Source organism: Vipera berus (genome assembly GCF_964194415.1).
Source record: "Vipera berus genome assembly, chromosome: 6".
Lineage (NCBI taxonomy): Eukaryota > Metazoa > Chordata > Lepidosauria > Squamata > Viperidae > Vipera > Vipera berus.
In genome coordinates this window covers 47,485,221-47,629,399 of record NC_138208.1, presented here as the reverse complement: position 1 = coordinate 47,629,399, position 144,179 = coordinate 47,485,221, and the positions used below count along the sequence as shown (strand labels likewise).

Here is a 144,179-nt window from a genome sequence, read left to right as displayed (position 1 = left end):
AATTTACAGGCATATTGTTTTCAGACTAGTTGTTTTCAAATTATTTAGAGACCAGAAAGAAAGGGAAAAGGATTTCTGATTAACAATTTCTTCTACATCGAATTTTCTGGGAAGGTATGGCCAATCAAAGATGGTTCTGTAAAGGTGGAGCCAATGACCATGACAAAGATCAAGAAACCAGTGACTAGGCCAGTCTCTTGAAACTTCTCTGGATAAGGAGGAGATGGGAGTATGCTCTGAATGGCTGTTCCTTGCAGTTTTCTGCAGATTTGAGGGCCAGGAGATGAAAAGATTAACCAACTTGCTCGCAATTACAGCAAACCTTTTAAAGGGCATTAATTTTGCAAACTTTTTTTTTTTATTTTTTATTTTTTATTTTTTTATTTTTTAATTCCATTTATATCCCGCCCTTTTCCGAAGACTCAGGGCGGCTTACAAGCTTAGCAGTAGCCTTCATTCTATGTATATGCCTGCTTATTAGGGCTTTCACACACACACACCCCAAGCGGCATTATTACAAAGTCAGCTTAATTGCCCCCAACAATCTGGGTCCTCATTTTACCTACCTCGGAAGGATGGAAGGCTGAGTCAACCTTGAGCCTGGTGGGATGCGAACCTGCACTAATTGCAGGCAGCTGGTGTTACTTAAGGAGGCATTAGCCCACTGCTCCACCAAGGCTCTGACTTCACTTTCTTAATACACTTTAGATGCCAATGCTGCAAACATTGACATGTTTTTGCACTGACAATGTAAGAGACAGCCTTTTGTTTAAACTGCTTCACTTTGAAACTTGTAGGGAGGGAATTTTCTAACAACTATTTTGAGAAGATAAGAAGCCCACGTACAGAATGGGAGGAGAGACCTCATATGTGAAACTAATTGGATAATGTGATTTATGACGTGTAGATAAGGGCGGGGATTGTGTGTGTGTTATGATGGGTTTGGGGGGAGGAGATTTCAGATTCTGGCATCCCTCCATGATTCCCGATGTTTTGTTTCATTACTAAGACTTTTTAGATAAATAATATGCCTGCATTTTGTTTGATTTGTCTTATTCATTGGAACCATGACTTTAGGGACAGTAGTAAAAATTTAAAAAGAGAAAAAAGGTCAATGACATAGTTTTCTTGTATACACTGTAAGGTCAGAGGAGCTTAGTTTGTTTTTATAGCAGTAATTCTCTTCACCCATCCTCTCTTCTCACACATACTTATATAGAAAATACATAGAAATAATCAGAGAATATAATATTACTGGGGAAAAAGGCTTTTTGCCTGTGCTTCACACAACTCGGAAATACTTCATTAGTGAAAAATCTGTTACTATCATATTTGAGGTTTCCTGCAGCATTTACTATTCCTACCTTTTCTAAGAACAAGTCTCAACACAGTACCTTTGTTGGCTCAATTTCTTCTTGTACTCCTATAGCTCCAACATATTCAAATTTTTGGATTTAGGAGCATGTTTCCCTGTCATTTAGTTCCTTTAGATCTGTGAAATCACACAGGCATCAGACACTAATTTCTTTGGATTTTTAAGCTTCTTTTTAAATAGCACACTTGTTCTTCAAAACAGGTTTTCAGCACAACCAGTTGGTAGGTTCTATTTTGTTTTCCCACTGTAATTAAAAATAATTTGCAAGTAAGCTCACATGAGACAAAAGCTCTATTCACAGATCAAACACAAGAAATAAACTGCATCAAAATGGCACTGAAATTACCTTGCCTTTTACATTTATCAATTTCCTATACATACATCCCAGCCTATACATTGCTATAGTGGCTACATTTCCAGGATCAAACCTCACATGATTGGAAATCTTGCTTCTTGCATCTGTCATTTTGTGAAACTGTGTAATTATGTTTAATGAATGTATTCATATACACACAAACACAGAAATTTATAGTCAGCCTATGAAGATTACATGCAAATGATCATGTCAGATTGGGTATATGGCCTTACAATTGTATTAATTTACAATGTTGTATAATTGATGACTGAGCCCGGCTTACAGAGCCATAACTTGTATCACATAATCTAAATAAAAATGAAAATAATTTGAAAATCCCTATGTAAGAAAGTTTCGCAGGAACCCTTTCTCAGGTATGTTTTGACATTTAGTTTGGTCAGTTCACAGGTCATTTGTTTATAACATTGAAATGTACATTCATATCTTTAAAATCTCTTTAGATTCACAAATCTTTTTATTTTCAGAATGTACTGAAAAGAACCCTAAGGTTTTCCAAAATTGCTTTGGGAATAAAACAGTGATTCAGGAACCAATTTAGAGTAGACTGAATTACTTTCTCTGAACCACATGCATCTAAACATACACATAAACATAATGAAAAAAGACATAATATAAAGGATTTTTCCAGAATATTTTGCAAAACATCCTCAAATTCATGGCAAACATAAAAGGTAAAGCCAGACTAAATTAATTTTATAAATAACTTTGCACTATAATTATACAGAGATATATAATATAACATATATTTGTTGTTGTTGTTGTTAGTTGTGAAATCATGTCTGACCCATCGCGACTCCATGGACAACGTTCCTCCAGGCCTTCCTGTCCTCCACCATTTTCTGGAGTCCTTTTAGGCTCTTCTTCAGTGAGTCCTTCATTCTCATTAGGTGGCCAAATATATATAACATATATTATAATTATTTTATTCATTCTACAGGATGTTTGTTCTCTTCATTCTGCTGCCAGGCACCAGGATTCAAACTGCATCCAAGGCAAACTTTGATAGAGCAAAAACTGAATTATAACTTTGGATTTAACAATGAAATAATTGCAAGCAACAACAGAAAATTATTAGGGTCATATATTGCAACAAGTCATAATGTGATTTGATGGTTTTACTTCATGCTTTCTGAACCCTGCCATTGTGTGAACCCATATATTCCAGATGTTGCTGGGATACAACTTTCATTGCTGCTTACCATTTTCTACATGGGCAGCACTGTGAGTTGCTTACTTTGATTAAGCACAATGTGTGAGCTGTAATGTATAAGTACTGCTTTGTGAACTTTTGAATGGGAGAAAACTAGAACAAACCTCTTTCGGTGCAATTCCAAAGGCATCAGGAATTGTATTAAAATTTGAGGAAATTGTATAGAATACATGTCAAAGGGCTGGCTGATTTTTCATTAGGCTGTAAAGGGACTTCTGTATGTTTAGTCTTACGTAATAGTTTGTACTATCAAAGGAATTCCTTTAGAGATTTATGTCACTACAATCCTATGGCACTCTTCCATTAAATCAAAATTAGTCTTTTCATATCTGAAATGATGTTTTAAGATATATTACTGTGTATTTATATTTAAATATATATAATCTATAGAATTATTCTTAAAATAAATATTCAAATATACCCTAGTTTAGATTTCATCCTATGGGAGATCTTTTTTATACATAGAATGGTCCCAAGCTGTTCCTGATAGCTAGCCAGAATGTTTGATTTCATAGGAAGTCTTCCTTAAGAATGATTCTATCAGAGTTTTCTAAATACAATTGTTGTTGTTGTTAGTTGCGAAGTCGTGTCTGACCAATCGCGACCCCATGGACAATGTTCCTCCAGGCCTTCCTGTCCTCTACCATCTTCTGGAGTCCATTTAGGCTCACGCCTACTGCTTCAGTGACTCCATCCAGCCACCTCATTCTCTGTCGTCCCCTTGTTCTCTTGCCCTTAACCTTTCCCAGCATTAGGCTCTTCTCTAGTGAGTCCTTCCTTCTCATTAGGTGGCCAAAGTATTTGAGTTTCAACTTCAGGATCTGGCCTTCTAAAGAGCAGTCAGGGTTGATCTCCTCGAGGACTGACCGGTTTGATCGCCTTGCAGTCCAAGGGACTCGCAGGAGTCTTCTCCAGCACCACAGTTCAAAAGCCTCAATTCTTTGGCGCTCAGCCTTTCTTATGGTCCAACTTTCACTGCCATACATTGCAACTGGGAAGACCATAGCCTTGACTATACATACTTTTGTTGACAGGGTGATGTCTCTGCTTTTTAGTGTGCTGTCTACATTTGCCATGGCTTTCTTCCCCAGGAGCAAGCGTCTTTTAATTTCTTGGCTGCAGTCCCCATCTGCAGTGATCTTGGAGCCCAGGAAAATAAAATCTGTCACTACCTCCATTTCTTCCCCATCTATTTGCCAGGAATTGAGAGGGCCGGATGCCATGATCTTGGTTTTCTTAATGTTAAGTTTCATGCCAACTTTTGCACTCTCCTTCTTCACCCGCAGGAAGAGGCTCTTTAGTTCTTCTTCACTTTCTGCCATTAGAGTGGTATCACCTGCATATCTTAGGTTGTTGATATTTCTCCTGGCAATCTTAATTCCAACTTTTGATTCATCTAGCCCTGCCTTTCTCATGATGTGCTCTGCATATAAGTTAAACAGGCAGGGTGACAGTATACAGCCTTGCTGGACTCCTTTCCCAATTTTAAACCAATCAGTGGTTTCATGTCCAGTTCTCACTGTTGCTTCTTGACCCTCATATAGATTTCTCAAGAGACAAATAAGATGGTCTGGTACGCCCATCTCTTTAACAAGTTGTCACAGTTTGTTGTGATCCACACAATCAAATGCTTTAGCATAGTCAATGAAGCAGAAGTAGATGTTTTTCTGGAACTCCCTAGCTTTCTCCATGATCCAACGTATGTTGGCAATTTGATCTCTAGTTCCTCTGCCTCTTCGAAATCCTGCCTGTACTTCTGGTAGTTCTTGATCCACATACTGCTGGAGTCTAGCTTGTAGGATTTTAAGCATAACTTTACTAGCAAGTGAAATGAGTGCAATGGTGTGATAGTTTGAATATTCTTTGGCACTGCCTTTCTTTGGAATTGGAATGTAAACTGATCTTTTCCAGTCATGTGGCCACTGTTGAGTTTTCCAAATTTGCTGGCAAATTGAGTGTAGCACTTTTACTGCTTTGTCTTTTAAGATTTTGAATAGCTCAGCTGGAGTACTGTAACCTCCACTAGCTTTGTTGTTGCTCAGCTTTCATAAAGCCCATTTCACTTCACATTCTAGGATGTCTGGCTCGAGGTCAGTGACCACCTCATTGTGATTATCAGGGACGTTAAGCTCATTCTTGTATAGTTCTTCTGTGTAATTTTGCCACCTCTTCTTAATCTCTTCTGCCTCTGTTAGGTCCCTGCCATTTTGGTCCTTTATTATGCCCATTTTTGCATGAAATGTTCCCTTCATCTCTCCAATTTTCTTGAAGAGATCTCTGGCCCTCCCTATTCTATTGTTTTCTTCTATTTCTTTGCACTGTTCATTTAAGAAGGCATTTTTATCTCTTCTAGCTATTCTCTGGAATTCTGCATTCAATTGGGCGTATCTTTCTTTTTCTCCCTTGCCTTTCTCTTCCCTCCTTTCCTCAGCTATTTGCAAAGCTTCCTCAGACAGCCATTTTGCTTTATTGCATTTCTTTTTCTTTGGGATGGTTTTAGTTGCTACCTCTTGTACAATGTTGCGAACCTCTGTCCATAGTTCTTCAGGCACTCTGTCTATCAGATCTAATTCCTTAAATCTATTTATCACCTCTACTGCATATTCGTCAGGGATATGATTTAGTTCATACCTCAGTAGCCTAGTGCTTTTTCCTATTTTCTTCAGTTTAAGCCTAAATTTTGCAAAAAGAAGCTCATGGTCTGAGCCACAGTCAACTCCTGATCTTGTTGTTTCTGACTGTATAGAGCTTCTCCATCTTTGGCTGCAAATCACATAGTCAATCTGATTTCTGTGTTGACCATCTGGTGATGTCCATGTGTAGAGCCGTCTCTTGGGTTGTTAGAAAAGAGTGTTTGCTATGACCATCGTATTCTCTTGACAAAATTCTATCAGCCTGTGCCCTGCTTCATTTTGTACTCCAAGGCCAAACTTGCCTGTTATTCCAGTTATCGTTTGGCTCCTACTTTAGCATTCCAATCCCCCATGACAAAGACATCATTTTTGGGTGTTAGTTCTATAAGGTGCTGTAGGGCTTCATAGAACCGGTCAATTTCATCCTCTTCAGCACTGGTGGTTGGGGCATAGACTTGGACTACTGTGATATTGAATGGTTTGCCTTGGATTCGAACTGAGATCATTCTGTCATTTTTGGGATTGTATCCCAGTATTGCTTTCCCTTTTATTGACTATGAAGGCTACTCCATTTCTTCTGAGGGATTCTTGCCCGCAGTAGTATACCTGATGGTCATCTGAATTAAATTCACCCATTCCTGTCTATTTTAGTTTGCTGATTCCAAAGATGTCGATGTTCAGTCTTGTCATCTCTTGTTTGACCACGTCTAGCTTTCCTTGATTCATGGATCTTACATTACAGGTTCCTATGGAGAAAAAATCCTTACAGCATCGGATTTTCCTTTCACCACCAGATACATCCTTTCGGCTTTGGCCCAGTCACTTTATTCTTTCTGGCGCTACTAGTACTAGCCCTCTGCTCTTCCCCAGTAGCATACTGGACACCTTCCAACCTGAGGGGCTCATCTTCCAGCGTCATATCTTTTAATGCTGCATAATGAATAGAGATGAAATTCTGCAACATTTTAATTCATTTAGGTGCTACTGAATCAAGCCAAACCTCTACTCTGTAGACAAATGTTTGTCACCTTTGCACATAATAGTTCTTCCAAAGATATTCTAGTGTTTTTCTCGATCTTGTTTGTCTACCTTATCCAATTTGTCTACCTTATCCAATAGTTCTACTATATCCAGTTATCTAGTGTTTCTCTTCTCCCCTAAACTTTACCAAGCATACAGTTTCTTGGGCTTTTTCTTACTTTATCATATGCTTGCATTATATGCCAGCATATATGAGTTTCTGTTTTGTTGATCATCACCTCAAGGAATCAGTCAATTCTTATTTCATCCAAGAGCAGTTGACTGGTTCTTCTTGCATTCCTAGGGTACTTTTAGCAGCTGTCTAGAGTTCTACAATTCAAAAATACTTCCAAAGGTGCTTTTTCAAGAGGCAGCTGGACTTTCCTGTTTTTCTTTGAAGACATTTTGCTTTTAACCCAGGAAGCTTCTTCAGCTCTGACTGGATGATGGGGAATGGAAGGATTTATATTCCTTGCAGACAGCTGGTCATTTGCATTCTTTTAGAGAGTCACTGACGCGGTGGCTTAGTGGGTTAGGACGCTGAGCTTGTCAATCAGTAGTTCGGCAGTTTGGCGGGTCGAATCCCAAGTGCTGCGTAACAGAGTGAGCGCCTGTTACTCATCCCAGCTTCTGCCAACCTAGCAGTTCAAAAGCACGTAAAAATGCAAGTAGAAAAATAGGGACCACTACGGTGGGAAGGTAACAGCATTCTGTGCGCCTTTGGCGTCTAGTCATGCCAGCCACATGACCACGGAGACATCCTCAGACAAGCGCTGGCTCTTTGGCTTTGAACCGGAGATGAGCACTGGCCCCTAGAGTCGGAAACATCTAGCACACATGTGCAGGGGAACCTTTACCTTTTTAGAGAGTCACTGAAGGCATGTGGAGGTTTATCTTTATCCTCAGGGTCACCTGAGTAGTGCAAATGGATGTGGAACCTTCCTGGAACTGCTAAAAGGACTGTGTTGTAGACTGGAGACAGATGATGTTGCATATCTCTCCCTCTGCTGAGAGTGGGCTGTTCAATTCTGACATAAACAGCCTCTTTGACCCTTCTTTCAAATCAGCCATCCTCTCTGTCCAAAATGTGCACTTTGCTTTCTCCAAAAAAGTGGCCTTTGTCTTTTAAATGCAGGTGGACTGCTGACTCTTGTCTGATGGGTTTGTTCTCTTATGTTTTGCCATGCATTTATGAAGTGGTTGTTTTTTTCCCCAATGTACAGATCTGCACATGGCTCACAGCATTGTACTGCATATATCATGTTGCTCAGTTTGTGTCTGGGTGTTTTATCCTTGGGGTGGACAAACTTCTGCCTTGGTGTATTCGTGGGTTTGTATTCGTGCCTCCAAGCAGCCTCAATGACTCTCTAAAAGAATGCAGATGACCAGCTGTCTACAAAGAATACAAATCATTCCATTCCCCACCATTCTATCAGAGCTGAAGAAGCTTCTTGGATGAGAAGCGAAACATCTTCAAAAAAAACCCAAGAAAGTCCAGTTGCCTCTTGAAAAAGCGCCTTTGGGACAACCATGACCTGGATGACTGAAAATCTCCATAGACATTCAAAAGTATTTATCTTCTTTCTGTGGATCTTTCTCAAATTCTCTAGGAACTCTGGGATGCACAGCCTCAGCCGCCACTCTGTCAGGGTGCAGTCTGTCCAACTTGGTGATGAACCTCCGGCCCCACCGAAGTTCCACTGGACTCTTGCCTGTGGCCGTGCAGGGTGTGGCATGTTGCGCTAACAGGAACTGTGCCAGCCGTTGATGCCAGTCGCTATTGATGATGTGCCACAATGCGTCCTTGGTTGTTTTTACCATGCGTTCTGCTAATCCATTAGATGACGGGTGGAAGGGCGCCGATGTGACATGCCTAATCAAGTTGGCCCTGGTGAATGCCTGGAATTCAGCAGAGGTGAATTGGGGCCCATTGTCTGAGAGTAATACGTCTGGAAGGCCGTGTGTGGCAAAGAGCCCCCTGAGCACGTGGATGGTTTTGGCTGAGGTCAAGCTAGAGACTGGTAGCACTTCTAACCACCTAGAGTGGCTATCTACCACCACCAGGAATAGCTGTCCTTGGAAGGGGCCTGCGTAATCAATGTGTACTCTGGACCATGGAGTGTGGGTCTCCTCCCACTTGAGTACTGGTGCATGGGGCATCTCAGGTCTGGACCTTTGGCAGTCATAACAGCCATTAACCTGTTCCTCAATAGCCTTATCGAGGCCAGGCCACCACAGATAACTCCTTGCTAATGCTTTCATTCTGACTATTCTGGGATGTCCTTCATGTAATGACTTAATGACCGTGTTCCTCAGTGTTTGGGGAATTATAAACCTACTTCCCCATAAGAGGCAGCCCTTGTGAGCCGACAACGCATGCCTACTGTTGAAATAAGGTTGGAATTCGGTTCCTGGAGACCTTTCTTGCCACCCCATGACTACCCAAGACTGAACTCTGCTTAGGACTCTGTCTGCTGCTGTTTCAGCTGCTATGTCTTTTGCCTGCAGGGGGCACTCTGGTAGATCTTGAATGGCCAGTATCTGGGCTGCTGGTGCTGGGTCCGGTTCGGCCTTGACTAAAGGCAACCTGCTTAACCCATCCGCATGACCCATCTCCTTACCCGGCTTGTGAACTAGCTTGCAAGAGTATGCAGACAGGAAGATGGACCACCTAAGCATTCTGGGAGATAAGATTTGAGGTATCCTTTTGTCCATTGTGAACAACCCTAGTAGAGGCTTATGATCTGTGAATATGGTGAATTCTCTGCCATAAAGGTAGTTGTGGAATTTCTTGACCCCGGCCACAATGGCCAGAGCTTCCTTATCGATTTGAGCGTAGTTCCTTTCGGCCCTAGACAATGTGCGTAAGTAGTAGGCAATGGGCACTTGGTCTCCATTGTCTTTGAGGTGGCTCAGTACAGCACCCACTCCGTATGGGGATGCATCACATGCGATGCATATAGGTTTTGATTCTATGAAGTGGATGACTGTGGAGTTACTTGACAGTAGCTCTTTTAGCTGTCTAAAACTTTTTTCATGCTGCTTATTCCAATTCCACACAGCTTGCTTGTCTAGGAGCCTGTGCAGAGGCTCAGCTATTGCAGCTTTGTGTGGAAGAAATGAGTGGCAAAAATTTAGGAGCCCCAGGAATGCTTGTAATTCCCCCTTGTTTTTGGGAGTGGGGGCCATTTTTATTGCCCTCACCTTGGATTCAGCAGGATGCACCCCCTTGGCATCAATTCTGAACCCTAGGAACTCAGTAGAAGTTACCCCTATGCTGCACTTGTCTTTCTTGAGTTTGAGCCCAGCAGAGCGAAATCTGTTTAAAACAGCCTGCAGTCTCTCAGCCAATACTTCCTCAGAGCTTCCAGTGATGAGGACATCATCAAAGTAAGGGCATACTCCTGGGATGCCCTTCAGTGTTTTCTCCATCACTTCTTGAAAGATCCCTGGTGCTGAAGAGATACCGAACTGCAAACGGTTAACTCTGAAAGCTCCTCTGTGCGTTACTATGGTCTGTGCATCAGCAGTCTCCAGGTCAACCAGGAGCTGCTGATACGCTTGCGCCAAGTCTAGCTTTGCAAAGATGGCGCCGCGTTGCAGAGAAGCGAGGATGTGGCTGACCGTCGGAACTGGGTAAGCATGCGAATTGAGGGCCCGGTTCACCGTACATTTGTAGTCAGCACAGATCTTCACCTCCCTGTTAGCTTTTAATGGGGTAACTATAGGGGTCTCCCATTCAGCCCCTTCCACGGGCTCTAACACCCCCTGGTCTACTAGCCTGTCCAACTCCCTCTCTATTTTACTTTTAAGGGCAAAAGGAACCCTGCGGGGTTTGATTCTGATGGGCATAACATTGGGGTTTAGCTTTAACTTGATGGGTGGCCCCATGTATGTGCCTAGCTTGTCCTCGAATACGTCTGCAAACACTTTGCAGACGGATTCGAGGCTCATGGCCTGGACCCTATGGATGCCTGAAATGCCTATGCCCAGCGGCCCAAACCAGTCCAGCCCCACTAAGCTAGCCCTGCGGCCAATAACTACCAACACATCCAAGTCCCCATGGAACCCTCTGAACCCCACCGACAGTGTGGCCTCCCCCTTGATTTTTATGGGAACATGCTGGAAGTCAGTTAGTTTTAGGTTAGTCGGTCTTAACATAGCCCACCGGTTGCTCTGGCTGCACACTTGTTTAAAAGTCTCCTCCGAAATTATCGAGACCACGGCACCGGAGTCTAACTCCATCTTACAGGGTATGCCCTGCAAATGGACTTCTAGCATAATTTTGGGGGTGAGTAACTGATGAACCCCCAGATGGGAAATGGCCTTAATGTTCACTATGGCATTGGAGGTCGCGTTTTGGGGTGTCCCAGTACCTTTTGACGATGTGTCCTCATTCCTCTGATGGCTCCGGCAGACCACAGTGATGTGGCCTGTCTTTCCACAGATTCGGCACTTAGCTGATCAAAATCTGCAGGTCACTCTTGCGTGGTTCCCCCCGCAGCTGGCACACTTGGGGCTGGTCACTCCGGCTCCCGGGAGGGCATCTGTGCCGGCCCCACCGGCAGCTCTCTGCGCCGCCATCAGTCTCCGCTGAGCCCCCTGATCTACCCGCGGTCATGTTGGTTACTGTTGTGCCGCCCTCCGGTCTACCGCATCGATCTCTGTCGCCTCGTCATCGTCCGATCCACCGTACACAGCGCTCTCCTGGTGCACAGATCCCCCGGAGCTGCTGCTGGGTCGGTGGGTTGTTTGCCCATCACAGCTGGCTGCCTCATGTGCTTGGACCTCGTCCAAGACCTCTTGCAGGCTTATTTTTGGCTTTGCGAGCAGTTTCTGCCACAGCCACTTGTCACTCAGCCCAAAAGTGATGCGATCTCGCAGGCGGTCGTATAGATCAGGGAACTTGCAGAGACGAGCGGCTTGTCGCACGTCCGCAATGAAGTTGGTTGTAGACTCACCTGGCCTCTGAATCCGCTGGACAAACTGGAACCTCCAAGACATCTCCGACCTCTTGGGCATAAAATGCCCATTCAGCTTGCTTACAAGGTCGCAGTAGGGAACAGATGCGATCGGCGTGGGTGCGAACAAACCCATGGCCACATCGTAGACGGCAGATCCGCTGATGTACAGCAGTGCCGCCGCCTTCATGTGATCCTCCATGATCCGGTTGACCAGGAGGTAGCCTTCGACCTGGCCCAAGTGCGATTCCCATCGCTCGGGCCGGTGAATGTCGAACTCGTGGATCTGCGTTATTTTTGCCATGGTCTGACCGGTTCTAGGATGCTGCTTCGGCAAGGATCAAGAAAAAGAGTTCTTTTCTCCGATCCAGTGATTTCAGCTAGTGATTCAGCTCTGCACGAAACAGCAATCCCTCCTTCGTCGCCACTATTGTGTAGTGGGTTGAGGACCGCATGGCAATGAAGAGGCAGATGAGTACCGCATGTCAGCTCTTTATTGTGGTAGGCGTGTACTGAACAAAGGGGGTTACCTGGACCCCTTATATACCTAGCCAGGTGACACCCTGGCCAATCCATCCATTTGTATCTCCCGCCGAAACCCTTCCAGCCAATCCGGCCAACGCACAGCACCACCTGGTGGTATCTGCAGAGCTGCTGTTCACACCCCCATACACAACAAGCTGTCTACAAAGAATACAAATCATTCCATTCCCCACCATTCTATCAGAGCTGAAGAAGCTTCTTGGATGAGAAGCGAAACATCTTCAAAAAAACCCAAGAAAGTCCAGTTGCCTCTTGAAAAAGCGCCTTTGGGACAACCATGACCTGGATGACTGAAAACCTCCATGGACATTCAAAAGTATTTATCTTCTTTCTGTGGATCCTTCTCAGTGCCCAGTAACCACAGTCATGCATGCTCTTTCTTGTTATAGAACCATTTTTGTTCTTCAAGACCCTGTATATGCTACTGCCATCCTTAGAATTAATCTTTTTTACTTTTCCAACTGCTCTTAAACCTAAGAAAACAAACTGCCTACTACCTTCATTTCTTTGCCATCAACTGTGAGTTAATTGAGCATGCAGGTTGACATTTGTCTTCTCAGTGTTTAAACAACATCATTTCCCCATATCATATTTACTTTTCTTTATTTTATGTCTCTATACCGAGAAGGGAAAAAATTCAAGGTAAAATTTATTGCACAATCTTTAGATTTTGAGAATTTATAGTTAGCTCACTTTTTATGAATTACACCTTCACACTTATTATACAAAAGGTCCCTTCATAAGAGGATTTAATGCTAAGATTCATTAGCAAACATAATTTTGGCCTAATTAGCCTATTAATGTATCTATTATCCTTTATAGGGATATGCCCTCACAAATTAGTAAAATGGCTGTAATTTATGCTAATCAGCTTAATCTGGCCTGTCTTTATTTACACATGCAATGGGGGAATTTAATTAGAAAATTAAGAATATTGTGGAAAGGTTCAAACCTAGGCATAGGAAAGTTACTTTATTTTAAAAGGCTGTTTATTTGTGTATATGTTAAAACAGAGTATTCTTTGCAAACCTACAAACAATTTTGTTTCAGTAACTTGCAGTTAAGATTGGTTCATAAAGATAATAATCCTGCTTATTGTTTGGCATTTAGTATAAGCTTCAAATCACTTTCCATATATATAATGTGATTTTGCCTATGAGATACAAATTCTAGCATTACTGAATATTTTAGTATAACCCAAGTGTGAAATTAACATCCAGGTTTTGCATTTCAGTAACACATCTTGGAAATTTAATCAGTTTGTGAGGTAAATGATTACAACATTAGGAGCATTGTTAACTGGACTTCATAAGAAGGCTGGTTTCATATGGACATAGAAGATTTTTGTGTCATTCTGTATAATAATGCAGAAAAGAATGCTTTGATAGAGCTAATCAAAAGATATATGATTATCAAACAAATTTAGAAGACAATTCTGCAGCAGTTGGTCTATGCTACACTTTCTATTCAACTCCTAGGCAATACATCCTTTTAGCAGAGATTATATTAAATAAGAAATAGTGATATCCTGTAGAGCATGGGTGTCAAACTCGCTACGTTATGTGACATTGCGACGTATCACGACTCTTTTTGCATTACCGGCAATGAGGTGGGCGCGGCTTCATTATGATGAAACCAGCCCACGGGCTGGCAGTTTGACACCCCTGCAGTATAGCCATTCCAGAAGAAAGTCTTGGTTAAAATAAAAGCAGACTAGATAACATGTATATCAAAGAAGAGTTGGTTCCTTTTGTATATCTGACAGTATTTAAGTGGTGACTTGTACAATTGTGCAAAACCATATTCAAAATCTTCTAGATTCCAGAACTTACAGATTTTTGCCTTCTCTACATGTCATATGTACCAGGTGCAGCTTCTGAGAATATCAAGAATATCCCTAACAACAATAACTAAAGTTAACTAATGTTACCTCTTCTGAGAATGCAGGTCTAGACACTAGTGATAAATAAACATTAAAAAATTGGTCTCAAGCAACTGCCCAGCCAAATTTACTCTTATAAAATGGTTTCAGAACTCCTGCTAGAATTTTATGGTAGCCACTATTCATCTGGGAAACATGGAAGTAACAGCCCTAAACCTTTAGACAAAAGATTTTGAATTGAATTAAATTGAATTGAATACTTTATTTGGCCAGGTGTGACAAAGAACAATAGGTGATCCTTTATAAATCATCCAGTTCTTCATAAAAGTCATCCATTGGACATCTAGGGTATCCAAGGATATACTCATCTTCTAGGATTTCTAGAAGAAGAAAAAACGTTAAAATAAGATTTTGTTCCAAGTGAAACTTAAAAACAGACTTTGCTAGAGAACTATTCTCTTTGTTAGAGAATAATGACACAGAGCCAGATAATGAGTGTCCTTTACAGAGGCACTGCATACCCAAAGAGGTGTAATCATTTACTGATCCAGGATCTCTCCTTTCAAGATATTGCCTTGGTTTGCTTAGTTGTCTGTTGGAGAATGGAAGATTCTACTTAGGTAATTTTGAGAAAAAGCACAAGTTACAACCTGAAGTGACTGCTCTGACAAAGAGGTCTGAGGTACAGAGCTTATTCACAAGTCTCAATAGAAATCACACTTAGTCTTCTTTTGTTTTTTACCTTGATTGGAATGGGCTGACAGTTTTGATCATTTTGATTGCTTGTTCAATGATTTCTTTGGTTTTGCACTTTGGAATAAGTAAGTAAGTAAATATCCTACAGGAGGATATAAATCTCAATATGCATTAAAAAAACCATTTGATGAGCAATGCTTTTTTGAGACATGGTAGATACCCTAGCTTAGACCAGTGGCAAACTGTTTTACAATTAGTCCTTTTCTTGATCTCAAATAATGTCATCATCCCCACCAAAAAATCAGATTCTGATTTTTTGCATCTCAGTAGCCACAGTCCCATACTGGATCCTTGACTCACAAACAAGCAATTACAAATTCTTCCATTACTCCTAGGATAAGACCAAACTACTTGCTTGGGAATAATTACACCTAGTTTAAGAATTACTGTTCTAGAATGAGAAAAATATCAGAGCTTGAAATTGCTGTAGCCTGACCATTTCAAACTCTGATCCCAACCATTCACTCTTAGTCATGACAAATGGCTAAAGTAAGCCTCTTTAGTAAAGACCTAGAAATAATTACAGGCCTATACTATATCCTCTTTTTCAAGCCACAAAAGGGTAGAAGCATTTTACTGCAACTTTAGCACTTGTAGAATGAAGCCTTCAAGGCCATAGAAATTAAACCATTTCTTTTTTTTTATTTCTTTCATCCTCTTTTTGTTTAACTGTACTTTGTCAAGAAAGCAGCATTCTGTGTCAACAAACAGGCTACTCATTACAGACTAAGGAGATTAACATGAACAACAACTGTGGTAGATAGGGAGGGGTGGACTCTCACCAAAAATATATAAGCTCTGGAATGTTCCAAATGAGAATTTATGCTGGCCCAATTACAGAACCACAATAAAGAATTTGCTTATTCTGTGGCAAAACTTATATCTTCTACTGCAGAAAATCAGTAAATTTGACCTGCTACTTTTAGTTTATATACATCCAGTGGTGGGATTCAAATATGTGAACAACCGGTTCTCTGTGTGGATGCCACTTCCAGAATTCCATTCTGGGCCTGGGCAACAAAGAATTAGCTACTGATTCTGCTGAAGTGGTGCAAACCAGCTGAATCCCACTACTGTATACATCTATTAAAAATCATCAAAAGAAGCTAGTAATTTCATGAGGTATGCCTCTCTGGTGTGATGTAATGAATGCTCAGATGAATATATTAAATTTTATTACAAAAGAGGCATAGCAAAGGCAAACTAATAGTACATGACATAATATTAGGTTTCTAGCCCAGTTTGTATAATGTTCAGAGCTCAAAGAGCTTCCCAACTGAAATCCTGAATAACTATTTCCTGGCACTAAGTGTAGGCTCTACTAATCAAGATGGATATCTAAGTCCTCTAGCTTTTTACAAAGAATCTGGTTCAGAATCTTTCCTAGCCTTCTGTCACTGATATTTCCCTAAACAGAGTTTCAATGTATGATCCTGAAGGACTTTCCACTCTGATCTTTTTGTTTGACATCCGCTCCTGTCCTGTGGCTTTCTTTAGTCTATTGAAGGTCAGAAAAGGCCAAAGGCAAGGAAGGTTGGATTATTGTCAGATTCAGAGTTTCAAAAGCCAACAATTCATATTTGTAATAGTTGTCACATGATTACTTTTCTATTACAGTAAAAAGAATCTATGTAAAATGACAAATTAACTGTAGTTAACATCAGCTAAACTTTTAGGAGAATATAATTCGTGGAATAGAGTATAATAAGTTTGTATTCCAAAAATAATATTTCTTTACTTATTTTTTTGTGAAGAATTCAAGAAATTTGTCCAACTGCCACTTCTCCATTAGGAAGATAATACTTCCTATATATTTCCTTAAACTCATATAGTAACAGAATTAAAATTGATATAATGTTCATATAGTATCTGAATAAAGTTCTAGTTCTCATTCAGAATCGAATCCCAAACTCACTGCATATCATTTCCAATACAGTTAAGCCATTCATATTAATTATTTGTTTTCTTCTTTTTTCTGGAAACAGACCTCCCACTCACCCTCTCAGTCTCCTGGTATCTTACAGACACACAGCCAAGACACTTATATTCCCTTCCACTTTGAGCTGTGCACAGAATCCCTACTCCTAACCCAGGTCCATTCTCCTGCTCTTTGCAACCTTTAGCCACTTCTTCCCATGCCCAAGCTGTTCTCTGCCTCCTCCTATCCTATTTTGTTGCCTTCAGATCAATGTCGCTTTCCCTTCTTCTTCCTACCATTATGCTGGGTTTATCTTAATTCTTCACCAAGTTCCTGACAGTCATTTCTAAGCCTTCCCTCCCACCAGATAGTGATAAAGGGATCTTGTTGCTTTCTGTGGTGAAATGGTAGCTGCCAGTGTCCATCATCTTTATTTCCTAAAAATGTTTGTCTATATGGCAAGAGATTGGAAACCTACTCAAATCATGTCATTAAAAATATTATCTTTATTAAATAGATTAGATGTATAGATTTATAGAGTATACAGTGTCTATTTATAGATAAGTAGGTGCAGTTTTGCAGAATCTCATTAGAAATTTTCCATCAAAGAAAATGGCTTTTATATTCTAAATAAATGTTATTGTTTTTTCCTGCCAACCCACAGTTGAAACCTCTTCCACAATATCACTTATGGAATACAGGGAGGGAAGAGAACGGTATAGTTTCACTACTGTATCTGCACAAGTGACATTGAATTTTACCTCCTGATTGCATCTGATCAGGCACACTGGGGGATACTTTCCATTGAACTCAATGGAATGTAAGTGTGCGGGTTTGTATACTTACAAGCATTTGTGCTCTTGTCTATCTATATATATTACTAAGCTCTTGTGTCTATAACTGGGCAAATGGTACATTATAAGGAAAACCTTTTCAACCAAGTACTTCAAATGGGATAATTTATATAATGCATCCAAAATCCAGGACTCCTGTAGAACTGAAATATGGCAAATTTTATAATTTATTAACCTAAAAATTGTCATAAAGCATTTTATGACATAATTCAAAAAGTCATAAAACATTTCCTGTGGTCAGCTGCTGAGGTTTGACTGTGCTATGCAGTTCAGCATGAACTATAGTACTTTCAAGGCAGATATATCTCTGAATATCTCCCTGACTTTTCAAGAACTTGCCAAGTACATTAGAAGCTCTGCCACTGTTGATGGCATTGAGGAATCTAGTAAGGAAATGTCTCTTAAATAATATGCACAAATGGGTGCATTACAAAATTAATGGTTTAAATGTCAATTTTTAAAAAACACATATTGTTTCACTTTATTCCTCTTATGTGAATATCTATGTAATGGTGAATGCCATCTTTGAAGTGACATAATCATCAGAGGAAGTGAGCATAATTTTAGTTCATGGTACTTAACACTTACCTTTAAAAGTACCACTGAATGAACTGAAGCATCAAAAAGTTATAAAAATTGGTGCAAATGAAGCTGTGAAATGAGTGACTGCAGATGGCATTTGGCATTACTGTTAATAGTCATATTGTTTTCTATCAGCTAGATCCTGGAAAATATGTTTCTGACAATCAATGTATTTGGATCAAGGCCATTTTACAGTTTGTGGCAAATTATCATTTATTCCCTCAGAATTCATGGTAACAACACTACTATTAATAAAGTTGGACATTGTGAATGTAACTGACACATGGAAAATCTGCCATGTATGGAAAATCTCTTCTCACAGTGAATGCTAAAGGCCAGCATTTACAGTTTAAGCCACAGTATTAACAAAAGATTGCCCTGTATAATGAAAGGGTCATCAGCTTAGAATTTGACAAATTTGAACAAATTAAATAGTCTGTACCCTGTGAAGAACATCAACGAACGGAATGCAATTTATTTTTCTAAGTAAATTAATCCCAGTAGCTAATCTGTTAACCATGATGTTCACCCATCACTTTCTGCTTAATCCATTAAATTCCTATCCAGTATTATAACTGTGACTATAGCAATAAAAACAAGGACTGCAGTCAGTGGTTGGGGAAAGTTCTGTAAATGTATACAACTATTCTTGGACTGATAGATGTAGAATTCCAGAACCATTAGCATTTGGGCAGTATTTCTAGATTATCAGGAAGCAAAGTGATTTAATTCAGGCCATAACCAAGAATTCCACATGTTTCATAGTTTCATAGTGATGACCTAAGAAAATATTGGCATGCTTCACATATGTAGAATAGAATAGAGCTGGAAGGGATCTTGGAGGTCCCCACTCAAGCAGGAGAACCTAAACATCTCAGACAAGTGACTGTCCAGTCTCTTCTTAAAAACCTCCAGTGATGGAGTGCCCGTGATTTCTGGAGGCAAGCTTGTTCCATGTCAGCGGCCTTTTAATCATTGATCACATTTGGTTATATTGAAATTTTATACCAATCTTAGAAGTTCTTTACTGGCTCTCTTACTTAAGCAATTCCCTGATCATCCATATGAATTCTGTGTTCAATATATGCTATTAAAGAGTCTAAAGTGAAATAAGTGGCTGCTAAATTTATAGTACTACCTTTTAAAACATGGGACCATATACAACAGTTAAATGTGAATAAGTTAAGGAAAGATTGAACAATACTATAATATTATAACTTTCTCTCTTGCATGCATGTTCACCCCTTCCCTATGTAAAAGTTTTAACAAACATCTTACTTTACAAGTAGATAAATATTGCCTTACTTTATGTGTGTTTTTAACGATCACCCAATATATTTTAACATATAGGTCTTAATTCAGATTTTAGTACTACTGCTCTTATTTCTTTTTTATATCTTCTCATATTGGTCAAAGACTGATAAAGAATGTTTGTCTGTGTGTGGTGATATACACACACACGCACACACACACATGTATACATATCTATATCTGTATCATCCCTTCTCAGCTCTATAGGTGATATATATCTTGCTCAATCTTGAATCCCGTACTAGAGACCTGAGACTTTGAGGGTTCTACGCAGTGTCTTAGTTGTTTCTATCACTGCTACTGGACTCCTAGCATTATCTTCTGGGGATATGACAATTTGCCACAGCCAATTCACCATGACCAACTCACCAAGGCCAACTCGCCACAGCCAACTTGCCATAGCCAACTCACCAACCCAACTTGCCATAGCCAACTTGCCACAGGACGACTTGCCATGGCCAACTCATCCTGGGAAACTTACTGTGGGACAAGAGTTACACTAATATCAAAGAAATGGTGGAATAGAATCATTAAAGAAAGGATCCCAAAGGAGAGACAGAATGAAATGTGAATGACAAAAATTTTAAAAAATATTTTAAATAATTAAATTGAATTGTTAAATTGTCCCATAGTGAGTTGTCACATCGCGAATTGGCCACAGCAAATTGGCCTGAGTGAGTTGGCCACAGTGAACTGACTGTGGAAAGTTGTCCCATTCCATTTTCTGATACTGTTCCTGGAAACTGTTGAAGCCACTCTCCCAACTTAGGAGTTACTGCTTGAATGCTCTTATCACCATTCGGACCACTTAGGCCTTTACTTTTCACATCTTCTCTAATTCCTCCTTCAGGCTTTTGTACTTCTCCAGCTTCTCATATTCATTCTTTCTGTTGTTGCTGTTACTTGGCACTGCTACATGTATCACCATCTCTGTCTTCTGATCCTTGTCTACTAGTATGTGGTCTGGTCCCTACCTGTCTATCTGAATCTGGAAGTCCCACAGTATTTTAGCCCTATTATCCTCCTTGATCTTTTATGGAAACTCCCATCTGTACTTGGGAGAGTGTAGCCCAAGCACTGTGCAGAGGTTCCTCTATGCAGTGCCTACTACTTGGTTGAGCCATTCAGTGTATGCTGTACCTGCCTGCATTTTACATCCTGAAACTATACTGTATGTCGGACTGACTCTGTGATCTCTCTGTATAGTCTGCACCTTGGATTCTGTCTAGTGTGATAGATCCCTACTTCTATGGATCTGCTACTTAGTGTCTGTCACAGCTATAATCAGTGCTTCAATGCTGTCTTTTAGCCCAGTCCTTTCCAGGCACTGGTGGGATTTCCCAATGTCAGCCACCTCAGTTATCTATTGATGGTACATCCCATGCAGAATCTTGTCTTGCCATGGCACTTCCTCTGCTTATCTTCCTCCCATGTCTGCTATTGCCTCAAGCATTCTCTCAGCAGGTCATCATTGGGTGCCTCTTAATGATGTACTCCTGGATGCTCTGGGTTTCATCCAGGACAATGGCTTTGACACTCATCAGAACACACACACCCTGTTTTTCCAGCTGATGTACAGTCTCTGGGTTGAAAACCTCTGTGCATTTGGAGGAGCTTTCAGGTCTTCACTACAGCAGCCTCCATGACTTCCTTTGCCTGGCTCACTATATTGGCTCACTATATATTTATTTATTTATTTTAATCCCATTTATATCCCGCCCTTCTCCGAAGACTCAGGGCGGCTTACAATTTAAGCACAAACCAATGTGCTTAGCAATATATGTTGATGACATGGACCTTGCACTTCTCATTGAGCTGGGTTTTTAGGACCTATCTTATTGGTGGTACTTAAATGTTGCTGTCTTCCTTGCTTCATCACTGTGGTTCCTATGTGACTGTGAGATTTACTTGTAGGTGAATTGTATATCTGCAATGTGGCCCAGTGGTAGTTAACTACCTTCCCTCTCTTTACTATTAGCCAGCCACACATTTCCAGTCCAGATGACATCCCAATGTCCTCACAGTAGATCTGTTGTATATTATCAGGACCACTGTTGTGATTCAGGGTCAGCCTGTGGGTTCGGCAGTTAGGTCGGATGACTCAGAGGAGGAGGAGGAGGGGGGTGTTGAAGAACTTGCTGAGGGGATTGGACAGCTTGATGAGAGCCCTCAGCCAGGCCCCTCTCATCTGGTCACAACGCAGACCCAGCTGTGTGAGCCTGACAGCGTGGATGAAGATGACCCACAGCTGACCCTGTTCAAGGACGCCCGACGCAGGAGGCAGTCAATCAGGAGTAAACAGAGGAAGGCAATGGGGCTCCTCGGAAGGAGGCAGAGAGAAGCCACGCCCTGAACTGTATTTAAGGGGGAATGCGTGGGAGGGCTGGTTTGCTGAAGGCAACCGCTTGAAAAGCTCCTGTTTCTTGGTTCGTGTCTTGTTCTATTTGTTTTTGTAGCAATAAATTTGGCAGGCGTAATTCCAGCCTCTTGCCTTCTTGTAAAAGGGGTTGTCCCTGCCTTTTCTGCAGGGCCGGTAGCAGGCTGGTACAGAACAACCACATGGAAGTAACAGACAGGATTCACAGCAACAGTCTTTATTGCGGGTAGGCAAGAAGAAAAGGACAATGGAGCCTCCGGAGCCCCCTTAAATACCTAGCCAGGTACATTCCCAAAACCAATCCCCACATCTGGAATTCCCACCGAATGCTGGCCAGCCAATCCGAGCCTTGACTGGCACCACCTGTTGGTCCTAGTGGCTTGCTGTTATTGACAGTCCCCAGCATACACAACAGATCTGTGTCACATGGATCAATAAGCTGATGCCTTGTACACTCTTAGCATACAGCTTGATGTCATATATATAAAGGAGGAAGTTGATGGTAGTTCTACTTTTGAACCTGTATCTGTATGCAAACACATGTATTATACATACAGACATATCCTTTCCAAGATTTTATTTATTGGTGGCCTATGATATAGATATAGTCAAAATATAAAACTGGCCTAACGTGACCCATTGAGCTTGAAGGCAAAGAGAAATCAATGAACTAAATTATGTTGGGCAAATTCAGTGTTTGAAGGTTGCTGAAATTATGATCTACTTTACATCTCAATATGAAAGAAATAAATTATTACGAATAAATTAAATTACCCAACATCTTAGATAAATCCTGCTGAATATACCATGAATTCCCTTGAGACTTAATTTAAAGTTAATTAGTTGGAATCAAAACATTAAAATATATTTAACATGCGTTTCTACATAAGAAATTACATTCAATACTTCAACTAAGCATAAAAAAATGTGAATTGTCAACAAGGATTTAACTGGTGCAGCAATATAAGTATTTGTAAATTTAAATAAACTTTGAAAAAGTTTATCAAATTTGTCTTATTTTCTATGAGATGGACTCCCAAAAGTAATCTTGCCTTTTTTTGTCACTCTGCCATTTTGTTTTTCATAAAACAATATAATGTTGGATGGTTGAAATTCTGCTCAAAATTTAAGTCTTCAACCGGTAGAATTGAAACCCTGCATCACTACCAGCCTAGACAGAAATTTCACAGAGTCAAGATTGTTTCACATTTCACTTAAATTCCTTCTTCCTTCAGTGATTTCTATGCCAGGCATGATATATACGTACTTTAGCTAGATCATAGTTCATACACTTGCAATATGGCTTTATATTTTACACTAAAAAGAGTGGAAATGGATTCACAAATCACCTCAGCTCCATATTTCCTCTTCCGAAGCCACTCCTACAGGAACACTATTTGGTGCAAACAGAATTACAATATTTTCACAATTTCTGATTATATGTTACTACATATATTAGTTGTGCCTTCTGTGAGCTATACAAGAAGCAGCAAATGGACAGAGCCATCCATAGAAAATTGTCCAATGTGATGAGGTGTTATTATGAAATAATTTCTCTACACTCATCTCTTTACCCACACTTTTCAAAGCCAGCAATTTAATTTTTCACTGCAGAATAGAAGGGGGTATTAGCTTTATCAAATCAAGGTAGTAATGAATTTACTTTCAGCATTTTGGAATAAAGGGTGGGACACCCCCCATTTCATTTATACATAGTGATAGGATTTATATGAAATATAAATTTATTTGAAAAAAGACAGCAATGTAGAATAGGTTTGTACTGTTGTACTGAAGTATTCTTGATTAGCTGTCATTCAAGCTTCAAAGTTAATGAAGGGTAATAACATATAAACAATTGCTACTAATCAGAATGAGTTTTGGTAGTAATTGGATACAATTATGTAACACATGATTGTATGATGATATATTAGATAATTGATTTGCTATGTGTATATTTATAGATGAAAATTGAATCCCCTCTCAAAAACTCTGAATAACAATTTACAAAATAATTGACCCTGTAACTTGTGAACTTGTTGACCTTTCATTTTGTGCTATGGAATAAACGGATGGAACATCTATAAAAACAGCATGGTTTGTATGCAACAGTATCTGATCATGGCCATATTTTAGCTGGAGTATGCCTCATAACTAAGAGACTAACACTGTTATCTAATTTCAAACAAGAATACATGCTTGTAGAAATTAAGAATAGAAACTAAGAAATGAGATGGCAAAATTCTTAGTCTCTATTCATACATATATGCATAAAATACATACACACACTGTATAGATATCAAAAACTGATCTTTACAGTTCTCATTTAACTGATCCTGGCTGAAATATTTCATCTCTATAATTATTAAAGAAGCAAAAGATAGCAGAATATAGACAATAGAGAATTGGTTAAACTTGCCGCCACATCTGTCTTTTTTAGCAAAACTAGAGATGGATGAATCTGTGAAGCTTAGTCCTGTAAATTTCATAAAATATAGTTTTCAAACATAATTGTAACATTGTTTGCATTTTCCAAATGTATATATTTACATATACTATTAGTAATATTTAGAGTGCAATGCAAACTATATGTTTTTAAAATGAAGAGTTCAACAGTAAGTTTGCATGTAAGTTTGAGAAAAGAAATGATAAAACTAATGTTAATCTAAAAGAAAATAATTAATTATTATAATCACTATAACAATAACAATGTAAACTCATGCAAAAGAAATTCACAGTTTAAATAGGGAGAATGATTTAATTAATTAAAATCTCTGAAAGAACATTGTTAAAATATGTTTGTTGTAGTTTTAGTAAGAATTATCTAGCTCTAATCAACAGCAGAGGAGCAAGCAGTTAAGAAGTACACTGCAGACTCACAGTTGGTAGAGCAGCCATGAAGACCTGGGAAAAGATACTAAAATGCCATGGTGTGTCTATGTCTACAAAGATCAGAATCAAGCCCCTTTTAGAAGGGTTAACTGGATTTGAGATTGTTAAAAGGGTTAAATATTTGGGGGTGTATTTGTCGCCCTCAAATGCAAAGTTATATAAAAATAATTATGAAAAGCTATGGGGAAAAATTCAAAAAGAATTGGAGAGTTGGGAAAAATTGCAATTGTCTTTACTGGGAAGAATTGCAGCAGTGAAAATGAATGTCTTGCCTAAATTTCTATTTTTATTTCAAATGATACCTATTCTTAAAAAAGATTCAAATTTGGAGGAATGGCAACGGGGTATCAATAAATTTGTATGGGCAGGGAAAAGGCCACAAGTTAAACTTAAGATTATGCAGGATACGCGTGAAAGAGGTGGTCTTAAAATGCCCAACTTTAAATTATATTATGAAGCTGCTGCGTTGTCAGTGATAAGTGATTGGATTAATTTGACACAAGGGAGAGTATTAAATCTTGAGGGCCACGACTTGTTATTTGGCTGGCATGCATATTTATTGAATGATAAGAAGGTAGATAATGTGTTTAAAGTGCATATTTTAAGACAGGCATTGCTGACAGTTTGGAAAAAGTATAGACATAAGTTAAACTACAAGATACCTTTGTGGGCAATTCCGAAACATGCAATAGAAAACATAAATGTTGGCTTCAAACATGATGTGACTACGTACAAGATCTTAAGTTTGGAGAGGAACGTATGGTGTTTGAAGCTGTATAACCTTCTACGAGATGAGAAGATTGTTCAAACTTGGTTTCAATATACTCAATTACGGGCCAGGTGGAAAGAAGACCAGAAAATTGGTTTCTCAATGACTGATGAAAATTTGGTAAAGCAAATTAGAAATCAGGGTCCAGCACATATCAAACGGATATATCTTGCATTGATAGAAATTGACTCAGAAACAGAACTTGTTAAAGATTGTATGATAAAGTGGGCTCAGAATATTCAAGAAGTTATCACAATGGACACTTGGGAAAAGATTTGGGTGAGGAACGTAAAATTTACACAAGCTCAAAACTTAAGAGAGAATTTTTACAAAATGTTTTATAGGTGGCATTTAGATCCTAAAAAGCTGGCAAGTATGTATCCGAACTATCAACCTAAATGTTGGAGATGTGGTGGCGAAGATGCAACGTATTTTCATATATGGTGGACCTGTAAAAAGGTTAAGGCTTTTTGGATTAAAATCTGGTGGAATATGCAGAAGATATTTAAGCAAAGGATAAAGTTTTGTCCGCAATTGTTCTTATTGGGTATAATTACAGATACTACTGTTGTGGACACCAAGTTGATGTTGAACCTAATTACAGCAGCAAGACTTTTAGTAGGTCAATATTGGAAGAAGGAGGAACTCCCTACTATAGAAGAATGGACTCTAAAAGTTTCTGACCTGGCGGAAATGGCAAAGATTTCGGCTTATTTGAAAGATCATTCGCAACAACGTTATATTATGGAGTGGAAAAAGTGGATTGATTATATCCAAAACAAATATGGGACTAAAAAGTTTCACTTAGCATTTGAATAAGTTTTTTTTCTTTTTTTATGTGATATTAGTATTGCTTGTAGTCATTTCATATGAGCTAGAGTGCGATAGACTTAATAGTTTATTGTTGTTAGCATATGGTTGTTTATGATTGTTTTTTGCTTTTATACCTTGTATTTAGCTCTGGGAAGTCGGGGAGGGGGGAGGGGGGAAGGGGGGGAGGGTTAGGGAGGGTTAGGAAGGGGTGGGCGGAGGGAGGGGGGGATTGTTAAAGATAAAATGTATTGTAAAACTTTTCAATAAAAAAAAAAGATCAGAATCAAGCAAGCCATGGAGCAGGACAGGAAGAATACTGACATCTTTGAACTTCAGTGTTGAGGAAGATTCTTGACATATGAATGGCCAAGAAAACAAACAAATGGATCATTGAATAATGAAATCACTCGAGGCACAAATAATGAAACTCAGATTACCCTACTTTGGACACATTTTGTGAAGGCCTAGGTCTCTGGAGAAAGCTCTAATGCTAAGAAAGACTGAAGAGACAAGAAGATGACCACCAGCAAGGTGGATGGACTCAGTTATAGTGGTGATGAGTGCAACGTTGGAATTGCTGAAGGACTAATTAGCAACACATAGAAAATCTATGTTGTCACTAAGAGTTGACAACTTGATGGCATGTAATAAAAAAAATCTGAGATGAGAGTATGAGTTTTATATTTGCTTTACATAGACATAGTTGCCATAGAGATGGTATTGAAAGTAATTTACAATTGACAAGCAAGGAGAATAACTTGGGAAAGAATTTTTCACCCGATCTACAAAAGAAATTGCTTGATGTTTTAAAATTTAAACAGGAAATGCAACTGATAGACCAAGAGACTGACCTGCACAATTTTTTCCTATCTGATTTACAAAAAAGCTGAAGGATTGCAATGTAACAAAGAAAAAATGAAGGGGTATCATATCCTAACAAAATATTTCAGTGAACTAAGGATTAAGACTGTTAGAAGTAAAAGAAAGGAATATAAAGTTGAAACAAGATACGTTGTAATTTCTGGCAATCTTTTACAGACTTTCTGCAGAAACCAGGGCTGAAAAGATTGTACTTTTTGGATTTGTCTATACATAAGGGACAGGATATGGGATGGAGAGATAATTGTAACCTTACAGTGCTAGAGTAATAGTTGTGATAAAGATTGGTGGTTACTTCTTTGTATATTACTTTTCTCTTTATTATATTCTTGTTTGTTTCTTCTCTTTCTTCTCACACTTTTTATCCTTTCTCTTCTTTTCTCTGTGTTTAAATTGTATTAGATTTTACTGTGATAATAAAATGAAAGAAAAGAAGGAAGGAAGGAAGGAAGGAAGGAAGGAAGGAAGGAAGAAAGAAAGAAAGAAAGAAAGAAAGAAAGAAAGAAAGAAAGAAAGAAAGAAAGAAAGAAAGAAAGAAAGAAAGAAAGAAAGAAAGAAAGAAAGAAATTGCATGTTCCTGCTGACATTTCAGAGATTTACATAATTTCCGTATTTCTAACCATTGGCAAAGTATGTATGTTGGAAAACTGCTATTAATCAATTAACATCTGAGTAGGAAGGGGACAAAAGCAGAAAGCTACTGCTGACAACTCTAATTAATTGTGTATGTATTTTACTGTAACTTTTATATATAGCTTTGTTTTTACATAAGCAGCTTTTTGCTTGGGAATGCATGATTAATAGTTGGGAATAGTAATAATGATGGGTGCTTTGCTGATATTTGCAAGACAAAGTTCAAAGGAACTCCCAAATAGGTTTTAATTAGCATTATGGATTATTTTCCATAATGATTATTAACTAAGAACATCAAAGTATATTCACCATATTAATAGGTCCTTATCTGGATGTTCTCCTTGTAATATTTTGTGGGAATAACCTTGGGAGATAGGAGGGAAAGCCATAGACTGGACAACCGTGTCTCAGGCCACTGAATTCCAGTCCTGTGTTGGACACAAAACCAGCTGATTGACCATGAGACAGTGACTTTCTCTCAGCCCTAGGAAGACAGCAATGGCAAATCACTTCTGAAAAAACCTTGCCAAAGAAACTTCAGAGACTTGTCCAGGCCTCCAAGAATCCAATAGAATTTAACAGAAGGGGGGGGAAACTTACAATAAAGATAGAGCTAATACTTTCGGTTGTGCTTCTCGTCTGTTCCAGCTCTCAGGGTTAACGCTCCTTGAAAGTTATTGCAGGTACTCATCAGTTACTGCATGTGAAATGGAAAACAACGCCTATGAAGTTTCATGCCAAAGCAATAGCAGCTAAAATATCTGGAAATACTTTAAATGAAACCCTGATTCTGAGAAGTGATCACAAGACTGATAGCCCCTCCTTCACAAGCGTTAAATACTGACACTAAACAAAGCAGGTACGTTATTATATGTGATCTGCGAAGACCTTGTACCTAACCTCCCCAAGAGCTCAATTAAATAGCTTAGATATACAAATAAATGTGATGTTCAGTATTTTTAAGGGATGTTCACTCACATTCTTAGTTGCCAAATACCTTTACTGAGCAATATAATTGTGGACATTTCTGAATTAGATATATTGTTCTATTGTTCTAGACCAGAACAAAGACATTTCACTTCATTTCAATAAATACATGCCTTTGACTGTGCAAGGGGATATTTTTAAAATAACCAGAACTATTACATATCATAGTAAAGCTAAAATCCATAGAAAGTTAAGCAAAACAGAAAAATAGACTTTTAAATAGCTGTGAGTGATGCCAAAAAAATATGGAAAACTATATATTTTTCCAAACTGCTCTATATTTTGAGTAGCACTGAAAAGTATATATATAATTTTTGCCAATAATGCTATGGACTTTTAATCAAGTATGTCTTCCCAGTTATTTATGACTTCTTAAGACAAAATGCTGAAAATTCTTATAGATTTAATTATACAATAGCCATGCTGATATATAATTCACTGTCATATAATATTTTCATAATACTTTCCATACATGTTTTCCATAATATATTTGCTTGTCCAGAGATTATTGAATCTTGTATCTAAAAAACCCATACATTTTATAAATAATGTGCTGCAAAAGTGAATCTATGCAACCCAGAGATTTTAATTAACAATCTTTTAGTGCAGGGGTCCCCAACCCCCAGTCCTCAGACTGATATCAGTCCATGGCCAGTTAGGAACCGGGCAGTGCAGCTGGAGGTGATCTGAAAGCGCATCTTCCACCTCCAGGCATGTGGTGAGTCTGCAGGGGTAGGGGATGGGGCGGGAGAGCAGCGGGGCAGAAGCCTTCTTGCCCAGTGCAAAGGTTCCCCGCTGGCTGAGCTTGCAACTGGCTTGCCACTCCTGGGCTCCGCGTTTTTCCTCCTCTTCCTCCTCCTGCTCTTTCTGCTACCTCTTTTTCTTCCTCCTCCTCCTCTTCCTGATCCTGCTTCCTTTTCCTCGTGCTACCTCTTTCTCCTTCTCTTCCTCCTCACTTTCCTCCTCTCCCCCTCTCGGCACCCCAACCGGTCTCACATTGCCTTTGCATAGCTCTCTAAGTTTGCAAATGCACACCAGCAAAGCTTGCAACCGAGGGTTCCCCCAAATACTCGTTGGAAGGGGACTCCCCCAAGGTGTGTGTACGGGGGATGCCTTTTCCTCAGGGTGCAAATAGGGGCAGGGAGAAGCTACCTTCCCCCTTAAGTTGATTTTCACATTCTGAAAGCACTTAGGTCTAGAATTAAGCCCAGCCAAATACCTTACTGGTACTGCTGGGCAGAATTAGCCAGGTCTAAAGACCTCATTAAGGTTAGGGAGCAGACTAAAATAGGAGATCCACCCCTAGAATCCCACCCTGGGGTGAGAATCATGGCCTCCCTATTAAGTAAACCAGTACCGGGAAGACAAAGGGGCCAACTAGAATAAGTCTTGACCCACACGCCATTCTCTGCTTCCAACCTTGTTATCTGGAAGCGAGACACTCCACCGTTCAGGTCTGACCCCCAAACTGTAATCCAGATTGTAAGATCTATAGTGGACAGCCATAATTCGTCCTGGAGGGACATGACCCAATAATTACATGTCTTTTTAATGAAAGATGAGCTACTGAACCTACTCTACAAACATTTCCTGACATCCCCTACAGAGACTTCTTAGATATGGAGGAGACAGATACATGGGAAAAGAAGCTTGGGGCAGTTTTTAAAGATGGGTTTTGGATAGTCCCTGATGGCAGACCCATAGCACCATGTCACCTACTATGCCTCATCTGCCAGAGATTGCACTCAAAAGGCCACTGTGGGACTCAAGCCACGGTAGATTCCATTAGAAGAGTATGGTATGCACTTGGCACATACAGTGAGGCCAAGAGAATAACCAGCACCTGCAAAACCTGTCAGGCAAACAACAACACCTCAAAGAAAGCCATCCATGAAGGCAGCAGACCCTGGGCCAATGACCCTTTGAGAAAATACAAATGAATAACATCCAACTACCTAAAGCTAATGGGTACCAATACGCCCTAGTATGTAGGGACCAATTGACTCACTGGGTTGAAGCTTTTCCATGCTGCCATGCCACAGCTTTAGAAACAGCCAGACATCTCCTTAAAGACATAGTGCCTAGATTTGGGGTACCCAGTATCTTAGACATGGATAGGGGAAAACATTTTATATCACAAATCCTTTCCTACATATTCCAGGCCCTTGGCATTACCCAAAACCTTCACTGTCCTTACTCCCTTTCATCCTCAGGTGGAACAGAATGTGCCAATAAAGAGGTCAAGACCCTCCTGGGCAAACTCTGCCAGGAAACCCACCTCTCGTGGCCACAGGTCCTACCCATTGCCCTGTTTTATTTACATCAGGACCAGACCCAGAAGGGATATTGGAATTTCCCCATTTTAGATTCTCTTTGGGAGACCCCCTGACACATTAAAAGGATTAGACCCCCAATCCCTTAGCCTAGATAGGGGGGATATGGTTCTCTCTGCTTATCTTACAGCCTACACAAGAGACGCAGACCCTGTCCCTGGAAGAAGTCCTGCATTCCTTCGAACCAGGAGATTGGGTGTGGATCAAGTTCTTCACAAGGACCTCACCCTTCAACCAGGACCATTCCAGATCCTGCTGACCACGCACACAGCCATCAAAGTAGCGGAGAAGGATTCTTGGATCCACTGGACCCACATCAAGCCAGCTGTAATGGACCTAAGCCCAGCCTCAACCACAACACCTGCAGTCCCGCCTGTAACACTCAGAAAAGACCCTGAAACAGACCAGCGGACACTAGCAGCCTTCTTTAACATTCCTGAAGATGGGGAGGGAGAAGATATTGGGAATCACACTGCATAACTTTATATGTATTTGTTGCTTGTACCCATTGTATCAGCATTTCTAGAACCCAACTTATTCCCACAGAAAGGAAATATTTGGGAATACTTAGCTACAGAGGTACTGAACACCACCAACTTCTGTCTAGCGGGGGAAAAATAAGTCAAGGACATTCTTACCACATGCCTAATGGGATATCATCTAGACCACATGCCATCTTTAACCATACTAAGCTTAGGGACTTTCATCTTTTTGACTCCTACTCCAGCATCTTTGACTGGGGACAATCCTCTGACACAAAGGACCAAACAATGTACACATTGCTGCAACCACTACTTCTGAGAAATTTTTTAACCTCACTGGATGCTCCTACCAAAGGTACACAACTGCATTAATCTAGACAACACAGCCCTCACATGCAACGACACAGAAACCATCCCATTCTCTTACAGTTACATGAGGCTTCCCCCAGGATGGTTCCTTTTATGCAGCTTAAAAAGCCTTATCTCCCCCCAAATGCCACAGGGGGGCCCTGCACCCTAGGGAGACTAACAATTTTTATGTCTTCGTTACAGAGGCAATACAGGAGAGCTTTTCACATCTTACACTCAGACTGTGACTTCAAAGTTTCCTTATTCACAAAAGCTGAATATGTTTCATTGGCTTTGTCTCTAGTGGGAGTGCCAGGGCTTGCAGCACGAAACTCCAGAAACCTGAATAGCCTGGCATGCACCCTAGCCAAAAGTTTGAATTTGACTTCCCACACCCTGGATGCCCTAAACAGAGAATTAAGACAGATCAGAGAAGCGACCTTGGAAAATTGTGCGGCGATAGATTACCTATTAATAAGGCATAACCATGGCTGCGAGGAATTTAGAGGGTTTTTAAATAAATTTTTATTGATTTTCTAATATTACGTCTACATATTTGAAAAGCAACGTGGCAGCTGAGTTATAATAATTCATTAACATACCAATATCATTAGTACTATTATTGAACTATTACAGTAAGTATTCCTTCTCTTTCCCCCTTAATATATACTGTCTCGTATTTAGATTAATACAATTCTTATTCTATCAATCCAAAAAAAATAACTTTCTGATATTTATCAATAGTTTTTAGTTTATATATATCTTGATTGTTTTAAGATTCAATCTTTTAGACAATCAGTGACCTAATAAATTTTTCCCAATTTTAATTTTTCATTAATATTTAAATTTAACATTTTATATTTATCATTTCCAAATTTTGCATGACCCCAATTCCTTTATCACAATTCCTCAGAAGGTCTAATGTTCAGGATACACATCTTATCTATATAAGTTCTCACCATCTATATTAACAAATTAATAATACAATATAATATTCTTATTTTCTAATAATTTTCAAATATCTTAAATTTCATAACCAAATTTCATAACACATCTGCTCTTTAGAAACACTTGTAAACATTCAAGGCAGATCTCTCTGAGCAAGCAGAAAACTCATTTGCAATTCAAACATGCAGGTTTTTCCTGGCAGAGGAAAGAAGGGGGGCCAATTCCCCAAATCACTTTAAAATGCTGGCTAGAAACTCAATGGCAAATGAGGCAGTAAGATGTATACAGGCTTTTCAAGCTGGTTTCCACGGGAAGACAGGAAGAGACAACAGTTCATAGAAGCATGTCCTTGCCTCTTGCAGAGCCAGCTGGAGAATGGCGAATTAATCATCTCCTTTTTTTTTTTACTGTTGAACCGGAATAAATCTACTATCTTCAATCTTTTACTATTGTGGAACATGGATCAAGATGCTTTATAATTAATGATCCACATAGCATAAACTCTGCAGAATGGTGTTAAACAGACTTTTATTGGTCAGGCATCCTAGGCAGACTTACATTTGCTAATAAGATCCTCCAACATGGCACAACTTTCCATCCTAACAGTGTAAAAGATTGAAGGTAAATTTACCCTGTATTGTTTTGGAGCGAAGAAGTGTCCTTGCATGCATTCGTGAAGAGATGTAGAACAAAGACAAAGCCCGGAAGTCCTCCCATAAAACTTAAAACTCTACCCACTTAACTAGAAAGCATGGTATTTACTATACAGCTAGACTACAATTCCCATAAGGCATCTCTTGAGTAAATAACATTGAACCCTGTAAATGCTACATGTTCTTACATACAATGCTGCTAGGGTGCTGTATTAACCCTGTAAATGCTGAATACACTAACACAGTTCTTAATTCCTAAACTAGATATAAAATGGAGCAGGTGAATGTATACTGGTCCAGCACACAAAGATTTCCACATTTACCCAGACAGCACCTTAGCTTGTGCTAAGGGCAAGATAATCCCCTCATATTATCTGCCCCAGACCAAAGCGGGGGAATTGTTGGAAGTTTTACCCTTCCAAAACACACATATTTTCATCCCTATTGGAAAACATGCAAGTACACTTTTTCCTCTATCAAGCCTCAGAAAAAGGTTTTGCTGAACTTCTAGGCATACCGCCAAGAACCACGTAACACCTTGTAAAATGTTGCAACTTAAATAAACAATAAGCTCCGCTTGCCTGGAGCCAAGCGCTGGGAAAACCAAACCTAAGCAATTAACAAAGCCCAGTGTTGTGATTCCATGCCAGCCTGTGATCCTGGCAGCTGAGTCCAGGGAATCTGAGGAGGAGGAGGAGGGGCCTGGGGAGCCATCAGAGTAGGAGGAAGGCTCTGATGAGCTCCAAGACTTACATTCCAGTGAGGAGCCTGGCCCTTCCGCTCGTGCTCAGGATGAAATGCAGCTGTGTGGGGCGGGGAGGCTGGGTTGGATTTGGAGAACGCACAGCTGGAGGACATGAGAGACACTCGCAAATGAAGACAGGCCAGGAGAGTAGGCCAGAGGGAGGCAATGGGGCGACTCTGGGGGAGGGGGAGAAGGCATTGAGAAGCCATGCCTTGAGGACTGAATTACAAAAAGGGAATGCGTGGGCAGTGCTGGTTGCTGAAGGCAACCGTTGCAAAGTACTCCATGGGATTATGTTCTGTTGGTATTGCCGGTGAATAATTCTCTGTTTTGCATTGTGTTTCATGTGGACAATTTTCTCCATGTGGATTGTGTTTTGTTACCTTTGTTTTTTGGACCATTTGGCAGGTTGGTTAAAAGGGGTTTTGTTTTCTTCTGAGTCTCCAGCCTACTTGTCAAAAGGGGGTTGTTTTCTTTTGAGTCTCCAGCCTATTTGTCAAAAGGGGTTTTGTCCTTGTACATTTAACAAAGACGTACATAGACTGAGACAGAACACCCACCAAAAACTCCTTGCCCTGCCCCTGATGCTATTAACTCCCAAAATAGAATCTGGACAAAAGGAATATCTCTTAAGACAAGAAGGGGACCTCTGGACAACCATTAAAACACAAAAGAAGGAACCATCAAATCCCACCGCCCTAGGGTAGAAAAAGCATATAAAAACCACAACTCAGGACCTGAAAACCACCTTGCAAGGCAGGAATGCTGAAGTAATTTCTCTGTCACTTTACTGCCTTCCTGTAATAAAGACCTGCTTTGCGGTAGCTGCTGTCCTCAAATTTCTTCATTGTTGGCTTTTCCCAGCTGGAAATAAACCGGGAAATTCTTCTGACACTAGTTTGAACCTTTTACAAGATTGCTGGGCTCTGTTGTGCTTCAACTCACGTTTTCACTTTTGTTTTGATGTTCGAAGATGCCTTATGTGTTTTGGCCATATCCTGCCTGCTTCTGATTTGATGTGTGTGATTCTCTCTCTCTCTCTCTCTCTCTCTCTCTCTCTCTCTCTCTCTCTCTCTCTCTCTCTCTCTGTGTGTGTGTGTGTGTGTGTTTCACTGCTTGGAAACCAAGCCTTTGCAAGCTGAGGAGGCTGTGCGCATTGGGTTTCTTTGCATTGCTCTATGTAGAATTGGTTTGCTCTCTCTCTTTCTCTGTCTTTTCTGAATGGTTTTCTCAACACTTCCTTAGTGTGCTGGGTCTTTGGCTTGTTTTGCTAGAAGGCTGTTAGGAATGTCTCTTCTTCCCCCACTTCCTTTTCACTTTCTTACAAACAGAAAGTCAGTAGTATAATCTGGAAGGGAAACACTGTGCTGAGCCATTGAAAAGTGCAGACTGGGATCATTCACACCTCTTTCTGCTTCCCTGGGTCTTTGATTGGGGGTTTCCTCTGGAGCAGAGAGCCTCTTCAAGTGAAGATTTCTCTGTGCCTTCTGATTTTTCCCTTGGAGCAAAAGAAAGCCTCTTCTAGTGAAGGCTTTCCTCTGTGCCATCCTGATACCATCCCCCCCCCTTCCCTGGAAAACCTGTCTTCAATCCGGACCCTGGTGCCAAAAAGGTTGGGGACCACTGTTTTATTGTATCAGAAAAACAGAGTGTCAAGTTTAAAAAAAAAGCAAGAACTGGCTTTCTGAGAAATCAATGGAATACAGACTTGTTTTTGGAATATAAGCTGCAGTAGGCTTTCATAAGTTATCAATGTTCATATATCTCCTTCACAATACAGTGATACCTTGATACTCAGCGTTAATTAATTCTGGGAGATGTGACGGATACTAAAAAGGATAGTCCCAAACAAACCATGTGACTTGCCATGTAACTCTTTGTTTCGGCTGGGAAGAACTTTCTGTCTTTCCCTTTTTCTATGACAGTGACCTTCCCAGCATGGTTGACTTCCTGTCCATTCCCCAGAGCTATCCCCCTCTTCCTATAGCAGTGCGTCAAGTACTAAACAAAGGCTGAGTACTGGGACAACATTTTCACGTCAAAATGTGTTGAGAACCAAATTCGACGAATTTTGAAGCAGTCTAGTACCACAGTATTATTGATTATGATATTTACACATTCTACTAGATATCAATTAACCTTTCACTATGCCATACTAAATTATGTTAATTTGACCCATGATTTGTTTACAGTAACAGGCAGTAGAGAGAAAGCAGACCTGTTTAACATTCTTTTTTTTCAAAATACAAGTCACATCCTTAGTCTCTAGCCCTTTTTTCTAACCATTGATAAAATAAATTCCATGTTTGAAATATTCTGTTTTTTCTTTCTCTTTGATCCTCAGTGTAAGTCTGTCCATTTCAGCACAGTCTAATATCTTCTTGATTATTATTATTATTAATTTTATTTATATACCGCCCTTCTCCCGAAGGACTCAGGGCGGTGAACAAATGTATAAAATACAAAAAATACAAAAGTTAAAAGGAATTAAACATAATACCCAAGGTAAAAAACAATAAATACAAATATTAAGAACAATAAAAACCCAACCCACCCCCCGTCAGGCCAAGCCGGCTTGTTCAAATAAATGCATTTTCAGATCGCGTCGGAAGGAGCGGAGGTCAGGCGCCATCCGGAGCTCAACCGGCAACCGATTCCATAGCTCCGGGGCGCCCACAGAGAAGGACCTCCCCCTGGGGGCCACCAATCAACATTCTCTGATCGGTGGCACCCTGAGGAGGCCCTCTCTGTGGGAACGCACAGGGCGGAGGGAAGTTGATGCCGGCAGCAGGTGCTCCCTAAGGTACTCTGGACCCATGCCATGTAGGGCCTTGAACACCATTACCAGTACCTTGAATCTCACTCGGAAGACAACTGGGAGCCAATGCAGCTCACGGAGTAGAGGTGTAACATGGGAGTATCGGGAGACTCCCAACACGACTCTCGCGGCTGCATTCTGTACCAGTTGGAGCCTCTGAGTGGTCCTCACGGGCAGCCCCATGTAGAGAGCGTTGCAGTAGTCCAAACAAGAGGTCACGAGCGCATGAGTGACCGTACACAGGGCATCCCGGTCTAGATAGGGCCGCAACTGGCGCACCAGGCGAACCTGGGCGAAGGCCCCCCTAGTCACGGCCACCATGTGATCTTCCAAAGTAAGCCGTGAATCTAGGAGGACTCCCAAGTTGCGAGCCCTATCTACGGGGGGTAATAACTCACCCCCCATAGAAAGAGATGGAATATTCTGAATATCCCGGGATGCCGGTATGCACAGCCACTCAGTCTTGTCGGGGTTGAGTTGAAGTCTGTTCCTCCCCATCCAGACCCGAACCGCTTCCAGGCAATGGGACATCACGTCGAGGGCATCACTGGGGTGGTTTGGGGTCGAAATAAAAAGCTGGGTATCATCAGCATACTGATGTATCATCAGCATACTGATGATACCCAACTCCAAAACCACGAATAATCTCACCCAGCGGTTTCATATAGATGTTGAACAGGAGAGGCAAGAGGACCGACCCCTGAGGAACTCCACAAACGAGAGGCCTCGGGGTCGACCTCTGCCCCCCTGCCAACACCGACTGCGAACGTCCCAGGAGATAGGAGGAGAACCACTGGAAAACTGTGCCTCCCACTCCCAATCCCCTGAGACGCTGCAGCAGGATACCATGGTCGATGGTATCGAACGCCGCTGAGAGGTCTAATAGGACTAGGACAGAGGAATATCCCCTGTCCCGGGCCCTCCAGAGATCATTCACCAGAGTGACCAATGCCGTCTCCGTGCTGTACCCAGGCCTGAAACCCGATTGGTACGGGTCTAGATAATCCGCTTCATCCAGGACCAGAGGGAGCTGATGCGCCACCACACTCTGAACAACCTTCGCAAGGAAGCGAAGGTTAGAGACTGGACGAAAGTTATTTAACACAGCTGGGTCCAAGGCAGGCTTCTTGAGGAGAGGTCTCACTACTGCCTCCTTCAAGACGGCGGGGAAACTATCTCTTCATCTAGTGGCTTTTCTTCATTCTTCCAGTGCTGAGCAAATACAATCCTTGCTGCTGTTAGTACATGCAATGTTAAATATAAGCTTTGCTTATCAGCTGCTTTACTCATTCTTTGCATCAATCTTCACTCAAAAAGAAACTATAGACCAACCTACCAAAAACATAACTGTAAAATACGGATTAGAAATAAAAATTAAAATTAGCAAGAAAATGGTAAGAGAACACCTATCTGACCTTGATTAATATAAATCACTGGGACCTGATGGATTACATCCCAGAGTTCTGAAGGAGCTAGCAGATGTTATCTCAGAACCATTGTATCATATCTTTAAAAAAATCTTGGAGCACTGGGGAACTTCCAGAGGATTGGAAAAGAGCTGATGTGGTTCCCATCTTCAAAAAAAGGGGAAAAAACAGACCCAGGAATCTACAGACCAATCAGCCTGACATCAATACCTGGGAAGATACAGGAAAAAATAATAAAAAACTGATCTGTGAACATCTAGAAACTACTGTATTTTCCGGCGTATAAGACGACTTTTTAACCCATGAAAATCATCTCAAAAGTTGGGGGGTCGTCTTATACGCCCAGTCGTCTTATACGCTGGAAAATCAGCGAGCCCGGGAAGGCACGCCCTCTCCTCTCACTGTGGAGGAAGCAGGGCAGGCTGGCGTCTGGCGGAAGCCGGCAGGGCAGTCCTGCACACGCGCGTGCTCCCCGGCTGTTAAGGAGCACTCCTTAGCAGCCGGGGAGTGCGCGCATGTGCAGGACTGCCCTGCCGGCTCCCGCCCGACGCTCTTCCCTCTTGAGGCAGCATCCCCGAGGACTCCTTTGGAGCCGGGGAGCGATGCTGCCTCAAGAGGGAAGAGCGTTGGGCGGGAGCCGGCAGGGCAGTCCTGCACACGCGCGCACTCCCCGGCTGCTAAGGCGTGCTCCTTAACAGCCAGGGAGCACCCGTGTGCACAGGACTGCCCTGCCGGCTCCCACCAGACGCCAGCCTGCCCTGCTTCCTCCACAGTGAGAGGGGAGGGTGTGCCTTCCTGGGCTCGCTGATTTTCCGGCGTATAAGACGAAAAATCTTGAAAATCATCTCAAAAGTTGGGGGGTCGTCTTATACGCCCAGTCGTCTTATACGCTGGAAAATACGGTAATAAAGTTACATCTAGTAGCCAGCATGGGTTTGTTAAAAGCAGATCATGCCAAACCAATCTTATTTCATTCTTTGACAAAGTGACTAAATTAGTAGACCAGTGAAATGCTGTGAACCTAGTATATGTAGACTTCAGCAAGGCATTTGACAAAGTAGACCACAACCTACTTCTTGGTAAGCTAGAAAAATATGGGACAGAGAGCATCGCCACCAGATGGATTTGTAACTGGCTGACAAACCAAACTCTATGAGTAATCCTTAATGGTACTACATCTGCATGGAGGGAAGTAAGCAGTGGGGTACCACAAGATTCTGTCTTAGGCCCAGTACTCTTCAATATTTTCATAAATGACTTAGATGAGGGAATAGAAGGGGATCTCATCAAATTTGCAGATAACACAAAGCTGGCAAAAATAGCCAAAACCCCAGAAGACAAGCTCAGAATCCAAAAAGATCTTGACAGACTTGACCAATGGGCCCTATCCAACAAAATTATATTTAATGTGGAGAAAAGCAAGGTTTTACACCTGGGCAGGAAAAACCAAAGGTACAATTAGATTAGGGGAAACCTGTCTCCAAAACAGTCACTGTGAGGGGGACCTTGGAGTCCTAGTGGACGAGCACTTAAAAATGAGTTAGCAGTGTGCGGCAGCAGCCAAAAAAGTTAATACAATCCTTGGTTGAATAAACAGAGGCATAGAATCAAAATCATGTGAAGTATAAAGTACTACTTTATAAAGCCTTAATAAAGCCACATCTGGAATACTGCATCCAGTTTTGGTCACCACATTACAAAAAAGATGTTGAGACTTTGGAAAAAGTGCAAAGAAGAGCAACTAAGATGATTAAAGGCCTGGAGACTAAAACATATGAAGAACGGTTGCAGAATTTGGGAATGGCCAGTCTAGGAAAAAAAAAACACTAGGAGGGACATGATAGCAGTATTCCAGTATTTGAGAGGCTGCCACAAGGAGGAGGGGCTCAATTTATTTTCCAAAGCACCAGAAGGTAAGACAAGAAATAATGGATGGAAACTAATCAAGGAGAGAAGCAACCTGGAATTAAGGAGAAATTTCCTAACAGGGAGGACAATTAACCAGTGGAACAGCTTGCCTTCAGACATTGTGGGTGCTTCATCACTCGAAGTTGTTAACAAACTGGACAGTCATTCTCTGAAATGGTATAGGGACTTCTGTTTGAGCAGGGGCTGGACTAGAAGACCTCCAATGTCCCATCCAGCTCTGTTCTGATTCTACTCTATAGCTTATAAATCACACTGCTGGACTCACACTGTTTGCTAAGTCTTAAGGAGTTTGTTTTCTGGCTCAGTGTGCTATGTAGACATAATTCAAAGTAAATATGTGTAAGATGTCATGATTAGATTTATTACCAACATTCTCCGACAAGAATATTCAAGTTGTAACTGAATCCTTATGACAATAAACGTTTATTTCTTGCTATCCAGTGAGACAGGAAAATTCCTTATCCAAACAAAAACTATATTCAAAATTCTTTAGGTATAATTTCTCAGTTTTGCTGAGGCAAACAAACATACATGGGAACACTCTTCCAACGCATATGAGAATACAGTGGAAGTGGACACCTACATAAAAACATTTAAAACCAATAGCATTTTCAAACAAAATAAAGGTCATTTGAGATAGAGCAGGAAATAAAGTCATTGAGAAAAAGAATGTAAATCACGAAGAGACAACAGAAACCAAAAGCAGTCTTTTTTTATGAACACATATTTTCTCCTTCAAGAGCTAACCTTGCTTCCACTTTATTTATTGATATTACATGTTTTTTAACTGCCCATCTCCCTCAGAGAGACACTTTGTCTACACTATCATCCGTACATACCGGTACTCTGATTTCATGTACATATGACAATAAGTCCTACTGAAATCAACAGGTTTTACTTCTTGCTAACTATTAAGCATTTTTTCAACTAGGAGTCCCTTGCAGATTTTACTCTGCTAGTCATTGCCAACTGTAGGGGAGGGGGGTGTACTCATTTCCATTTGAAGGTCATAGAGTCAGCGCTGTCCGAAGACATTTCTGCGGTCATGTGGCCAGCATGATGTCATGGAGCGCTGTTATCCTCCCACCAAAGTGGTATCTATTTATCTATTTGCATTCACCCTGTCACGTGGAGCTTGAGTCTCGAACCTGAGTTGCTGGCTTTCCAGCTGACAAGTCCAGTGTCTTAACCACTGAGCCACTGTGCCACCCTTCTCAACTAGGAGCGTTCCAAATATGTCAGACTAAATGCTCCCAGTATGATCAAAAACACTAGCTGGAATTCCTGGAGCTAAAATTCAATTATCTGAACAGCACCAGTTATGACAGAACTCTATGCCTGTTAATTTGGAAATGTCCTTGATCCAGTGGGTGAACAATTCATGAAAGCATGCATAGGATTTCAAACATAATCCAAAATATATGTTCTAATAATTACAAACATGAAAGCACACAATTAGCAGAAGAATATTTAAAAATAAATTAGAGGAATTACTGCATACTACTGCACTGGATTGGAAGCAGAGGGATACTGACAGTCAGGATAGAGAGGAGCAGCAAAAAGCTCTGCAACCCACAAGGAGAAATATCAAATCTCATAATAACTGTGTTTATATGGGAAGCATACTACTGAATAACAGTTACTAAAGAAGAAACAAGAACCTTGGTTTACCAATTGCATTAATCACTGTGTTGCTTGGTTCAGAAATCAGTTAAGCCACGATTTCTTTAAGTATACTTTGTGGAGCAAACCACAATTGACTAGATTCATATGCCTCATTAAACAACAAACCAGCAGCCACATTATAGCTTCATGTAATGTCTGAATCCACTTAGCAATGAAAAATAGCTTTTAATTTTAGCCCAAAGGAAGGTAAAGCCCTGCACACAGGAATGAAAAAAAATACAATGCTAGATAATCTTAAAGTATGTGTTATGTACTGGGCTCTTGTGAAATACCACGTGGGTTGCTGGACCAACTAACGGCTCTCCAGCAACCCAGACTACAAGTCTCCTGTGCTGCAATTGACTATCTCCAGGCAGCAATGGTTGATTCAAACCTATTGGCTGCCGCCTAGGAGCTAGACTATATATTGCGGCTAGTTGCAGGCATTTCCCCAGTACAGTTCCAGCACGAAATAAATAATGAATTACCCTGTACTCCGTTCCGTGTCTTCATTCCTGCGTCAAAGAACCCGCTATTTAACAGTGGCGACGAGGGTGGGATCCTGCTTCACCAAGTAAAGAGCTGAAGTCTTCGAGGGAAAAGCAGGGAAGAGGTATTCCCCCCCCTCTCAAGGTCGGCTAGCAACTACGCTAGCGACCTCATGCTCAGTGAACTCATTCCCTGAGCCTGAAGCAGGTTCCGGAAGAACGCAGGAACCAGCAAGAAAAAATGCTGAAGGTTGGCAAATTGCGAGAATTCGACGTGAAACACCCGGAGGAATGGCCATCATATCTATCACAAGTAGAAAACTATCTCAGAGCCAATCAGATCGCGGAAGAAGGACTGAAGGCCGCAACACTACTCTGCGTGTGCAGCCCAGCTACCTTTGATTTAGCTGAGAACCTTTTTGCGCCAACACCAATTGAAGCGGTCTCCGACGCAGATCTCAAAAAGAAGCTAACTGGGCACTTCCAGCCCAAGATGTCTGAAATGGCTTGGTGGTTCAGGTTTGACCAAAGAGTGCAGCTTCCTGGGGAGTCAGCTTCGAAGTTCATAGCGGGCCTAAGGCAGGCCGCACGCCTATGCAAATTTTCAAATTTAGAAGAGCAACTACGAGACCGGCTCATCTGCGGCCTACGGGACAGAACGCTTCAGCAGAGCTTATTTGCTAGGCCAAATTTAATGTTTTCTGAAGCACAAGATGAGGTGATGGCCGCCGAAGCTGCCGGGGGCGCCGTTCACACAGTACAGCCTGCCAAATCAACAAGGTTCGAAGAAACGGTCCACCTTGAGGACGCCAAACGCACCGAAGAACTCTCCGAGGAAGAAGAACCTGAAATCAACTGACTCCAAAGGCAACCCAATGCGCTACACCGCAACAGCCAGCCACGAGAGGACAATTACAAGGCAGTTCTCTTACTGAGATGTAAGGGGTGCGGTGGCAGCCATTTTCACACCAACTGCAGATTTCGTTCAGCCATGTGTAGAGCTTGCGGAAGGACAGGCCACATTGCGGTGGTTTGCAGAGCCCGCCAGAGAGACCAGCCACCCAAACACTAGTCGGAAGAACCGACCAGGAGAGGTACTGGGGCCCAGGGTCCAGTTAGTGTGGGATTTTTCAGAAGCCGTAGAAGCGTATGCCGCACCGGGGCTCGATGCCTCCTCAAACCCAAACGTAAGCTCATGGTAGAGCTACAAGGAGTTCCATGTAAGATGGAATTGGACTCTGGCTCTGCAGTCTCAATCATTTCTCAAGACACTTTTAACTTCGTGTTTAGGCGCAGTAACAATTGGGCCAAACTAAGACCCTCAGATATAATCCTAACGGATTTTCAAAATGCCCACGTTAAATTTAAGGGAGAAGCCACCTTGTTGGTAAAGTTTAAAGGGTTTTTGGGGCACCTGGATGTAATAGTAGTAGGGGGCCAGAGAATGAGTCTCATTGGACTCGATTGGTTTGATGCCTTAGGTATTCAGATTACTGGCATAAACCGGACACAAACTGCAGATCTTGCATCAGTGTGCGAGGAATACACGGATGTTTTTGATTCAACCCTTGGAACATACACAGGCCCGCCTATCTCATTTAAGCTTGATCCCAATGCAGTTCCAATCAGGGTTAGGCCTCGCATGGTCCCCTTAAAACATAAAATTGTTTCCGAAATTGATAAGCTTGTAGAACAGGGCATGTTACAGCCTGCTGATGGTGGGGAGTGGGAAACTCCTATAGTCACTCCACTTAAAGCCAACGGGGAAATTCACATTTGTGCTGACTATAAATGCACACTAAATAAAGCCCTCAAGCAACACGCTTACCCGGTTCCAGTGGTCAACCATATTTTAGCCTCCTTGCAAGGGGGTACTATTTTTGCTAAACTTGATTTAGCACAGGCCTATCAGCAATTGCCGGTTGATGAGGCCACAGCTGTGGGTCAAATGATCGTGACTCACAGGGGGGCTTTCAAAGTTAAACGCTTACAGTTTTGAGTCAGTGTTGCACTGGGTATTTTTCAGGGAATCATGGAGTGTACATTCAAGGGTATTCAGGGCGTCTGCCATTATTTTGATGATGTTCTTATTGCAGGGGAATCCCCAGAAGTGTTGGCCAGTAGGCTTAGGGCTGTTTTGCAGAGGCTTCGCGAAGCAGGCCTCAAATTAAAAAAAGAACAAGTGTAGCATTGGGGTTTCTTCAACAGAATTCCTGGGTTTCTGAATTGATGCTAACAGCATTCACCCCGCTGATTCTAAAGTGAAGGGCATTAAAATGGCTCCTAGGCCCAAACCAAAAGGAGAGCTACAAGCATTCTTGGGTCTCCTAAACTTCTATCACACATTTCTACCTCATAAAGCTGCAATAGCAGAGCCCCTCCACAGGCTTCTTGATAAGAAAGCTCCATGGAAATGGACTAACTTACATGAAAAAAAGTTTCCACGAATTAAAAGCACTAAAGTCTACTGTAACTCACTACAAAGAGTCTAAACCTGTATGTCTTGCATGTGATGCATCTCCCTATGGGGTGGGGGCAGTTTTAAGTCACATAGAAAAAAATGGGAAACAGGTCCCTATAGCATTTTACTCAAGGACATTGTCTTCTGCTGAGTGCAACTATGCTCAGATTGACAAAGAGGCCTTAGCCATTGTAGCTGGAATAAACAAATTCCATGACTATTTATATGGCAGGGATTTCACCGTTTACACTGACCACAAACCTCTGTTGGGACTGTTCACAACAGACAAACAAACCCCCCACATACTATCTCCAAGAATGTTGAGATGGTCTATTTTCCTATCTGCATACAATTTTAAATTAATTCACAAACCGGGCAAGGAAATGGGCCATGCTGATGGCCTCAGCAGACTACCACTGCCACTAATGGAACCAGATCCGGCTCCTGCTGCTAGAATATTGTCCATACAGGACATACCTGAGTTTCCCCTCCATGCTGGGGACATTGCTGCTGAAACTGCCACAGATAAAATACTTAGTAGAGTGTTGTCATGGGTATACACAGGCTGGTTGGAAAAAAGTCCAGGTTCAGAATTTCAAAGCTATTTTGATAAGGCCATTGAGGCTGAAGTCCATGGTTGTTATTCATGCCAGCAATCTAGGCCTGAAATGCCACAGGCTCCAGTTCACAGACAGGAGGAAATGCACACTCCCTGGTCTAGGGTTGACATAGACTACGCTGGGCCCTTTCAGGGACAGCTCTTCCTGATAGTAGTGAATAACCACTCAAAATGGCTAGAAGTAATTCCAGTTCCTAACATGACTACTGCTAGGACCATCCAGGTGCTGAGAAAACTCTTTGCCACACATGGGTTGCCAGATGTATTAGTTTCAGACAATGGGGCCCAATTCACTGCTGCTAAATTTCAGGCCTTTCTTAGAGCTAACCTCATCAGACATGCAACGTCTGCACCTTTTCATCCATCTTCTAATGGTCAAGCTGAACGCATGGTAAGGACAATGAAGAAGGCACTGAAGCGCATCATTAGAGGTGACTGGCATCACAGATTGGCAGATTTTTTATTCTGCCAGCATTCTATGCCCTACACTGCCACAGGCAAAAGTCCTGCAGAACTACGTTGGGGGAGGCGTTTGATTACTAAACTGGACAGGTTGCATCCAGATAGAGTGGCAGCAGAAGCCTCTCGACCAAAACCCCCGAGGGGGCTGCACATGGGCGATTGGGTTTGGGCCAGGAACTACAGTCATGGGAATCTGTGGGTTCCTGGTCAAATCACCAAGGCATCCGGACCCCTGTCTTATGAAGTGGGGTTGGAGGGAGGGCGAGTTGTCAGATGACACATTGATCAGCTCAGGAAACGGTTACCAGAACAGCCACTAAGTGAGGACTGCATCATAAGTCCCTCCCAAGGTCCTCAAACTTGCAGCCAAGCCAGCCCTCACATGGACTACCAGGACTTTTCCTTCTTAACTGAGGTGGAACCAGAGGGAGAACTGGGGAGCTCTGGAGTGCAACATGGACCCCCTGAAGGAGCAAGCCAACAGAACTTCAGCAACTGCTGTGCCTACTCTGCTGAACAGTCTGACTCTGGGGTGGGCCAACCTGGAGAGGCTAGCCAGAGTGCATCGAATCCCCTTGACTCAGGAGCACAAAGGGACACAAGTCTACCCAGCCCACTGGGTAATCTGGTAGACCACAAAGTGATGGAAACTCTGAGACGTTCTTCTAGGGCACAGGTCTGCAACCCGCGGCTCCAGAGCCGCATGCGGCTCTTTCAGCCGTCTCCTGCGGCTCCCAGTCCTCTGACGTGCAGTCCAAAAAAAAAAAAGTGGGACTAAAAAAGTTCAACCAATCAATTCAAATATGCAGGGTAGGTGCATATCTCGCCTTGGCTCCACTCTTCAGTCAAACCCTGTTCTGCACATGCGCACATGTACGCGCATGTGCACACATTTTTGCGGCTCCCAGATTTTCCTTTTGTGAGGGAACCGGTTCCAAGTGGCTCTTTCACTGTTTCAGGTTGCTGATCCCTGTTCTAGGGCACACAAGCCTCCTTCATATCTTGCAGATTACGTTGTAAAATAAAGAGCTATATATTGTTGTAAATCCTGTTGCCACTAGACTACAGAAACTAGTCCTATGATGTAACTGTCTAATAGTGCAATTTATGAAGCCTGTTCATTGAGACGTTGTTTAATCTCATTGTAGCCTACATTGTTTTATTATTATTATTATTATTATTATTATTATTATTATTATTATTATTATTATTATTATTATTATTTCTACTTTTACTTTAGTGTGTTGGATAATGAGATTTGACAATTGTTGAGGCTAATTGGTGTTATTATGGTCTGATCTAAGAGGGGAGGGGTATGTACTGGGCTTTTGTGAAATACCACGTGGGTTGCTGGAGCAGCTAACGGCTCTCCAGCAACCCAGACTACAAGTCTCCTGTGTTGCAATTGGGTATCTGCAGGTGGCAATGGTTGATTCAAACCTATTGGCTGCCGCCTAGGGGCTAGACTATATATTGCGGCTAGTTGCAGGCATTTCCCCAGTACAGTTCCAGCACGAAATAAATAATGAGTTACCCTGTACTCCATTCCGTGTCTTCATTCCTGCGCCAAAGAACCCGCTATTTAACCGTATGCATATTTTGCATAAGTCAGATATCCCTATTTTCACAACTAGCAAGTATTCACAAAACATTAATCTCTTCTGATGATGCATTGTTACAGAACTATCAAAATAAAGGCCCTGCTCTTTGCTCATGTGTTAATATTGTACAGTGAAGGTATCTGGCGCAAGTCACCTGTCAGAGTGGGTTGTTGTTGTTTTTTGCAAAATCCATATTGATATATTTTATTTCCTCCTGGAGGAAGTAAGAATAACTGAGGCACCAAATAACAACTCTGCCAGCTTCCTATAGAATTGAGCCATAGCTTGCTAATAAAATCAAAGCGCAAAGCGGGATAAGGTAATTTTAATAAAAATGTATCCAGGCTGGAATGTATCAGTTCAATTAACAAAAACTAATTTTCTGGAATTAACAAAACACATTATCTTTGTAGAGAAATAAATATAGAAAATAATATGTATAACTGCTAGAGTCTGGTTACAGCTGTATCATATATTGTACTAAGTTGTAATGTAATTATTTGCTTAGTTTCAAGCTCATTAAGTACTGATCACAAACAAAAAAGCAAGATTTAATGACAAAAAAGGGGGTTAGAATACAGACTTTTGAGACCTCATATAGGATTTTCCAGCCCTCCTTTCTTAATGAGTTCAGTAAGGGTGGGTCTCTTTGAAGCTTTTTTATTTCTTTTTCCCAGGCTGTTTACATGATGGGCCAAGAATCTGTTACTTTGACAATTCTGTGGTCACTTCTTCTCATTATGGCTCTTCGGAGTGCCAGCAGGGTGGGAGCCATCCAGATTTCAAGAGGAAGCTTAAATGATTCGAGGCAGCTGGCAGAATTTTGGATTAGAAATAAAAACTCTTCTGTGTACTGTTTTTGCAAAAAAAAACAACCCAGCTTTTAAAAGTTATCCTCCTGTAGTATATAGGTAGTCCTCTACTTACAGTGACCATTCAAAGTAACAAGAGCACTGAAAAAGGTGATTTATGACCATTTTTCACACTTATGACAATTGCAGTATCCCTATAGTCATGTGACCATTGCAGCATTCCCTATGGTCATGTGATCAAAATTCAGACATTTGGCAACTAACTCATATTTATGATATTTGCCAGGGTCATGTGAGCACTTTCTGTGACCTTCTGGCAAGCAAAGTCAATGGGGAAGCTGGATGAAAAAAATTCCACAGGTATTAAGTATTAGGGCAAAAAGTCTTGCCTGAGATAAACATTAGTTTGGGACGATTGTTATATACAGTGGATGATGGGACTTTAGTTGTGATAGCCTTCATTCTGGCACATGAGGCAAGGTTGATTATTAAAGAATGATGAATCTCTTCATGAATTCATCTTAAATTTCCTGCTTGGCCTTTTTTAAAAAAAACTGTCTCACAAATGTTTGTTTATTCCCTTCTGTTTCTAGTCTCTCTCTTTTTCTATCCCTTCTCCGGCCACATCTCTTTTCTGCTCAGTTGTACCTGCAGATGTAGTAAGCTACAATCACACAGCACTGTTATGTGGTATTATTGAGAAAGCTAGAAAAGAAGAATCTGAGTAGCCTATTAAAACAGCATAGAAATGGCAAAAATAGAAAAGGTCTATCTTGGCTTAGATTTCCTTGGAAAAATATTGCAACATTATACTCATGACCAGGAAAACAAGCAGCAGCAACAAGTGGTTTACACTGCACATTTTCATTAATTACATTTAGGATTACATAGAAACTGTGTACTTTGTTCTTCTTGCTTTAGATATATCTGCTTAACACCTCCATATACTCATAACTGTGAGTAAAAGAAACATTTTTTTAAAAAAGGTCTTGTGTTTCTGACTGTGGTTTTTGTAATTGCTTAAAGATTTTTTTTAAAAAAACACACCTTTATGTTCACCTATTTAATGAACAACCACTTTCATCATAAGACAGTAGACACTGCTGACTAGACATTATGTAATCACTCACTTTTAAGGTTATATTAAGAGTCCCTTTAAACTCATTAGACACTGTTATCATACATAATAGCTCATGGAGGAAATTAAATAATATAAGGAGTGTCATATTAATTTAAGCAAAACTGTAAGACAATCTGGAGCCAATGCCAATTTAAAATTCTTCATTTTTATTATTATACATTTCCACAGCAAAAATTTTAGCACAATTTTTTAGTAATTAGATGTACAATAAGTTGATCAAAGACTGTGCAATACAACTCTTAAGTACCTTATAATCACAACATCACATTAATTGATGAACTTTAAAATTACACTGAAATTGTTATATAGAGAATAAACTACAATGGATTACGTTCATATATCATTTGGGGGGCTTACACCACTTTTACTCTTGAAGTAAACCTAACTCTTCTTCCTCCATTTTTTTTTCATCAGAAACCCTGTGAGATGTTTGGATTAGAGATAACGACTGTCCCAAAGGCACCTATTAGCTTTTTGTCCTAAATCTGAGTTTTCCTAGTTGTATTCCAATATCTAAAGCTTTCATAAATCATCATTTATAAATACAGTGACTAAGCCCAAATCAAACAAACAGTATTATAACTTCAGAAAGATGTATGAACCCAGTCTACACCAATCTTCTCCAAACTAGTATCCAGAAAAATACAGGATTTTCAATATTCATAATCTGTAGAATGTATGGGAAATAGCTCTGAATTTTGAAAGGAAAAAATCTAATTCCGTTTAAAAGTACCACATTTAACAATGCTGATCTATGTTCAATAGCAATGCCCTTTCCTATTGTCAGCAAACTTCTATAAGCCTTATTCATAAGCCAAACTCACTAATGATATCTTCCAACGCTAATTTTTTTTAAAAAAAACTTCTTGTTTTAAGGCTCTGGTTCTTACACTGGTTCCCATTCACCATGCTGATGAATACTAATGAATAGCTTCATTTTGGACCTTTGAATTATACAATATTAATTGCTTTGAATATTAATCTTATAGAGGCTAACTATAAAGTATGCAATTGTGTATTTAAATATGCCTATTTGGGCCTTTACAATTCAAATTTGCAATAGAAAAATAGAAAGCAATTGAATGATTCATGAAAATATGCCTACCTTCAAATCAAAACAATGGTTTTTTATTTCAGTGTTATTTGGAAGTTATGCCTAAATGACAAAACAAAACAAAGAGGGCCTTGTGTTTAGAATACTACTCAGCTGATACACACACTGATCCTCAAAAGTTCAGCAGGCGTTCCCCTTGCAAACTGAATTAATGCTTTTTAGTCTAATTAAGAAGACAGCTTTGATACAGGAAACTTAAGGCCAAAAATTGAGGATGGGGAAGCCATCCTGAGCTCCCATTTAACTAGAAAAATATACTTGAAGGAAATCTATATTTCCAGCCCTCATGACCATGGGCTTGCCAAGAGCCACACTTAACATTTTTATAAAGTGAACTAATGCAGATTGTTCACTACCACAAGATTGTATAATGGTTCCAGTTGAACAGTCAGTGAGCAGCTTTGTTTTCAGGTATCGGTTCTGTAAACCAAAATGGCAGTTTATAAGTCTCATATAGATTGAGATATGCCCATTGTGGGTGAGGGGTAGCAGGACATGCAACTTGGTTAATATGCCATAGTGGCTTTGCATGTCTTGACATGGGGCAAACCAGGATATGATTTTTTAAAACTTATTGTAGGATATCATGCATAGATTTTTTTTATTTTTATTACATTTATATCCCGCCCTTCTCTGAAGACTCAGGGCGGCTTACAAGCTTAGCAGTAAGCTAAGGACATAGTGGCACTTCAAGTAATGCCGTTTTGATAATGATGTTATCATTAGGTGGGCCCATTTTTACTTCTTTAATCTACTTTAAAGGTAAAGGTTCCCCCGCACATGCGTGCTAGTCGTTTCCAACTCTAGGGGCCGGTGCTCATCTCCGTTTCAAAGCCGAAGAGCCAGCGCTTGTCCGAGGACGTCTCCGTGGTCATGTGACTGGCATGACTAGACACCAAAGGCGCACGGAACACTGTTACCTTCCCACCGTAGTGGTCCCTATTTTTCTACTTGCATTTTTACGTGCTTTCAAACTGCTAGGTTGGCAGAAGCTAGGACAAGTAACAGGCGCTCGCTCTGTTACGCGGCACTCAGGATTCAGCCCGCCAAACTGCCGACCTTCTGATTGACAAGCTCAGCGTCCTAACCCACTGAGCCACCGCGTCCCTTTTTAATCTACTTTAGGACTATGGAAATAAACAATTGTTGATATCATATATACCTCCAAGGCAGGTTACACAGGGAACAATAAAAAAAATATGAAAGAAAGCGCTGTAACGGGTAAGTTAAAGATCAGGACCCAAAATACACCTAAGAAGTTTATATTGCCCTTAAGGATGTCAAACTCGCCACATCACGTGACGTGTCGCGGCATATCATTACTTTTTTTTTTGGATTGCCGGAGCTGGGGTGGGTGCGGCCTCCGTATGATGCAACCGGCCCGTGGGCCGGCAGTTCAAAGCTAAATACGAGCTTATATCCAAAATATCCTTTATTAAATACAGTGCTTTTTTTGTAAAAGAAAAAGGTGCCGGAACTCACACATGTCATACAACCTGCCTTGCCTATTCTACAAGGTTCCATCCAAAAAAGGTGCCGGAACTCCGTTCTGAGCTTTCTATGAGAAAAAAGGCCCTGATTAAATATATTCACCATGGGGATGCTGAGAGAATATCTAGAAATGTTTCTACTCAACTAGCCAGGGGTTTCATATTTCAAGTTGACTTCACTCTGAATCCTAAGATTTATTAAATTCCAAAATTGCCTAGTATTCTGATGAAATGCAAATAGGGTGGCCTTCCGAGGGGACATCAAAAGCTCACGGGCGGTTAAGGGGAAAAAAATGACGAAAAGCCACTATAACCGCGAATGAGAGCACGAAGGGCTTATTTTACTGCAGCTGATCAACGTCAGGAGGCGGCGGGGGCTGGGTTGGAGAAGCCGTCGGACGGCTCCACCTCCTCGCGAAAGCCTATAAACAGCCACCAAGAAGACTCCAGGTTTGTTTCTTCCAGAGCGACGGCTGAGCTGGGGATCGCGCTGCAGCGCTCTTGGTAGGTAAGGGGCGAAGTGAGGTGCGCGTTGCGTGCTTACATGGAGAAGGTAGGAGGGACAATGTCGGGACTTCTCTCGCGATTTGCTTTCCTCACCCTCCTCGACCATCTTCGCTTTTGTACCTTAGCCCTGCTTGGTGGCTCCTGAAGCCAGTCCGAGGGGATCTGCGGGGAGGCTTCACTGGACTCGGACCTGTGGCAATGAAGGAATTGCCTCGGGAAAGGCCGCCAAACGCGACCACCTCTAAGCGGGGGTTGTTTCCAAAGGTGCTTGTTCCAAAATGGAAGGTTTTGCGAGGTTTTGTTTTTTTTTAAAGCGTCTGCTGGAATGAATTACTACTTCAGCTTAGAAGACTGGCTAACTAAGTACGGGTGGGCGCAGAATATCTGTACATCAGTGACTGGGCGTTTCATGATTTGTCTAGGATTTACCTTTCTAAATCCTGTATCCGCCCTTAAGTAGGTAATTGTCTTTCTTTTCTCCTCCTGCATTCTCTCCGCCTCTCACCCTTCATTAATTGCACTAATAAGGAGCCCATTCAACCCAGATGTCTTGGTTTAACTTTTTTTTTTATTTTAGCTGCAAGCTTTCCTTCCATAAAGGCTTGCAGGATCTCAGCGTCCCCCCTGGCCCGACTTGCTCTAGACTAGAGGATGCTGAACTTTTGTTTTGATTGGTTTTTAGATCAAGTGCTGTGTTCCCCTTCTAAGCTTATTTGGGGAAATTTGTGTCGTTTTTAGTTGAAGCGGTAATCTACTTTTGAAGCAATCTGTGGCATCCTAGCCTGAAGTTAGTTGTACTGTGTGAAAAAGGTGTGAGTATATAGCTTAATGGAATGAAAAAAATTCAAGAGATCGGACAACCGTTTGCCAGAATGATATAAGGGGCTCCTGCTTGATCACAAGGTTGGACTAAAAGATCTCAAGTCCAACCCTGCTATTCTATGTTCTAGTTTAGCTTGATCCCATTTATGAAAACACTGTAAAGTGTATTGCTTGTGAGAAAGCTGGTTATATGTGAAATTGTAGCCTCTAGCTAAAAATTGAGAGTTTAATAACATTTTCAGATTCACACGTTTTATTAAAAGGCATCCACTTTCATAAACTGTTGCTCATTTAGTTTATGTCTGCCAGCAAACTGCTATTAAAAGGTGCACTGCTCACATAGACTTTGATTTATATCACTGGGAGACATGTTAGAGCAGAGATCCCCAACGTTTTGGGCACCAGGGTGTGGAACCCATGGAGAGAGGATTTTGTGGACTGGAGGGAACCTGGTTTCATGTACTGCCTGCATCCTGCAGATGGGGCTTGCTTGTTTGCACAAACCGGTTTCTGACATGCCACGGACTTGTGTTGGTCCACGGACTGGTGGTTGGGGACCCCTGTGTTAGAGCTCAATACATATGTTAAAAGCTCAATAAAACACCATCTCCTTTAGTACATGTGTGTGTGTGTGTGTGTGTGTGTGTGTGTGCTAGTAAACCAATCATCTTGGTTTATGATGGATATCCATTGGGTTGAATATTGATTTAAAATGGAAGTGATTAAAGGATAGCTGTCCTTTTTTAAAATGCAGCCTTACCTATTAATCTGCTGGAGGTTCCCTTATTTCTCTCTTGTGGGATTTTTTTAAAAAATTAAATGCCCCTTAGTAAAAGTATGAGTCCTTGTGGTAAACCTCTTAATAGAAAACTAATTGATGCATTTAATGTAGCTTAATCACATTCATTGGCAGTCTGTGGTTGGCTTGCTGATGTTCACTATCCTATCCTCAAAGGTTGAAATAATGGAAATTCTTATCTTTTGAAAATGAATTGGAACATATGAGAATGTAACAAAAATTTTGAATATTTGGTGAAAATGGCTGTCCATTGTTGGATGGCTGTAAATCTGGTGCTGTCTTCTATATTTCAAAAGAGTTTTGTTTAAATTTTATCAGTGCAATATTTAGAAGCTTCTCAGGAAAACTTGAATAGTCCTCAAACAGGCAATTTATATTCTGTTTTATAACTTCGATCAAAATATTTTTTATTTTGGAATAAATTTACTCTTTAACACAACAAATTTTGTCATGAAGACAAAACAAGGAAGGATGGAAAATCTAGTGCTATTGCTTTCCTAGGATAGATCCCAAAAATTATGTAATCTCATATGATTCATAGAACTTGTTCTATAGCCTCCAAATCAGAGTATAGAAAATTTTCTAGGTTGGAAGTTTTAAATAGGATGGAAACAATTGGATAATAGAAGCTAATTTTAGATATTTTACTAAAATTTATTTTATCATATTTGCCTTTCCTGTAATGAGTATATCCAAGGTAAAATTGTATGGTATGAAAATACTAAATTTTATCTTGCTTTACAATTATGATGAAGGCATCCTATTGTAGAAATACTTTATCAAACTTTGGAAAAAACGTGGGCTGAAAAGATTTGTAGGGAGATGGAACTAGTAAACTAGTCATTTCTGAAGTAGATGAAATAACATAAAAATCCATATTAAGAAAAAAATATAGAACATAAGCTACGTATATTTTTATAGCTTATTACAATTTATAAAATGCCCTGCACTGATTTTCTTTTCTAAAACAGCCTTTGAGACTTAGGGCCGAAGTACATGTTACATTATCATTAGGTTGTACACTTTAAAACTTAAGATAATTATAAAAACTGAAAATGAAGGTTGTCATTGGCTAAAGATTAAAGATCATCTTTAATATAATATAGTACTTTCATAGAGACCTTAGATCTAAAACAGCAAGAATTGGAAGTCTGAACAATAACAATAAGATAAATTGTTTCAGGTATGAATAATCAACTTTTCTTTTTGTATGATGACAGAATAAATTCCCAAGCACTGTTTTGTAGTTTATCGGTACAATATGTTTTTCTTGCGTGGATTCATAAAATATTTGTAAGCTAAAATGTATTGACCGGTTTGTGGCTCAATGTGATTAGATTATGGTTCAGTGTGGTGCAAGAACCTAGAAAAACTGATTAATTCCATTAACCATGGGTACTGGCAAATAGATGGGGAAGAAATGGAGGTAGTGACAGATTTTATTTTCCTGGGCTCCAAGATCACTGCAGATGGGGACTGTAGTCAAGAAATTAAAAGACGCTTGCTCCTCGGGAGGAAAGCCATGGCAAATCTAGACAGCACACTAAAAAGCAGAGACATCACCCTGTCAACAAAAGTGCGTATAGTCAAGGCTATGGTCTTCCCAGTTGCAATGTATGGCAGTGAAAGTTGGACCATAAGAAAGGCTGAGCGCCAAAGAATTGAGGCCTTTGAACTCTGGTGCTGGAGAAGACTCCTGCGAGTCCCTTGGACTGCAAGGTGATCAAACCGGTCAGTCCTAGAGGAGATCAACCCTGACTGCTCTTTAGAAGGCCAGATCCTGAAGCTAAAACTCAAATACTTTGGCCACCTAATGAGAAGGAAGGACTCACTGGAGAAGAGCCTAATGCTGGGAAAGATTGAGGGCAATAGAAGAAGGGGACGACAGAGAATGAGGTGGCTGGATGGAGTTACTGAAGCAGTAGGCGTGAGCTTAAATGGACTCCAGAAGATGGTAGAGGACAGGAAAGCCTGGAGGAACGTTGTCCATAGGGTCGCGATGGGTCGGAGACGACTTCGCAACTAACAACAACAACAATAACAACAACTGAGTGTTGTGTGATCACAGCCTTTCTGTGTTTTCATTCTCCAGGTATGCATACATTTTCTTCTGGAGAATGATGAGCCTAGTTATTTCTTATTTGTTAAACTATAAAGAACTGAACTGGTGACTATGTTACCTTTCTATTTAATTGCTGTGTGTTTCTTTGTACCGCTGAGGATTGAGTTAGAGGGCTAATCCCAAAATTTAGATCCTACAAGCATGAATCAGTTTTGTCATCTTTCATAACCAATAACATAAACCTGGCACAAGTTTTTATCCTTTCTTGTTCTTCTGGGAGAAACTTTCTTTTTCAAAACACGAATAAATGTTATAATGTTAAATGATTGTGTCAGATTAAATACTATCATTTTTAGAGTGACCTTTCTCTGTCAGGCAGGGCCACAGGACTATTTTGGCTAATTGATGGTTAAAGTTGCTCAAATCTGCAATATGTTGGACTCCAACTAGGCATGTCTGGCAGAAATGTGGGCTTAGTCTGGTATTATGATCTGGGATGAATTTAAGATATTAAGTACTGAAGAAGCAGATAAGGATCCCTTGCATTATTTGTTTAGTCACTTGTTTCTTGGGCCCAAATCCTTCTGAGATCATTAAGGCAGCCAAGCCGTGGGCTGTATGTGGTAGTGTCAGCCTTTTTGAAAGAAGTGGTGCCTGAAGAAGGCGGTGTGTTCTCTCCTCAAAAGACTAACCTTGGACCCAACTATCAATTACCATCTAGTCACCAACCTTCACTTTTTAGAGACAGTTGTTGACAAGATGGTGGGGTTGCAGTTGCAGATAACTGAAGAAAGATAGATTCATTCTAATCTGGGTTCCTGGCTGAGATTGTACAGAGACGGTCTTAGTCACGCATGTTGATGATCTGGAGCAAAACTGGAATGCAGTTAGTGAATCTGTCCTAGTGCTGATTGATATTTCAGCAGCTTTTGATACTGTCAGTTCTGGTATCCTCCTGGACTGACTCCAGGATTTGGGAATTGGAGGCACCATATTGCAGTGGTTCTCTTTTTTCCCCTTCAAGGTTGGTTTCAGTCAGTGTTGGCAAGGAGGGGAAGAGTTTGCTCCCCATACCTTTTCTTTATGGAGTGCCATAAAGTTCAATGCTTTTTTTCCCCCTCTTGTTCAACATTCACATGAAACTGCTGGGTCATCTGCAGTCTTAGAGTCTGATTTCAGTATTCTGATGATACCCAATAATTTTAATTCCAGGTCAACCAAATGAGGTTGTTAAAGTTCTATCCCAGTGCCTGGAATCTGTTTGGGCCTGGAAGGGAAAGAATTGATCTTGGCTCAATTCTACTAAAATCAAATGGCTGCGGTTCTTAGGATCACCTAAAGTGAGATTTTTCTATCCTTACTCCTGGGTGAATTGCATTTCCCCATTCAAAAGTGATGGGCAATCTGGAGGTATTCCTTGACTTGCCACTCCTGTTCAAGAGTGGCAATAGCCAAGGCAGCATTGCACAACTTCAAGTGATGCACTAGTTGCATCTCTTCCTGAATTGGGAGACTCTATAGACAGCCACTCACAGTTTTTTCATCTCATGGATTAACTGTTACTTATTAAATTTATATGCTGCCCATCTTGCTATCCAAAACAACAGGATATTGCCCTTGAAAATCACTTGGAAGTTTCAACTGGGCCAGAATACATCTGAATGAACAGTGGTGGGTCTACTCAGCATGCCTGCATGACAGTCCTGATTTGTGAGCTGGTTGCTAGAATGCTTCTAAGTGCAAATCAAAGTGCTGATTATCACTTATAATAATCTACATACACAGAGCCTGGTCATCTGAAGAGCTGCCTGTGATTGCTGTCCAGCTGATAGGAGCCAACAGAATGGCCATATGCCAGGTCCTCTCAAACTATCATCTTTTGGTGGCTAGAAAGCACACCTTTTTTGACGTGGTACCTGTCCTCTGGAATGAGGTTCTCCCTGAGATCCACACAGGTCCCACCATGATGGCATACCAGAAAGCCATAAAGGCTGTGATGTTTTCCCAAACCTTGGGATACAGGGAATAGAAAATCCTTGTTAGATATGTTTATGTCATAAGATATCCTATCTTATGACAACTGTAATAAAGTTTTCTGGATTTGTTGCTTTATTTCCCTTTATGTATTTTTATTTTGTTGTATTTCTATTGTTTTTAAACTGTGAGTTGTCTGGAATCAGGCAGCACCAAAGACAAAATAAAAAAATACTTATAAGGGATTCTAGGTATGCCACTAAAAGGGCTTCCAACTCTGCCTTTGTTTCATGCAGAATTATATTAAATCCTGCTTGACAGAATCCTGTTGGAGTTTGACTTTGTAAGGGAAGTTTTAGGTGAATGGTAACACAGAGCATTATAATAGTTTATCGACTAAAGCATGTAACATCTTGGTTGCCTCTTACATCTTGGACACTGTCTATTTATAGAAAGCTCTTGGAGATAACAATTTTCTGGTTAAATCAGAAACTAAGTCATTTATGATGCTAAACCAGGGGTAGGCAACCCAAAACACTCAAAAGAGCCACTTGGACCCATTTCCCACCGAAAAGAAAACATTGGGAGCCGCAAAACCCTTTTGACATCTAAAATGAAGATAACACTGCATATGTTGTTTTTTTACCTTTATGCTGTGTATAAAAAAACTATAGTGTACTATATTTATGAAATCAATGAACTTCTACAAAGAAAACAAATTTTTATTTCTGTATGCAACAAAAGCATTTTGAACTCCCAAAAAAAGACTCTGGGTTAAAGGCTACTTTCAAATAAAATACTCAAATGTCTATTTGAGTCCTCCTCGTATTGACGAAATAAAAAGCCAGTGCAAACTATAAAAACTACAAACAGAAAAATGGAAAAGAAAAAAAATTGCAGGGGAGGGGGGAGAAAAGGACAGGAGAAAGAGGGGAAAAAAACCTTTTTCCTTCATCCCAACAGGTAAAAACAATTTTAGTAGCTTATCTACCATCTTTAAATACAGCATAATTATTCCCATATCTCACCTCTTAATTAAAAAAACATCAAAATATTTCATTAAACGTTCTTTACTAAATGTCCAATAAGGACAACCACATATATTCATATTTTCTCTCCCCCTTCCCTCCCTCCCTCCCTTTCTCCCTCCCTCTCTTTTGTCCTTGGTCTGCAAGTCCTCTTCCCCCACTCAGTGTGTTTGTGTGTTGTGTGTGTGTGAGAGAGGCACTTGCACTTCACTTCTCTCTCTTTCTGCTCTTGGTCTGCCAGTCCTCTTCCCCCACTTTGTGTGTTGTGTGTGTGTGAGAGAGAGACAGAGGCACTTGCGCTTCCCTTCTCTCTCTCTCTCTCCCTCTCTCTCTGCCATTGGTCTGCCAGTCCTCTTCCCTCACTCAGTTTGTTTGTGTGTTGTGTGTGTGTGTGTGAGAGAGAGAGACAGAGGCACTTGCGCTTCCCTTCTCTCTCTTCCCACCGGTCCTTAGCTCCTGCCCTTGCTACATCTCCGCGGAGGAAAGCGAGCTGCAGAAGACTGTCCGCGGTATGTCAGCTTGTTGGAGAATAAGCCGGCCGGCTGGCCAAATAAGGAGAGAAAGAGAGAGAACGAAAGGCAGACGAGGAGGGCTCCCACTCCAAGGCAAGCTGCCCTCCTCTCCATCCTGCCCTCCCTCTCCCAAAGAGATGGGCTGGCAGTTTGTCAATCGCCGCTCTTCCTCCTCGTTTCCCCCCCCCAATTCTTCTTCTGGGTTAGTGCGACAAGTGAACCTGGTTGTGCCTTGCTTAGCTGGCAAACCATGGTTAAAACGAGATTTGTGAGCTGAACCAGAAAGCTGTGCTGACAAGAAGCAACGGATGGAAACTAGTCAAGGAGAGAAGCAACCTAGAACTAAGGAGAAACTTCCTGACAGTTAGAACAATTAACCAGTGGAACAACCTGCCTCCAGAGGTGGTGAATGCTCCAACACTGGAGGTTTATAAGAAGAGATTGGACAGCCATTTGCCTGAAATGGTATAAGGTTTCCTGCCTGAGCAGGGGGTTGGACTAGATGACCTCCAAGGTCCCTTCCAACTTTATTATTATTATTATTATTATTATTATTATTATTATTATTATTATTATTATTATTATTATTATTATTATTATTATTATTATTATTACCTTGCTCGTTTGTGGCTCAGAACATGGGGGAGTCCAGCAGGTTGCAAACCGTGATTTATAGCTCAGTCCAGGGGTATGAACCCAGCCGGCTCTGGCAACAAACCCTCATTAATCAAGTCAGTGGCTTAGCCCCAGGAGCAAAGCTGGCTGGTGCGGGGGCAGGTCTAACCATCCTGTTTTCCCCCAGTCTTCCCCCACTGCTCCCGTTTCCCACGACCCCCTCGGTGCGATCCCTAAAAAGGAAGCAAACTCTTCCCTTCTCCCTCCTGATTTGATTTCATAATCTCTCCTCCCCACCCCTGGTCTTCTACTCACCTCATATTCTTCTCTGACAAGCTGGTTGGGCTGGTTTTAAATCGGCTCGCCGGCTAGGGATCGCAGGCCGGCCACATGCACCTCAGACGGGGCCAGCCCAGGAAAGGGAAATCCTGGCTGCCAGGGGGCAGGGCGCCTGGGCCAATCAGGAGCCCCGCGAGGGGGCAAGTCCGCATGGAGAGAAAGAGAGAGAGCACAAGTGCCTCTCTCTGTCTCTCTCTACAAATGGCGGAGGAGGCTGGGAGCCACAAAGCAAGCTGAAAGAGCCGCATGCGGCTCCAGAGCTGCGGGTTGCCGACCCGTGTGCTAAACCAAAGGCAAGTCTTGAATGGAAACAGAATATACATTACTGTAAATGTGCAGCTTCTATACAAATCGAGCAGTAAGATATTGTATTACATGAAATTTGAGAGCCAACTGCATTTAAGGTCTCTCAAACACTTCAGGTTGTCATACTATATTAATTTTAAAAGGTAGGTCTGCAGTGAAACATTATAAAGAGCAGTGATAATATCTCTAAATTGCTTCATGAAGAACAGTTTTCTGAAATGCACCAAGACAGACTGGAGCACTAAATCCTAACATGAATTTGCCTGTGTCACAGAAATGAAAATGTGATTCATTTGTAAAACCATCCAGGGAATACTGTATATCAGTGTTTCTCAACCTTGACCACTTGAAGAGGTGTGGACTTCAACTCCCAGAATTCTTCAAAGGTTGAGAAACATTGCTGTAGATTAAGGAATCTCTAAAGCTTTAAATATCTAGATTCTTATACAATGAAGAATTGCAGAGATTATGATATCTTTCTTTAAAAAGTATCAAATATTCCTAATAAAAATAGCAAATGTGCAAGAACACCAATTTTAATTATTTGTAATAATGAATTATTAGAGTTGCAAATGGAAAGGAAAGCTTGTTTATAATTCTTGGTTACTTTGTTGTCAAAACAGACTGGAATGACAAGCGTCTTCTAATCTTTAGGAGATACCACAAAATGTGGGAGTCTTCTAATGTTAAGATTTTGAAACATATTTGCCTGTCTTTGGATCATACTTTGAATAGATTTTGAATAGTAATGAAACAAACTATTAGGATAAATATATCCTTTTTAGGGTGAAGTTTATGAAAAATTACAGGTACTTGAAGTATATGACATTGTCATTTTTCACTTCATTTTGAACATTATGTGATGCAAAACTATGCTGTAATCTAAGATTCTCAAAAATATAGCATTATTGGCATGCCAGCATTAAATTAGGAATGTACTGCAATACAACAAATGGATGAAGATGTTTTATTTGGGATTAATTGTTCTAGCCATATTCCAGTCATGTTTACATCTAAGCAGTCATTGCTTAGCAGCTTCTATATATAAGTTCTACAGGAAAAGAAAATCATAATTAAACTGAACCTCACCTTCAGACTATTCTATTATCCTTCACTTAAGCAGTAGAAAAAACAGTAAACATGTCTACCAGGTGCTTGTAACACTGGTGAGCCTCTGTGCCAAAAGAACAATTGAGTGGACGATAGCTGGAAGTTTCATCCAACACTGTTCCTTCATCCTAATGTTTACACTCATTACTGAATAAAAGTTTATCAGTCTTCCAAATGAATAGTAGACAAGTTTACCACTCTTCCTCCAACAAACTACAAGTGCAGGCGTGCCCCCTATCACCATTGTTGTTTGTTTTAACGTTAGAGATTTTATTACGGTAATTAAAATTCGAGAGTCCTCTATGATAAAGGGAATTAAAATAAAACAGAATGATTATAGATTGAGAGCTTTTGCTGATGACTTGGTTGTGACATTATCTCAACCGATACAATCGGTTTGATTGAATCGGTTTGATGGAAATTATAACTCAGTATGGAAAGGTTTCTGGGTTTAAGGTAAATAGTAATAAGACTAAGATATTGTCTAAGAATATGTCTATGAGTGAAAGGGAAATGTTAACTAAATTAACAGGTTTTGAAATAGTAAAAAAGGTTAAGTATTTGAGAGTGTATATTGCAGCTTCAAATGCAAAATTATATAAGAATAACTATGAAACACTATGGTTGAAGATACAAAAGGATTTAAATAATTGGAAAAAATTACAATTATCTTTATTGGGAAGAATCGCAGCTGTTAAAATGAATGTTCTGCCGAAGTTTCTCTTTTTGTTTCAAATGATACCTATATTGAAAAAGGATGCCAACCTTGATGAATGGCAGAAGGGTATTAATAAATTTATCTGGGCAGGGAAAAAACCAAGAGTCAAATTTAAGATTCTGCAAATTGCTAGGGAAAGAGGGGGACTCAAGGTGCCTAATTTGAAATTGTATTATGATGCAGTGGTCTTAACATGGGTTAGCGATTGGCTAAATTTAACTAATAAAAGAATACTTCACCTTGAGGGTTGGGACTTGGTTTATGGATGGCATGCATATTTGCTTTATGATAAAAAGGTGGACAGGGCTTTTAAATCTCATATTCTTAGAAGTGCCTTGCTGCGCGTCTGGAAAAAGTATTATTATAAGTTAAATTATAAAATATCAATTTGGGGAATTCCCGGACACGCGATAGAAGGCGTATCTATGGGAGTGAGTTTGGATATGTTTTCCTATAAGGAATTAGATTGGAAGGGAATAATTGGCAACTTAAATCATTAGATGAGTTAAAACAAGAAAACATAAGTTACTCTTGGTTTCAATATACCCAATTGAAAGCCAGGTGGAAGCTGGATCAGAAGGTTGGCATCACAACTACAGATGAAAACTTAGTAAAACAAATTAGAGATTTAAATCGTGCATATATAAAGAGGATATATAATGTTTTAATTGAATTGGATTCGGAAACGGAATTAGTTAAAGATTGTATGATAAAGTGGGCACAAAATATCTAGGAACCAATTCCGTTGGATATTTGGGAGGTAATCTGGGTTAGAAATGTTAAATTTACACAGGCTCAAAATTTAAGAGAAAATTTTTATAAAATGTTTTATAGATAGCATTTGGATCCCAAAAAGTTGTCTAACATGTATCCTAACCTACAGTCTAAATGCTGGAGATGTGGTAGTTTAGATGCCACCTATTTTCATATGTGGTGGACTTGTAGAAATAAAGCTTTTTGGATTAAAATTTGGTGGAACATTCAAAAGATTTTTAAGAGAAAGATAAAGTTTTCTCCACAATTGTTTTTATTGGGTATTGTTGTAGATTGTGATACTAAAGAAACCAATCTGATGTTGAATTTGATAACAGCAGCATGGTTACTGGTGGGACAATACTGGAAGAAGGATAGTTTGCCTACTATAGAAGAATGGGTACTTAAAGTATCGAATCTTGCAGAATTGTCTAAGATTTCTGCTTATTTGAAGGATCATTCACAAGAAAGATATATTTCAGTTTGGAGAAGATGGATAGATTATATTCAGAATAAATATGGGACTAAAAAGTTCCACTTAGCTTATGAGTAGATTTTAGAGGGATATTGTTATTAATTTTAGTATTAGTATTGATTATATTTTTGCTTAAGTTATTATTATTATGTTTTTAATAATTTGAATGTATCTATGTTAAAGGGGAGTTAAAGCACATTATGAATTTGGTTAATTTTATAATGGATAATTTTAGTTAGAATATGATTATTATATCTATAACCCTGTATTCAGCTCTGGGAAGTGGGGGGGAAGGGGGGTGGTTTGGGGTGGGTGGGTTTTGGGGATATGTATTATAATTTTTTTTTAAAAACTCTTTAATAAAATAAAAAAAGTGCAGGCAAATGTGGCTAAAACCTCTGGCTCCCATGGACTCATTTTTGTACATCTATAAAGTGTGTCTTCAGCAGCCAGTAATTAACTGGCACCAAAGGAGGCTTTGGTCATCCCTTTCTCTCCTCCCCCAACTTCTTTTGTAGATGGAACCTGCTTTCTCTATTACTGAGACTGAATAAGGGTTGGAGCCGGTTTGCAGCATGGACTACAGCGCTTGGGGGTTTGGGCAAAAAAGGCCTTGGTGGGAGCACATATTTAATCCTATTGTTAATTGTTAGCATTTATTCTGCAGATTCAAAATGCCAAACTGGGGAGGTGGAAACAAATGTGGAGCCTGTGGCAGAATAGTATACCATGCGGAAGAAGTCCAGTGTGATGGGAGAAGCTTCCACAGATGTTGCTTTCTTTGTAGTAAGTACTTATGAAACTCTTTTTGAATGAATTAGCAGTATTTGAGCAGTATGGATCATAAGATTATAAATAGCAAGAACATAAATTTAGTACTGAGCTATACAGTTGCCACCTTCCTCCTTCCGGTATATATTCAAGTTGGACAGTATTTAATATTTTATTGTTATGTATAAGTAGGGGTGTAGGTCTATACATATGTTGTATGTAGTATGTTTTAGGTATGTGTCATGTATGTGTCTCACTTTGAGAGCGGGCAACGAAATTTCATTTTTGATGTGTGCCATTGTGCCCAAAGTAAATGACAATAAAGATTATCTTATCTTATCTTATCTTATCTTGGGCTCCAAAGGTCACAATGTGAAATGATATAAGATTGTATTTTGCAAGTTTGTATTCCATAATTCCTGGGTAATTCATGCAGACTCTGCAGAACAAATGTACAGTTAAAAGAATGCTTTCAGATAGTCATTTAGTTCTGACTAACATTGGCAGTTTTAAAAGAACAGGTAATAGGTAATACAATTCTGAAATATATCATCATACCTGCTAATGATACATAAGATTGTCACTTTGGTCCATGTAGACAACTTTAAATATAAAGCTTATTATTTATTCTGTTGACAAAAATGTGCTAGCAGAATACAGAATTAATCTATCAAGATGCAGTTCTCATACTGTAAGCTACTCTAGAAATGCACATTTTAGATATCATTTTGAGAAATTATTTACTAGTTTGATTCCCTTCAATGCTTATATCAAATAAATTAATGATGTGGTTTACAGTAGTTATTTTCTATTTCAGCCTAATGGAGATGAAATTCTCTTGGGCTTTGCCATAGAGGTTGTAGACTGTTTTTAAGAACAGAGTTGATGCAATTGTTTAGCTTAGCAGATTGTTAAGATTCTGAATTTTTGTACTAAAACATGATTCCCATTTTAGCATCTTCTAATTATTTCAAATAATTGGCTGATAGGGTATCATGAACAATACTATTATTTAATAAATGCTAATTGTAACATATAAAATAAAAGGATAAAAACTAATTAAACTGAAAGTTGAATTGGAATTTTTATAAGGTACATTTAAATAGAAGCTCAATCAAGTTTCAACTACCATGAAAGATATTGCTTACAGTAAAATCCGTGCAGTGAATGGATATTTTTAAAGTTTTATAGTTTGCTTTCAGGATTGCTTCTTCACATTTTACAAAACATCAAGAAGGAATAAGTTTCTAAAATATACAGAATATACTCAGTGATGAAGGAATATATAATTTAGCTTCTCTATGTGTAGAATTGAGCTCAAGAGTTTCTTTGTTAAACTTATAATTGCTAAATCCAATGAGTTTGAACCTTGGAAACATGATAGTGTCTTAGGAAAGTGTGAAACATTGATACTGTACACAGTTAAACTGAAGTATGGAATCCAATTTTAGTACCTGAACAAAAACTGATACCAAATCAAAAACAAAACCATTTCTAAAAGTTATTGCAGCAGTACAGCTCTGCTTTCCTGGTTGAGGAAAGGAGAAGCAGACAGATCTAATTCCATAAAGAGTTAATTCTTTCACAGCGCTTATTTCCATTGCTCTTAGCTTGAAATTTTAGAATGGCTCTTCATTTGTATTAACATCTGGTTTGATCCTGATGCCAATGTTTCAGCTTTTATAATCTTAGTTGTGGAGATATCTAAGTTACTGAGCAAGCCTTATGGTCTACTACTATATTAATTCTAAAATGCCTGTTTTTGATCAAATACTCAAAGCAACACTGTTTTCAGCAAGTCTAAATTGAATTATTTAATTCTTAATTTTTATAAAATGTGTATAATGCACAACTGTGATTGTATAAAAGTTGCTTTTATTTGCTTATTAATACAGAGATACTTGTCTTAGTAATACAGATATACTTGTTTCCCAGCCAACTAAACCAGCAACCTACGTCTAAAAGAGGAATAAGTAATAAGCTTGTATGAACATGGATTTAAATTGGCTCTGTATTTTAGCTGTTTCACACAAAAATATTAATGAAACAGCTAACAAAACAGTCCTTGTTTGGTATAAAGCTGTAGATGTTTTGTAAAGGTAACATGTCCTTGGGAACTCTTGCATGATTAAACTTATTGGGACTGATGTAAATAGTTCTATGAGGTTTGAAATAAAGAAAAAATGTTCCTTTCATAGCCTCACAAATTAAATTTAATCAAGTTTTCCTTCTGCAAATGCAGATCTTAAAAGCCAAAGAGGACAGAACATATTAATAGAACAGAATATAATACTGTTATTCAAAGAACCAGTCCCCTCAGTTTTAAATAGACATAGCTACTGAAACTTTCTTTTAGGTAATAAACATATCTAACTTCTTCCTTAGTGATATGCCGGAAAAACCTGGATAGCACAACTGTGGCCATGCATGATGAAGAAATATACTGCAAGTCTTGTTATGGGAAAAAATATGGCCCCAAAGGATATGGCTACGGGCAAGGAGCAGGCACTCTCAATATGGACAGAGGAGAAAGGCTTGGCATAAAACATGACAAGTAGGTACAGCAGTTATTTACCTCTAGCTGGCTACAATTTGAACTATAGCAAATAACTGGATGTCGAAAATAGCCTTCTCTTTGCCTTAGGTCTCTAGCTTGAAACATTAGATGTATTATCTATTACATACAAACTATCAAGAACACCTTAAATAAAAGTGGAATAAAAAGATCGCTCTGGTTGTGTATTTGAGCATTAATGATCTGAGGCTGTTCAAGAGACGCAGCATTTGTAGAAAAATGCCATTTCTTTTTTTATTTGTACGTAATGGATTGTTACATCCTGTGAGAGCAAAGCTCAAAAAAAGCGAGGTTATCTTTTTGCCAAGATCAGTTCCTATTGATTAAAATGTTTTATGATCAGATGAAACACGGTGAGGAAGAAGTAAACTTCTATCTAGTCCCTTGTTGAATCGTGTTAAGGTCTTAAACGTGAACGTTAAATTGAGCAATCTTATAATAGTTCAGTTCAGTGCAACACAAATCATGGCTTCCCACTGGAGGAATATGGTTGTCAGCTTACAAATTTGGCTGCTGTGATTTCCTCTTGCATCAAGCCAGTATGTACTAGCTTGCCTCTTCTGGTCACAGAGGCAACAGGTAAATTTAGTAACAATAATAACCAAAGCATTATTGAGGAAAGACTTACTGATCTATGTCAAGAGATCAATGTGTTATATTCTTTGCAGCCCATTTTGCCCAAGCAAAACTGATTTTTTTATTTAAAGATTCCTTTTTTCTCTTGTCACAATTGAAGTCAACTTATGGCCCTCCTGGGGTCAATAAACGCAGCTAAACTTCAACAATATACCCTTCCTTTGCCATGGCTCTTTGTAGAGCTATAGTTGCTCTTAGAGGAAGAAATAAAAGACCCTGATTTTGCACACTGTTCTAGCCTGACTGTTCATTGCTGATTCAGAAAGACACTCATTTCAGCAGTTCTTTTCATTCTAGTGTACCTTCTCATCGACCTACAACAAATCCAAATACTTCAAAATTTGCTCAGAAATTTGGAGGGGTAGAAAAATGTTCCAGATGCGGTGACTCTGTGTATGCAGCTGAGAGAGTAATAGGAGCTGGAAAGGTAAAGTGACATACAATAGTTTGCAAATGCCCTGGCAAACTATTCTGGATGTGCTTGGTGATTTAATTGAAACCAATGACCTTGACTTGTTAGAATTGGGTTGGTTTTATTTGCTTTAAAATGCATTTCATAAAAAAGAACACCTGGGAATGGGGGCTAAGTCATTTTCCCAAATAAATTTATATCTAAATGCTTTCTACTAAAAGGAAGCAATCTAACATGAAAAACATAATGATCTCTAGAAGACTAGATTGATTTATTATGTGCCATCAAGTTAGTGTCGAGTATTCTTTGTGACCACATAGATTTTCTCCATGAAAAAGATTATGCGCATCTACTGAAAATGATGAAACATATAAGTCTGAAATAATTTGTTTTCTTTCTAGCCTTGGCACAAAAATTGTTTTCGCTGTGCCAAGTGTGGTAAAAGCCTCGAATCAACAACTCTGACAGAGAAGGAGGGCGAAATCTATTGCAAAGGTAAGGTAAAATATCAGAATCATTCTGGTACGAGATATGTAATTTTAAATCTAAACAGGAGATGGGATTACCATTACTTTAATGTCATTTATCACACTGGTTTAGTTTTAAGCAGATGAAAATGTAAATGATAGTATGCTCCAATTATTGTCATATTGGACAGCTTTATTGAATGGTGAGAGATCTCTGTATACTGTATATGTAACATCTGCACAAGATTCCTGGGTAGAGAGATTGGTTCACACCAGCAAGTTTAAAAGCACTTTGTAAACTAATATTCTCTGTATCTGATTATATTTTTTAAAAACACCATTTATAGTGGAATGGAACTAATAGTTTACTCTTCCTCTTTTCAGGTTGTTATGCAAAGAACTTTGGCCCCAAAGGATTTGGCTATGGCCAAGGCGCTGGTGCTCTTGTTCACGCTCAGTGACACATTAGCTATTTGGCACAGAGAGGATTCTCTTTTTCCAAGGCTGAGTTTTAAATGCTACCATTTACTGTGAAACAGCTCTTGGCTTATGCTACTGCTTTTCCTTAGGGTACTGCATGTATTTCAGGCTGAAGCAGATTTTTACATAACCTGTCAATCAATTTCAATAAAGCTTTGTATTTAGAGACTCATTTGCGTTGAAAGGTCTAATGGAAAAACCATATTCCATTGCTTAAATAACTGCAACTGTTCCTTTTTAAAATAAATTTGAAACATCACACAAATATTTTATAGCATCATAGAAAATTGGCTTAAAAATATATTAATCCAATATAAATATGTTTGGGCTGCATCATGTAAGTGTTCCAAAAGTTCAGGGAAAAAGGTGTGATGTTCCTAATATCCTCCAATTACACAATTTCTGTTGCAGGGAAAAAATAGAAATTGCTTGTATGCATTGTGCATGTAGCTTTAAAGACTTTTGATATGAAAAAGATCCCCTGAATACTAATTCATTCTAATTAATACTTGATTTCAGCATTCTGAATAGACTGATCAAACTGTTAAAAGAACTTTAAAAGAACAGTTTGGTGTAATGGTTAAAGGAACTAAGCAAAAAACTAGGAGACCATTTAGGAAGGAAGATAAGCCTTATCCAATAAAGGTGAAGCAAATCTGAAAATGTTGCTAAGAAAACTGCAGAGACTTGTCCAGGCAGTTCCCCGAAGTCAACATTGGCTTGCAGACATTTCCCTTACCATTTTTTTTATTTTTAAATAAAGACTCAAGTTAATCTTGACTTGGTGGTATAAAACAACAAAGAAAATTGACCTTGATGTTAGTAAAGCTCAGCTACAATTCTACTCTTTATTAACTGGTTGAGCGATTAGATACCATCAAGTCAGATGTTGATGCTTAGCAACCATGTAGGATGAACTGGACTTTTATTGCCTATCTAATAAGAAACATTGAAACAGAGTCCAAATTCCATTGCAATCTTCATAGATTTGTACAAGGAATAGATCGTTTACAGGGTGTTTCTGAATTTATCCAAATTAGGCATGCCATATCTAGGCTGTGCAAGTCTAAATGATTACTCAATTGCAGCAACAAGCTACAAGCTTATATTTCATTGCTACCATCAAGTGAAAATTTTCTTGCTCATATAGAATACGCTTGGTAAAGTGTAATCTTTGACCAACGCAGAAATAGAACCTGAATGCGAAAAAGGTATGTAATGTGACACACTAAGAAAATCTTACACATTTAATTAGAAATATTTTTTGGAGTGGATGTTGAATTTACTAGCATATATATTTCCTTGTGTGTCTAATCACACTTGGCCAAGTAAAGCTTATCCTAATCCTATCCTACCTTATCCTATCCTAATATGTAAAGATAGATCAGGAAAGCATCTCACAGTAGTCTATTAAAGCACTTTCTAGCATACCTTCTGAAGCGTAATTTTTCTGCTAATGCCATTTAGATAAGTAATCTCATATTTCTCAGTACTCTGCTTCTTTCTTTCTGGCTACAGCCAACAACACTAACTCTTTAAGTAGAACACAGGCGGGTCACTTTGTGATGGCAAAATCCTGGGCCTAATATTTTTGAAAGATTGAAGGCTGGTGAGACTTCAGGAACCATCAAATATGGATGTTGAAATAAAAGCCACATAGCCACACAGTTCATATATATGAATTTTTAATGTTCATTTAGTAGAAAAGTAAAATTCATACATTTGAGTCACATTGAATCCCACTGACTTCTATTTTTCCCATTAATTTTTAGCCCTGTAAATAGAATCCTTGCAATGTTTGACACAAATTTCCTCTGTCTCATGTCAGAAATACAGGAACTAGAAAAGAGAAAATTATTAACTTTAAAAAGATTAAACACTTTAATAAAATGTAAATTTATATCCAGGCCACATGGATGGCACATATATTTCTGACCAGTAAGTCATTTTGTGTACATGTTGATTCCAGGAGGCACTTAAAAGATGGATGGTTGTTGAATAAAGCCACATTTGCAGTAAATATCCTTGTCCTCTGGGAGAAACTCCCATTTTTCCATGTGGTCTTTAGTTGTAGCCAAACCATGCACTGTCTATTTAAACATTTCCAAATCATCCAAACCTCCAAGAAATTCCTCAAACCGTTCTATCCAATTATGAAGTTGTTTAACATGAATTTCCCATCTTTTTAATTGTTCTGTCTGCGGTGTAGTAACAATCTCCTTGACGCAATATAAATAGCTCCTCCTTGATTTCAGTCTAGGCTAGGGCTTATTTTCAGGACAGGTCTTATTTTTGGGAAACACAGTACATGTCAAGATTGACTTTTAAACTGTATTACTGTTTCCCCAAAAGACCTAGCTTGAAAATAAGCCCTAACTTGATTTTGGGGGGTGGGCCTAATAAAAGCCCTACCTCAAAATAAGCCCTAGTTTTGGGATGAGGCGCACACCTAAAAAGCTAGGGTGGGGGTGGGGAGGGTAGAGCTGTCCCACACACCTACTTATTGCAGCCAGGCCTCCCATAAATCGACACCTGCCTCACCTCGCTGGCCCATTTCTGTAGCCAAAGGAAATGCCTCTGCAGCTAAAAATGGAACTGTCGCCTGCATTTCACCATCAGAGTCCTTCTGGAAAGGCCTGTGCAGCTGAGAACCGAGCTATGGATTCGGCCACAGAAAAAGTGGACTGGCTGGGCGGGGCTGTTGGTGCCGCTGCCCTGAGGTGAGACCGTGGAAAACACACCTCCCGAAAATAAAACCTGATGCCTCTTTTGGAGGCAAAAAAATAAAAAAATAAAAATTAAGACCAGGTCTTATTTTCAGGGAAACAGAGTACCATTGGTTTGTCCGACAAATACATGGTTTTGTAATGATTAAATGACCAGTTGAAATTCAGTCATGGTAAGCAACAGGGAGGCTCATATTTATTTCAAACACTAGCTACTGCACTTTTTGTTTAAACCTTAATTTAAATGTGCCAAAATCTCATGTCTTTTGTCCCTCAGTGTGGTCCATTGAGGGGCATTTGACTTTTGCCTGACCTGTTGCCCCTTTTCATCCAGTTTTAATGCTGAATCTCATTCTGGGGCTAAAACTGTATTTCAATGTATAAAGTGCTTCTCTTGCTTGAATTCTTCAAGTCTCTAGTTCACTCAAACATAGCTTTATCCACTGTTACTTTAGGTTGAGGACAAACTACAAAAATACAAATCCTAGCAACATTATTCCCACTCTGAAATGGTAAAACTCTAATTTTTCATGTGACAATTCTACATGTCCTGCGTGACAAGGGTTGAATGCTCTCATTCTTGCGGGGGGGTGTCTGAATTGATAGAGGAATGTCACTGGGACACTTTGACATATGGCAGTCTTCATAATGCAAAAATAATATAAGATTTAGCACTCACTGCAAAATTCTCAATGTGTAGAAAATTTGGATATGAAGAAATTGCAAAATGTTTCTGTTGCAAACTTGATGCATAGGAAGACCTACTTTCAGGGAAGAAACCATTGTTAAATCTTGCTAGGAAACCTCAAACAACATCTGCATTAAGTATAGTTTTGAAAGCACAGAGAATACTGTAGGACAATACCTTCCACATGGAAGAAAACCCAGACATTGAATTTAATCGTTTCCAGCATAGTCTCAGCAATAGAGTAGTTGTATAAATATCATTGGGGAGAAAATGCAGAACTTTGACAACAGGATGAAAATATTGAGTAGCATTCCATCTTTTAATATTGGCCTTAGCTTCAAAGATTTCAAACCTATTGTATGCTTTTGCATCAGACAAAAGCAGTGGTGGACAAGAGTTATACATTGGCTAAAATTCTGAACTATTTCTATATTTTTCCCAGAATGCCAGATTGCTCAGAGGCATTTAAGGAAAAACAAAATGGTTGGTTGCTGAAAATTCAGCAAAAGCTTTTTCTCCTCAGCACTCTAGGAAAAATAATGTAAAAGCAATGCTAAATACCTTATCACAGCATGTTATCTTAGCAAAACCAGTTTTTACATAAAAGTATGTCACTGGCTAGCATCAGATTCTCTCTCTGAAATTTAAGGTTCTGCATTTGTCTCATCTGAGTCCAGAGGGCAGGCACAAACAAGCAAAGCCCCATTTGCAGGATGCAGGCAGCACACAAAACCACGCTTCCTATCTCCACCTAACCGGTCCCTGGTGCCCAAAAGGATGGGGTCCTCTGCCTTAGTACATTCATATTAGTAGCATAGGTAATATAAGCAAAAGTCTCTTTGCATGTGAAGACATACATATGTATTATTTATCAGTTCTGTGAGGCTAATGATAATGAGTGACATCTGTGAAGTGGATTCACAAAAGCAAGTATGGGTAGTTTTCTCTCTTTTGATATGTGAATATGATAATATTAATTGCAATTAAATACTTCCTGCTTTTTTTCCAATCTCAAGAAGACCAGGAAGGTGATGAGAAGTTTATTTATTTATTTATTTTATTACATTTATATACCGCCCTTTCCCTGAGGACTCAGGGCGGTTTACAGGGAGTTAAAAATCAAACATACAAAAGTTAAAAACCAATTTAAAAATATTAAATCAACCCTGTACTATTAAAAACCCCAATTAAAATAATTTTCTCCTCAGCCTGGGCCCGAGAGCTCAAAGAGCCAGGTCTTCAGGCCCCGGCGGAATGATCGGAGGTCGGGGGCAGTCTTCAGCTCCACTGGCAGCTGGTTCCAGAGGGCAGGCGCTCCCACTGAGAAGGCCCTATCCCTGGGTGTCACCCGCCGGCAATCTCTCTTAGTTAAAGATAGAATTGCAGAATAGTCCGTATAAATAATTTTCTTACCAATCAACACTTGAATTATTTTTCATTCTCCTTCTTGCCTATTTGGTAAAAACATTAACAAAATAGATAAATTCTATTTACTTGATCAGGGAAGATTCAAAGAGTTTTGGCCATTTCTCAAGCTGATAAACCTGACATCTGAAGGGAAACAAGTGCCTCCTAATTTGGGTTCAATCAGACTCCATCTCTAACTAAAAAGAGATCTCCAGAGCTGGGCCACTTGAGCATAATAATCAGAATAAGCAAAGCAAGGGCAAAAGCTAAGAGAAGCAGTAGTATCTAGGAGACAAATATTTGATTAATAACTTACAAAAATGTCAATTTTATGGAAGGAGAACTATTTTATTAAACCTTTTACAGATTTTGTTCACAATGTAATACATCAGTCATAACAATAAAATAAAACTTGGCACAGTTATAAATAAATTAGAAAAACAAAATACTCATTTTAAAACAGTGATGCACTTTTAATGCATATTGATTGTTGAAAAGAAAATCATGGGGGGAAAGTTGTGCACTGGAAAACTTAAAACCTACATAATATATGTATCATTTTTCTAGGTCACATACAATATGTTAATCCTTAGTATATCAATGAATGTCAAAATTCTAATCTTTTTAATTGGATTCCCAAAGGCCTTAGGGTGCTGTAGTATGCTGCAATACATTCAACAAGCAGAAAAAAATATTCTATGTATTTTCCCCTTTTGGGTTCCAGACTATACATTTCAAAATTTCTGGCAACAGAATAATTTTAGGTGCCTCAAATATTGAACCTTTATCTTCCATTACTTTTTCTCTGACAATTATGCAGAGTACAAAAACAAAATTTATACTTTTTCCCTACTTAGGTGAAATTTACTTTTTATTGTATGAAGGACACAATTATTTGGACAAGGATTTTATATCATATATATTTTTATATATAGCAGAAGATCTACAAATATATTGATCTTCTGAGGCCTTTCAAAAGCAATTGTTTCTGTGAAAATACATTTTTTCTAAAGTAGAATCAAGGGTTTTAAGATTCTAAACATGATTATTAAAGGAGAAAACATGATTATTAAAAGACAAAATAAGTAGGGCTTCTCAAACCTGCTAAAGATTGGGGTATTAAAATATGAAACAAAGTGTTGCCTAATCTTTTCGGCTTTAACATTAAAAGTTAGAAGGAATGTTGCAAGAATGGTATATTCTTAGTATTTTTCTAAAAAGTATCTGTCAAACTGGCACATACCTTTTACCTCCTTGAACATAACTTCATTTTCTTAACCTAACCATAGTTTATTAAAGATTAGTTGAAGTTTCTCAATATTAAAATATCCAAATTATACTAAGGTTGCATTTCTGTAAATCTTGATATCTGGTACTTGCAAACTATGGACACCTGGCAATCAAAGAAACACCTTGAAAGGGGGAAAAGCATACTTGCAAATACTGAACATCAACTATTTACAGTTTCACTGCTCCTCTTTCTAAGGCAAGGGGTGGGAATACCACTGGATTGCTTTAATACCTGTAATCTCAATATTACAGGAAATGCTAGTTTTGCCAAGCATCAAACATGCAGTGAAGTTGCAGGGTACAGTGCCTATTAATAGCAATATTGATCGTTACTAAAAAGCCCATTAGATATTATCCTACATTTTTTGTTCAAAATGAAATGAGCAGCTTTTAAATATACTAACATACACACATGTACACACACACTTACAAAAACTAGTTGATAAATTATTTATATACAGATACACATTCTTTACAATGGTCTCTACTTCTGTATTAAACATCCCTTCCCTAGATCCTCCTCACAGGATTTTTGAACCACTATACTGCTACAGCACTTAAGAGAACCCAAACATATTTCAAGTCTCTCTGTAAACAATATTTAAGGAAGCAGTGAAAAATTCACAAGGAATATATAAAAATGCTATAACTGAAAATCAGTGCATCACATTCAACAACAAAAAAAATGCTTCTGGAATGTGACTTTACACCACTCCTTGTCTTTTAAATTTCATAATTTGAAAGTAGGTTTATTGTATTTTTCCACTTATTAACATACTATATAATTCATGACACCTGTAATATCAATAACTTACATGTGCTACAAAGAAATAAATTTAGCTTAAATTTAATTTATCTTTTTAAACATTATTTTAATCTAGCTACATTTCTTGGGAACTGCATCCAATTTAATAATAATCATATCCTAATTAATTAGAATTTAATCTTTGATTTTTTGCCTCCCATATAACATCTTGTTTATCAATTCTCTAATGACAGTAGAATATATCATGCACAATGTCTCACATTACTTATGAAACAAAGTTGTACTAACAGCATATATAACATTTTTTCTTTAATTTTTGCAGATCATATTTTATTTTGTAATCTAATTTTAGAAAGTATCATCATGCATTTAAGTGGTGTTTTGTATTAGGCAGAAAAGTTGATTTCTTCTATGTTGCTTTTTCTGCCCAGGATATACAACTTCATATAAGATTTATTATGAGTAATTTATTGTATCAGAGACAAATCAGCCCTAAAAACTGATAATTACCATTACATTTAGGTAAGTTTTGTGACAAACATCCTCAACTTCACAATTTATGGTAGACCCCAACAAAACTACATAATTCATTACTGTATTTAATGTACATTTTTCAACGCACATATTACAGCAAATCTATACAAAATTTCAATGCAGTAAATATAATACAATGATCTGAAGATGTTAGCTTCATATTAACTTCAAATGAAATTGTTCAAATTATGAAATAAATATTGAATCTTCAGCACAGCATGACTTTATTCTGTTTGTATTTTTAACAATTCATGCTTCATTGTGAAACTAAAATATAATTGTGTGAATATGTCTTTTGGAGTTATTCTTGTAGTAAGAACAGTTAAAATTCCCTTCTTCTTCCTCATTGTCAGGATTGGCAGTTTATTCTGTCCTTTTTTAAACTTCCATTAATAAAACAGATGCAAAGAAGGTACCATTAGATTCACTGTTATTCATAACATGCTACTGTTCAAGTGATGTGGATTCAAAAGAAACAAACTTCCAGGCACCATTCAGATCTGATATGCTCACATATTGGAAGTGGGCGTTAAACCAGCTGGTAGCCAGTTCCAGAGGTTTGCTCATATTCTATTGTATATTGCCGTGTCCAGTCCACAGTAACAGGACGAAATAAACCGCAGCATCTGAATTCAAAGAAGTCTATAATATTTCTTATACATCCATGGCTAAAAAGAGGGGGAAAAAAAACAAAAAAATGGTCTAAGTACTTAATATTGCAGCTAACAAATAAGTTAACCCTAATAATAACATGGATGATTTCCACAGTAATTATTGTGCTTGTTGGTAATGACAGTGTTTACTGTTACTGAACTGCTACAATTATAAGCTATTAACTGAATACCAGATTCAAATAACTTATTTGGAGTCTTACATACACTGCCTTTTCTCAGACTTGTAATGGGGACATGCTACTAATCCATTATTCTGGGTTTCAAAATAACTGATATGATGCTATATTCAGGAAGTAATACATGTGTTATTGATAGAACCCAAATTACAAAACAGCAGCTGAGAAAGAAGCCCAGAACAGCAGCTAGTAGTAAAAATGGAGTGCTATATGAAGGCTGGGTGAATGAAAAGAGAATTAAGGAAAAATATCAAATATAATGAAATATTTTCTGGAATTTTATTAGAAAGGAGCAGTTGAAAAGTTAAGTAGATTCATAGGTGATGATTAATGTATATTACAAGTAATATTTCTGGGATCATCCATCAGACTATTCATTCTTTATGGAATTAGATTACTGTTTGACCGTATTATAGGTAATATTTGAAGTTCAAAGAGTTGGGGAGAGATAAATGAGATAACAGAAGGTACAGTGAACTGAAACAGTTTGAGGAATTCAAGGTAATATTAAAAAATAGGACTGATTGTCATTGGTCATAAAGAAGTAATTTAAAACTGTTGTATGTCATATAAAGGCAGTCTAGTGTGATGTTGGACCAGTACACATGAGGTGCTTTCTTTCATTCACAAATGAAGCATTCCTCTGTATGTACACTATACTAGAAAACAGCTGGCCTGCTTCAAGAATGGGCATATCCAGACTCTGGCTTCTGGTTTGTGCGTGCGGCGCCGGCGGACGTGCAGGAAGGACGCTCTCCCCGCTGTCCAGTCTTTCTTCCTTGGAGAACCCTGAAAAGGGTCGAAAGTCACCCTGGAGGGGGACCACTGTGAGAAGGCCCTCCCTGTGATCGTGGAAGGGTGGCAGCCCTCCGTTTGATCCAGAGTAGCTCCTCTGGCCCGAAGAAGAGACCGGTCATCAACATGGCCGATCATTAAGCCATTCCCTACCGAAAGCCAAAATCACCATCAAGCACAACAAAACAATCTGGATTTGGGTGAGACCTTACCTTTCTTATTTCCCTAATTACTTTCCTGTGGGACTCTTCTGGAAATCTCCTCCCCCTCTCTTAAAAGATTGGTGATTGCTTTCTTGGAGAACCAAAATTTTAAAGCCTCAAAAGAAATCAAATAACTAAGCTAAATAATTAAGCAATCTTATTTGTACTTCTGGAATTTTTGGGCCACTAAATGGTTCTTATTTTTGCGGGGACCTACTACCCTATTTACTGCTTAAGCTGTGAAAGAAGGGAAAAAGAAAAAAAATGGATTAATTGGATAAAAGCCTCATATTAAGTCTGGAAAAAGATTTTACATGCTATTGAGGACATCTTGTGGCGAAACCTGGTATAGCAAGTAAAGGTTTTCTTTATTGTGAGATCTGGATGTAAGTCAGATTTGTCCTTGACATTATCTTTAAAGATAATAATTTGGAACACCTGGCACCGAAAACAACCATTAGGAATAGTGGAGGTGGACATTTACTGACTCTTATCAAAATAGCCTCCACTAAAGACCTATCTGTAAACATCAAAGAAATGGAGGAATATATTCCACCACTTGACTATAAACTTATTTATTTTTTATTTTTATTTTAATCCCATTTATATCCCGCCCTTCTCCGAAGACTCAGGGCGGCTTACACTCTAAGCACAAATCAATGTGCTTAGCAATAGCTAATATACTGGAAACAATCCTGGCAATGACTGAACAAATGAAAGCCAGACTGAAAGGCAAATCTGACAGCATAAACTCACCAAATGAGACTCTGACTGATGAATTGACAACCAAAAAACTAACAGAAGAGGAAATTAACAACAAAATAGGGGACTCTAAAGAACAAGTACAATCTACTGAGAGCCTTGATGCCCAAACTTTGATTTCAACTATAAAACCTACAATTCAACAAACAACAGAAGCTGAAGAAAGCAATACTAGGTTGGAGGATGCCAAAGGCCTTCAAACAACAGTACATTAAGAATCTAACCAACCAAACAATAATTATAACACCGGACATGACCTCTTACCTAAGCCAGATGGGATTGGAAGAAGAAGACCAGACTAAATTAATGACAACTATACTACGCCAAATATGGAGATTTGGTCTATTACAGCGACAATTCAATGACTATAAAGGGGTCGCCCTCTTTGAAAAATTGACAACTGGATGGTCTCCCTGGATTCAAACAACGTGTGTAGGAAGAAAAGGAGACACATTTGAGAAGTTAAAGGCAATGATATGGAAGCCTGCCTGGCACAAAAAGAAAGGTAGAGTTAGATTTTAAAAATGGGTTTTTTTTCTTAATGTTGGGATTTGTAATAATAAAGCTTAAAATCTCTTTTAATGGGCCAAGGGGAATCGTTAAAAGATATAAACTGATTTTATATTTAGGACCTAGATTTCTAAGGGAATGAAAATTAGCTACTAGAACATAACTTTGAATTATATTATAGAACTTGGAATGACACAACAAAAGATACTTTGTTAATCATTGATGAATTACAAAGATGACAAATAGAATATGTTTTTGAAATAAAATAAGAATGCACTTAAATGAACAATGTACGTATTTCAGATATGATAATTACTATATAATGAAATAGGGGAAATGTGGGTTATCCGAAAATTAAGTTTTTTAGATACTATAGGCTAATTTGGAGCACTGTATTGAAATTAGATAAAACTTAAAAACAGGACATGGATAAGTACCGTATATGTGAAAATCTATTGATAATTGCTGTAATTGACTGTGTCACAACCAGAAATGTATTAATTTGATTTTGATATTGTAACTAAGGGAAATGGAGAGGGAATTTTTGTTGATGTACCTTGAGCTATGTACAAAAAGATTTTGCTATTGGACCTTTGACTATCCAATCACCACATTGCTTCATAAATATTTGGATGTAAAATTAGAAAATTAATAAAACTTGTTTTTAAAAAAAAAAGAAAAAAAAGAAAAAAAAGAATGGGCATATCCAGAAGACACTTCTGTTGTGATAGTGAATGAAGTTTCTCAATGAATTATTCCTACTGTTCTATTACAACCCTGGTTGGACCCAAAATTTGTTATTATTGAGATTACAATTTGAGCAGATTTATTTTTAAAAACAAGTATTAAGCCACAGGGTACTTGTCACTTTGAATGGAAAAGTAGCTAGTAAAAATACTTTATCTATGAGCTATTTTATGACTGCTCAGCTATTTTTTCTTCCATGGTAAAATTCCATAAACCTGCTGAAGTACTGATTTATTATATTGATGAAAAGTTAAAAAGATAATTAAAAATCCACACAAACTCATCAATTCATGGTCAGTCATATCTAACCTGTTTCATCTTGAGTATCATATGAACATTTAAATAAACATGCATTTAAACACATTTTACTTATATACTTACTTAAATGGACTTTCAATAGATGTTGTTGTAACTTTAAAGTGCTTATATCGTCTGGCATTCATTCTTTCATTTGTAGTAATACCTAAACAAGAAATCTAGAAAACAATAATAGGCAACTAATATTTAGAAGCACTGAAATTATAGAAATATCAAGCAACCAAAACCTGAATCAATATTCATTTAAAGATACAATTAAAAAAGATAATAAAAATGTCCTATCTTTTCCAATTGTATGTTAAAAGAATATGTTTTTCACACATAAAATATATTTTCAGTATATTAAAAAAGTAAAGGTAAAGGTTCCCCCGCACATGTGTGCTAGTCGTTTCCAACTCTAGGGGCCAGTGCTCATCTCTGTTTCAAAGCCAAAGAGCCAGCGCTTGTCCGAAGACGTCTCCGTGGTCATGTGGCCGGCATGACTAGATGCCAAAGGTGCACGGAATGCTGTTACCTTCCCACCGTAGTGGTCCCTATTTTTCTACTTGCATTTTTACGTGCTTTCGAACTGCTAGGTTGGCAGAAGCTGGGACGAGTAACAGTCGCTCACTCTGTTACGCGGCACTCGGGATTCGACCCGCCAAACTGCCGACCTTCTGATCAACAAGCTCAGCGTCCTAACCCACTGAGCCACCGCGTCCCTTTCAGTACATTACAGGTACCCTAATAGGTATTCTGAACCAAGTTAAATACCAAGCCAATATCTGAGTCAATACTTTCATTTATAAAAGGGTTAATAGGTCAGTACAATATTTTGCATTTGATTTGGCAAAAGAGTTTCAAAACCTGGAGTTAGTGTTAACTCAATGCACTGTACCAGTGACTCATGAAACAACCATGCCTCCTTTCAGAAACACAGTCTTTTACAGGCAGTTACTACAGTCACACATTTCCCAAAATATTGAACTCTAATGCAACTCAAAACATTGCAGTCTTAATAATCGTGGGGTTGTGATAACTTTTATTTAGCATTAAATTATTCACTTTTAATTTAAAAAGTTCTCTTCATCTAGCTGTATTTTGCTTTTTTACTAGATGTAAGAGGAAGTTAAAAAGAAGGCATATACATTTTATGAATAAATTAAAACAGTACTTAAAACTAAATTGTACAAACAAAAACCCCAGGAATTTTTTTTAAAACATTCAGCTGAACTTTCAAGGATCAGCAATATTAACAAACAAACACACACGTACATACAAAAGAATAAAAAATGAAATCAACTATTAAAATTAACTACTCCGTCAGGGCTTGGCAAAATTAATGACTCTCACTAAAAGGGATACTTCCAAGAACAGATCCAGGATCTGCAATTTAGGATTCTTGTTTCAGTTCATGTTCTCAGAAAATTTAGGAGCAAAATTTTACTGACAGTATTGTATTATCTTTTACAAATAGAACAGCGGCATCCAGTATGTACTTAGGTTTTTTTAGCTTACGGGTATTTGTCTCTTCCATTACGATAGTTTATAATAACAGATCCATGAGAACAGATTTGAAATCATAATTTGCCCCTCATCATTTCATTTACCAAACTGACCACATCCTACAGAAATAGTGTCAAATTTGTGCCATCCAAACTTCAGAAATCAACTCATTTAAAATATGTAATTTATATTGAACAGAAGAATAGATAGGAAAGAATGTCTATCTGTCTGTCTGTCTGTCTGTCTATCATTTCCTCATGCATGCACTTATTTTCTATTGTAAGATACATTCCATAGTTAACAGTAGTTTCCTCTATGTACCTAGTAAGTTGTTTTTTTCTTACCTGATACATTTGACACATTAGTAGTACAGCAACCCACATGAAGTGAAACACACTGTTCAAAAACATCCAGAACATCCAAGGTGAACAAGTGGCAATTTGTGTAATATACGTCCAAAAACCATCTGTTGTATAACTTGTGTGACAGTGGATTCCCCAGTCTGAAATAAATATAATGTGTATATGTATATATGTATCACAATTTTACAAAATACCTCCATACTATTTTCCTTACAGCATTTAAATGGGTTTTTTTGTTCCAAGAGTAAACTGTATGAAAATAGTTTCAAAATGAAAGTATTTTAATGATAAAAATCAGATAAACAGATTAATCAATATGAAGAAAAATTTTAAAAATTGATGCACAGAGCAGATACATTTAAAAAAGCTAGGCAATTAGAAATATGTGAAACAAACTAAACTTACATGAGATACAGCCATAAATCATCCAGCAAATCATGAAGAGTAAAAAGAATAAATATCCCATGAAATAACGATGATTGCCTGCTCCTGAGGAAAAAACAAAGTATTGCAATAAAACATTCATTTTTGCACTATATTAACAATACAACAAAGATAATGGGCAGGCCTAATTTTTCTGCTACAATCTGTAAAATAATTGTGTTTCAGTTGGAAAATGCACCTCATCACAAGCCTCTCAGGGATCCAATGAAGATGGATGTACTAAAATTAATCAAAAGTACTAACGAGCATAAACATGAAATATAAAAACAGATGTTTTGCTCAATGACTTATAATTATCTCCTGAAATGACAACATAATACAAAAATGACTACTGGAAATTATTTGAATGCAAACTTTAACATTTTGGGTTGTGTTCTACATTTTGACCTATCTATGAGAATAATCCATCACAAGAAGTTCACTCAAGATGTTTTACCTGCTGAAAAAGAGTTATAAACCCTGCATATTTTTCAGTCTTCTATAGTCTCAGGATTTTCTTCTGGAAAACTGAATAGATTAATCTTTCCTAACTGTGAGAGACAGATGCTGATTCCTAAGTTTATATTTTAAGTTACCAATATTTTATAAATCATACTGTTTACAAATTGTATTTTTCTAGCCCCAAATCTAACCCTACTCTAATTATTTAGCAGGTAATTACTGGATTCTATTGTTTCTCTCAAACGTTTCACCTCACGTTTTCACCAAATTCATATTTCAATTTCATATTAGACGAAAACTGGAGGTTAACTATTTCTAAGTTTACAAAATTGACTCTTTTTAAGATTTAACAATCAGCTTCTACCTACATTAATATATAGAATACTATATGGCTGTGTTTATTACTGGCTCAAATTTACCCCTCTAATATTTTACAACATTAATCCAGCACATTATCATAAATGCTGACTAGAAAAGTAGAAATCCAATGTGTAGAATTATGTATTACTTCTATAACATCCCTGAAAATAGAACAGCAAGAATTGTGGCATCTACTTATTCCTGAAGTACAAGTAGTCCTTGACTTACAATCACAATTCAGCCCAATATTTCTGTTGCAAAGCAAGACAGTTGTTAACTAAATTTTGCCCCATTTTTAACCTTTTTTGACAGTTGTTAAGTGAATCACTGCAGCTGTTAAGTTAACAACATGGTTATAAAGTGAATCTGGCTTTCCAATAGACTTGTCAGAAGATTGCAAAAGAAAACTATGTGACCCCCAGGACAGTGCAACTGTCATAAATATGAACCAGCTGTAAAACATCTGGATTTCGATCATATAACCACAAGGATATTGCAATAGTCATAAGTGTGAAAAATGGTCATAAATCTCTTTTTTCAGTGCAATGTAACTTCAAATGATTGCTAAACAAATGGTTGTAAGTCGAGGACTATCTATAGCCTTGTCCAACTGTCCTGTATTACAATGACTACCTTTTTAAAAGAAATGAGTATTATGAACAAAAATGCTTGCCCAACTTTACTGGGTAATCTGAAGATGATAAAATTGTTTTCCAAGACTCTCATAAATGGAAATAATTTAAGAAGTGGAATGACTTACCTGCATAAATGATTTTCTACAACTAAAAATTACATCTTTGGAATAGTATATAAAATGTCTGTGGCACATTATTCCCACTATTGTTTTCTTATATATTTTCTATATGATTCCGATAATGGAAATAGCTGCAAAATAGTATGCACATCCATTTTCTTGCTTACCCACATTAAGTCTGACAAAGTCTGCATGGTAGATATATGCAAAATGTTCCATTTCAGCAGTAAATGTTCCGGAGAACACAGATCAGGCTGTTTTAGGGAGGTGGAGCAGTCTTCTTGATGTGAATACTTCTAGGATGGACTTGCTGTTTATCCGTGAATATCAGCAGCAGGCCCAATAATTACACTCGTCAAAAAAAAAAAAAAGCAGGTATGGGTTGCCCTCCTGGCTTCTTCTGAAACAGAAGATGGGACCTTTCTCCAATTTTGGCTGGTAACTACTTATGATCTTATCTTGACCAAAATGCCTTGCTGATAGTTACTTATGGCCTGATCACCAATGCAATAGACTGTTTTAATATGTTATATATGGGGCTTCCTTTGAAGATAACCTGGAAGCTGCAATTGGTAGAAAATACAGCAGGAAAATTGCTGATCACACTATCCTCAGTTAGCATAAATACTGGATTGGTTGCCAATAGACTCCACAGCCTATTTAAAAGTACCGTATTTTCCGGCGTATAAGACGACTGGGCGTATAAGACGACCCCCTACATTTCCTGTTAAATTATAGGGTTTGGGCTATACTCGCCGTATAAGACTACCCCTCTTCCAACGCACACTAAATAAAAATTAAAAAACATCAGATTTGATTTTAATATGGTAATTTTAATTCAAATGCTTATGACATGCAGGTGCTTAGTAGGAAAACTGTCACTTATAAACATAAGGCTGTTTGTCATCAAACATGTAAACATAAAACAGTGCAAGTGGATATAATAATAATAATAATAATAATAATAATAATAATAATAATAATAATAATAATAATAATAATAATGTTGGAGGGGACCTTGGAGGTCATCTAGTCCAACCCCCTGCTAAGGCAGGAAACCCTATAAACCCTGTAAAAAATCACAGACTGCAGCTTCTTCTCCAATTGGTCCCGCTTTCCCTGCGCAGACTAAATGGGAAATCCGCTCCAGGTTTTCCAGCCAGCCCTGTCCCTAAATTTTCAGCACCCGGCGTATAAGACGACCCCTGACTTTTGAGAAGATTTTCATGGGTTAAAAAGTAGTCTTATACGCCAGAAAATACAGTACTAACCATTATCTTTCAAACCGTAAACATCTTGCCTGTCCAGTTCAGACACCAAGAAGGGGTCTGCTTAAAGTCCCTCCTCCTAATAGATTTCCTGAGATGCAGATCAAGCAATAGATCTCCTTAATGATGGCCCCAGTTTATAGAATTTTTTAGCTGCCAAAAGTATAGGTGGTCACAAAGACATTCTTTTAGAAAGCTTGTTAAACTGGTAGATAACACTGAGTTTTTAGCTTGTTGGTCTTATTGAATATCATTATTTTTTCCCCATTATATTCTGAACTGTTATATGCCACCCAGAGTCAGTATAGATTGGGACAGCTTAAAAACATTGTTAAATAAATAAACATATCTTCCAGAAAGAAAGCAGTCTTGAAAATTATTGGATCATACCTGATACAGCCAGATTAGCATTACCTGGAATTGAAATGGAACATTCTGGACTTCTACACATACCTAATGCACAGGCAAAAGATTGGCTAAGCTCACTTATTTCTCTAAAATAAAAATGCATTGCTGGGTATATAAAAACTAAAGTACAATGTTCTGTTTAAAATAAAAGAATATTTGATAAATAAATACACTGGACAGTATCTCTAAAAAATACTTACCTACACAGTTACCCACCCATGGACAGTGATGATCAAACTTGGCTATACATCGATTGCATACACCACAATGTTTGGACCTCACTGGCTTCCGTATCTATTTGACAGATTTTAATATGCATACTATATAACAAAAGCTTACAAATATATATGAAGTTTTAAATATGCAGGGTTACCAAGAATTGTAGGTTTGATCTTTAAATTTTAAGCCTATTTCACTATGTGTGAGACAAAATAGGAATATTAATTTATATCAGAGCTTCCTTTTTATTTAAATTCCATGCTTTAAAAGAATATAGATAATTTGAAACTGATATCTGGATAAGAAATAGACAAACATAAACTGGACTTCTATCTCCTCCTCCCTAGTTCTTTCTTTAAGCTCTCAACAAGCCGCCCTGAGTCTTCGGAGAAGGGCGGGATATAAATGGAATTAAAATAAATAAAATAAACAACAGAAGCCTGATGTTCCAACCTAAAAAGCTAAGACTTTAGTAATGGAAAGAATTTTTTTACTAATTAATAATGAAGTCTTAAGGAATTTTATTGTTATCTAAAGATCAACTATTTACCCATGAATAATAAATGTTAAGTTACAAGAGGAAAAAAAAATCAAAGAGATAGTTTCAATATTATGCATGAACATATTTAATCGAAACAAACGTTATATCATACATACCAATGAAGTAAAACAATTTTGTAGGAAGTACAAAATTAAGCTTTAATTTCTTAAACTAAAATTATATAAAGTCTCTCAAAACTATCAAGATTAATATTCTGCCACTTGTAGTGCCATACTCATTTTTAAAGTTCATAAATAGAAGTTGTTTTTTGCAGGAATCGTAGAGTTTCTGCAATAGTCCTACATACTTATTCACTCAAAAAGTACCCAAATCTGAAACATGATTGTGCTTTTCCTGCTTTAGTTCAAGGTTCAGGTTAATCTTAAACTCACATGCTGCATAACGAAACTCTACACAAAAACACAGTGCATATGATTTACTGAACTATAATAAAGCTGCAAAATTCATCTGTACTTGCTGATAGAAAGATACTTGTAGTTCATAGCTAATAGTTCACATTTAGACTATGCATACTGAACATTTAGGCGAGAAAACAAGATGCAGAAAGGGAACATCTACATGTCAATGAACCCCTATAATAGTATGCAAGTTCCCTTGATGTAAAGGGAAAATGAAAGAAGCAGGCTTAAGACAGAAAATGTTTATGATAACCATCATCTGGAACCCAGTATGAAATATATTCTACATAACTGTAAAAGTACTGTAGTACAATATGGAGGTAGAATGAGGGCAATAATTTAACTGGTGGAATAAAAATGATAAATCAGCCACAAAAATAACATAGGAACGTCTAGTAACAGTAACTGAATTGAATAGAGTATTTATTACAACTTATATGGTATTCCATTTCCAGGGATAGTGAGTGGTTTGTAACAAAACCATAAGGTTAAAAACAAAAATACAATTATGACTAGTGAGTCCAATGTGCCACCATTCAGTGTAGCCCCCAAATGCATTTCATAAGAGCCATGTTTTGCTTTTGCTTATCAACAAACAGAGGATTCTGATACCTGAGGATGAGCTATTAAAAAAATAGGAGCTATCAATAAGAAGACTTGAATCTGGAATCCCTAAAATTGCATCTCTCAGTGGTAGAATCTCCAACAAGCCTTCGCTCCCAAATCTTATTGCGCAGTTCAATTCAACTTGGAGAAGGTAGTTTCAGAGATGCCAAGGTTCTGTGCCACGTTGTGGCAAAGTGCATCTTGAAATGTATCCAGAAGCTACCTGGCAGCCACCTTAGCTCTAACTGCAGTATTATTGCATGGGCAAACCTTGGTGCACCTATAATTATTCACCTGCTGCATGTTACATCATATAGCAGGCAGTCCCATGTACAACACATTGCACATGCAATAAATTGATGGCAAGGGCATGAGTGACTGTGAGAAAATCCTCGTGATTCAGGAAAGGCCACAAACTAAGCATGAAATTAAATGGTACAAAGATTCTCATGGCCACAGCCACCATCTGTTGTTAAAGTGAGAACCGTGACTGTTATCAAACATCCAACAATAATAGCCAACCATTTGCTCCTGATGGGACAATTTCTTGTGAAAGAGCTGCTTTGTGATCGGAGTTCTTCTGGACTTATGGCTCCTGCAAAATAGCAATGGAAGCTGTGGCCTGACGGACCAACCAACTATGAGTGGGGTGCTCTTGTAACAGTGTCTCATTCCCAGATTACTGCTTGACTGAGTTACTACAATACATTCAATGGGGCTACTTTTGAACTGGTGCACGAGAAAACAGATTATCAGGTGGGGAAACTTGCTATGTGAGAATTACATGTATCCTTAGGCCAGGCATGTCAAACTGCTGGCCCACGGGCCAGATGCATCACGCCGAAACTGCACCCACCCCATTGCTGGCAATGGGGAAAAAGTCCCAATACATCGCACGACGTCATGTGACATCGCAAGTTTGACATGCCTGCTTTAGGCTGTTGCACTGGCTGCACAAGCCTTCAGACCTTATTCAAAGCGCTAGTTCGTATTTTTAAAGCCCTATATGGAATGGCACTAGAATATCTGAGATCATTTTACCAAGCATAATTTTGCCATTCTAGCCTGGCAATCCAAATTTATTTATTTTTTTATTTTAATTCCATTTATATCCCGCCCTCCGAAGACTCAGGGCGGCTTACAAGCTTAGCAGTAGCCTTCATTCTATGTATATGCCTGCTTATTAGGGCTTTCACACACACCCCAAGCGGCATTATTACAAAGTCAGCTTAATTGCCCCCAACAATCTGGGTCCTCATTTTACCTACCTCGGAAGGATGGAAGGCTGAGTCAACCTTGAGCCTGGTGGGATGCGAACCTGCACTAATTGCAGGCAGCTGGTGTTACTTAAGGAGGCATTAACCCACTTCTCCACTAAGGCTCTTAAAAGATCTGTTAAAAATCAACTCCTTTTTAAAATATTATTGTAGAGATGGAGGTCAAGGATATGAAGGGACCGTGTCACACTGCCTGCCTTAGTATCCTGTTACCCACATGTCTATGAGCTCATTCCAATTAGCACTGCCAAGGACTACCAGGAACCAGCTAGATATGAGAGACTCTGCCCTGGCTGGGATGTTCGGCTGTTCTCTAAGATTGACTAGGCCAGGGAGTACACCGATAAACAATGCTTTTGCTGTGCGTTATTTCCTGCTTGTTAAAACTGTATAAAAGACAATAAACTTTGCGTAGGCAGACAGACATTTTGGGACACCCTGCGATGACTGGTCTTTGAATCCGACAGCTGGCGCCTGAACAGGGACTACAAATCTTTAAAAACAAATCAACAGGAACTTTCCTCCAGGAGAGCAACTTTCAACATATTTACCTTCGTCTGGAATAGACCCCAAGGTACCTTCGTCCTATGGGACCCCTCAGAGGTAAGTATGGGTTGCAATCTATCTCACCAACAGCAGCAGCACGTAGAGGAACTTCACTTCCTGCTACAAAAGTCAGGGCTTAAAGCACCTGAGGCAGAGATAAGGAAGCTTGTTGGAGAGATAGGGAAACATTGTCCTTGGTATCCGGAGCGCAGGACGCTCCGTGTACACAACTGGGTAAAGATAGGGCATACTTTACATCTTGGACCCCTGGCTCCAGTTCAGATATTACATCTATGGATTCAATGCCGTCAAGCAGTGGAAAAATTTGGCTCTGATGCTTTGGCAGGACAATTGACCACAAAACCTCCACCTGATTATGATAAAATAAAAAATTTCCCCCCAAAGTCATCTTTAATTGGACCTTCAGCTCCTCATGAAGAGGTTAATTCTTCTGCTTCTTCACAGCCATTGTATACCCCCATGAGGCAAATTTTAGAGGAACAATTAGCAAAAGGGGGGGGATGTAGAAGAAATTGCTGACGGGTCTGATCCCTTTGTTCCAGTTGCCACTCTACAAGTTTCTTCTGAATGCGCCTATCAAGCATTTGGAAAAGTGCCTGTTTCTGGCAAGTCTCATCAAGCCTTCTCTAATATCAGGCAGAAAGCTACCGAGCCGTATCCTGATTTTATTAACAGATTACAGGATGCTTTACGGCGGCAGATAGACAATCTTGAAGCTCAGCAGGAGTTGTTGATGAGGTTGGCAAAAGACAACGCTACTTCCGAATGCCGAAGGGCAATTATCGGTCTTGGGAACAATCCTGATTTGGCAGATATGATTAAAGTGTGTCAAGATATAGGTACAGCCTCTTATCAAACCAATTTATTGGCAGCCGCTTTATCACAAGGCAGCAAGCCTCAAGGAAAGTGTTATAACCAGGGCTTTTTTTCTCATAGAACGCTCAGAACGGGGTTCCGGCACCTTTTTTGGATGGAACCTTGTAGGGTAGGCAAGGCAGGTTGTATGACATGTGTGAGTTCCGGCACCTTTTTCTTTTACAAAAAAAGCACTGGTTATAACTGTGGAAAACCCGGTCATTTTAAAAGGGAATGTCAAAATCCGGGGGGGGGGCATGTCTGCAGCATCTTGCAGCCTTTTCTATCAGAAGATGAGACCAAAAACAAAATGCCCAAAGTGTGAGAAGGGTTATCATTGGGCAAGAGAGTGTCAGTCGGGAAACGGCCGATTGGGTCAGTCTCTGACCCCGGTCCAAACAGAGACAACAAACCAACAATAGAAAACACTCCTGCAGCTACCAGAGGTAGTGCCGGCATTGATTTGATATTGCAGGAGGAAGTGAAATTTAAATTTCCTGGGGAGGTTCAAGTAGTTCCATCTCAATTATCAGGCCCTCTATCAAAAAATTATATAGGGGTTGTCCTTCCGCAGTCAAGCATGGGTAAAAAGGGTATTTTTGTTATTTCTGGGGTGATTCGGATTATACTGGCATTATTTATGTTCAATTGTGGACCAATTTACCCCAAATTTTGCCCATTTATACTAGTCCTGCTCAACTCCTGCATTTGCCTTATTTTGTCCTGGCAGGGGGAAAGCCTAAAGACAGAGAGGAAGGAGGCTTCGGTTCTACTAACCCAGCCACTTCCGTCATAGCTGCTGTTACTACCCCGATCAAATTTCAACGGCCCCGTCAGATCATTGTGCTGCAGGATAAGCCCTTTGAAGGAATTTTGGACACTGGAGCGGATGTTTCAGTGATCTCTGCCAAGCAGTGGCCTGTCACCTGGCCATCTGAGCTTTGTCAGAGTGTGTGGGGTGCGGGGGGTCGTCAAACTGCACGTCAAAGTACACAATTTCTTTCAGCCCATTTGCCTAATTCAGATTTGGTCATTCAGATCCATCCTTTTATCTTAGATATTCATGTCAGCCTTTGGGGACGTGATCTGCTCAGTAAATTGGGTGTCACCCTTACTTTGGAAGACTGAGGCTACTGCCCTTCCGCTAATTTGGCTAGTTAAAGAACCTGTGTGGATTGATCAATGGCCCATGTCACATGAAAAATTGGCGGCTCGTAATCAATTGGTAAACGACCAGCTGCTTGCTGGTCATGTTGTGCCTTCCGCTAGTCCGTGGAACACCCGTTTTTGTTATAAAAAAGAAAAGTGGTCGGTGGCGTCTCTTAAATGACCTTAGAGCCATCAATGGCTGTATTCAACCTATGGGCCCCTTGCAGTGCGGGATGCCCAACCCTAATTTGATTCCCCAAGATCATGAGGTAATGGTAATTGACTTAAAGGATTGTTTTTTCTCTATCCCCCTTTGCCCCCGACCAGGAAAAGTTTGCATTTACTGTGCCTGCAGTAAATCATTCAGAACCTAATAAACGTTATGACTGGACTGTTTTGCCACAGGGAATGTTAAACAGTCCTACTTTATGTCAGCTTTATGTTTCTGCAGCATTAGCTCCTTTTCGCAAGCATCATCCATGGGCTTTAGTATATCATTATATGGATGATATTTTAATTGGAGCCCCAAAGATACAACCTAATTGGCTTTCAGAAATACAAAATCATTTAGGTGTCTATGGATTGCAGTTTGCCCGGAAAAGATACAATTGCACTCTCCCTATCTTTATTTGGGACATAAAATGTTACAATCTTACTCTGCTCCAGCTTTTCCTCGCTTAAACTTATCCAAAGTTATTTCACTGGTAGATTTACAGCAATTGCTGGGTACTCTTAATTGGGTTCGCCCATATTTTTCCTTGCCTACACATTTACTTAGCCCCTTATTTGATTTATTGACCAAAGGAAAACAACCTGGAGATCTCATTGCAGTTCCCTCTGCAGTGCTGGCCACAGTTGAGAAAATTAACAATATCTTGAGCGTTCAGTTTGTGGATCGTATTCCTTATAGAGACTGTCAGTTAACTCTTTTGGTGTTTCCTACTAGCAAACTGCCTACGGGAGTATTAGCTGTATTAGAAGACAAGAAGGTATATTGTGTTGAATGGCTTTATTTACCTCATACCCCATCTCAAAAATGTTTTGCCTTTTATCCAGGCAGTTGCTGAATTAATAACTTTAGGACACACTCGAGCTTGCCGCAGAAATGGGACCGATTTGATTAATATTGTTTTTCCTATTCCGAAATCTGACTTTCAATTTTATTTTCAGAATAACCTATCTCTTCAGTGTGCTTTAACTGACTATGTGGGCTGTATTGCATACCATTTGCCTAAAGATCCTCGGCTTGCATGTTTAATGACTTCTTCTTTTCCTGTCCACCCATTGCTTTCATCTTCTCCGCTTTTGCGAGCTCTGTTTTTTCAGATGGAGGGCGAATGAGAGGAGCGATTGCTTACAAGGATTCTCATGATGATACACGGAAAGTGTCCTACACTGCAATACAACACTCAGAATTGTCTGCTGCTATTTTAGCTTTTTATACCTTTTCTCAACAGCCTTTTAATTTAATTTCTGACTCTCATTATGTGCGTCAACTTATTTTTAATCTTCCAGGTGCTTACATCACACCCAGGATTGACTCCAATCTCATGACTCTGTTTTTAACTTTGCAGCAACTACTACAAGACCGAAAGCATTTATATTTTGTTTCTCACATACGAGAGACACTCGTCTCTTCCTGGACCTCTTTCTGAAGGCAATAGTCATGCAGATACTGCTGTTCATGTTTTACCCACTTTGTTTTCAGATCCCTTCTTCAGTCACTCTTTTTTTTTTTCATCAAAATGCCAGGGGGCTATCACAAGCTTGCCATATTCCACTTGACCAAGCCAAGCAAATTGTTTCATCCTGTCCCAATGTTCTGGGGCATCCCCCTCGGGGGACACGGGAGTTAATCCCCATGGTTTTGCCTCTAATCAACTATGGCAAATGGATGTCACCCATGTTCCCTCCTTGGCTCCCTGGAAGTATATTCATTTATCTATTGATACCTATTCAGGGGCACATACCTTTGGTACCTTTGGGCCACACCTCAATGAGGGGAAACGGCTAATCATGTTATTTCTCATCTTTTTTCAGCCATTACTGCCTTGGGCAAACCCTCCTCTTTAAAAACTGATAACAGCCCGGCCTTCATCGGCCTTTTTGCAATTTTGTACAACCTGGAATATTGTTCTTACTCATGGGCTACCCTACAATTCCACAGGTCAAGCCATCATGGAACGTGCTAATCGGTCCTTTAAGGACTGTTTTCACAAACAAATAAAAAAGGAGGGATCTCGGGTACCCAATTTGTCGTGGGTAACACAACAGGTTAAAAAAGTTTTATTTACCTTAAATCAGTTGAAAGTCTCCTTTCAAAATTCGACCGCTTATCAGAGACACTTTCAACAGAAAACAAGTTTGCCTCCCCCTCTAGTATATTATCGGGCACTACCAGAAAAAACATGGTTAGGGCCGGTCCCTCTGATTACTTGGGGACGAGGATACGCTGCTGTGCTTGCTCCTACAGGACCTTTGTGGATTCCAGCACATTGCGTCCGCCCAGCTAAGGATGTCGTGGCACTAGTCCCTGAATCTGGTTCAAGAAATGGCCAAAATGACTTTACAGATGGCACAGCGGCCAATATCTCGCCGGACCAGCCATCCAGTAATGTGGGGAGATGTGAAAAGCCTAACCACCAAAATGCAGGCAGTGCTGCAACAGCAGCATGTGGAGCAAACCCCCGAGAATTTATGCGCTGCCATTTTTACGGTTTTAACTGCCAATTCCTTAGCCATTATTTGTTTATGCTTGATTATTAATTGCTGCCCTTTAGCGACAGTAGCTGTCATCTCACCCAAACATTCACTTGAGCAGTGAATGAAGTAAAACCTATGGGTGCAGCTGGATAACATCACACAAAATGAAGTCTTTTGTTTATCTGAATCGTATGACATGGAAAATTTGGTTTCTACATGTCTCGTCCCTGTTTGTACCCCTTCTGCAGCAATTCAAAACTTCACTGGCTTGAGCAAATTTCTATTGAATAAAAACTTTAACTATAGGACTATATCTAGTTTGGGGTTGACTGCCTATGATCTACCCCCTGATGTAATTGCTTTGCACATCCCAATAGTAGCAGTCCCTGAGAATATAACATGCGCAAAAATAGTTAATTGTACATCTTCAAGTAAAAAACCTCACTGTTTTCGTATTAGTTCACCTGTTTTAAATTGTACAGCTTTTGAGGAAACTTCAATTTTGCTCATGTTTGGCTCCCGCAAGGATGGTTTTTTACATGTGGTCAAGAAACTTTTAATTACATTCCTGCTAATATTAGTGAAGCACACTGTTGTCTCAGCTGGTTGATTCCTGTTTTGCTTTCCAAACAGCAAATTCACTCAAACCGTTCTCAACATGGAGTCACGCTAGATAGCACTTGTGACTCTGAAACAGCTTTACTTAATAAAGCAGAATACATAGCTTTGGCTATATCTATAGTGGGTGTGCCAGCGCTTGCTGCTCGCGCTCATCTTAACATTAACGCTGTTGCGTGTAATTTGGCAAAAACAATTAATGCTACTTCTATAGCTATTTCAGCAATCAACCGCGAGCTGCAAGCTTTGCGTAAAGGTATTTTACAAAATCGTGCTGCTATTGATTATTTGCTTCTGCGTCAGCATTTGGGTTGTGAAATTTTGAAGGAATGTGTTGTTTCAACCTTTCAGATGAATCACGAACCATCCAGCACCAACTCAATATTTTACAAAATTTGGCCCCTGATTTGAAAATTGATACTTTAGGATCTTGGTGGGAGAGCCTTTGGGCTTGGCTACCCACAAATTTATTGGGAAATGTCCTACGCTATTTAGTCATTATTTGTGCTATTTTGATTGGTGGGTGCTGTTTTGATCAGTGTCTCCCTTCCTTTTGCAACATATGTATCACAGCTTTTTGCCCTAAACCCCTTCCCACACTGCCTCAAGGTCAGGTATATGCCTTTTATAAGCAAATTCCAAGGATATTCCTCTCCTGATTATGACTCGTCCATTAACCCTTTTTACAAGTCCTTGGCTAACAAAAAAGAAAAGAGTGAGATGTAGAGATGGAGGCCAAGGATATGAAGGGACCATGTGCAGCAAACTGCCTGCCTTAGTATCCTGTTATCGGCATGTCTATGAGCTCATTCCAATTAGCACTGCCAAGGACTGCCAGGAACCAGCTAGATATGAGACTCTGCCCTGGCTGGGATGTTCGGATGTTCTCTAAGACTGACTAGGGAGTACACCAATAAACAATGCTTTTGCTGTGCGTTATTTCCTGCTTGTTAAAACTGTATAAAAGACAATAAACTCTGCGTAGGCAGACATTTTGGGACACCCTGCAATGACTGGTCTCTGAATCCAACATATTATGTTATTTTTTTCCTCCTAGTCCTAGTTCTAATCCTAGTGACTGCGAAAGGTATTCAAAACTAAATAAATAAATGTAACCCTAACCCTAACCCTGTAGTTTCATATGGATTTCTCTACAGAGATATTTATTTTGAAAAATCTTGAACTTCTGGTAGAGTCATCTGTCAGAATTTATCTATTTAATTTAATATGGGTTCATAAGAAAATGTTACATATATTTTAATTGAAATTTCTAACAAGAGTCACCTGAACTAGTTTTCAGATGTTGCAGCTTCATCAGTATGAAGACTCCAATGAGGAACCTTGATATCCTACTTTAAGTTTCATACCAACAAGAATACTGATACTGGTCTTTATGGTTTTCATATGTCTGAATTGTGAATGAACAAAGAAATGACTTATATTCTATGTGAATATATTCTCTTGCAATCCTAAAGTATACATTTATTTTTAAAACATTCAACATTAAAATATATAGTTTAAATACAAGTAAGTCGTGTCTGTATGTATTAGGGAAAAAGTATACTACCAAGCAGGTACTGCAGAATATACTGAGATCCAAGCTTCCTGTCTCTGCAAGTTCCACTATTGTCTGTAGAAAAATAAAACAAAAAACATATTAAAACTTTTAAGAACTGATTTTATATATACTATGTACATTTTTTATAAACAGTCATATTAGCATATAGACCAACTGAGTATCAGATAAGTAAATCAAATTGTGCAATTTCACTGCTGCTGCTTGGATGCCAAGCAATTAAAGCATGTTAACACTGACTCTAATCAGCTTTGTTTGTTGCTAGATTGGGCCCAATTAAAAGGATTGTTATCATTCAGTTCTACATTTATTTATTTATTTATTTATTTATTTATTTATTTATTTATTTTAATTCCATTTATATCCCGCCCTTCTCCGAAGACTCAGCGCGGCTTACAAGCTTAGCAGTAGCCTTCATTCTATGTATATGCCTGCTTATTAGGGCTTTCATACACCCCCCAAGCGGCATTATTACAAAGTCAGCTTATTGCCCCCAACAATCTGGGTCCTCATTTTACCTACCTCGGAAGGATGGAAGGCTGAGTCAACCTTGAGCCTGGTGGGATGCGAACCTGCCCTAATTGCAGGCAGCTGGTGTTACTTAAGGAGGTATTAGCCCACTGCTCCACCAAGGCTCTATACATGTGTTGTATCTGTTCCTAGACAGACTGTCTGCACTTCTATGAGCCTCTTAAACATTTAGATCTCAGTTAACACAATATTGCTAAAGTTCATAAGCTCACAATTGTTTTAGTGATGGTCTCATAGTTATGATCAACATTACTATTGTTTTAAACTCTAAAAATGGTTATTTACCATTCATTTTAACATATTGGGTGATGTCAGTATGGACTTTAAACTGTAAATTTAACCATTTTAATTATTTTACTACTTACTGCTAGTTTTGATATTAGTATTGAATATTTTTAAACTTTTGTGTTCTAAACAACAACTCTGGACATTTTACATTTAACCAACATTAAAAGGAATAGAATAATGTAACAATATACAAGAACAAGGAAATAAAAGTTGACAAACTGGACAGGAGCAAAAACAAACCCGTACTGCCTACAGGGGCCCTACAATCACTGCTATTAATCATGGAAATGGATTATAAAAATATTCAAAAACACAAATATTCAAGTAAAATATATGTGATGCCAGAAACCTTGCAGAAAAATAACTTCATATATAAATAACAATTCTGCCAACATTATAGGTGGTGAGTTGATTCAGTGACCTTTGCTAATAATTCTTCCCAATATTAGCATAAAAATGTTGCTGTTGTTTATCTTCATATATAAAAGGATTCTAAATAGTCCTTTTATATATCTTTATATAAAAGGACTCCATTGAGTCCTTTTATGTATCTTTATATAAAAGGACTCTACTGAGTCCCAATACAGAAAACTATGTCTTTTATAATGTGGTAAGAGAGAATAACCAAGTACCAAAGCTTCTCTGAGGAATGCATCTAGAGACAAGAAGATAAAAGTTAAGGAACTCAGCCCATAATCTCTCAGACAAGGAATGGAGAAAACTGAAAAATCATCAAACTTATGATATGAGGCTGAAATCATACTATATTCAGTCAAGAAACTCCAATCAAGAAAGGAACTGTTCAATTAAGAAACTACATTTCACTATTTATTAACAAATGCAAATTTTGTTACCTTTTTCTTTTGTTCTTCTGTGGCTTTAATTATTCCTGGATCTGATTTCCAGGACTTCCCAAAATTATAGAAAAGTGCAACACTATTAGCAAGAAATGGAAGGTGGATGAAGAGAAAATTGAGATGTACAATCATTAAGGAATAGAAATATATGTTCAAATTAATATTACTGCTACTTTAAAAACATCAGTGTCCTTCAAAACAATGTTTTCTTAATTAATTTAATTTACTTCTAGTGGAGATACCAAAGAGTGTTTCTGATACATAAAACTGTCTCATAACTGGGCCTGAATCCTGACTGGAAGAGGTCTAGACCAGTAGTCTCCAACCTTTTGGACTCTGTGGACCAGCAGCAGTGGCGGCGGCAGCAGGGGGATGGTTTCGCTTGCACAACTTAGCTCCCACGCATTTACAATGAAGCTTCACACACTTGCCTGCCACTTGCATAGCCCAGTTCCCAATGGGCTGTGGACTGGTCGGGGATCAAAAACTTCTGGTCTAGATAATCCGGACCCTCTGAAGCTGCCAAACAACCACCTTTTTCTATTACCTTCCCTAAGAAGGGAAGATGGGAACCTGGACAAAAATTGTCCTGGCGACTGAGATCAAGTGGTTTTTAAAAAAGATTTACTAGTGGATGACTATCTGCTGGATTGCCTACACTCTCTTCCTGGTTCTATTTTAATCTTATTTCCTCCACCTGGGCCACTTCTACAACCATGCCTTCCATCAGGCAAGGCAGGCAATAATCCCTTCTTAATCACACATGGTAGCTTGCTTGAAATACAAGGGCTTTAGCCTCGGTAAAATTCCAGTGTAAAATTGGGTTGCCAAGGTTCTACTATTTTCAGCTCTTACTTAAGTTTACCCAAAAATCTCTACCAAATGTGATAATCAGTGTAAAAGGGAGAAAGCCTGTGGAATGTAGGAAAAGGAAGATACTAAAAGGAAAGATCCAAGAATTTCACAAGCCACTTTGGACAAATTTCATTTTGCCAGGTAAACTTCATTTAGTGTTGTGCCTGGAATAATTTAAACCAATGATTTTATAGTTTTTTAAACCATTCTTACTTCTGTTGTATATTATCAAGGAAAATCTGCACTATTCCCTTCTACAAATTTAAACAATCTTTATGGCACAATTGCTGAGATCAAGAGAAAGGATATCATTCCAAAACCAGAAAAACCACGTCACATACATCCAAAATTTTGTTGCTAGGTAGATTCCAAGAGGCAGAGCACTATGCATGGAGTGATCAAAGAATGATCTGTAGGACAGAAAAACAATATCACATAATTGATTAGTATACATGCTACATATCCTTGCTTGCTGAAAATAGTTGAATCTGTTTAAAAAGGTCATATAGGCTAAAATAAAAATCATTTCATTGGAAAAAATACATAATTTTGATAAATGCTTGCCAGGTTCACAAATTCAGAAATTGCATCTGTTCAGCCTGCAATCTTCACATGATATATCAATTAAGCCAATTTCAAAACTGGAATATACCATGACTGATGCTGGGAATTAACAATGTTATGATTAATTTGTCCAGCAAATAGATCAACACCAGCAACCATCTGAGTGAATTTTTAAACTTTTGTCCAGTGAAGCTTACAAATATTATGTCAATTTGCACACACACAAAAATTCCATGCATTCCCTCTTTCTAAAACAATCAATTAAAAAGTAAGAAAAAGAAGAATACTGAGAAGAGAGAACTAGACAGGAAAAGAAAGTATTCTTCAGATATTATAAAAAAAGGATCCCACTGAAAAAGCAGGGATAAATCCCATCCCACCACCCCCAAAATTGGGCTGAAATCTTTAAATAGTTATATACTTTCAAGAAGGGTAAGCACAGTTTGAAAGGAAAGGAGCTTATACTCGTTTGTTCTCCAATGGGTTTTAATATCTTTTTGTAAGGCTAAACAAGGATATACTGCTTGTCCTGAATCTACTGAAAATTTACATGTCAAGAAAAAAAGAAAAATCTTTGCATTTGCCACTGCTTCTGCATTTTCATCTACAAATCCCAGATCTATTTTTGCCATTCTCCAAATGTAACAATAGCACATGCACATATACAATACATCTCACATATTATACTTCCTTAACTTAAACTCATCTGTATACAGGTAGCATTAAATTTTTCCTTGATAATGATAAGCAGCACTGTAAAATTGTTTTCATTTTGAAAGTCAGAAAGTGAAAATTATTTTAAATCCCCACTCAGCCAAACTCAAAACAACACTTTTAAGTAAAAGCTACCTCAAAGAATTTGCAATAATTGAATCTTTTACTCTTATACAAAAAGAGCACAATGTTTGAAATATTAAATATTAATCTAACATGGGTTATATTTCTTATATTAGCAATAAACTGAATGCCATTAAGATTATATGGATGTAAGTAATCCTCTTTTTGTGACCTCTTAAAATTTTAAGATAAATTTTATCTTAAAATTTCTTTTTAAAGGAAATAACATTTAAAATAAAACATTATGCTATGGAAACAAGTGAAAAGTATTTTCCACAGCTACAAGAAAAGTATTTTAATTCATTAATAAAGACATTTATGGCTAACAGACAATCAAATCAAAATTGTGAAAGGGGAATTACTTTTATTTTTTTCACTGTCATGCTGCAAGATGAAATAATGATTGATATACTGATTGAACTGGTAAAGCTCCTATTGAAAGCTATATTATGAATGCCACTTACTGTAGCATCTAACATGAGCAAATATGAAGGTCAGAAGATAAGAACATACAAGCACATTTCCTTACATAAGACATTTAATATTTTCCATCTTAATACTGATGTATAAAGAAAAATGAAACTAAATAAAACTAATTCTTTTCAAACGAAGCACCTTAATGTATCTGATAGTATATTACATAATAAGCAAATCAACTTTTGAGGGTACCTACTTGGAAAGAAACTGAACCATAGCCCAAACACCACCATACATTAGTCCTTTGATTAGCCAAGAATCAATATCAAGATCTGCTATAAATCCAACAAGCCAAATAACTAGGAATGGTGTTCCTAGCATCACTTTCTGACGAAATTCCTACAAAAAATAGTAAGTATTAGTTATTCTATTTTTAAAATGAACCACTGCAAAAGTATAATTTTTACTCAAACATTTCACAGTAATTTTAATTAAAAAGGATCAAAGAAGAACTACGTTCAGTGAAATATATGAGGCCTAGGTATGGCCAGTCACTTCACTACAGTAGGAAAAGTCATTATTAGAAAGTCAGTTTAAAAGATGCAAAAGCACAAGATTTCAAGTACCTCTTGACATCATCTCAAGAAATTACATGTCAACAAAACCCAAAATGTATCAGTTTTTAAATATTGTTTTCACCTTATCACCCCTCAGCTTCCTGAGAAAAGATGGATTGTCATAACCTTTTGCTTGCCTTGCCTCTTGTAGATGATTTATCATCCAAACATTTTTTCTTTGCTTTGCTAAATCAAGTGGTGATTCTCCCTATTAAAATATAAAAGATTTTAAATGATTTTAGATTAAAAGTAGAAAATATGTAATAATTTCATTTAACATATTATTTAAAAGTTTTAGATATATTAAATCAGTTCATTACATTATGTAGTTCACTAGTCTGGAACAAGAGGCTCTCTCACGTATTAACAAGCAGCAGAGGCAAAGAAAAAATCAATTTCATTAGCTAACAGGATTTAGCTAACAGATATGTTTTGTGTATTATCAATATCTCATGTAGATGTTTACTTTATAGATTAGGTTGACCACAAATCAACTGGAGATTAAAGTATGTTTTAAGCATCATTACAAGTGATGTAATAGAATTCTACCCTTCAATTTGCTCCCACCAAATGTTCAGATTTTTAACTAAATATATGTGCTAGTGCTTATATGTGCTTTTGCACACCTAGATTCTGTCAGCAGGTTCTATGCATTTTATTGCATACAGATCACATATTCAAGAATTCTCATTTTGTAAAGATTAATTGAACAACTGAGCATTTGGAGTTTCTCATTATTTACAGATAGTTCTTGACTTACAACTCTAATTGAGCTTAGAATTAAGGTTGTAATTCATTGAAGTTGTAAGTCAAGGCATCACATGACTGGGCCTGATTTTTTGACATTTTTTGCAGCGGTCATTAAGCAAATGCAGTGGTTAAATAAATGCCACCAATGATAAGCAAATCAATTTTGCCAAAAACTAGAAGTAAATGCTCGAAACCTGGAAAAAAAACTTACAAATCCCAGCCATCTCACCATAGAACAGCAAACTGCTGTAAAGATGAGCCAGTTGTCAAGCACCCAAAATACAATTACATGACTACAGAGGATGGGGGCTGCAGCCATTGTAACATGTTGTAAGGCGCTTTTGGATAGTCGTTATATGACCAGTTGTAAATTAAAGACTACCTGTTAATATTAGCATGAAAATTTAAGCTGTAAGAAATGTTTTAGTTTTCAAAATCATTGCTATAACAGATATAAGAAATAAAATTAATGAATAATTTTCATTCTTCCTTTTGAGATACACTACATTAATAATGTGTCCTGATCACTTTAATCTGCAAGTGTCATAAATTTTGCACAATGTAACAAAATGTTATCAGATTGTGGCAATTTCTTTATATAATTCATCATGAAAATACAGAAATCCTTCCAATGCCTAAAAAATTAAAATAAACCTGCAATACATTTTTTTGTCAGAGACTTGGGACAAAACAGTAGACCTCATTTACACCTAAAGGAAGAAAAGGTTCTTATGGAACAGAGGAGGCAAAGGACAACCAACTGAAGGTACCTTCAGCTCCAGTTTTGCACTCCTCCTCTCTTCTACTGAAGGTAACTCCCCTCCTAAACAAATATTCATGGAGGCTTGAAAAATGGTTGAATCCTCCATCGTTTGGCCCCCGCCTAAAAAAAATGAAACAGTACCAGAAACTGAAAATTTACCCCGAAAAGGCATAAATCCTTTGAAACAAAGTACAAACTGCAAGGATTACACATATGTATTCCAGCATCAACAGAAACTAGATATACTGAAAAGTAGATAGTTAATTTCTATTGACAGGATTTGAACACAAAAACCCTGTGTAGTGGTATGAAAATCTTAGCCAACAAACCATTATGAGAGACTGTAACAGAAGTAAAAATCAGCTCATAGTATTTTATGGTTCTTAGGAGTTTCATTCCATTTCCACTATGCATTTAAAAGTACCTCCCCAAATAGCTTAAGATCCAGAGATATTGGGAGTTTGCCCCTCCCTTGAAACATCACATGCTTCAAGGAAATCATTGCTTATATAATCTGGATATGCCAGATTGGACAAAGCCAAACTAAGAGAACCTCCATCTTTCTCTGGTTCACCTTTCCATTGTGGTTCTACCTAAATACAATTTCAGACCATGCAAATATAATACTACTTTAATAACTTAATTGCTTTGGTCCCTGAAGACAAAATAGAACACTGCAACAACTTAGCCCCAAAGTGTGTTAACTGGAGGATGACGTTTTCTACAAATGTGGATGATTCCTAACTAGCCTACTAGAAAGGTCAGAAAATAGAAAGGACAGTTCAATCTCCTGCTACTTTATTTTAGTTAGAGAAAATATTAGAGAAAAGAAGCAGAAATCAATAATCTATGAACTTTTAGAGCAGCAGGAAATATTAGTACTTTTTATGTACTGAAATATAAGTCTGAATTGCAGTTTTTCTTTTCTACCTCATTTTTAATATCAGAAACATGCATTTGAAAGCATGCGAACAGAGCCAGGTTAAGAAGGAAAAAGGAAGCATAAATAATGCAAGTCCAATTACCTGACAGAACTCTTAATCTGAATCACAAATGCATTATAGGATGAAAATAATTGTCCTCTTTCTCACCCATCCGGTTAAAAGTACATATATTTATTTATTTGCATCCTGCCTTTATTATTTTTACAAATAACTTAAGGTGCTGAATATATCCAACACACCTTTCTCCTCCTATTTTTCCTACAACAACCATACATACATACATACATACATACATACATACATACATACATACATACAACCTCAGAAAACAAATACATACATATATATATACATATACACACACACACACACACACACACTCATGGCCGAAATTGTTGGCACCCCAGAAATTTTTCCAGAAAATCAAATATTTCTCACAGAAAAGTATTACAGGAACACATGTTTTGCTATACACAGGTTTATTCCCTTTGTGTGTATTGGAACACAACAAAAAAGGGAGGAAAAAAAGCAAATTGGACATAATGTCAAACAAAACTCCAAAAATGGGCTGGACAAAATTATTGGCACCCTTTCAAAATTGTGGATAAATAAGATTGTTTCAAGCATGTGATGCTCCTTTAAACTCACCTGGGGCAAGTAACAGGTGTGGGCAATATAAAAATCACACCTGAAAACAGATAAAAAGGAGAGAAGTTTACTTAGTCTTTGCATTGTGTGTCTGTGTGTGCCACACTAAGCATGGACAACAGAAAGAGGAGAAGAGAACTGTCTGAGGACTTGAGAACCAAAATTGTGGACAAATATCAACAATCTCAAGGTTACAAGTCCATCTCCAGAGATCTAGATTTGCCTTTGTCCACAGTTCGCAACATTATCAAGAAGTTTGCAACCCATGGCACTGTAGCTAATCTCCCTGGTCGTGGACGGAAGAGAAAAATTGTTGAAAGGTTGCAACGCAGGATAGACCGGATGGTGGATAAGCAGCCCCAAACAAGTTCCAAAGGAATGCAAGCTGTCCTGCAGGCTCAGGGAGCATCAGTGTCAGCGCGAACTATCCGTCGACATTTAAATGAAATGAAACGCTATGGCAAGAGACCCAGGAGGACCCCACTGCTGACACAGAGACATAAAAAAGCAAGATTACAGTTTGCCAAAATGTACTTGAGTAAGCCAAAATCCTTCTGGGAAAACGTCTTGTGGACAGATGAGACCAAGATAGAGCTTTTTGGTAAAGCACATCACTCTACTGTTTACCGAAAACGAAATGAGGCCTACAAAGAAAAGAACACAGTACCTACAGTGAAATATGGTGGAGGTTCAATGATGTTTTGGGGTTGTTTTGCTGCCTCTGGCACTGGGTGCCTTGAATGTGTGCAAGGCATCATGAAATCTGAGGATTACCAAAGGATTTTGGGTCGCACTGTAGAGCCCAGTGTCAGAAAGCTGGGTTTGCGTCCGAGATCTTGGGTCTTCCAGCAGGACAATGACCCCAAACATACGTCAAAAAGCACCCAGAAATGGATGGCAAGAAAGCGCTGGAGAGTTCTGAAGTGGCCAGCAATGAGTCCAGATCTGAATCCCATTGAACACCTGTGGAGAGATCTTAAAATTGCTGTTGGGAAAAGGCGCCCTTCCAATAAGAGAGACCTGGAGCAGTTTGCAAAGGAAGAGTGGTCCAAAATTCCGGGTGAGAGGTGTAAGAAGCTTATTGATGGTTATAGGAAGCGACTGATTTCAGTTATTTTTTCCAAAGGGCGTGCAACCAAATATTAAGTTAAGGGTGCCAATAATTTTGTGCAGCCCATTTTTGGAGTTTTGTTTGACATTATGTCCAATTTGCTTTTTTTCCTCCCTTTTTTGTTGTGTTCCAATACACACAAAGGGAATAAACCTGTGTATAGCAAAACATGTGTTCCTGCAATACTTTTCTGTGAGAAATACTTGATTTTCTGGAAAAATTTCTGGGGTGCCAACAATTTCAGCCATGACTGTGTGTGTGTGTGTGTGTGTGTGTGTGTGTTGTGTATAGTACGTTTAAATGTGTGTTATGTATGTGTACACTTTGAGAGCAACTAAATTTCATTTTTAATGTGTGCCATTGTGCCCACAGTAAAAAAAGTCAATAAAGGTTATCTACCTACCTACCTACCTACCTACCTACCTACCTACCTACCTACCTATCTATCTATCTATCTATCTATCTATCTATCTATCTATCTATCTATCTATCTATCTATCTATGTGGTGGGCTGGCTGAGAGAGTGACTGGCCCAAGGTCATCCAGCTGGCTTTCATGACTAAGGCAGAACTTGAACTCTTTCTAGTCTGGTGCCTTAAACACTGGACCAAACTGTTTCTTAGTGTAGTTGAAGTAAATAAAAATCAATTATGTGGGAAAAGCAAAGATTTTATATGTTATGAGCATTCTGACCAGAAGCTAAGATACAGTACTGTTTTTTTGGTGGAAAAACTCTGCCAAAGACATAGACGCAAGATCTGATTTAAGTTTAATGTAAAATAAATAGTAATTTAGAGACTGAATCTGAACTCTCCCAAAGCACTCTCCCAAAGCATATGCAAACATATGAATGGACTAAGATTTTGTAATACAAAGTTATAACTCAAGTATCTTATTTTTATGCCATGATGTTCAGATCTCAGGAAAATACATTAATTAGTGGAAATATTGGGTTGTGCAAAACATTATCAATTGTAATAGAATTATCAATTATTCAGAACTGAGAAACTGAGAAAATGAAATAAAGATGAGTGGTAACCATAATAAGACAATAACAACTACCTTATGCTCACACAGAAGCAGCACCTCTGCCATAACATGAATGATTTTGGTCCTTGTTTCCCTTTCATTTTGTACAGTATAAGACAAAATAACTTTTGCCCTATGGCTCTTTCTCTAGAAAACGAAACCTGTAGCTTTAACCAAAAAAAGGCACAGTATCACAAAACAAACATACAGTTTTAAAAGAAATACTATTTAACAGTGACATCCACAATCAGAGCCCCTTCTCCATTAATTGGAATAATCTGGGTATCAGACTTTCATAACGATTGAGGCTGGCAAGACAAGAGCCAAGGGTTCCCAGAAAGATACAATAATGTATCTCAACTACTTAAGGCTACCAAGAGACCAAGTAAATATCTGTTAAATTGAAATGGCAGGAGGAGAGTTTATAATTTGGAGGATATAGATCTATAAGCTCTCTGTGCTGCAGTAGACAATTATTTTTGAGATCTCATTCTTCACTGATATCTACAATGAAGATACCAGTCTAATGTCTGATACAAATATCTAATGTCTGAGACACTAGGCAAGAGTTGATGTACTGTAATATACTGTTGAGCCCAGATGTTTGATCGTTCTCAGTGCTATGAGCGAAAGGTTGTTACCCTATGAACTGAAGATTAACATGATGGTTACAGTTACCCACTATCAGGCAAGCTACCAATGCTTTGTTTCAATATTGGTGGTCCACAGGTTATGATGGCAATTGGGATTGAGATTGCCATCAATAAACTATGTCATTGTAAAGTGTGATGTCACATGACCACATCATTTAGCAATGGCAATCCTGGAGGCCATTTTAACCCCAGGACCTGCATGGTTGTTAAGTGGGAAGCAATGGGGAGGTTCCAGGCAAGGAGTACAGGAGGAATGCCATGGGCAGGCACAGAACATGGGTGGGCAGCAGGGGGCCCGTATGCTACAGGAGGGATCCTTGGGGGGAGGGAAGCAGCAGGAGTGACTTATTAGAATGACTTGCAACCTTCCTTGCTAGCAATCATGTGACACAATTCACTCCAATGTCATAATTGTGAACTGTAAACCTAGATCGCAATCAATAACCAATGATTGTAATCAATGACCACATTGTGATGGCCATAACTTCAAGGACCAGTCATAAGTCCATTTTTTCAGCACTGATATCTTTGAAAACTTACTGAATGAATGGATGTAAGTAAAAGAGTACTTTTTCAAATGATAATAGATGATAATCAACCAGATGATAAATCAGTTAGTTCAACAGGCAGGATAAATCTACCAAAGCCAGTATCATTTTCAACAGTCCTGACCTGTTTGACAGCAGTTAGAGCTGCAGCCATTGCTAGAATATGCAAGGTCAAATTCAAAGGCTTGAAATTTAACTAATCCACTACAATAACCATGAACAACACAAACAATTCTTCTGCAAAGAAACAAATGGCATTCCATGCTGGCCTATGATCATAATAAAGATTTGATTTGAAAGTGGCTTTCATATCTTTACTATGAAAAAGAGCTGTAAGATGGGAAAGCTGGTCGGCTATATGAACATCAGTTTGCAAGAATTACTTTATTTGTTACTAATAGTTTATCAAGAAATGTGCCCTTCAACTTGTATGTGAACCTTCTAGTTAATGTATCATCTGGATAAAGCAAAATAATACTTAGGATCATCCCATGGAGATTAGAGCCCTACATGGAAAAAGAGATACCAGATGTTCAAGCTGGCTTTAGAAAAGGCCAGGATATATGAGAAATTATAGTTGATACATGTGAAACAATTGAAAAAAGCAAGGAATATACAGAAGAAGTCACTGTTGGTTTTAGAAATGCTTTTGACTGTGACCATCACATCGAGCTGTGGAACATGATTAGAAAAATGTGCATCCCAGAACACCTCATTGTCCACATGAAAAACTTATATACAGGTCAGGAAGCCACAGCATGAACAGAACATAATGACACAGACTGGCTCCAAGTTAGTAAATAAGTAATATCAATAACCTGCATTATGCTGATCACACTACTCTGATTGTCAAAAAGCTCTAGGAGGAAAGTGAAAAAAATGGAAATACTGTATAAGAAGACTAAATGAATGACAACAGGTGGAATAACCAGTCTTAGAATTAGCAATGACAATATCAGTGGTGGATGGCTTTTTCTTTTAAGAACAACTTTCAGCAGTAAAGGAACAAGCACTTAAAAATACACTGCAAACTAGCACTTGGAGTAGCCATGTACGCCTTGGAAAAAATAGTCATGATGTTGTTCTACCTACAAAGATCAGAATCATGGAAGCTGTGAAATTCCCTGTAATACTCAATGGAAATGAAAGTTGGACTTTGAAGAAGCAGGATACAAAGAGTATTGGTGTTTTTGAACTCTGGTGCTGAGGAAGACTCCTGAGAATACTGGAGATAGCCAAGAAAACAAACAAATTATCAGGAAATTAATCAATGCAGAGTCCTCACTCAAGGTACAAATGATCAGGCTCAAATTATCCTACTTCAGACAAATTATGTGAAAACCTAGCTTTCTAGAGAAGGCTTTAATGCTGGGGAAGGTGGAAGGAAAGAGAAGAGACAACCAGCAGCAAGATGGATGGACTCAGTAGAGATGAGACAGATCATAATGAAGAAAATCTATCAATGTGATCATTAAAGTCGAAAATACTTTGATGGCACATAATCAATCAATTAAAAAGCATGACAGAAAAAGTCTATTCCTATTTCCAATTTACAAGAAAAACTTAGCTTTCCTAGACAAAGAACATAGTTATCAACCATCTTGTAACTCTACTTAAGGATTAAGTGGTCAGTGGCTTGCTCTAGTATCTGAACCAAGTGATGTTGTATCAGAATCAGAGAAGTCTAAATGAACTGACCAGGATGATGAATCTACTGCTCATCTAATACACGACAATGTACCTACTGCAGCACTCTGAGCATAGCAGTACTTTCCCACTTACTGTCCTCATGTAGGATTTCTAATTGATCTTTTGACCAGAGCTTCAAAGTGGGTGATTTCAATTCTGTAAAAAAAAACTGGAAAGGTACAATTATACTAATTTTATAGGTCTCAAAGCTGCCCTTTATATCCATTTCCCTCTCAATATTAGATAAACTGTTCTAAACCATTTTCCCCTTTAAAAAAACAAAACATTAAACTCATATCTCTCATTAAGTTGGGTAAGAAAAAAGGTACACTTTTTAAAAAGTTAACTTAATATAAAAAAGAACTCATATATTTCAAATACTAGCAGGCCTTATCTTACTGCTATGTTTTTCTTTCAAATGAAGTTAATCTGTCCATTTAGACAGAACATCTGCAATACTACAACCTACCTCCAATTCTAAAATATTTATCTCCAGAAGACTAACAGATTAATCTTCCAAATAACCAGATAGCAGTTATCTAGAATATTCTGTTTCCTAAATTATGTGTTTTGCATATTGCTATTGAACATTGGATCATTTTCAATTATCAACCTTCCACCTAACACTAATAAACACTCTCAGTGATACTGAGAGTCCTACTTGCTACATCAGAACTTCAGAAGGGCTTTCAAGTTGTCCATCATTATCTTGATTCTTTGGAGTGGTGACAGAAGCACTTGGGCAGAAAGGTTCTTTTAACAACATAAGATTGTTAAAAGTCATAAGACTGGCATGTAGATCTGAGGGTAATAAGATACATAATTAAAAAATATTTTATTCCATATTCTTTGGAAGCCCACTAAGGCAATGTACAATATCTATGACGGTAAGACAGTGATTGAGCCAAAGAATCAAGTAAGCTTCCATAGTTGAGGACAAATTTGAACCTACGTTCGTTACTTAACACCCTTATGTAAGATACATTTACATTACTTGAAACCAGCTTTCTAAAAAAAAGTTTCTAGTATTAAAACACAAACACAGGTGTTTGAAAGTAAATCATCCATCATGGCAGATGACAGTGTAGAAGATGTAATACAGTTGCAAGAAAAGGTATGTGAACCCTTTGGGATTATGTGGTTTTTTGCATGAATTGGCCATAAAATGCGCTCTAAACGTCATGTAAGTCACAACAATAGAAAAACACAGTCTGCTTAAAATAATACTACACAAACATTAGCTGTTGTCATGTTTTAATTGAAGATAAGATGGAAACATTCACAGTGCAGGGTGGAAAAAGTATGTGAACCTTTAGACTTAATAACTGGTTGACCCTCCTTTGGCAAAATAACCTCAACCAAACGTTTCCTGTAGTTGCAGATCAGACCTGCACAACGATCTGGAGTAATTTTGGACCACTCCTCTGCACAAAACTGTTTCAGTGTAGCAATATTGTTGGGATGTCGGGTGTGAATCACTCTCTTAAGGTCATGCCACAGCATTTCAATCGGGTTGAGGTCAGGACTCTGACTGGGCCACTCCAGAAGGCGTATTCTGTTCTGTTGAACAACAATCCGTCCAGGCCCTGCAAAATGTCCTGATAAACTCTGGAATTCATTTTCCCATCAATGACAACAATCCGTCCAGGCCCTGAGGCAGCAAAGCAGCCCCAAACCATGATGCTCCCTCCGCCATGTTTTACAGTGGGGATGAGGTTTTGATGTTGGTGTGCTGTGCCTTTTTTTCTCCACACATAGTGTTGTGTGTTTTTCCCAAACAACTCAATTTTGGTTTCATCTGTCCACAGTATATTTTGCCAGTAGTGCTGTGGAACATCCAGGTGCTCTTTTGCAAACTTCAAACGTGGACAGATGAAACCAAAATTGAGTTGTTTGGGAAAAACACACAACACTGTGTGTGGAGAAAAAATGGCACAGCACACCAACATCAAAACCTCATCCCCACTGTAAAACATGGCGGAGGGAGCATCATGGTTTAGGGCTGCTTTGCTGCCTCAGGGCCTGGACGGATTGTTGTCACTGATGGGAAAATGAATTCCAGAGTTTATCAGGACATTTTGCAGGAAAACGTATGACCATCTGTCCGCCAACTGAAGCTCCGCAGAGGATGGGTGATGCAACAGGACAATGACCCAAAGCATACAAGTAATTCAACAAAACAATGGCTTCAACAGAACAGAATACTCTTTCTGGAGTGGCCCAGTCAGAGTCCTGACCTCAACCCGATTGAAATGCTGTGGCATGACCTTAAGAGAGCAATTCACACCCGACATCCCAACAATATTGCTACACTGAAACAGTTTTGTGCAGAGGAATGGTCCAAAATTACTCCAGATCGTTGTGCAGGTCTGATCTGCAACTACAGGAAACGTTTGGTTGAGGTTATTGCTGCCAAAGGAGGGTCAACCAGTTATTAAGTCCAAAGGTTCACATACTTTATCCACCCTGCACTGTGAATGTTTCCATCTTAAGTTCAATTAAAACATGACAACAGCTAATGTTTGTGTAGTATTATTTTAAGCAGACTGTGTTTTTCTATTGTTGTGACTTACATGACGTTTAGAGCGCATTTTATGGCCAATTCATGCAAAAAACCACATAATCCCAAAGGGTTCACATACATTGCTCTTCCCCATTCCCCTGGGTTAATTAAAGAAAATAGGGGGGGGGGAACAGAAAAAATTACGGAATGCATATGATTTGGAACATGTGCTTGAATATTTCAACTACAAAAAGCACAAAGAGCTTCTGGCTTTTAACTGTGAGTCAGCAGAAGACACAGAAACATAATTTCTTTTATTTTACTGACTGGGACACAATATTTAGCATTCAGCTATAAAGAAAGCAAATATCCAATATGCCTTTGAAGGGACACTTCTGTAAACTCTGAAAAAAAATCTTTTTTAATATAATATTTCATGTGAGAGTATTCAGCTCAAATCTCTGAATATTTTTATTCCCTTTTCTTTTTATAAATATACATTGAAGAAAAAATAACTTTTTTTCCCTCTAGAATTGTCACTGTCCAGACATCACAGGCCTTTTTGCGTTATCTCTCCCTCTTCCATAAATTATAGACAAGTAACTATATATCTGGATGTGTCAGCCTGCTGTAGCAAAAGCACAAGAAAAACTGCTTTGTAAATATTAATTTATTATATCCCAAGCTTCTGTGCTTTACATTCACTTCACTGAAAACAATTGATGAAAATATAGGTTATAGTATCTGTATTCGTTTTTAAGATTCCACAAAATTCTTTATAGGATTTTCTATCTATTCGTTACTTTGCAGTTTTCAAAAAACAAAACATATAAATAGCTCATGGCCAACTGCTGCTTGCCATTTAATGAAGAGAAAGCAAAGATGTTCCAGACTATGGAAGCTAATTTTAGATAAATCTATCCACAGCTTTATTAGGCTTTTGCAATTAACAAAATTAACAACAAAACTAGTATCTCACAGGACCTTAAACATTAGCTAGAATGATGCTACAAAGTCTGATGAAAAACAATTCAACAAAGTGAATATTGTCCCACAAAAGCTTATGTTAATAACAATATTAAGAGGTTTTCAAGCTGTTACAGTGCACTTTGCTTTTTCTTTAATAAATATATGAATACTTTATTTTCATGGATCCAGTGTGTCTGTAATTACTGTATTTCCAAATATATTCTTAGAGAATGAAATTATTGCTGTTTGCAGCTCAGTGCTTGGTTTGAAAGAGTAGGCACCTATCCAGAAAAAAATAGCTATATTAAACTGAGATGTAAGGCTGACATCTTTGGGCAAAGGAAACCAGGCACATTAGTTTGCCTTGTAGAAAAAAAGGATTTTATAACTGGCCATGCTCATCATGGTAGCAATTTTATGACAATATCAGGACATGCTTTCAAAATTCCAAATATATTAATCGCCCCCAAAATATTGGGGACCTCTGAATATTTCATAAAATAATAATTCAGTGATGGAATGGGCAGTAGAAAATGTTAAGTCAAAGGAGATTTTAATGAAGCATTTATATACTCTTTAGCACTGATTTCATAAGACTGGAAATCATGCCACAGATAAAGCAATGGTATTAAATACAAGGCAGACAATCACAGAAGATGAAAGTGTCCTAGAAGATATGGGGCTAAGCTTGTATAATACAAGAAACAAGGTAACTCAAAGAAAAATCCCCACAAATAAATAGTAAATGATGACCACAGCAAAGGGATGGAGAGAATATGCATGAAGAGTTAAACAGTTGAAAAGCAAAATGAACACCAGGCTTTGGATATGTGGAAAGAGCCAAAAGTATCTGTAATGCAGAAGGGAGTTTTTACTGAATGTATGTGTTGGAATTGAATCTTATTAAAAAATAACCAACAAAATGTGAAATTTCTACTACATGAAGACAGATTTACCTTGATATTTTGGGCATCAACATTAGCTCCAGCCTCTAACAGTAGACTAATCACTGTAGTATTTCCTGCTAGAACTGCCCAGTGTAGTGCTGTATTCTTATGATATTTGTCTCCCAAATTCACTGAAACATTAAAAGTAAGCAGCAACCGAGTAGGATCCACACTGGAAAATTAACAAAAACATTATATAAACTAAGATTTATTATGTTCATTTAGGTAAAAATTCCTTGGAGAAAAAATATATATTCTTTCAGACTGGATCAGGTTAGTTTCTGAATTAATTAAAATGCAAATGAGTGATTTATTACTAGTAACAACCACAACAACTTCCCTTCACTGGAACTGTCCGTGCATGAAGAAGCAGAACCATCAAAGCAGAACCCAACCTTCAGAAGCAGTCCTGAAAGATATCATGGTCATTACCAAATATGTATCAAATGAATCTAAGAGGTTTAATGATGCCAGCAAATGTTATATACACTAGAGAACCAATATAATCTCAGTCAAGCTCTGAAACATGACTGGAAGAGATCAAGATAATCTGTTTTATCTAGGAATCTTTGTAACTGAAGTCCGATCATCTTCTCCATAAACTTTCCTAAAAGGGGAGACTAGAAATTGAGTGGAAATTATAGAAGACTATATCAAGAGAAGCACTCTTAAGCAGAAATGCACACTGAATTCTTTGAGGATAACTATGTAACATCCTTCACAAAAGAGGTATTTATCTCTGCCTGAATCAAGCTACACACACACACCCATCTAATTTTTTGAAAGCAGGGCATGGACTCATTTTAGTGGAAGCTAATCTCATGTTATTGAGAGTTTTATCCTCTTGACTTCACTAATTCAAAAAGGTCTCAGATGATCTTACAAAATATTGCTCTAGTCATGGCACTGTGACTAGACTGTCCAAAAGCTGTTGAATCTGGATCACATGTCAGGAATTTTATCTGCGAAGAGCCTTCCAAACATGATGTAGGGGCAAGCAGCCACTTTTCTTGGCCGTTCTGAGAATACAATTACATTGGAGAAGTACAGTTTTTCATTGGTCTGATCATCACTGTATATTGCCAAATCTGGGCTGAACAGTAATTCATTTCCTCAATCCCATAGTCTATTTTGGTATTTATCAATAGGATTGCCATGTTGCCTGGATTTAATTTCATGTTCTTTTCCTTGTTTAGTCATTAGAGTTCAATGATCTCCAAGCTATTGAATATTTCCTTGGAACTGGATAATAAGGAGCAAGAGCTGAGCATTATCAATATAATATTGCAGATGACATTATGCAGTAGATCCTCTATAAAGAATAGAATTGTGCATGGTTTCAAAATAATTTGAAAGTAGTGTGTCAATCCTTATGTATTTCTCAGCTACTGATTAAAGCACAATTACTTTTTCAGGTTTCTATGAAAACATGAAAAAAGATCCTGTTGCTCTAAAAATGTGATAGAATATCAAATATTAAGAGAACGCAGAGGAGAAAACAAGAATGATGTAAAATAGATGCATCAGCTCATGGAGACTGAGGTAGCACGGCCAGGTATAGGGAAAAAAATCATAGAAATGTCACCTTAATTACGTTGAGTATGAGAACTGCTTTGACAGGCTTTCAAATTTTGTTATGTGACCCTACTGGCAATATTTTTCTGGAATCTGAAGTGGCTCGTTTGCTAGCTCAGTTGAACTTAGTGGATAGTAGAAGGGTGATATGTACATATGAGGTATGAACCATTTCATTCAAATCATATTTAAGAATACAAAATTCTAACATTTTATGCTTTATAAGCTACTTGAATGTTAAAAATAATGACCCATAGATTTAAAGTTAAATGAGCAAATTACCTGTGTGTTCTATAAGCTGCCCACATTAAAGGTGTCATTCCATTTTGGTCCATCATATCAACATCCTGATGAAAACAAAAATAATCAGATATAAAAGGAAAATACTAAGGGAAAACATGTACATACCTCCTCTAAAGGAAACTAAGACAGTATAATACTATGGTAAGGCAAAGGTTATTATGAAGTATTTTAGGTATTGACTGAAGGTTTTATATTTTTGCAGACTATATTAAACAATTTTGTGTGCATGCATTTGATCACAGTTTGTAGTAGGTGTTAGTGCACCATCTACTGTTTTAGGTCAGTCATTTCTGTAGAGGAAATTACAGGTAAGTAATTCTCACAGCCACAGTTGAGCCAAAATTTCTGTTGCTAAGAGAAAACATTTGTTAAGTGAACTTTGCCCCATTTTTCTTGCCACAGTTGTTAAGTGAACCACTGCAGCTCTTAAGTTAGTAACATGGTTGTTAAGTGAATCTGGTTTCCCCATTGACTTTGCTTGTCATAAGGTCAAAAAAGGTGATTATGTGACCCTGGGATGCTGCAACTGACATAAATATGAATCAGTTGTCAAGCATCTGAATTTTGATCATGTGACAATGGGGATGCTGCAATATCATGTGAAAAATGGTCATTCAGTGCCATTGTAACTTTGAACTGTTGTAAATTGAGGTCTACCCTGTATTAATTTATACAGGTAGTCCTCAAGATACGACTGTAATGGAGCCTGCCCATTAGGGTTGCATGTTGTGGCTGTCTTTAGGTGAAACGTGTCCATTTGTGGGTGGAGACACATTTGGGTCACTGCCACAGCCCGGGGACAAATTACTTTGTTCTATTGCCTTACCAACTGCTGCAGAAGCTTTCTGCAGCACTGTGCAGACCTCTCTAAGGCAGCAAAATGCAGCCAATTCTGGTTTCCATTATTTTGTCCTGCCCACAAACAAGACAGGACAAAACAGTGACTGCATTTAGATTGCCGCCGCACAGCCCAAGGATACATGGTCTGCCTCCTTCCACAACCTAAGATCTGGAAAGCTTCAGAAGGTAAGTGTGGGACATAATGGGTGTGTGGGATGGAACCCCAAGCATTGCAGGATTCCAGTGGGATGGGATGGAGGAGAGAGGCAGGAGGGTGCTGCAGCAACCTGGTGGTGGGTTGTAAGGGTGAATAACTGTAGGCTACAAAGTACTATCTCCAATTAAATCCCTATTTGCAATTGAGTCCGTTTAGATAATATAAAACAATTGACTAGTACTATATTCAACTATTCAGAGGTAAGTTCTGATGACTTAGAAGAGTTATACCCAGGAAGTTATGTATAGTCCTGCATATGTTAATCTCAGAAATGCAATTATAAAATACACATGAACATGTAATTGTCACTCCTAAAGTTATGAAGCAAATGTACATACCTGTCCCTTGGCTATTAGGTAAGCAACAATAGATGTATGTCCAAACTGGGCTGCTAAATGAATACAACTACATCCTTCCCCATCAATTAATGATGGATCTGCACCATATTTCATAAGCTGTACAACCATTGATAAATGACCCTGTCTAAAACATTAAAAAAACAGCGTTAAATTTTGTAATGTAGCTTTTACTTTATTTGCAAATTATTTCACCTAAAGGAGAAATACAAACCTATTTAAGTCTATTTACAAGATCATCTGTTTTCAAAATCATCCTAGGTAACAATTTCAAAAATGTTGCTTTCTTATTATATTTTTAGATGATGAGAATTACAATGTAATACATTTAGGTGGCACAAATTTTGGAGAAACCTGATTTATGTGACCAGGAGTTTTGACACAACAATTGAAACACGGAAATATTTCATGACCACATAGAACCTTTTCAGGTTTTACATTCAACAGTCATGCAGTTTGTTCTTTCATTTAATAAATATACTAGATATTTTACTATGCTTTCTTAAATTTTTTCGAGAACCTTAGTGTATTAGTGAATGTACAGGTAAGTCCTTTCAAAATCATTAAACAGCAAATAATGAACTCTTGATTCATTGAACTGACTGATAATCCACTGCGATTTGCTAAGACTCCTAACAATTATTAAATATATAGTACCTAATTTTTAAAATCCATGCTAAATATGCATAAAATAACAAATAAATGTCAATGTACCAAACCAAAATCAAAATAAACTCAGCAGCAACAAAAGAATCCAAATGGCAGGTACCTGCTCTTTGGGGCATCTATTTTCAGTGTCTTCTGAAATAAGTACAGGGAGTCCTAGACTTATGACCACAAGAGAGCCTAAAATTTCTGTTGCTAAGCAAGGCAGTCGTTAAGCAAGTTTTGCTTCATTTTATGATCTTTTTGTCACACTAGGTCAGGGGTAGGCAACCTCGGCTCTTTTATGACTCGTGGACTTCAACTCCCAGAATTCCTGAGTCAGACATGCTGACTCAGGAATTCTGGGAGTTGAAGTCCACGAGTCATAAAAGAGCCGAGGTTGCCTACCCCTGCACTAGGTGAATGAATCACTAGGGTTCAGTGAATCATGCTGACCTATCTGTAGCCTATACTTGCCCAACAAGCAGTAGCTGTGAGTCCAAGTTGCAGATCTGTTTCTTCAGTGTCTGACAGAGATGTTATAGAAACTCAATGCTCAACCAGCAACTCTTTCTTCCTGGATTTAGTTTGCTGTACAGTGTTGCAAAACTGTTTTATAAATATTAAATAATAATGAAAATATGTGAAAATATCCAATATTTCCCACCTAGTTGCCCAATGGAGTGGTGTGGAGTTCAGGTCACCTCCAAGCTGGTCAACAATAGCACCTTTTGATATGTAGTATCTGTAGACAAAGAATAAATATAAATCTAATAATGGGAAGCCAGAAAGTGATAACACTTTCATCAAGAAATGCAGGACACGAAAAGAGGTTTTATAAACATAAAACAGTGTTTTATATTCATTATATTTTGGGGTTAATCAGTAAATGATATACTGCTTTTAAATAGTTAAAGATTAAGGGAATCAAAGTGCCTATAAAGCGAACACAGTTCTCAAAAAACAATGACTAATGAGAAAACTGACTTTTAAAGTAAAACTGTTACTTACATAACTATATACAGAAATTAACTGGTAAAAATATTTTAAATGCTTGTTCATTCATGCTGTTACCATTAGTTTTTATCAGATTAAAAAAAAACAGAGACTAAGAAACAACTCCACTGCAGACGTTCAATGAAATTGGGTGGCCAATAAGTTTAAATAAACTCTATATTTAGTGTGGGGATGCCACACAGTAATTTGCAGAATCACTGCTCAAAAAGCATTTCAAAGGTAATGTACATGTAACCCAGGTAAATTGACTTTATTTCCAATGTTCTTCTCTGCCTCGTATCTTGCTGTCAAAGGAGATAATGACCAGGAAAGAGTTTTATTTGTAATAATCCATTTGCCTAATTTGTCACCTTTTCAGTGCCAATGATTTTTAAGCTTTTAAAATCTTTTTGTTCTCTTCTTTTTTAAACAAGTGACATTTTAGTTGTTTTATGCTACATTTTGTTATAAATTACCCAGCAATCTTAGAATGGAAAGAACTATACATGTTCATAAAACTCCAAACAACGTTGTCCTCCAAACAACGTGCATAGCACTCCTACTTCGTTATGAACTCCTTGACCATTAAAAAGCTGAAAAATAGTCTTGATCATTTTATTGCTACATAGACACTTACAGTAGCTGACAGGCTTCTCTCCAATCCCTTATGTACCATTACTGCAAACTGCAGGTAATGTCAGCTGACAAAAGAACATCAATGACAGTATTTAACATCAGTAGACTGAACTTTTGTAATTAAACTGGACTGGAGAGATTTTAAACATATTTAAACATTTAAATGAGGTTACTTTTATAAGCAAAACTTTTATGATTTATGTATGATTTGCAAAAATGTTAGTTATTTTATATATATAGTGTGTACATGTGTACCGTAGTTTCCGGCGTATAAGACGACTTTTTAACCCATGAAAATCTTCTCAAAAGTCAGGGGTCGTCTTATACGCCGGGTGCTGAAACTTTAGGGACAGGGCTGGCTGGAAAACCTGGAGCGGATCTCCCATTTAGTCTGTGCAGGGAAAGCGGGACCAATTGGAGTAGAAGCTGCAGTCTGTGATTTTTTACAGGCTGGGGTCTGGGCGTCTTTCCTTCTAAAGTTGAAGAGCAGCTGTAGGCAGGTGGGGAATGCAAGAGCAACTTGAAAGGCAGGTGGGGATTACCAGAGCAGCTGCTTAGCTCTAAGGACACATTTGACTCAGGAACTGGGCGGGCTGGCTGGAAAACCTGGAGCGGATCTCCCATTTGGTCTTTTTTTTAAAATCCCATTTATATCCTGTCCTTCTCCGAAGACTCAGGGCGGCTTACAATTTAAAGCACAAATCAATGTGCTTAGCAATAGCCTTCATTCTATGTATATGCCTGCTTATTAGAGCTTTCACCCCCCCCAGCAGCATTATTAAAAAGTCAGCTTATTGCTCCCAACAATCTGAGTCCTCATTTTACCTACCTCGGAAGGATGGAAGGCTGACTCAACCTTGAGCCTGGTGGGATGAGAACCTGCACTAATTGCAGGCAGCTGGTGTTACTTAAGGCTCTGCGCAGGGAAAGCTTTAGAGTGAATTAGGAAAAGTGAAAAAGTGAATTAGGAAAATAGGAAACGGTTGCTGGAATTGGGTATGTGTAGTTTAACGAAGAGAAGGGTGAGGGGTGACATGATAGCAGTGATCCAATATCTCAGGGGCTGCCACAAAGAAGAGGGAGCCAAGCTATTCTCCAAAGCACCTGAAAGCAGGACAAGAAGCAATGGATGGAAACTAGTCAAGGAGAGAAGCAACCTAGAACTAAGGAGAAACTTCCTGACAGTTAGAACAATTAACCAGTGGAACAACCTGCCTCCAGAAGTGGTGAATGCTCCAACACTGGAAGTTTTTAAGAAGAGACTGGACAGCCATTTGTCTGAAATGGTATAGGGTTTCCTGCCTTAGCAGGGGGTTGGACTAGATGACCTCCAAGGTCCCTTCCAACTTCTTCTTCTTCTTCTTCTTCTTATTATTATTATTATTATTATTATTATTATTATTATTATTATTATTATTAAAGTTTAATCCACTTGCACTGTTTTATGTTTACATGTTTGATGACAAACAGCCTTATGTTTATAAGTGACAGTTTTCCTACTAAGTACCTGCATGTCATAAGCATTTGAATTAAAATTACCATATTAAAATCAAATCTGATGTTTTTTAATTTTTATTTGGTGTGCGTTGGAAGAGGGGTAGTCTTATAAAAGTATAGCCCAAACCCTATAATTTAACAGGAAATGTAGGGGGTCGTCTTATACGCCCAGTCGTCTTATACGCTGGAAAATACGGTATTAATATATTAAATATTATATTAAATATTATATTTGTATTTTCTGTTCTAAAATATTCTTATTTAAATTCTATGACTGTGATCCTTAAGATCAGAGTACCAAATAATTCAAATATCTCATAAAAATAATGCATGCTATTTAGCCTAACAGAGGCACAATTCTCTACAAATGTCTCTAATCAGTTTGGCTTGATTTTCTATACTAAACATTTATTTTAATGAACAATAAATTAGCTTCATTTGTTCTTTAAATACAGCTTTCCTTATATTTCAAACTAAGCAATTAAGCTATTTCAAGGCATTACATATTATTGTTTCAGTAACAACTAAAGTGAAAATGAAAATTATAGCATTTATTAGTGAGAAAATGAAACAGCTACTCTATTTTTTGAGTTTATTAATCTAAAATGATAGAAATTTAACTGTTGGCAATCTATAGTTTTGACCATTACAAAATAAGTAGTTGAATAATGGCTATCAAAAGTTACAGACAACCTTAAATTGATATTTTTATCAACCAGCATGATCATTTATTTATTGAGGAAGTAGTTCAAACACTGTAAAAAAGAATATAGACACTATTTGAATGAATGAATGAATGAATGAATGAATGAATGAATGAATGAATGAATGAATGAATGAATGGTTTCTCACAGCCTTTGGCCAATCAATTAATTATTATTTAAAGTATATGACTATACAATGTATTTATGCCTAATCCAACTATGATAGAAATATAGAAGAGTTAAATCGTACTAAGAAAATTAAAAACTGATTGTGGCAGAAAAATAGCACTTACTTCACTAAATCCAATCTGTTGTTGATTGCAGCCCAATGGAGAAGCGTAACATTTTCTTTATCAGGTTGCCGTACATCATAGCCTGCTTCTACCAACTCACAACAACGATCATATATTCCATACCTTGAAGAAAAGTCTAATTAGTCAGTAATTCTGAATTAATCAAACTTAATATTTTAATATGAACAACACTGGACAGAATAGAGAAAAAAGGGAAACATCTCTCTTATTTTCTTTTTCCAAATGACTTCTACATTTAAAATACAGTGCACATACTTTCCTGTTCTTCCAGGGTGAAATCTTATTGTTTCTGCCATACTTTTATTATATAAATCAAGGTTAAATTTGCATTTTCATAACAGGAAAAATGTTTATTGGGCTAGTTATCAAAGTTATCACAAAAACCATTTTATTTTATGAAGCTGCATATGCCTATTCATGTATTATTACAATACTTACTTGGGGACAAGGAAGCACTAACTGGTTTTTGTAAAATGTGTGTGGGTGTTAGTCTTTTGAGGTGATACCACCAGATAATTACAGGTAGTCTTTGAGGTACAAACGGCTGCCTAAAAACTGTACTGTTTGTTTACACATAGTTTAAGATTGTTTGCAGAAAGATACCTTGCAGTCAACAGTTTGTTAGCTTTTGCTTTGAGGATTAGTGTGTGAACTACTATAGACTGCTTGTAGAACAGCTGATGGGCGGGCAGTTCTCTCCAGAGGCTCCACTTGGAACCTGCAAATTTACCCCCATCCCAATTTAAGTCTGGGCATTTGCCTGGAGGTGCTGCAGTTCAGGGGTGGAGGACCACTTGGTCTTGTCAGAACATCTGATGGGCAGGCAGCAGCATTCCCGCTGGAGGCTCCAGCTGGGGACCCTGGCAAATTCCCTAGCCTTTCAGATCACTTAAGGATGGCAGAAGTCATTTAATGAATCAAGGCAAACAGTAAGTCCGATCTGCGTTCATTCAGTGACCCGGCTGATTCGCTTAATGAGTGTATTTCAAAAATGTCATAAATATGAGTCCAATTCATTTTACAAAATTTAGACTTACGACCCTAATGGGAAAGCTCCATTAGGGTCATAGCTTGAGGACTACCTGTAAATCATGGAGATAATAACTATTCATCGCCTTTACTTTCATCTATTCCTTCCCCACCCTTCATCAATGCATTATTTATAAGATCTTCTACATTTCTAATACATTCAAAATGAAAACACAAAGAGTTTGGCAATCCTGATTTAAAAAGTGCACTCTCAACATGTGCAATTTCATTAACTCAGTTCATACCACCTGTGGAAGAACAAGTTATGTAAGACAGGAGAAGAAACACCTTTTTTTCTGCCCCTTTGAAATGGCCCCTCCTATCTATGCTAGTAGCAGAGGTAAGATAAAAGAATGGAATTTAGAGCTCAAAAAGAATGGAGACTCACCCCCCCACAAACACCCATCCCCTGCTTTTCAAGCAAGAGAATGAAAAGAGCTGAAAATCTTCCTTTGAAGAAAAGTAGAATTGTGCTGCAAGCTAGAGAGAAAACTAAAGCTTCAGTTATGAAAAGGGCCTGATTGAAGCTAGAGTAGGAGCATGGCTTGAAAAGACTTGTGCCAGATTTGGCAGAGAAGGCTAGAAGAGGCTTGGTGGGTGACTGCCAAAAATGTCCTAAGGCACTAAGCAGTGTTGCAATTGAAGCCCACTAAAATTGACCACCAGCAGACTAGTGTACGATTGCATAAGCATCATTATTCAAAGCATAAAAAAGGAATCAGAAACAGATAAGCAAAAGCATTCCAAAAAAAGGAAACAACTAAATTACCAATGTCATGCACTATATTTCTCCCTACCTTTTGACTCTTTTGATCCTAAACAATCTTCGTTTCTACCACATCAATCCATAATTACATAATAATACAAAATTAATTATCTTAAGTGTTGATTTCCCCATGAAACAAATACCTATATGCTGACTAAAAAAATACACTTACTGTGTGGCTTTGACAATATCCCATGTGCTGTAATCATCAATGTGGCTTTTGCGGCCAAGAGATTCATTATATCCATGGTTGTAGTGAACTTGAGATTTGATTTCCTGTAAAGAAGCAGTTTTATTAAACTATTTAAAATATATTAAAATCTCTAGAACAGAAGAGTGTAAGTTCCGCTAAATCAGACTGCCGATCCATTTAGTTCAATATACTCTTTTCCACTATAGCTCATATCCCTAGACCGAGTATGGGCAGTTTTTGCAATTCAACTTTCCAGACTTCTAGAGCAGTGCTTTTCAACCCGTATTTTGGCACCTGGCAGGTGGTATACGTACCACAGGTTGAAAAGCACTGGGGGGAAAAAAAGTGTAGAAAAAATGTGTAAAAGTGTAGTGGGGGGATGAGCTAAACCCTTTGGGAGTCAGTTGGAGCTGCGGTGTTGCCAGGGCTCTGCTGAGCGCCCAGGATCTGGGTGGGGTTCCAACTCACTGGTGTTTCCAGGAGCAAAGCGTAGACTGGGGGACAGGACTCAGCTGGAGTTGCACCGAAGAGAAAAGGAGGAGGGGGGGAGAGAGAGGAGAAGATATAAAAGGAGGAAAGGAAAGGGAGAGAATAAAAAAAGACAACAGGGAAAGAGAAGGGGACAGAGAAAGAGAGATGGAGCAGCAAGCAGCCTGGGGGAGAGGAGTCAGCTGGAGTTGCACCAAAGAGAAAAGCAGGAGGAGGGGGAGAAGAGAGAGGATATAAAAGGAGGAGGTTTTGGTGGGAAAGGGAGAGAATAAAAAAGACAACAAGGAAAAAGAAGGAGACAGAGAAAGAGAGACAGTGCAGCAGGCAGCCTGGAGGAGAGCAATCAGCTGGAGTTGCACTGAAGAGAAAAGGAGGAAGGAGGAAAAGGAGGAGGTTTTGGTGGGGAAGGGAGAGGAAAAAAAGGTGACAGGGAAGGAGAAGAGGATGGAGAAAGAGAAACGGAGGAGAGGCTTCTTTGAGACAAGCAGAGGGAGAGAAAGGGATAGCACAATGCAAAGATTAATGTCCGAGAAACAGGCACAAGTTTCCCATTAAAAGTGTCCTCAGTGGGTGTACAGATAGTCCTCAACCTACAAACACAATTGAGCCCAAAATTTATGTTGCTAAGGGAGAAATTTGTTAAGAGTTTTCTTGCCACATTTGTTAAGTGAATCACTGCAGTTAGCAACACAGTTGTTAAGTGAATCTGGTTTCCCATATTGACGTTGCTTGCCAGAAGGTTGCAAAAGGGGATCACATGACTCTGAAACATTGTGACCATTATAAATATGAATCAGTTGCTAAGCGTCCGCATGTAAATCATGTGACCCTGGGGATGCTGCAACAATTGTGTGAAAAATGGACCTGTCACTTTTCCAGTGCCGTTGTAACAGTCACTAATCGAACTGTTGTAAGTCAAGGACTACCAGTACTTTTATCACTTCTTTCCTTTTTTTGGGTCATCAAGTTTTTGACACCTTGCTAGGTGACTCGTGGTATTCAAATATTGCCATATCCTAAAAGTGGTACAATCTGTGAAAATGCTGAAAAACACTGTTCTTCTAGAGCAGGGCTTTTCAACCAGTGGTACAGGTACCACCTGTGGTACATTGGCACCTGGCAGGTGGTACGAGACCATCCTAGAAAAGTGGTAGCGGGGGAGGGGAATGAGCTGAACCGGTGGCAGCACCGCACAAGCCTGAGCAAGAGATGGCTGGAGCTGCAGGGCTGTCAAGACTTGGTGGAAGCGCCAGGATCAGTGCCAGGCTCCAGCTGGAGCTCGGCGCTGATCCTGGCGCTTCTGAGCCCAGAAGAAGCGCCGATCAGCTGGAATGTTGCAGCATCTCCAGGGTCTTGTGATTTACATTCAGATGCTTGGCAACTGATTCATATTTATGACGGTCACAGTGTCTCAGGGTCATGTGAAGTGACCAAAACCTGCTGCAACCACCCAGCAGAGGGGGGGAATAAAAAACAAACACACTCCCACCCCTGCCCCACTGCCAATCTTCAACAGAAATGCTTACAACAATGAAAACCTCAGATAGGAGGAAGAGCGCTGCTCGGATGTGGCTTGGGGGGAACTTTTTTCAGTGCCATTGTAACTTCGAACAGTCACTAAGCGAACTGTTGTAAGTTGAGGACTACCTGTACTTCATCACTTTTTTCCTTTTTTTTTGGTCATCAAGTTTTTGACACCTTGCTAGGCGACTGGTGGTACTTGGATGTTGCCATATCCTAAAAGTGGTACAATGGGTGAAAAGGTTGACAAGCTCTGTTCTAGAGGACCAAAGAATGCCTCAAAGACAGACCATTTTTCTTCTATTTTTAAAAGATTAATAAAAGTGGGAATAAACAAATTGCTCCCATTGCCATCCTTATGACCTCCCCCCGCCTTAAAACAGCCTGAAATTATACAGCATAAATGTGACCGTATTACTCTGGAGTTTCAGATGCATGATTTTGGACTGATTTGGGGGTAATTTAAATAGGTTGAGATAGAAGTCATTTTCTTTCTGAGAGCATCTTGGTCCCGGTCCTGTCTTCTAATTTAAAAACAAACAAACTGCTGAAATTATGTAATCTCATGATGCCATAAATTGAGCTCTGGGAAGCTACATGTAGTTTGTGGGGCACTGATTACCACCTTCTTCCAAACAGATTACAATCTGGATGAGAGTAACAATCCTCTTTCACTATTAATCCCCAAATGATATTCAGGCACATTTCCTCTAATTCTGTGGTTTCCATATGGCTATTGTAAGATTCCTCTCAAAGCCAGGAAGCACTCACATCAACAATTGAGCAAAAATTGCACATTAGTTTCAGTGTAGCTTACTTTGATGTAACCATTGTTTTATTTATATCCATATATATGCTGTCTGTATTAATAACTCTAGTTAGTTACCGTACTAGCTACTGTACAAATAGACGTACAAATAAAATAATTACTTTAAAACATGATCATGAAAAGAGGGATGAAAAGATACACAATTCTTTTGCTTAATATTATTAGACATATACGCAGCATTTCATTCAACAATTCAAGCAGCATACAGTGGTCCCGCTTTTCTTATTTTTTTTCCTCAAAGCAACATTCCTGTAAGGTAGATTGGGCCAAGACACGGGTCGGCAACCCACGGCTCCGGAGCCGCATGCGGCTCTTTCAGCCCTCTCCTGTGGCTCCCAGTTCTCCGCCATGTGCAGTCCAAAAAAAAAAAAAAAGTGGGACTAAAAAAATTCAACCAATCAATTCAAACTTCTCATAGAAAAAAAAACTTGTGAAGCTTGACTTGATTGGTTGAAGTTCGTTGGTTTGTGGGACTGCCCACAAACCTCTTTTCTTCCTCGGACTGCACATGGCGGCAACGGAGGAAGAGACAGGAGGACTGCTGGAAAGGTGAGTAGGTCGGTCAGATGGGGCGCGCCGGGGAGGGGGAGTTCTGTGTGTGTGTGTGTGTGTGCGCATGCGCGTACACGTGGCGCCTCCAAATCCGTTCATTGCCAAGGTTTCTTCCCAGTGAGGAGGGTCCGCTAGAAAGAAGGGATTTAGCAATTTAGTTGGTCAGCCCACAAGTTTTCTCTTACCAGTTTTGCTGGATGAGGAAAGACGCAATCTCCTTTCCCGATCTGTACCCTCCCTAATACCCACTGGGCACCACTGTGTCCGTTAGAAGGAAAGAAACCAATAGCCACCCCTTTCACGTTCCTCCTTCCAAGCAGGGAACCTTTTGGGGGAGGAAAGGGTGAATCAAACGCACCCCTCCCCCAACCATTCCTTGCAGAAGAAACTAAGACTGATCAGATGCATTTGTTAGGAAGTGGCCCCTCTATTCTGGAGAGCCAGCAGGGCCCCTGCTTCGCTTTTCCTACATCAGCAGGCCTGGCACTCCCTTAGCCTGGAAAAAGAAGAGTAAAAAACTCAAAAAGATGGTTCTTGCTAGCGGCAGGAAGCTGTGAAGGTTGGTGACTTGGGAGAAATGGCCGGGGGGAAGATGGTGTCGGAGGAAAGGGATAAAAGGAAAGCTTTTATCTCGCTCTCTCAATCACTCACACGTTCCTCGCAAAAGTTTCTCTTGCTCTCATTTTCTCTCATTTTGCTCTAAAAAGCCTCTTTCACACTCTCATTCACTCACACTTTGCTCGAAAATGCTTCTCTCTCGCTCTCATTCACTCACCAACTCGAGAAGCCAGCCGCGGCGCCTCCATTGACTTCCATGGGGACGCTTGGCGATGAAGGGACCGATTAAAACTGCTCCCTGTAGTGCTGCTATTGCTAAATTTTTCATTTGCTGCTTGGAACCGGAGAATCCCCGGATGCCACTGCTGGGGGTGGAGGAGGCTGCCCGGGTTCAGCCGTAGCGGACGCCAACGACAGTAGCAGTGGAGGCAGTGGCTGGAGGTCTGCTGCATCTCCGTCAGCCTCCGCCTCCACTGCAGAAACAAATCCCCGTGCCGGCCCCCATGGTAGCAGCGAGCCTCAAGGACCGGGCAATTGCTCCACCGCCGGCGGCTGCTGTTGGGGAGGCCTAGTGCGCTCGCCGAGACACTGGAGCGTCTTTGGCGGCTGTGGCGGCAGAAGCAGCAACTCCTGCCTGCCGGGCGGAAGAAACAGGTAGGTGGCAGTGGCGGCTGCTGTTGCGGCAGCTTAGTGCCCTTGCTGAGACACTGGAGGTGCTCCAGGCCTGGTGTGGGAGCCGCCGCACTCGTCTTTAGCGGCTGTGGCGGCAGGAGCAGCAGTGTGTCCGGGCAACACCGCCTGGTACTTAGAGGGGCGGGAGCTGCCAGGGCATCGCCCATGCCCGCTTGCCGAGTACTGCCTGCTGGGCACTAGCTGCCCCAACAGCCGCCACCGCCTTCCTGTTTCTTCTGCCCAGCAGGCAGGCGTTGCTGCTCCTGCCGCCACAACCGCCAAAGACGGGGAGCGTGGTGGCTCCCACACCGGGCCTGGAGCAACTCCAGTATCTCGGCAAGGGCACTAAGCTGCTGCAACAGCAGCCTCCACTGCCACCGCCTTCCTGTTTCTTCCGCCCGGCAGGCACGCGCTGGTGCTCCTGGAGAAATCCTTTGGAGCCACTCACCCTGCCTCTTCCTCTCCCCATCCCGGCATCTTCCACCCCTTGCGCCCCTCCGTGCAATTTTGCATTCCTTTCCCTCCGGCTCCTGCATCCATGTCTGTCATCAGCAAACCGGAACCGGTTCCATCACACATAAAAAAAATGGCAACCGCGCACGTCCGCACATGCGCAAGAAAGCGGCAGCTCTGCAAACGGGCCGCGGCAGCTTTCCAACAAGTGGTGCCGCTGCCCATTCTGAGAGGTGCGCGCGCACCTCTCCGAACGAGCGGAGGTGCACGCGCACCTCCCCAAAGCCCTATCAACCATTTTATGGCTGGCGACGAGCGGGAATGCAGCTGGAGTGTGGAAAGCAGCTTTGCAACTGACAAAAATATTCCCCAGTAACCGAAGCGCTGTGAACCGCAGTCCCCGACACTATTAACATGCAACCAGTGTGGGTGCAACTACTGCCCTTCCCCCTCTCCCCACCCCGTATCGCGGATCTCTTTTCCTTGGCGGAGTTATCTTGGGAGTTGCTGCAAGCAGCAAATCTTTTTAAGATGTTTCTGACAGAGGCTTGAGAGTGGGGATGGGGAGAGGAGCTACACCTGGGTGGTTGGGAATTATTTTCTCCTTTATTCAGAATTACGGATCCATTTACTTCCAGCACCGGATCAGTGGTGCCACCGCCGTTGCCATGACAGCAGGAGGGGCAGGGCCCCCGCAATTTACAACCCCCCCTTCCCCACCCAAACGAGCAGCCCCAGGAAAGTGGCTTCGGGACTTCTTTTTCTTGCTTCTAAGTGTAGGCACCAATCTGGGAAAAGTAACGCGCGTGTCTTTCTCGTCTCCCGCCACGCCTCCCATTGGCGTCTGCTACGGCATAGGAAAAGCAAAGTTAGCTGGGGCGGTTCCCCGCGGCGGAGAGATTCTTGAACAGGACTCGTTTCCGGCGGAGGGATCCAGGCAGGCTACAGGTGCCGCGGCCCATCTTGGCTCCTCTCGGGGAGGGGGGAGGCGGCTGTATAGCCGGCACCATGGACGAGACCTACGACGTGATCGTGCTGGGCACCGGCTTGACCGTGAGTCCTTTGGAGCCACTCACCCTGCCTCTTCCTCTCCCCATCCCGGCATCTTCCACCCCTTGCGCCCCTCCGTGCAATTTTGCATTCCTTTCCCTCCGGCTCCTGCATCCATGTCTGTCATCAGCAAACCGGAACCGGTTCCATCACACATAAAAAAAATGGCAACCGCGCACGTCCGCACATGCGCAAGAAAAACCCATTTTGTGCATGCGCAAAACATTTTTTGCGCATGCGCGTGCATGGACACACGCACGCGGCTCCCACCTTTTTTTATGTGTGATGGAACCGGTTCCCAGTGGCTCTTTTCCTTTTTCAGGTTGCCGACCCCTGAACTAGACTAACTGTACTATGCTTTGTGCCTGCTAATTATTTATAAACTTCCCAGATGTACCCCATTTACAGTGGAAATATTTTTATAATCCAGTTTTAGTTACTCACTCTGAATGCTTTCAAGTTCAAAAATTTAACAAGGAAATCCCAGCTTAAAGATCCAATACAGATGAATGAATCCTTCAAAATGAGAATTCTAAAGTCTAGTAACCAACTACAACATCAAAGAGTTCCAAAGGATATACTGACACAAAACTCTTGGTAACAAGTCAGTAGAAAATAAAGCAAATTGAAATAAATCTATAGAAGAAAGAGAATTCAAACAAAACTATGCAGTTAAACCTATACAGCAGACGTGTCAAACACAAGGCCCGGGGGCCAGATCCGGCCCGCGAAGTGGTTTCATGCGGCCCGCGAAGCCATCCTGGAAACAGTGAGGGAACGGCCCCCACTGCCTTGGCCCTGAGACCCTCCTTCTGCCAGAGACCCTCAGATCTGTCCCACTCCTTCCCGGGCCCCCATAGGCACCCTTGATGCGAACGATTTAGAGCTGGCCACGCCCACCCAGTAGGCCATATGCACTCTAGCCATGCCCACCCAGTAGGCCACGCCCACCCTGGCCATACCCACCCGGCCCCCTGAGGGCAACCACGATGCTGATGTGGCCCTCAATGAAATTGAGTTTGACACCCCTGCTATACAGTTACAACATCCCCAAATTAACATACCATTAAATATTGGTATAATTAATTGGAAATATCGTTTGATCAATATGCAAAGAAGTATTGTGTTGCCTTGAGTAATTGACCTGGGACATATTTTGAAATAATTATGTGTTTAAGTCAGTATGTTTAAAATAGCTACTTATTTTTTTTAACAAATAAGACATCAATCCCAGGGGCATTCCTGATAGAATGGAGATTCCCCAACGTGTTTACAATTCTAAAACCTATCAGAATCAAAGATGCACGAAGCCAGCTATAAAATGTCTATTTTTCATGTTTGAACTCTATTGGACCATAGAAGATAATGGTTTAGATAGCATATTTTTAGATGAATATAAAAGAAAAAAGTTTATTTACATAGCTTATTATTTCTATAGAATTTAATTTAGTCACCCTGATAGCCCTGCAGGGAGAAAAGATGAAAAAGAGCTGATGACCATATTGGAATGAAGAACTAGTGAGTAGGTGGGCTCTTAATTCCTCTGAATCAGAATCAGAATAGAGCTGGAAGGTACCTTGGAGGTCTTCTAGTTCAGCCCTCTACTCAAACAGGAGACTATATATTATTTTAGACAAGTGACTTTGGACAAGGAAAGGACTTGAGATCAAAAACAAATGCTCCATACAGTTGCTCTTTGAAAGAAAATGGAAGACAATGGTATCTGGTAGATTTAGAGCAGGCATGTCAAACGTGATGTTGCGCGATGTATCGGGACTTTTCCATTGCAGGCAATGGGGTGGGCGCGGTTTCAGCGTGACACATGCGGCCTGCGGGCCGGCAGTTTGAAATGCCTGATTTAGAGTAATGGGAGTTTAGAGAATAGTCATATTTTTGCTCAAACCAAGGTTGGCACATTCAAAAGGACACTAGGTTCATATACTTCCTTTTCTAATCACTTGAAGAAATTGCTTAGGAACTGCTTTTCAGCTATTAGGAACCTTTGGATTGACAAGTCTGAGAACAACTGGTGTTTCTTCGATATTTAACAACAGAAGTTTTAAATAAAAGTTTAAGGACTTAAATAATTGTTTGGAATAAACAGCCAAAGGATGATCAGAACTTTGGTTTTGGAAAGTTGCAAGCAAACTAAGGTTCCAGATAGATATGAAATAAGATTTTGGAATTGATTATAAGAATCCCTCCCATGGTAAAATGCTTTTGTTTTGAATTATCTTAAAAACAATGGCAGAATGAGACTTTGAACACTAGACACCAGAAGGAAACCAGAAGGAACTGAAGATTGCAAATAAGAGAAGAATACTTAAATTTGACTTAATATTACAGAGGAAGCAAAATATTTTAACACTGGACATATTGAAGGATATTTTTGAACAATGAAACAAGAAGTTAATTTTAATAGTGTCTGCCTCTGTAGATTGTTTAAAATACATATGTTATGGAGGATGAGCAAGTTTTGCTAGAAAAGACTGGGACTGCCCTGAAAGCAAATTTTTAAATGACAGGCTACAAGAAGGATACAGAAAAAGATGCTACAAAGACATACAAATAACAAACCAAAAAAAATAACCTGGATAACTTCAACAAGGAGACTTGTTAAAGCTTTGAAGACTTTTGTGAGAAGTGACAAAAAAATGAAAAGAAATCAAATTCTGTGGCATTAGATCAAGATTCCTTAATGTAAAAGGAAGGAAAATAAAGTTGGTTTATTTGATCAAGGTTAAAATAGATAAGTAATCTCTGCTGATCTTTTGCTGATCAGGATTGAATGACAAGGCTTTAAGATATAAAATACATTGTTTATAGATAAGAGAAGATGGGAAAAGAGTTCACTTGTTGCATTTTAAGGTAGTAAGTTACAAAATGGTTGTAATGAAAGGGAAAATCATATACATATACATACACATACACACACATATACATATTCTTTACTATATTCTTATTTTTTCTATTTTTTTCTTGCCTGCAATTTCTATTTTCCTTTTTATTTTTAGTTTGCATTAGTTTTTATCTTTCTAATTATAATTTTCAATAAAGTTACTATTTTCTAATAGCCATCATTTCCCAAGCATCCACAATTAAATGCTTCTGTAATCCAAGCTCTAGAAATCTTTGAAAGTAAGTGAGGAGAGCGTAGGCTTGGAGAGGTAGGAAGTAAACCCAAGGTGATGGGGTGGGGAGGATAGGTGGAGGGCACTGCAGCATCCCTAGTCAGTTGTAATAGTAAATGAGAACTTTGGGACCAAGTCATAAGTACCTTTTTTTAGGGGGAGCGGGGTGTCTGCTGAAACTTTGAACAGCTAAGCGACTGGTCATAAGTTGAGGACTAGTTGTTTTTGCTAGACTCCACTGAAAACACACCATAGCACCCCATCTTGGGCCCCAGGCTCCCTATTCAAAAATTCATAAAGTAATTAACTGACTGAAAAGTGGAAAAGCCCCTAGCTGTATTATCACAGGAATTATCAAAAGGTAATAGTTTCCCCCCATTTTGGTCTCCCTTTTTCCTGACATCAACACAAAAATAACAAATACCAGGTGACTAGATCTGATCTAAAACCATTCCCATCCCTAAGAATGGCAACACAAGTCCTTCACACTTATTCTCCAGTTATTAAGTGTGCCTAGTAAGCAACATGACCACTTCACTGACTGTATTTATCATGTATATATTGGACTGGCTAGATTCTTAGCTCATGAGTAAGCAAGATTTGGGAAGGGAAAAGACAGTTCCACAATAGATATATATGCCACCTTACCATTCCTAATGGAGAAAATATACATGGACAATAATGCCCCCTACATGTAGACTTCATTCACTTAGAATCAGTTTTCAATTCTAGTCTCCCACCAGTGGCCCCACCCGTGACAACCCTGGCAAACGGGAAGAACGGGGAGTCCCCATCTCCAAGAGGCAGCTGGGACTCCGCAGCCCATATAGTTCAAGTGGGTCCGAGTGCCGTGACTGCCGGGCCAGCCCTCCAAGCAGCAGGTAGAGGAAGAGATGCGGTGGGGAAAAGCACCCAATCCAGCCTGCTAGACAAGGCGTGTGGCTATTTGCCCTGTTCCAGCCATGGAGGCTGCGGGCAAGCAAAGACAGAAAGGGCTGCAGCAAGACAGCCCAGCTGGTCACTGTCACCACCATGTTGCATCCCCTGCACGCTTGGCCCCCGTCATCCAACCTCTTCTTCCAGCGAGCACCGGCTGCCCAAGGCTCAAAAGGGTTGGCAAAGTTCCTCTGGTGGATCAGGCCCCAATGCCCACCCTGGTCCCGCCCCCTCCACTGGAAATCCCTGGATCCCCTCAGCTCCCCCTGGGCCCCCACAGGCGCCTCTGACATGAGCAATGTTAAGCTGGCCATGCCCACTCTGGCCACACCCAGTTGGCTGTGACGAACCAGCCATGAAATTGAATTTGATATCCCTGCTGTAGACCATGGTGCACGCCTGACCATAGCATCCCCCCACCTGCACTCCATAGCATATGCCTGACCATACGTGTGCAACACACCTTCCTCACCCAATTCCACTTGTACAGTGCTACAACACCCCTTCCCCTGCTTTGGTGCACTCTCATAGTGCTGCAACACCCTTTCTGCCCACCTGCCTTCCATAGTACCTGCCCATCTGCCAGAAAGCCAACCAGACTTGTGACTTCCTACAGGCATCCTCAGAGACTTTGCTTATGCAAATCTGTAAGTCATGGTTATGTGATCTCCTCTCTTAATGACTTGAGATCCTCACTTAAAGGCGGGAAAAGGGACTGCCATTACTAAGTGAGGTGATCACATGACAGCGCACTTTATCACTTAGCAATAGAATTTCCAGTCCAATTGCTGTGGTAACTCAAGAACTACCTGTACATGCCGATATCAAGCTTTCAAAGCTAAAACTGTTTCAAATGCAATACAGTGAAGCCTTCAGACATTGTTCAATTTAGGCTTTTTTACAAGTGAAAATACAAAAAATCCAGCAATTCACCAATCTAAATTACCAATTAAATCTCCAAACTAGCTGCCTAGTAATTTTCTCATACTGTATCCCATGAAACATTCATACCTCAAAGAAAAAATGAAGCACACAAATCATTACTTTTGCACTGTTTTAAGATTAGATGCCAGCTGAACCTAAAACATTCTTTCCTCTTAGGGAGGCAACCACATCTTAACTTAAAATGATTTTAATTTCTATAAGGTAATCTCCATTGAATCAAGTTCTAGCCCTGGTGACTTCAAGGTCAGCTCCATGTAGGGTTTTTTGGCAGCAATAAAAAAGCAGATTGTTTTTGACTTCTGCAAGGTTTTTTTTAAAACTGTGCAAAGTGGCCCACAGTTCTTGGCTTTGATCCAAATTATAAACTAGGTTTTACCCTTCTTAGCTTTTTGGGATCAACCAAGATTGGAAAGATATTGCCAGAAATCTGAATAATTAATTTTCCATGAATAAAAAATTATAATTATGGTCTTGTACTTTAGAAGGTGCTGAGGGCAACGGAAACTTAATTATTAGGAATCCTAGCTGACTGGGTAGATATTTAACATTTTCTTAGATATAAGTTTCCAAGCATCTAAAAGCAGAGAAGGAAGAATGACAAAATGAATATGTTACTAATGTTTCTCTCAAAAACCAGTTTTGGAAGAAGCCTCTTCAACAGCCTTTACAGGTAGACCTTGCTTAACAACCATTCGGTGACTGTTCAAAATTATTACAATGCTGAGTTGCACAACTAGTGCCCAATATTATGGAAGTTGCAACCTTTCCTCCCCTCCCCCCCCCCCGTGGTCACTTGACTGGAACGTGTTCGCACTTATGACAGGCTGCCAAAGATCACCATTTGCAATCTTCCCTGTTGACTTCCCCAGAAAGTCAATGAAGAAACTGGTAGAGAAGGTCGCAAGTCACTGCTGCCTAGCTGGTTCCTGGGGGCTGACTGAAGAAGGTCTATTGGAACTCATTTTGGAAAGAATCTTTTTAAGCCAGCCTCTTTTAGGGCAGAAGGGCTGCTTCCCAAGTTAATTTCACCCAACACAGGATGGAATACCTCCACCAAGCAGCCCTGTTGCTCTCAAAGACGCTGGCCGGAAAAGTCCAAAGCCTCAAAAACATGAGTGCCAGTGTTTATGGTGCTTGGAAGTTCTTTCTACCTTCAGAAACATTTTGTTGGCTAACTTTCCACATTACAGGTAGCTGTGCCTCACATTGGCTAGGTAGCAGAAGGTAAGAGAAAATAAATGGACCTGCATGGAGTGCAGTTGAGGCCTACTGACCCATGGCAGGTTTCCACATTACCATGGATGTTGGGCCTCCCACTCCGAGGCATCCCCATGCAGTAACTGAAGGACTGCAATGAGGGAACTGGGAATGTGGTCATTGAATGAAGTGATCCCATGGGCACTTTGCTTAATAGCCACAATGACTTACGACCCAAATTCCAGGCTCAATTGTAGCCAAGGAATACCTATCCAGTAAAACGGAGTCAATGTAAATGGAGTGCATGTATAATTTGTAAATGAAACTATCCTGTACTGGAGGTCAGCTGTTACTTCTTTTAAAAAGAGTTAACTGTAAACAACCATTACAGAAATTGGGATAAACAGCTGTTGAAATGTTTATTAAAGCCTAACTGCAAACAATTTTTCTGAAAGCACAAAACATTAACAAATATGTTTTTAGACATTGAAAGCTAATTAGCATAACTTATTCAATATAAGTTTTAACTCACTTATTAATCTTGCTTATTTGACATTATGATTATACAATTTTTAAATAGCATTGAGGTGAATGACCAGTCTTTAATCCAAACACTATATTTGGCCTGGAGAATCATACCAATTCATACTGCAGAATTCACTTTTTTAAAATATTAAAAATATCAATATTTATGATATAAATTTTATAAAAATGAAAACAAACCACTATACAGTGGTACCTTGGTACTCAACAGTTTTGAAACTCATAGAATTTGGTACTCGACACATTTTGACGTGAAAATTTTGTCCTAGTACTCATTTGTTTGGTACTCAATGCACAAGCTAGAACTTGTCGGTGTTGGCTGCCTTGTGACTCACTACATTATTTTTTACAGAAAAAATTGTTTGGTACTCATTGCACCTCCTGGAACCAATTAACTATGAGTACCAAGATACTACTGTGTATATATATTTGTGATATGTAATATCTATATCATTTATGCTTACTGAAATAACAATTATCTAGTTCTAAGCAATTAGTAATAATTTTAAAAAGAGATTGTTCGTAAGTGGTAATTTATCAACTTATATTATCTAGGATAGCATGAACTCCAAATCAGGCATAAATTGTCATACAAACATTTGTTGAGTTTATAGCTTCTTTATAATCCTTTATTTTTCTTCTCTTTGTAAATTAGGCCTCACAACTGTAGCTGCCTGTAGCATATGGAAATTGACCCCTGAAGGCTCATTGTAACAAGTAATTACTCGTGATGTCATTAAAGCTTACAGAATGCAGAATACTATGAAACTGTGATGTAGAGATGTGTGCTGGACAATATCTCTCAATGTTAAAGTCAATTATCTCCTACTGGATCTGGGTGGCACTAGGACACAATTATAAAAATTTCTGATTTGTAAAAAAATAATGTTCCAAGCATATTCCAAATATCTCTATAATTTCACAACACATAAACTAAGGATTCAAAACAATCTCTTCTATTCCACAATTCCTGTATATTAGTGAACAGAATTGCTATATTCTAACAATATAAAATATAACATAGTTTTCTAAATATGTTATGATTCTGGAATTATTGTGAATATTTTCATCACAGTATGATTAAAGTGTCCACAATCCATTGGCCTGCACTATTTTCATTGAGAGACAATACAATTTTGAATATGTATTTTCAGAAATAAGTATGACTGAATTTCATAAGACTTATTTAAAATACAGAATTGCAAGTTGCAAAATAAAGATTTTGAAATTTAAATTACTGTCTTGAATAAAACTTGAAACTGTCGAAGAAAAATATATTCCACAAACACTCCTTGATATTTGGCACAGTTTTTAATGACGGAATATCATTTTAATGTGCAGAAGCATGTCCTTCCTCACAGTAGGAGGGGAAAAAGCTAAAAATAACAAGAAAAAAGTTTTGCATTTACCATATTGTAAAAGCAACTGCTAGATCCTAAAGAATCTCTGAGAGCTAAAATCAAGTTTCAAATTAACTTATCAGTGAAGGCTTTTCTAAATATATGCATGCAAAAACTATTACAGTGTTCTGTTAGCACAATCCATAGGTATCAATATTGGAAGGAATGGGGCTATCTTGCAGGATGCAATGAAGAGCAGATGTTTTAATTGTATATGACATATGTTCTGGAAGAAACAGAAAAATAATTTGCTGATGTTTTATTATTTAAGCATACATATCTGCAGGCAACTGGATACGGGTAACAAAATATCATCCATTATTTGCTCATTATATAATCATCTTTATAACAAAAAATATATGGGATAAAATGCCCCAAGAGGTCACTGTTTCCCAATAACTGATTTTGAAAAAACAGGTAAGTTTTTCTAATTTCTAGATAAAAATCCATCAACGAATATTTTTTGCTATATACTTTAAATCATACTTATGAAAACATAGATCAAGACATAACACCACCAGGTCTCATCTGTATGTGTAACATTAGAAGAAAGTAGATCAATAATCAGAGAATGTTTTTAAAGTGAAACTTTAAAGTTTCAGAACCTCCAAGAGCACCACAGATAAGGAACAACCCCATCCATAGTGCCCCATATACACCTTTGAGAGAACAGAGGCGCTTTCACACTTTCGGACACCAAAGAAAAAGGTAACTCCGGGGGAACGCAAGCTTACAATAGTCACCTCAACCAACTTCCTTTCACTTCTGCATGAAGAAGCGAATAAAAAGGGGAATGGCTGGAAAGAAAAGGTTTCTACGCCCAATTCCCTTCATCTTATAACCCAGCAAGAATCCCGGCCGCTTGCTTCTCTCTCTCTCTCTCTCTCTCTCTCTGACAATTCTTCCCGTGCCTCAGGGCCATCCTCCGCCCCCGCCCGAGAAGGGAGTGTCAAGGAAGGCGGTGGCAGCCGCCAGTGTCTACTCCTCCCCCGTCGTTCGCTCGACCGGCTCCTTCTTTCTCAACTGGGGCTGAAAAATAGCCGAAAACCCGTAGGGCCTCACCTCCGAGTGCAAAACAGGAACGCAGCCTGCTTCTTTTTCGTACTCATTTAGAGGCGCCGCCATCTTGGTGCGAACGCACTGCCTGCTGCATGCCGGGTAACGCGCTCCCTCACGACCTCTCTCTCTCTCTCTCTCTCTCTCTCTCTCTCTCTGTGCGCGAGGGGAGGGGAGGGGAGGGGAGGATTGGAGTGGGCAGCGCCAGCCCGTCCGGGAGGAAGGCGAGCCGCGGATTGGATGAGCGACTGGAATCGGAGCCCCCTAGCAGACATCACAAAATTCCCAGGCCACTTCCGCGGAGAGTATGGGATCGATGTATTTGCTCTCGTAAATGCTTTTATCTTGATCCCAATTGATCCCAACTGATCGAATGCTAGGAAGATGGGGCAGAGGGAAACAGATAGATAATTATCCGGGACAAACTCAGGTTATCCTTCCTTATCTATTAGATCCACTGGAGAAGAGCCTAATGCTGGGAAAGGTTGAGGGCAAGAGAAGAAGGGGACGACAGAGGATGAGGTGGCTGGATGGAGTCACTGAAGCAGTAGGCGTGAGCTTAAATGGACTCCAGAAGATAGGAAGGCCCGGAGGAACGTTGTCCATAGGGTCGCGATGGGTCGGACACGACTTCGCAGCTAACAACAACATCTGTTAGATCGGGCCGTTTTCCCCAACTCCTGTCAATCTGCTGGACGGGAACAGGGCACTGGCGGATTCGAGATGGGTACAATTCCGAGTGGAGAAAGGGCATTGCTTGAAAAGTGAGTTAGAGTGCTTCAGTTTGGCAAGCCACCCAAAATCATACTCTGGCTGTGTTCACATAACCCACTATGAATTATGAAAGCCAGAATTGGTAGGGTTTGCATTATAAATGAAGCCATAAACCATACTTCACAAACTATGTCTTTTGGATACAAACAAGCAAGTTTAAGGTAGGTTAATGTGTGGCGCAAAAGCCTCTTGAATGCAGAATTAGAATTCCACATTTAAATGTAGTTTTACATTGTTTTGCTCTCTGTGCATCACTGGTGGGATGAGGGGCTGGATTTATTAAAGTATAATTTACATAGGGCTAGGGAAGGCACTGCTCCAACATTTAATAATTTAGTTAATTTTCAAATTTCACCACCTATTATATATATGACATTTTCGGAAGGCTTCCTAAAATCTAGTCAATAATATGTAATAGATATATTACCCCAATTCTATTGTTAAGCTTTGATGATTTAGTAATGGAACTGCTAATCAAAGCAGGGTTATGGAGGATGCCTCCGCCCACTTTATAATCAAAAGGGGGGGGGGAGAATTGAGAAGCCTGAAGGCAGCTCAGAGTGTCCTAGAGTTGGAAAAGATGTTAGAGATAGGATTATAAATACATCTAGGACTATGGAAGGCAAGTATCAACAAATTATAGGTACACTGCTATATTAACTGAGTTTACATATGCTGAGGCAGATTAACTTCCTCATTTTAGTTGTTAGAAATAGTCCTATGGTTGCAGTTTGTTTTACTCTTTCCAACCCAATATAAAACTGCGTACAAATTATGTAAAGGGACCTTAGTAAATCCTGCTTGTTTCTTTGCGTCTTCGGATACAGAATGAGATTATATTTTGTGTACTGTAGTGTGGGAACCCAACAAAGAAAGATTTAAGTTCAAAAACGAGCCAGGTCCAGTGGGGAGCTACAGAGAAGAGTATTTTAGAATAAATTCTCTCAAAGCAATCCATTCTAAACTCTCTTTCTTCCTGGTTCTGTGATTGGAAAGGGACATAATATTCATAAAATCATAGGGCTGGAAGGGACTTTGGAGGTCTAGTCTAACCCCCTCACGTGGCAGAAGTCTTTATACTATCCCTGACAAAAGGTTGTTTAATTGCTTAAATGTTAAGGGGTTTGGGGGGGGAGGAAATAGAAGACATATTCTATATGTTTTTACTCAATTTCAATTAATTATTTAGAAATGTAAAAAGGCTTAGAACCAGTCATTTTTTCTGTTTGCCAGCAGAATAACTTTCAAAAACATCTGGACCAAATTTGGAAGGGTTGTGGGGAGAAGCCAGTAGAAAAAAGTTAAAAGTGGGCCAGATCCACCAGGTGGTGCAAAAAAAAAAAAAGCGCCACCGCAGCAGTGAAAGAGGCACTTGAACAGCAGCGCAGAATGTTGTTATTCTGTTGTATGCTCCCTCCCCTTGTCATGTGACCAACAGCAATGTTATTATTAAGGACTGGAAAGAATTCCAGAGTCTGAGCTCTGTATGCTTTCCCTATCTTATTATTCTTTCCAACCAAACGGGATGTGAGAAATCAATTTTATTTAATAAAAGGATAATAGTACTTTTAAAGGAGAACCAGTCTCTGTGCGGCTGTCTGTAGCAAGATAGCTCCTAAAATAGGAATGGAAATATTTGAGGGGCAAAAGAAAGATAAAGGTTTAAACCAGGCTGTGGGGGGGGGGGAATCTGTGCATAGATGTGTGAGAGGCAGTTGGGCAGCAGCTTAGCAATCAATCAGCAAACCAATCCCAGATGGGGTTCAGATAAACTATCCTCATAATACAGCTATAAAAAAATAGCGATATAGTGGTATCTACATGTATAATGGAATTGGTATTGTTCTCTCCTCTTTATTAATAGGATTAATAAAAGTATTCTATTTTCAAGCAGTCATACAATTATTGCATATTTTCTTAAAATAGGAAATTGTGAAACTAATTTTTAATGGTCAGATTAGCACTATAAACAGTGTCTGCATTTGACACATTGCAGTTATTGTAATTCTTTCAGAGTGGCTTCACTGGCTTTTGTATGAGAGTTCTGTGTTCTTGAATGCCTGTTTCTAGTCCAACTTATCAAGAGACATCAGACAGCATACTGCTGCCCACTTGTCTGTGATACTGAGTGCTAAGTATATCAGAAGAAACATAATGAATGAAGTGGGAATAAGGCAGTTAACAATTGTGTTAGATCAGAGGTAAGCAACCCAAAACACTCAAAAGAGCCACTTGGACCCGTTTCCCACTGAAAACACTGGGAGCCGCAAAACCCTTTTGACATCTAAAATGAAGATAACACTGCATATATTGTTTTTTACCTTTATGCTATGTATAAAAAAACTATAGTGTGCTGCATTTATGAAATCAGTGAACTGCTAGAAAGAAAATAAATATTTATTTCTGTATGCAACAAAAGCATTTCGAACTCCAAAAAAAAGACTCTGGGTTGAAGGTTACTTTCAAATAAAATACTCAAATGTCTATTTGAGTCCTCCTCGTATTGACGAAATAAAAAGCCAGTGCAAACTATAAAAACTACAAACAGAAAAATGGAAAAGAAAAAAATTTCAGGGGAGGGGGGAGAAAAGAACAGGAGAAAGAGGGGGGAAAAAACCTTTTTCCATCACAACAGGTAAAAACAATTTTAGTAGCTTATCTACCATCTTTAAATACAGCATAATTATTCCCATATCTCACCTCTTAATTAAAAAAACATCAAAATATTTCATTAAACGTTCTTTACTAAACGTCCAGTAAGGACAACCACATATATTATTATTATTATTATTATTATTATTATTATTATTATTATTATTATTATTATTATTATTATTATTATTATTATATATTCATATTTTCTCTCTCCCCACTACCTCCCTCCCCCTCCCTCCCTTTCTCTCTCCCTCTTTCTGCCCTTGGTCTGCCAGTCCTCTTGCCCCAGTGTGTTTGTGTGTTGTGTGTGTGAGAGAGGCACTTGTGCTTCACTTCTCTCTCTTTCTGCCCTTAGTCTGCCAGTCCTCTTCCCCCACTGCGTGTTTGTGTGTTGTGTGTGAGAGAGAGGCACTTGCACTTCACTTCTCTCTTTCTGCCCTTGGTCTGCCAGTCCTCTTCCCCCACTTTGTGTGTTGTGAGTGAGAGAGAGACAGAGGCACTTGCACTTCCCTTC

At 39.0% G+C, this 144,179-nt stretch overlaps 2 protein-coding genes across 4 annotated transcripts; one reads left to right on the top strand and one right to left on the bottom strand.

The window, feature by feature from the left end:
• The first annotated feature begins 52,688 nt into the window (after positions 1-52,688).
• Positions 52,689-69,980, top strand: CSRP2 (cysteine and glycine rich protein 2). 2 transcript variants are annotated; one of them, XM_081331863.1, is made up of 6 exons: positions 52,689-52,808; positions 64,992-65,110; positions 67,481-67,649; positions 68,604-68,733; positions 69,120-69,213; positions 69,570-69,977. In XM_081331863.1, the coding sequence occupies exons 2-6, from the start codon at positions 64,999-65,001 to the stop codon at positions 69,644-69,646; spliced, it is 582 nt and encodes a 193-aa protein (XP_081187989.1). In that variant the 5' UTR covers positions 52,689-52,808; positions 64,992-64,998; the 3' UTR covers positions 69,647-69,977. The 2 variants fall into 2 exon arrangements, with proteins under 2 accessions (XP_081187989.1, XP_081187990.1); XM_081331864.1 differs by having other exon boundaries at positions 52,788-52,812; positions 69,570-69,980.
• A 4,835-nt stretch (positions 69,981-74,815) lies between these two features.
• On the bottom strand, positions 74,816-140,376 carry ZDHHC17 (zDHHC palmitoyltransferase 17). Of its 2 annotated transcripts, none has more exons than XM_081331559.1 (17): positions 140,243-140,376; positions 124,884-124,987; positions 122,896-123,018; positions 119,437-119,514; positions 118,107-118,251; positions 116,691-116,755; positions 114,843-115,005; positions 102,362-102,487; positions 101,919-102,061; positions 100,186-100,254; positions 98,987-99,068; positions 97,305-97,367; positions 86,984-87,077; positions 83,514-83,597; positions 83,091-83,248; positions 81,325-81,419; positions 74,816-77,744 (listed from the first exon to the last, which is right to left on the bottom strand). In XM_081331559.1, the coding sequence occupies exons 1-17, from the start codon at positions 140,303-140,305 to the stop codon at positions 77,606-77,608; spliced, it is 1,794 nt and encodes a 597-aa protein (XP_081187685.1). In that variant the 5' UTR covers positions 140,306-140,376; the 3' UTR covers positions 74,816-77,605. The 2 variants fall into 2 exon arrangements, with proteins under 2 accessions (XP_081187685.1, XP_081187684.1); XM_081331558.1 differs by having other exon boundaries at positions 98,987-99,111; positions 100,154-100,254; positions 140,243-140,370.
• Between the last annotated feature and the right edge of the window lie 3,803 nt (positions 140,377-144,179).

What these genes read in the sequence shown, in the direction of transcription:
- CSRP2 (XM_081331864.1), top strand. Translation starts at nt 64,999, where the DNA reads ATGCCAAACTGGGGAGGTGGAAACAAATGTGGAGCCTGTGGCAGAATA. An exon ending in CAGATGTTGCTTTCTTTGTA is followed by an intron (nt 65,111 to 67,480) that starts GTAAGTACTTAT and finishes CTTCTTCCTTAG; the next exon opens with TGATATGCCGGAAAAACCTG. An exon ending in CTTGGCATAAAACATGACAA is followed by an intron (nt 67,650 to 68,603) that starts GTAGGTACAGCA and finishes TTTTCATTCTAG; the next exon opens with TGTACCTTCTCATCGACCTA.
- ZDHHC17 (XM_081331558.1), bottom strand. Translation starts at nt 140,305, where the DNA reads ATGGCGGCGCCTCTAAATGAGTACGAAAAAGAAGCAGGCTGCGTTCCT. An exon ending in AACAGATTGGATTTAGTGAA is followed by an intron (nt 119,515 to 122,895) that starts GTAAGTGCTATT and finishes CTTTGTCTACAG; the next exon opens with ATACTACATATCAAAAGGTG. An exon ending in ACCTAATAGCCAAGGGACAG is followed by an intron (nt 116,756 to 118,106) that starts GTATGTACATTT and finishes TGTTTTCATCAG; the next exon opens with GATGTTGATATGATGGACCA.